This window comes from Falco peregrinus, chromosome 1 (assembly GCF_023634155.1).
Source record: "Falco peregrinus isolate bFalPer1 chromosome 1, bFalPer1.pri, whole genome shotgun sequence".
Taxonomy (NCBI): domain Eukaryota; kingdom Metazoa; phylum Chordata; class Aves; order Falconiformes; family Falconidae; genus Falco; species Falco peregrinus.
Genome location: NC_073721.1, coordinates 88,110,272 through 88,229,654, shown reverse-complemented (window position 1 = coordinate 88,229,654; position 119,383 = coordinate 88,110,272). Strand labels below are relative to the sequence as shown.

The following is a 119,383-nucleotide window of genomic DNA, read 5'->3' as shown; positions in this document are numbered from 1 at the left end:
AGTGATTAAAGGCTTGTTTTCCTTGTAGGAAATAACAACTGGAAGATAACTGTCCTTTTCAACATATATATATATATATATATATATACACACACACACACACACACACATATTAAAAGGGGCATTTATCATTCAGTAAGTGCCCATAATAAGTAATTTGGAGTCATTCTGTGCCACCTTATTGAGCTTCTGGCATTGCTGTTTAAGTTTTAAATGTTCACAGAAGTTGTACATCATCCTTGGGCACTGACAGTGAATTAATCTTTCTTTACCCTTGTAGATATGATAGCCATTAAACAGCTTCTCAGATTAGATTTTAAAATTAGTATTGCTTGCACTCCAGTTTCTGGCAGTCTGTGCCAAACTGCCTTTGGAAAGGTTAACCTTTTTTCGGTCTGTGTTGGCCAGCTAAGAAATACTACTGTGAGTATCCATTCTTAACACCAAAAACATTTCCTAGGCCTCTTAAGCAGACTGAAAACATTTCGTAGCCATTTTGAGTTCTCTTACTCCTTGGGTTGTTTGGGGGTTTGTTGTTTGTGGGATGTTGTTGTTGGGAGGTTTTGTTTGGATTGGTCTCATTGGGTATGATACACAGATGTTTCCCGCTTCAAGGATGCAGCTTCCTTGCTACTCGTAGTTCTGGCTATGTGGAATGTTACACCCAGAAAGAAAATGTCCTTTTTTTAAAGTCTGCCAATTCTGTTTCATGCTTATTACCACTGCGGTGGTATTTTCTTCCAGTGTGAATGTACTCTAGAGTTCCTCCTAGAACTGTAAATTATTGCGAATGTCATAGTATCACAGCTGGGGTGGCTCTTGTGGTTGCAGAAGCTGAGCACGTATGCTACTAGATCATCTAACTAGAGATAAGAATGTCTTTCAAATATTTGCATGTAGTTGTGGGGTTCGCAGCTGAAAATAGTGACATTTTAAATTGTTAAAAGATGCAAATCCACAGGAAGTCAAAAGTTCAAGGTAAAAAAGGTGTGATGGAACATCAGAGATGGCTTGCTCTATTTCTGTCATTGTTTATTAGGTAGATTAGAAAAACACAGCAGTCAAGGAAAACATGAAAGTAGTAGCATGTCCCAGAAGACTTGTTTTTCAGTGAAGTGAGAATAAATCAATCTGATAAATTTAATACATTTACATGTTGATCAAATTTAACATTGATTACCCAGAAAAATTCAGAACTGTTCGTTATACTCAAAAGAATAATTCCTATTTTAAAGATACAGCATCTGTTAATAGGGACTGGAGCTTTACCACATTTTTAAAAAGGTCAAACTCAACATCTTCTCAAGCTTGAAGGAACTTCACTGAATATACAAATGAGGAAATGTCACAGCTAAGGTTATGCCTTCACGACCGTTCAGCCACACGCCAGCTGATCTGAGCCCCAGACACTGACACCAGCCCAGGTAACCACATTTTCAATAGGCAGTTTATGGTCATCAATGGCAGCAGCTGCACAAACCTCAGTAGCAGTGTTCCATTCTGCCAGAATTTTGTCCCTTAATTGGTAAAGAAAAGATGGCTGCAGCTTCTTATTCAACGACAGAAGCTGTGGCCTGAGCTGGGTGCCTTACCTGAGATAGTAGAGGAAGGATCCCCTTGGGTTCTTGTTGTTTTGATTTATACTGGGAGAAAAAACTTGCCTCTTCGTTAAGTGACTGACAGACTTTGGATCTTACTGCATATAGCTAGTCTTCCTCAAACTGTCTATTTGCCGTCAAATATTAGGAGTATAAACATATTTCCCTTGGAGTTATGTAGACATGAGTGTAACTTTTTTTTTTCTCCTACAATCCTAAAACGTGTACAATCCCAGATTGTGGTTCTAATGCCCAGCCAGGTGGAAGGGAGCCGGGAAGGAAGCATGTGTGTACACAGGAGTGCTCAATCATCTCCTAGTGCGGTGTATTCTAATGGAGTCCGGCTTTGCTTTGGCAAGACCCAGCCTATCTTGGGACTTGCACTCCCTGCTCTGAAGGAACATATGGGGAATATATTCCCAGGTTCTCTTAAGTATTTTTATGGTTCGCTGCTATGTGCAGAGTCAGTGGCAACAGAGGAGTTAACATGTTTCATGAAGGTGTGAAAATAAGTCAAACTAGCAAATAAGTGGGAAAACTTCCTCCCTGACTGAAGACACATTAATGCACAATAGTGAAACCCAGCTATAATGTTTGTACGGGGCGTATATTTGAGTAGGTCAATCACATATGTCTTTTAGGGCCTGTATGCTTATGTGAGTTAAGCTTTAACCTAGCCTGTTGAAAAAAGGAGACTATGCGCTTCCTGCAAGCGGGTGAGATGAAATGCATTTCCTAGTATCCACACTCCTTTGCTGAAATCTAACTAAAATGTGCATCTGACAGCAGAAAATTTGAAGGTGAGGGTGTGTTTTCCTGAAGAAAAGGGTGTTCTTTGTCACCAAGGCTAGAAAATGTCTTTCTGAATGTATTTACCATTTGTCAGTATCAAGAAAAAACCAAAAATAACTAATATCATTTGGTGTGTGCAATGTGAGAGTTTTCTTCCTACATCTTCCCGCAACAGTAATAAAAACAATTATATATTTAAGAAAAGAGGATTTCTTGTATGTCTTGCATCAAAACCTTCCCGGCTTCACTTTTGTTAGTACATTTGCTTCTACTGAAGCGTGTGAGACAGGCTGTGGTCTTCTGCTCATCCCCAGAAAAATACAGCTAGAGATTGCATGCTTGCCTTTTAACAGCCCTGGCTATATGCCTCAGGCTTTGAGAAGACAGTTCTTGTTCCTGAGAAAGCAGTGTTGCCGTTTAGTCTCACTTCTTCACACGGCTGCTGAACTTGTCAGCAGCAAACAGTTTTGCATGTGTACTGAGTGGGAATTGTATGAGTGAAAGAAATTGTATGTGGAGTTTGACAGGGAATAGACCAGAAATCGTAATTCCCTGTGGCTCAACCTAGTTTTCAATGCTTGCAATTAACCATTTGTTTTAGTGAGAGAACCATTTAAGATGTATTAGTCTGTGGGAATAGTGGGAAAGGATTATAGTATTTGAGTTACGGTCAACTATTATTAGAGGTTTTTGTTAATGATTGACAGAACAGAATTTAGAAGCCCTTTCACATGTGTCGTTTCAAAAAACACTGACAGATTACAGAGCAATGATATCGGGGAAACAGACTGCTTATGCATATTTTGTGTGTTTGTTAACAAAGTGAGGACGGCTGTTTCTTGCTGTACAAGCAACCTAGAATGTTTTTCTGTCTCTGTGTTAAGGAAACCTAACTCTTCAGAGAGCGGTCTGGACACTGAATATCAACCAGTATCATGAAGGTAAGAGGAATCCTGGCAATACTTCTGCGTGGTTATCCCTAAGGTTTTAATTTGCAACGTCAGATGCTGCCTGTATATCCCTCCAGTGAATTTCAAGATGGTTATGCAAGATGGGTTGAATTGCAGCATGACCAGGTTTGGGGCACAAACCGAAGAGATTTTACAGATTTGAGGCAGCTAGGAACTATTATGTCATTATGAAATAGAAACTATTGGCCATCACTGTAGCGCATCCCCTTCATATCTAATAGTTGTTGATGGAATAATTAATAGTCCAAGGGCTCAGGGAAAAAAAGCACATAACACAGTCAAGATAGTGTGTATTTTGTCATTTGGCAGCTATCTGCAAAGGCTGTTCTATCAGGCAAGCAAAGCTGGATGATTGATCTTGACCTAGTAAAAGCAGACTGGTTGTAGCCCCTGACTGCCTAGAATGGAAAGCACTGCTAATCGCAACCCTCTGAGAATAGGAAGCCAAGAGTTACAATACTTCAAATCTAAACTTTTGTAAATTAGGGAGTAGGGAGCTAAGGACACACTAAGGTTTTGAGAATTTGACCTTTCGATGCTGCCCAGACAGACAGAAGCCCATGTTAAGTTCGGCAGAGGCAACTGGATTTACTCTACTAAATAGAGGTACCCTGAATTATACTACTTAGGTACCCAGAATCATGGTTCCTGAACAGTAAATACAGTATTTTCAGTAAAAATATATTTAAGCAGCAAAGTGGCAACTGGATGTAAACAGAGCAGTAAGAGGTAGTAGCAGTTTTAAGCAAATAAAGTGAGGTAGATAGGAATATTAGTTCCTAAATGGGAACATGTGTAAAAGATGAGAGCTGCAAACGGTATTTCTCAGGAGAGTAAGTAGTGACCATGAGAGTGACCCTGAACACTTTCAGGTGCAGGTGTCTGAGAAACTGCCTATAGAAAGAGAAATAAAGGATTCAGCTAGTCATAGGGGGAGCCAACCACATGAAATGCTGGTTGTAAAATTAACCTTTATGTAAAAATGTTTCCCTGTCTCCTGCAGCAGTTTTCTCTATTGTTATAAGGTATTAAGGTATTTGAGCGATGCTTTTGTTTGTAATAAAAGGGTGTTTTCAGAATTACAAGAAAATCACAGAGTTGATTCTGGTGCGTCCGTATGTTTTGGTTTACATGCCATACCATGGTTTCAACAACAAACTGTACCAGGACTAAAACTATAGTAAAGAAAGTGGCTTGAATGGTAGACTGGAGCACTGAAAAATAGTCATCAAAACTGAAACTTATTCTGGAAATAGAATTGGAAAATATTTAGACTGAGTTTTGCTCTGTATGCTCAAGTAGTGGGTGCCAATAAAAATGAAGGCAAACAGAAGACTGCTTTATTTTTGACAATAGGAGCAGGAACAGATGTTTAACAGTTTTCAGCTAACTTAGAGGAGGCTTATTATGAAACTACAAAAATTTGAGGAGTACAGGATTCTAAAGAAAACCAATGAGTCATAACTAGGCTTGCCAGATCTGTCTGGACCCAAACCCAGACTCTGAATAGCACATTGTCTGCAGAGGACTCGGGATCAAGGACCTGCAGAGTGCCATCTGCAGACAGAGGTCTTGTGGATGGTACCTCTGTCTTCACTGGGCTCTTGACAGAATGATGATTGTGGGGTGCTGCCCAGAACCTGCCTACTTGGACTGGGAGCCCTCAGCACTCTGGCTGCCATGTTCTTCTCCTGAACTCGATAAGTAGTTCCAAATTCCTCGTACTGGTACTTTTAACAGATGCTTTGCAGGCAACCTGAAGCCTGCACTGCCCCAGTGAAATGTGACTAGTAAATCTAGTTCAAGAAAAGGTTTTCATTAGAAACTAGAAAGGAATAGGGAAACATCAGAAATCATCGCAATTGATCAAAACTTGAAGGGCCAACCTTCCAGTTCAGGAGGTATAAACAAAACTCTGGTGAGAGGCCAAATTGAGCCTGTAACTCACAGGATGAAGGTTATGTGTGCTCTGTCACAGTGACGTGGTCTTGACCTTGTGCTTGGCACAGAGTCCCCTAGTTGCCCAGGCTACTGATGCATCTATGACTGCTACCAAAAATAGAGAGTACAGAGGAGAGGAGATGGGTTTAGTGTTGAAAAGTTGCACTTCAAAAAGCAGTTGGACTTACCTTCTTGGGTCCTCCTCTCTTTCTCTCCTCCATGGTCTTCTAAAGGTGTCTCAGCAGACCTCCTAATGGCATGTGTTAGTGCCAAGATTGCTGGGAGTCTTAGCCACACATAACTCGGCTTCAGTGCCTGTTCCGTGGTCCCTTTTTTGGGCTACCAAGGGTGGCCACAAAGGCTGTATATTAAATCCTAGACATAGAAAGAAATAGTATGTATTATACCTGAATTCCCAAGTTTATGCTGGAAAAATTTCATGTTTGCTATTTACAGGTGCCAGTTAGGAGTTGACTGGAGCCAGTTTCAGCTGCATGGAGTAACAGAGTAAATGTAAAACGAAGTCCCTATACCATGGATCAGAGCTAGTTTTCTGAGATGTGTAGTTGTTAAGGACAATCTCCAAGAAAATGCACGCCTAAACCACCAACACTAAGTCTCCTGTGCTGTGCTACTGATTTGCCTGATACATTGGATTTACTGTTCTGTATTTTATTAAGTGTTATATGGAAACCTATTAAATACAGTATCTTATTTCGTACCTTCTGTTTTTCTATTACTAAGGACATGTTGTGAGAGATTAGTTACGATAAATAATTCAGCTGTTACATACCTTTGCATTTAATTCACTTAAAATGCTTAATTTCTAAATGTCAGGTGAGTTCTGATGAATTGTTACTCCTAGTTTTCTTGATTTGTTTCACAACCTCTCCTGCTGGCACTTCAATTTTAGGCAGATCCTTGCAAGTATGATTTTTTTGTTTGTTTTTAGTTCTTCTGGTTTGTTTGGTTTTTTGGTTTTTTTTTTTCAATTCCACTATGGGAATCTCTTGAAGTTTCTGTAGCAAACAGAGATGAAAAAGAATCACTTAACTTTCTACTATGATTTTATCTTTTCTAAGTACTATTTTTATACCTTGTTCATCTGTTGGCTTTGCAGACTGTTTGGCAGTTTTCCTGCTCTTGGTGTGTCTGAAAAAGAATTTATTATTAGCTTTTATGCCTCTTACGATTTGTTTCTCAAACTTTCTTGGCCTGCTTTTCTGGTTTTTACGTTTAACCTGTCAGAGGTTTTGTTCCTTTCTATTTTCTTCATCTGGCACAACTTCAGCTTCTTGAATTTTGCTTTGAAACAGTGGACGAAATGGGGACTGATTGCTTTGTCAGGCTCCAGCTATGGGCTTTGTTAGCAGTACAAGTGCCTCTGTTGGGAGATGGGTCCAGTTCCACTGACTTTTCACATGGCTACTTGAGGTTCTGGTCCCCTACAGCACCCAAACAGACTGGAGCCCCTGGGAACAGCCAGGCTGCTTCTGCAGGGGGAACTCCCAGTACTGAAAACCAGCACAAGCAAAGCAAAAGCCAACAGATTAAAAAGAAAGAAATAATCTGCTGTAAACTGCATCCTTATGCCAGACTTTGTGAGCACTGCAGCACACGTACAGCAGAACTAGCAAACAGCAGTACATCCCCTGCTCAGTGGAATTGCTGCCTATAGCATTCTGAATCACTTCCTTGTAGCAGCCCTCATTGCTGCACAGCAGTGAATAACGAGTCTGAAAACAAATAGACAACACACATAATTTTTATCACCCATTTTCGTAGCCAGTTTATTTCCAAACAGCATGGTTAACTTGCAAAACCCCAAAACTAAACAGGTAAATTGTGAAATGGTGTAATCCCTGCTACAGGAATAAGTAAATTAAGTGTAGTATTTTCTAAATGGGAAAAAAAGTTTATAAATGTCTTCTGGTGTTAGGAAAGCAGTTGAGTAAGTACAAAATAGTCAAAATTATCCCTCTCCTCATATGGAAACTTTCTGCCACTCCTATATTTGTCTAACATACAACCCTGGAAATCACAAGATAAGGAAAAGATCAGCAAAGATGCCCATGTTTTTGGATCTTTTTATTGGAAGAAGAAACCAGAAGCCTTTGCTTATATGTGCACCTATAAGAGTGAAGCATGTTTTAAAAGGGAATGTTTTTCACCACTTGGAAAGAAAGAAGCTCTGGAAGAGCGGGCTGATGTCAAGTATTTTTCTGCTCTGGATTCATCAGCAGGGTTCTGGCAGGTGCCCTTACAAAAATAGTGCACATACTTGTGAACATCCAAACATCCCCGTTGAGAGATGGCATTTTCACAGACTTGTTTGGGCTTGCTCAAAACCTGAAGTGTTTGATGGAAAATGCAGAATATTCTTGATCGTACAAAGAGTATTCTTTTGGTTGCTTTGGATAAAAACAAAGTGAATTGCATAAGCAGACTGAAGGAAATATCAAGAAGGAAAAAAAGGAAAAAAAAAAAAAAAAAAGGAAAAACAGAAGGGAGAAAGGATGCTCAACTGAATCTGGGGGAAAAAAACCAAAGCCTTGGCCAAAATGTAAATTCCACGTGATGGAAATAAAGTACCTGGGACAGGAGGAAGCATGGGTGGGTCTGATGTTTTCCTAGTACACATGCCCCAGCAGATGGGGAACACTGCCAGGTTGTCCTGGAAGGGTGAACTACTGTCTCCAGCCAGCTGCTGTAACGTGCGGCTTGGTGCTGTTGTGCTATGGATGTGCCCAGCATGTACGGTGTGGTGCGCAGGTTAGTAAAGAAGTTGCGAAACTGCAAAACACACTGCGGTCTTGAGGCATTTAAGCATAAAATAAATCCATCCGGAATAGTTCTAGGGGAGGTTTTAGTAGATACTTCTGTCTGGTTGTAGTTGGAGACCAACAGTTTACGTATCCCAGGTACTCGTGAAGACTGAACGTTGGTTTGCTCAAATAGTGAAGCGGACTTTAGTCTTGGTCCAGAAGTATTAAGAATTTAAGGTCTTTATTTATGGAAAGTAATTCTTAGCTGAAATTGGCCATAAAGGATTTACATTTGTTATTCAAGGAAGCTGATAAACGTCTTGTCGCAGGATTAAAGAGCATTGCTTTCAACCACAAAAAAGCAGAGGAGAAAAGGTGGCAGCCTAGCTTATGTACATCTCAGTCTTCTAAAATAAACAAAACCAAACTGAAGTATCTGTCCAGTTTCAGGCAAAATGTGAATTGCAGTTACCAGAGCTATGCTCAAGGGTGAGATTCAACAGGGGGAAAAAGTGTAAGTATTAATGGTGGCTGGGGCATCATCATCTTGGATACTCACATTAACTCAAGGGGAAGGTGTGACCTCTCAAGATCTTTTGTCTTTAGATATAGCATGATGTTTTATGCACTTCTTATGGGAAAATAGTTTTAAAAGCATAAATGCCAGATGCGTTTACGGATTGAAAAATCAAGAATGTTGTACACTGTTGGAAATTCATAGTAATAGGAAGGGACCTGCTGAGAGTTGTCCCATGCACCAATACTCCTGAGAAAGGTTCTGTACTTTTGCTGGGTAAGTTATAAAAAGCTTTTAATTTGTTTTCTTACCTTACCTTACCTTTGTTGGAGAAAAAAAGAAACCCTGAACCATGCTGAAGCATTCTTGCAAGAATATTACTCTTTTTTTGCCTCAGGTGGCCTTCCTAGAAGATGCTGCAGCTAAAGAGGTGATCATGACTATCAATCTGGATCTCGCTAAAGGTAATATACCTGAAATAATTTTGTCTTACAGCAGACGCAGTTCATTGAGCATAAGTTTAAGCTGTTTGGTATGTACCTGCTAGATTCTATTCTACTATTCTTCATTTAATAGGTTGATTAATGATTTCAAGACAATAAAGTGGAGTCAGATGCTGGTCCATGTTTAGTGTTGTGACATTTCAGAATGGACCCAGTGGTGCCTGGGTTTTCAACTGATAACTTCTTTCCTAAAAGAAATTGTGCTGTTAGAAACTAGTATCCGAGTGACCACAGACCTTTAAAGATAGTAACGACTATAAAATGTAGAGTTAGATAAAGAAAACCAAGAACTTTTAATTGTGTGGTCCGTCTGGTAGGGTCCTCTGAGACCATCTGCTACAACATTACAATGGCGCTCTGCTTACTGTTCCTGGAAAGCAGTGGTACTGTCGGTGATGTTGCCATCCCAAAGGAATGCATGCTTTAGATAAGTGACATCCCCATACAGGAAGGAAGGGACAGATGCTGTATTAGCTCTTTTTTGGTGGTAACTGTGCCATGTTGAGGCAATTGAGCCCCAGGGGACTCAGGCACAACAGGAACTGTTATACTTTCTCCTTCCTAAAAACAATAGTGTGAGCTGCAGATCAACACATGATATCTTGGAGGCTCTACATGCCGAGTACATTTTAGTTAGCACTAGTGATGTTTTTACAATTACATATGTTAATTTTCACTGTTAATTCTTGCTTGTGTTATGTTTGGCTAGGAAAGGAAAATACACGTGGGACTGTGCTGCTGAAGCTTCTGGCCTGAGCCATCTGGAACAGGTTATTGCATCGATCATGTTATGAGATGGCCATAACAATTCAGACACTGAATGAAGCAGACTTCAGCTGCTGTGTGAAGTAGTCCATCTTTGAAAAAGGCGAGGAAGCCCTCCCCAAATGCCAAGAATTTGCAATTAAGTTCTTTCCTGGGAGGTGGAAGAAACAAGTCCTACTCTTTATTTTCAGGCAGAATTGGTGTTTGAGACCAAGTTTCCCATGTGTTTAAATCTATTCATGTGGCAGTAGGGTGAGATGTGTCTATTGCAAATCACTGTCTGTCGTGTGTTATATCAACATGTAACAATATCAAAAGCTTGCTTATTTGGCAGTCTCCAAGAACACTTAGATCAATCTCCACAGTCAGGCAAAAGGCCAATTTGTGAACCTCATGGAGCTTAGGTGCTATTAAAATGCAAGTGTATCTGCAAATGCCCAGCAGTTGTGCTCTATGTGTTTCACCAGTTTTGCTGGTAGAAATTTTGATTCTGTAAGGTTTGGTAGGAGCAAAATGGATGCTTTAAGCATCTAAAGCTTGGGCATATAGGGCCTTAAAGTGTCGCCTCCTGGCAAGTTCCTTTAGTGAATTCAAGTCTGTATGGCTGTATAAAAGATGTCTAAGACTTGGCACTTAGAATGACTTTGGTCTTGCACACCTACCACCACACAGATATGTGTGATTTGACTCTGCTCCTGCAGTTTGATGAAGTCCTTGAGAACTTCAGTTCAGAAAGGGTGAGCTTTAAAAAATGGCAAGAACATCAAAGAAGGGTGTTCGACAGATGTAGTTCTGGAGAACTGTAAGTGTAATATTAGAATTAAAAAAGGAGATGAAGTGTTGTAAAAGTTAGTAGATAAGGACTTGTTTTTGTAAGGCAGATTTTTTGTCCAGGAATGTTGAGTGTAGTTAACTTACTGAGTTTCCTGACTTTTGTACAGCTTTTGTCTTAGCATTCAGAAGCCATTAGATTATGTTCTGTAGTGTTAAGGGTCCCTGTTAACCCAGTGTTGTGCATTATCTGCAGGAGCATGGTGGGATTCATGCATTTGGACATCTCATCCAGGAAGGGTAGAGTTAAGGTTACACAACATAGTGTATGTGCCCGTTATGATTATATATTACATGATTTTTGAAATCCAAGTCTTAAATGTAATTAGAGATATAGTTTCAACCCTAGCTATGCACAAAGCAAACTTTCAGGAACATGTTCAGTTACTTAACAGGGCTCCATTTTATGCTGAGAACTGCTCTGCACCTCCTCATGAAGACAAAAAACATATCAAGGTAATCTGAACAAAGTAGTAGATTTTATAACATAGGGGGATAGTTGAGACCGTTGAAGTGATAGTGCTGCTAGATCTGAAGTTTAGCCACCATCCTGAGCATAAATGATGAAGGTGTCAGCACATGGTGATGAATGATTCATGGTTTTATAGGGTGAACAAAAGGGGGTTTATGTACCACAAACCTCTTCCTTTATGCAGCTCTTCATATCAAAGAGAGTTGCGAGAAGGGTGTGGCTGCACCTCATTATTTTGTGGCTAATGGTAGTTACAGAAAGGTACTGCAGAAATTCCACTTAGCCATAACATCAAATCCTTTTATTTAGGAAAAAAAAGTCACCACACTGTAAACTAGCCCAAGCTGTGGTTTGGTACACTTTTTATACTCTGGTTTTTTATCCACTCCAGCTGTCAGATGGAGACAGGAGAAATCAAAACATTTGTACAGTATTCCTTCTTAAGGGAGCCCCTTAGGTGGTCAGGTCTGGATTCACCTCCTGTCTCCAGCACTGGAGCACCTCTGCCAGTTGGCTGATGAACCAGAACTCTTTAGTCTGAAGCAATTCTTCGGGAGCAGACCAGTGCTGCAGTTGTATGGTGATCTGGGCATGCGTACAATGATTTTTACTATGTGATGGCGAGGAAAATTAAGTGGATTAGCAAACGAAGTATCAACAAGTGCATGAAGCAAGCTCTTCATCCACACAAATGGGTGGTCGGAGCATCTGCTTTGATGTAGAGCTGTTTCTCATAGTAGATCTTCACACACCTAACACACCATAAGCACTGCTACTTTTAGACTTGCTAGTTCTCCAGACCATTGAGTGTATTGAGAAACACTGAACTTTACAGAGTAATGAGAATGCTCACTGTTAACCTTTTGCCACAATGAAAATTTGCCCAGTCTTTGCTTTCTCTCTGTTGCCAGTTTTCTGACCCATGACAAAACTTTCCTCTCGCAACATACCCAGCAAGCTTCTTCAAAAGTCCCTTGTGTGAGCTTTCGTTAAGCTTTTGGGAAGTCTATTTAAAATGTTAACTGGGTTTTGTTTATCTGCAACTGTATTGACAATGTTTGAATAATTCTAGAGGAGTGTTTAATTTTCCATGCAATGCAGGTGATGTAAGCAACTCACCAAGAGACAGTGTCAGAAATGGCACTGAGCATCTGGTGCCATCATTTTTTAAAAGAAATTTGGACAATTACAGCCAGTTAGCGAGGTACAGATCCTTGCATTTCCCATTGGCACGGATAGGACTTGTGGGTGCTCACTAGTCCTGAGGCAGCTCAAGCTTTGTATCTCAAGCTGGGTATCCATACTTAGAGGCCAGTTTTATGGATATCTATTGTAACAACTCTGTTTCTCTGCCTCTCAATCTGTTACAGGGAGCTATATGATAGATTTTTATCTTGTTGGACATTTCACGTTCCTTAGGAATAAAGGGTTTTCTCAAATGGAAGATTCAACAGAAATTCAAAGTAGTCATTTAATGTCTATGTCTATATTTAATTTCAGTGTTCATCTTTGGATCCAGCATAATCTTTGCAGCATCTGATTGCTTAGCTCTCACATCTCATAAATGTTCTGCTTGACCTACTAAAGCTCTGCCTGCGGCAAAGCTGCAAAACACCTGAAAAAGTACTTTATTTCCTTCCTCTTCAGTCATAACTGGAGATCTGCAAGATATGTCTTTTCTGAGAAATATTTAGTTTCACAAACAGCTCCCGTAAGTATGGGTCAGCTTAAAAAGGGCCAGTGTTTGTAGACTAGCCATTTGTTTTCCTTTGAACGTTTAATTTGTTTATTCCTGTTTTCAAATAATCCCCAAGCAATATAGTTCCTGTAGCGGCAATCATCATGAATTCAAGTTATTCACCTCCCAGAGGGTTAGACCTTTCATCAGTATGCCATTGGCACAAAGCAGCGAGTGTTGCATATTCATCGTCCGAGACACCAGCTAGAGGGCCTCCAAAAAGCCTGACTTTTTTTTTTTTTTTGTTCTCAGAACAAGAAAAACAATCCCTTCCCTTTTCCAGTCCCTTGATAAGGCTTTCTGTCCAATAACGGTGCTCTCTGCTCTGAGGCACTTTTAACTGTGAAGTTTGCAGCGGGAGAGGCTTTCCTTCAAGCTGTTAGTGTTTTATCCTGGCAGGCTCCTCGAGGTTGTTGTGAGGAGTCTAGCCAGTTGGTGAGCTTTGTAATCTAAACCAGCTGTCCCAGGCTGAGGCCCCCATTTGCATTGTTTAACATACTTAGAAAATGAAGTGTTCATTTTTAACATTCCTCCTCCAATTGGTTTAATGCTGAATTACAGAAGAGAACTAAGCAAAACCAGGTGCTTTCTCTGTATTCTCTCCAGTGTCTGAGGAGGTACAGACGGCTCCCGATCTTCTCCATTACTTGCTATTTCATTCTTTGGACTATAAATGACTGAGGAACTGAAGTGCTAGCAGAGGGTAATGTTTGGAAAAGCTTTCTAGTTATTCATCAGCACAGACTCTGGTTTTTTTCCACCTTTCCCCAACGGTTTTGGACATGCAAGGATTAAAAAGGTAAGTGGTATGCATGAAATTTCTTTACTTACTGAAGGGAAACCTACTTGTGGAAAATATCTGTGGCAGGGATTCAGTATGCCAATCCACTTGCTGAAGCCATTTGTAAAGAGACGGGATCTCAGTGGTCAGAGGTGGGGAAAGATGATCTGTCTGTTCTAAAGCTGTGCTGTCTCTGACAAGTTCCTTCTTGATCTGTGCTTATACGCTGTGCTTTAGGAACCCCGGCATCTGCAGGAGTGCTGAACTGTGACAGCAAAAGATCCCACTGGCTACAGTAATTGATTTGAAGCTAATTAGTTACTATGCAGAAGTTAATTACTAGTTAAAATATTTTGCCTGCTGGGCAAGCTACTGTGACCAGCTGCATATAGTGTTGATAGGTTGAGCTGCACGCCTGTTAATAATTCTTGAGGGCATATGAGATCTTAAAGTAATAAGCAAGTGGAGAAGGTGGTTGCAGGCAGAACACATATGAGGCAGTAAGGTCACCCCCACACACACACCAAGAGGAAAGAATACATCATCTTGTAACAACAGAAACTAAAGACTGTCTAAAAACATCTGAGTTTTGTCTGACCAGTTTTATAGCGGGTTTTGTTAGCATGCACTGCTCTGCAATAGTGCAGAGCACAGCCCAGTTACTAGGCATGTTAACATTCAGCTGCAACCTGTTGTATTTCCTTCTGGTGCTGTTCTTGCTATATGTAAAGTGAGCATGCAGTCTTTATACCAGTGCATGCTCTAAAATCTCTTCAAAAAGATTTGAGGAATCAATAAATGAAGTGCAAGCCTAAATGGATAACCTCGTACTTTGGATGCCTTGCATCCAACTCTAAGGAAAAGTCTGCACCCAATTTGCCTTTCCTTCTCACTTAAAAGCTGCCAACAAGCACGGTCTGTCTCTGCAGCACTATGAACAACCATTTCAGGGTTTATGTTTACTTTTCAGAGCTCTTGTCTATTGCCTCATTTCAAACAAATTTGTTCAAATGTATCGGTCACTGTTCGTGTGTGGTTTTGTCTGATGCATTTGTAGGTCTTGTTCAGCAGCTCAGTTTGCACTGGAAATCAAAGACAGCTCTAAGAGAAAAAATTGGCAGCTTGCTTGGGTAGCAGAACTAAGGCTACCTAAAATATCCCTTGCTTCCTGTACGGGTTTTGTGGGAACATATTGTATACAATTGCCATTCAGAACTAGAATCCAAGATAAGCAAGATGTGGGTCTAATTGTATTGAGAAGACGTTTTATATAAGGCAGTGGTAAAACACTGAAATCCATAGCACACAGAAAACAATAATTTCTTACTGTTCTTTCCTGGTTTTCTGTCTGTTAGTAAATACTTGGGTGTGGGAGCTTGGTTGATCAGAATTTTTACGCTCCAGGTAAGGAGTTCCAAAAACAGCTGTAGAGCTCTGTTAGCAAGGCATCCTCTTCTTTCAGTTGCAGTGAAGAGACCCAGTAGGTCCCACTAGATGCTAAGATGATATAACTGGGGAAGGCTCCATTGAAGGTAGTAACTTCTAGTAGCTGATGACCTGGCACAGTGTGTCTACTTGCAGAGCAACGTATTACTCAAGATTGAGTAAAGGGACAGAATCTGGCCCTAAGAAAATGGATTAATCTCAAATATAGTCTCCTGGGGATGAAATGCGGTTTAGCGGTTAGAGCAACTGGCTTGGATTCAGGACCTCCTGCATGACATGTCTGCAGCCCTGCCAATGCATCGCACTGCGAGCTCAGGCAGGGCCTATGCTCTGGTTTACCCATCTGTAAAATGTGCATAATGTGAAACAAAACCTTTTATAGTCTCAAAAGGAAGGTGTCAGAGAGGGGCAAAAATGCTTCATTGAACATTGCACACTTGTTCATTAAAGAGCTGCTGTGTGGGGTGTCATAAAAAATAGATTAGTTAACAGACACATACGTCTGATTCCCATCCCAGTTGCATAAAACCACAGTAAAATGAGTGACCCTGAGATATGAATCTGGCCCACAGTTGTATTATTCCTCCTCCAGAGGCCAAATTAATGTTAGCAAAACTGTGGAATACACTGAAGTGTCACTAGATATTAATTTGTCCATGTGTATTGAATTCTATATAATGAGTCTGGATATCAGAATATCTTCAGCCTATTTTCTGTGCACATTACAGGATACTGACTGCTTTCACACTGGCCGTCTGCCTTTCAAGCCCTGGAAAAGCACAGGTGAGAGGTGCACGCAGAGATCTATGTACTGGTTTGTGCTGAAGTGCTATATGGCATGAGACTTAACTGGCTAGCAGGTGAATAGGAAGCTCTGTGGTCTGGGGTTTACATGAAAAGGAAGCTGTGTGGTCTAAGGGTTTAGAGGGGAGAACTTGGAGCCAGCAGGATTCTGGAGTTGAACATGGACTGAACTTACTGGCTCATCCTTGCCAGCTCAGCAAAATATCCCTGTAGAAACCTGGACCTCACTGAAAATCTGGTTCTGCCTCTGAGCTGAACACTTCTGGGAGAGGAAATAAGAAAAGCCATCCCATGAGAGCAGGGACAGCTCATTTCTGTGGTGGGGAACATCCATGCTTGAAAAACTTACTCGTATAAATAGTAGTTTTCTGTGTATAGCAGAATTTTGTCTTAAGACTGTTTAATTTTTGGACTGTGATCCTGAATGACTGCATCCTAGTTTACATTTTAATTTATGCCTGAAATCATTTTTGTTCAAGCGGCAGGACTTTTGAGGGTGTATGGAAGTAAATCAGTCCAGTTCTTGAAATAGCAGAAGCATTAGTTCTTTGTGTTCTTGGACTTTAAATTAGGAAAAACAGTTCCCAAAGGCATGTTAAGTTTGGATTCCTAGTTGATAATCCAGATATACTCAGTGTCCAAAGCTGTGTTTCTAAATACTTTTGCCAAAAGTCTCTGAAGTGTACTTGGTTTTTTTCTACTACATTGAAAATTTCCTGCACATAGCACACATTGATATTTTTGTGAACATCAGATCTGTATGGGAAATGGTTTTCATGCCCCTGGAGAACTGACTTCAAGGTTTTGTTTTTATAATTTTAAAAATATTGTTTCCATTGTGATTTTTATGAACATCTTTTACCTTAAATCAATTGTTGCTGTCTAAGCAAAAAGCAACTTGAAACCAAGATGATAGCAGTTAATTCCTAGAACAAAGTTCTAGAAAGTTGTTGAAACCAGTTCTACAGTAGTTTCATATATGCTTCTGAATCATCATTTACTGTCCAAAAGAAAGTAATTTTGTTCAAAACTACCTTAACTTTTCCTGCTAACCCAGGTGTAGTGTATACACCACAGCACAGACAAGAGAATAAAAGCTAGAGTACGTACATTCATTAAAATACGTGGCTGATTGTACATTCTTCCATCAGAATATCTTGGCTTTCCACAACATGATACCAAAACATCTCAGAATGCCAAAATAAATGAAAGCAGAATTCCTTCATACTTGTTTGACACTTCTAGCAGTGGTGTTGTGCATTCATCTGTGCAAGTGGCAGGTGCATTCCAAACAGTACCATCTGTTTCACTTTGTGTCCCCTCCCTTGTTCCTGCCATGGCCACTTCCACTGACTTACTCCTCTAACCCATTGCCTCCTATCTACAACCTACTACCTTTCCAAGCATGAACCCAAGTACTTTACTCTTCCGCTGATTTCTTCCACAAAGTCCAAAAATAAGTGTCTTCGTCATTTAGCTATAACAAAAAAGGAAAGTACCTTGAGCGCACTCTGTCCCTCTGGCTACCTCAGTGGTTCCTGTTCTGGATCTCTCTTGCTTGCGTTCCTCGGTATAACCTATTTACTGGCGGGATCCCATGCTTGTGTCAGCTGTTTGACCCACGGCTAAAAAGCTGGAGGCCCACCCAAAAAACTAGGGAGGAGCAAGGAACGGTTTTAGTGGGCTTTGACTCGATCACCGCCAGGACCCTCACAGCTCTGGAAGTGCTGCGGGTTACTGAGGAGGTGCCTAGGACTCAAGGTGGCAGCCCTGACAAAGACCAGCGCCACAGGGTGGGAAGGAACAAGGCCCCCAGTAACCTTGCAGGCCTAGGATGTGTCATCTAAAGGTTTATGCTCCAAAAACCAAAAGGCTTGGTGTAAATGAAAAGCCTTACTTTCATTAAGCTTGTTATGTTTTAACTGTGGCTTAAGTTCAGTCGGATGGCTGACATGTTGAGGCAGATGTACCAAACAGACCGTCCGTGGAGTTCTAGAGCCTGTTAGAAAGGTTAGCTAGTGCCTTTTAACTGAGCAACCCCCCCGCCCCGGCAAAATGAGCCCCCCCACCCCAGCTCTGGCAAAAAGACCCCAAAACACACGACTAAGTTCTCTTTGAACAGACAATGTGGAGCCCATCGCAGGTTACGGCGGGGCCTGCCTCTGAGCTAAGGGGCTGCCCTTGTGCTGAGGCCCCAGGTCTGTGCCTTGCTGGCTGCCCTCTGGGGAAGGGGCTTTGGTTCGGTGTGCTGGAAACTGCTGGACAACTGTACTAAGCAGAATAATCCAGATGAGCATTTGACTCTGCAACCCTCTCCTTTCACAGTCACTGACTGTCCTTTGTTTTCTCATTTTAGCAACAATGCACTAATGGGTTTGACCTGGACCGTGCCTCTGGGCAATGCTTAGGTAGGACTTTAATTAAACCAGTACGTTTCAATTGGGGTTCAGAAATCCTGACTTTACTGAGTTAACATTGTGCTGTTGTTAGTATGTTTTACTTGAAAAGTTCTTGCTGTGTGACACATATGTGTGTTTGTATGTATGTATATACAAAAATATAAATATATATATATGTGTGTGTGTGTGTCTGTATGAACATGAGTTTACTCCAGTCTTTGACACCGTTGAGATACTAATGGGCTATCAGTGTTTCTCAAATAGCAATGATGCATTTTGAAGGGAGCTTGGTCTAGTTGCCAAATGACAAGGGTTGTTCACTCTCCTCTTCCTCCTTCAAATTCAGTATTTACAGTCTTTGTTGGCAGCCTCCACCTGGAGGCTCAGATAAAGTCTACCACAGCTCCATGTAGAAACCCCAAATAAATTGTTGAGGTGATATAGGGAAACACACCCTTTGCCCTATAGCATGTTTTTATCAATGGCACTCAATCCTCAGGGCAGCACCTTCTGCATGCATTAAAGTCACTCAAACAACAAGGGAAAAAAACAGCAACAGATTGCTTGCTCTGTTGTTGCTGCTGTGTCCCAAGAGCCAGGCAAGTCCTCAGTTTAGCCAAACTATTTGTACCTTTTTCAATTTAATTTGGCGATGATCTCAATCAGAGCAAGAAAGAGGCCTGAACTGCATCCCCAGATCTGAACATCCCTAACTTTTTCTGTGGGAGGGAGCTTAGGAGTTCCAAATCAGGATCCAAGTTTCACAGCTGGGCAAACCAAACCACCAGTGTTTGAAATCCCGATCTGCATGTTGTGGTTTGGACAGACCCTCTCAGAGGAACAGGCGGTAGCATGCTGTAGCCATGTGTAAATCAGTGTTTAAACTGAACATTTATGGAATAGCAAAGCAGGCTTCCCCTCTCCCTCCACCCTCTAATAGTGAAGCAAAAGAAGTAGAACACAGGGTAATGTTGAATATATGGGATGTTTCCTGGTTTGGTATGATCTAACTTCAAAATAAGGCTCAACAAGGAAGGATTAGCTTTTCCGTTCAAAGAGAGTATAATTTTTTTTAGGAAAATCTAAGAAAAATGTTAAGTATTTTTTGATAGGTTCCATTCAGAAGCAATCACTCATTTAACTTTTGCAATTTCTTTCCAGATATTGATGAATGTCGGACTATTCCTGAGGCCTGCAGAGGAGATATGGTGTGTGTCAACCAGAATGGTGGCTATTTATGTGTACCCCGAACAAACCCAGTGTATCGATCACCATATCTGAACCCTTATTCAAATATTTATCCACCACCCCCAGCACCAGGCCCCATTCCTAACTACCCTACTGTTACAAGACCTTTGATGTGTCGATTTGGTTACCAGTTGGATGAAAACAATCAGTGTGTTGGTAAGTAGTGGAAATATTTATTCTATATTTTTATTTATATTAAAGCTTATCTGACATTGCAGAAACAATTGTCCTGCAATTGTCCTTTTGTTACTGAATCACCCAGTCCCAGTACTTTGAAGTTCAGCTCCATGTTTTTTAAAGGATATGAGCTGTACATTTCATATGGGCATTATTCAATGCAAGCTAAGATATGATTTAATCCTATTATTTAATCAGGAAACTCACTTTTATGAGAGGAGCAATGTTTTTATGAAATAACTATCTGATGGCAGGTGGTTTGTCAATGCATCAAAGGCATGCTCATGATGCTCATGATTCTGTCCTTGAGAGAGAAGGTGGCCCTCTATTTGAAGTGTTAGATGGGGACCGAGGAAAACTTGATTCAGTTCTTGGCCATGTGCGACCTTGTTCAAATTTCTGGACCTTGGTCTTCCTTCTGTAAATGGTAAAAATAAGAATTGTTTCCTCCCATGCTGTGCATCCTTCACTTGGACTATAAGCCCTTTGGAGCACATACATTTCTTAACTTAGAGGGTGGTACACAACTGTTAGCACTGCCATTGCTTTAATGACTAGAGACTCTGGCTGAGACTGGAAGTCCCTTGTTCAAGGCACTGTGCAAACGACACATGGGGAAAGAATTGCTGCCCCAACAGAATGCTGATGTTGTCTTAGCACCTTAATGTTCTCAAGTCTCCAATATAGAAAAAAAAAAAAAACCCAACCCCAAACTATGAAAGATGTCTTGAGTTGGTAGTTTTTCTGCTTTTGCATCTTTTGCTAGATTCTGATTCTACTTATACCATTTTATACTGCGCTTAACTTCATGACAAGGCGTTACTCAAATTTAAGGGACGTTTAGATCATATCCTCTTGGTTTGCTTGCTTTTGATAATGACACGTTACAAAGGAAGGGAAAGAAAAATTCTGAACTACATGGAAGTAAATTCCACTGTCCAAAATATTTATTTTGATGCCAGACTTGGAATCCAGAGATCAGGATCAAACTGATGCCTCGGGGTAAATAGTAGCTCAGGTCTACTACAAAGTTAATCTATAACCACAACCACTACTTATTTCTCTATCTCAGATGTCCTAATGAAAGTGAGATTTTTATCTGTTAATACATGTAGCTAATTGTCTGAAGGTTTTTATCCAAATTTTTGTTGAAACAGGACTGGTCTTTGACAAGGAAAAAAGCTGAAACCACACAAGATATGAGCTTTCAATAGAGAATTTTGCCTGTCTTTAGACTAAGGAACTGCATTTAACTCAGAACATTTCTTTTTTTGAATGCTGCTGCAGAACAACATAAGAGCTAAGACTGACTTGTCTTTTAGGCTGATTCTGCCCTATTGTCTGACATTTCTGGCAGGACTTGGTTTCAGCTGATGTACTTTGTTTCCTTCCCTTGTGAGGAGACCATGATGCTTCACGGGAGCTGTGAGAGTCTGGATTTAAATTCAGCTATTGCGGCACATTTTTCTGTCTTTGAATCATTGCCCTCATTATGTTCCAAGGTGGGAAAAACTTATTTTCTCACCAGCACTAGCAGTAATACCTACTGGAAAATTTTACAAAAACTGGGGTTTTTTAATGAGGAGTCTTGAAATCCTGGGATAACTGATGAGTTTGCTGTAAAAATAAGCATGTATACTGTCCAGTCCTTTGAAAACTGCAACTAGTCCTTCTCATCTTAGCAAACTTATCAACCTCAGCTGTTTTATGTACTGACTTGCAGATTTCCAGAAGTGTTTTCATTTTGCTAACTTTGATGTAGACAAATCAGGAAATGGGACAGTTAATGGAAAAGTGCTGAAGTCAAAGTGGAAATTAAACCCCTATATTTTACTGTTTGGCCTGCTGCATGCAAACCATACTAATCAAAACAGGTGGATTTTGGAAAATTTTGCAGTGGACCTTCCAGCCTGTGAAGGGCTTATATGTTCCTATCCATGCCGGCAGAAATGTGAGGACTATTGCTTTCTTGAGTCAGAGCTGTTCACTTCTTTAACTTTCAAATACGGCAATTTAACTGTGAGGGAAAATTTGGTGAATAGAGACATTGACAAGAAAAGATTGTAAAGGGCAGACGGCCATTTGAGTACCACAGTGAGATAGGAGTGGTTTTTGAAAGTCTACACTAGGTTTGAATTTGGGCAGATGGTGGATCATGTTTGTGTTAAAGGAAGAAACCCAAAACTTAAAGAAAACAAGACCTGTCTGTGCTGGGGGTAGATTTCATTTCTCATTTAGTGAAATCCTCTGGAGACATTCACTGCCTTGATGCAGTATTTATTTGTGTACCTGTGTGCCCGAGGATGGAAAGTGTGGACACCAAGGGAAGTGGTACAAGTACATGTCTCGCTGCACTGGTGGTAGAAAGGCATGATCCCCTGTTCCCAGGACTTCTGGTGCAGCTAATAGGGTGATGTGCAGTTTCATGCTTGAAGGCCTTGGGGGCAAGACACTGGGGAACCTTGACAAGGTCCTCAGGATCAACCAGAATTTTGCCCAGGTTATTCAAGAAAGTCTGAATCACATGAATCATGGCTCCAGCCTATTATAAGCTAATTATAAGCATTGCTCATGTTAATAGTACTTTAGTTGCTCTGTGCTTCTCTGCTTGTCAGCATTCAGCATGCTCTTAGGATATGAAGCACTTCAAGGATTGATTTTATGGTGGGATGGTTGAAAAGAGAAAACTGGAAGCTATGTTGCCCAGTAGCTGAGCCACTATATTAATTACAGGCTTGTTATGTTGGTGGCCTGGCACCATCTTCCAGCACCTTCTTTCCAAATAAAATTAGTCACAGGTATTTCCATTAGAGGTGATGAGACTGTTTGCTATTGACTTCAGGGGAAACAGAGCTATTCTAATGCCAATGTTTCTGAGAAATCTCCAGTTTTAAACAGCGTACACATTTTTGTCTGGTCAGATATGGAGTTACAGGTCTGGGCCACATTTTCTATTGTTAGGCCAACAGAAATCTTTACTTTCTCTTTAAATTCCAGTCAAAACGGCTTATTAAACACAGGAACCTTCCCTGGGAGATTTGCAGTCTCAGCTTTGAAGTGCTGAGCTTCCAAAGTGAAACAGAATAAAAATTTGATCTAAAAGCTGTATGAGATTTAACAAGCTTTTTTTTATTATTATTATTTTTTTATCCCCACCTTTGCCAGAGCTGACAGAAATGTAGGAAGGCTGTGAGAAGGTCGCTTTGTCCCAGCCTGGCATCTAGCCTGCCTGCCAGGGCTGTGCGTTCCCTGGCTCTCAGAGGAATCTGCACCCCTGGTGGTTCAAATAACATTCCCCCTCATGAGGTGTGGCTGATGTATTCCAACACAACAAAAATAGAAATATAAGCCATTCTTCTCCCTTTCAAGCTTTTTTGGCCATATCTGTTCTGGCCTGGATGGTCACAGACAGGGGTAAGGTGCCCATGTTCCTTCCCCATCCTGTTCATCACTCGGTCTTAGCAAAACTCTTATCTCCAGATCTCGTCCTTTGTGAAAACAAAACCTTTCCTGGCACAAGTGCCTCCCAAAGATACCTGTCAGTGACCACTTTGCCCAGTCCTGTGTCCTCTGCATGGTGCAAAAGTAGCTGTAGCCATTTGTGGCAACAGGCAGAGAAATATTTTAATGATAATTACTTTTAAAATCTTCTGTGCGTTTGATTCCCAATACGTGGTATTCTTACCCCTGGAGCTGCTGAATGCTTTGTATCTTGTATGTGTAAATGTCCTGTGTTTTCAACAGCACGAAGTCTGTGTACACTCATTCCAAAGCAGGTTGGGAATGACTTATAACCACAATTAATGCTGGAATAAAAGACCACATACAGGAAAAAGCAAAGAACATCTAGCACAAGAGCACTGCTTGAACTGTTTGTCTTCTGATGCTACTTCTCTATAAATACAAAATGGTTAGTCATTATAATGATTTTTTGTTCAAGGAACTTGATCTAGTAACTGTTGACAGGATTAAACTGCAGCAAGGGCCCGTGTTCTTGCATTATACATTCATATGATGAGGGCTATTTCCAATTTCCCCTCACTCCACCTTGCTGTTTCATGATTTACAATGATCTTTAAAACACGCCTCAAGCACAGATCCTTCCGGGCATTGTGGAAAGAGCTGTAATGGGTGGGCTCTTGTTTTTGCTTTCTCTCCCATTAATGCATGTGCACAATGTGTGGAGATGATGGGGGTGTGGAGGCATCTAAGAGAGTTAAATGGAGGAACTGGAGAAAGCAGACCACAAAGACATAGAAGTAGGTGTTAGGAAAGGTGTAAGCATAAGGCAAGATGAGTATGACCTGCAGGCAGAAAGAAGGGAGGAGGCCAGAGGTATTAATAAAATAGAAAAAAGGCATCGTCTTCTAGAAGAAAGAAGCATAAAACCAGGGAAATGGAAAGATGCTTTTTTCCAGATTTAAGAGAGAACTGTTCTTCGAGGCCTCATCTGTAGAGCAGTCATTGCTTCAGATTTCCCCATTTCTCAAAGACTGCCAGGACCTCCTACGTTCCCCCCCTACACGTCCCCAGTCCTACATTTGTGGAGTGAAACTAGTGAAACTTCTTCCTTCAAAACATTACTTTTGCACAGATGGGTTTTAGATCATTATCATTTATATCGTAAGAATACCTAAAACCCACATCCAAGCTGCCATTGTACTGACCTGCCCTGTGTGCAGCCTCATTAAGAACAGCCTATGCCTAGATGAGATTTCAAGCAAAATGAAGGAACCAGATGTGTATGTCTGGGAAGAAAGAAGGGAAATGAAGATAGAGGGAACTGAGAGGAGGTGCCCAGGTCTTGTGGCAGGCCCACAGCTGGACTGGGAATAGAGCCCAGAATTCCTTATCCAGTGGCTTAGCCACTAAGCCAAGCTGACTCCTAATAGTGACTTTTCTAGTGACCTCTCTGGGCATATAGAAACGGGAGGAAGAAAAAGAGGGAAATGCAGCAAGGAAATTATGCCCTGAAAGGGGCTGTGTAAAGAAGAAGAAAAAAATGGAATCTGCTCCTGCCATGGCCTTTTTTAACCCTATTTGGTTCAGCTCTGTCTGTGTCTTTCCCCTTTCCTCTTGGTCTGTGAGACCTGAAGGCTATGCATGTTAGGGCAGCACTGCCATCATGTCCAAATTAGCTAGGAAAAAAAAAAGAAAGCTTGCATGAGAACAGGTTCCACAAGAGGTTTCAGGCAGCCTACTGAAAGGATATGTAATTGATGACAACTCCTCATTAAATTAAGGGCCATGTTGTGTAGTCTTTATTCCTGAGGTGGTTTTCCTATTGGGTTTTGTATGGGGAAATGTAAATTTGGACCTCACGCTGCTGTAGTAACAGAAAAGTTGCCTCTAAAGCATCTCAAGAAGAAGCTGTAGTTGGTAGCTAAGTCTTGGGTTGGAGGATTTTTCATTCAGATTCTGACTTTGCTGTAGATAAACATGCTGGGTATTTTGGGGCTTCAGGTCATTCTGCTAGTCCTTACAGTAGGGTCCATCAGTAGGGTCATTCCTACAGAAATTTGACTATCAATAAATGTATCCTTCCCCAGCAGAATTTACCAAGGAGGATGAGCGTGGAAATGCTGCTTTTCACTGAAATGAATCCATTTCTGGTGGAGGAGTTGGCTTTATACATAATATTGCTGTCCGTATCTGTCTGTAGCAGGGTAAACTGCGCCTTCTGTGGCTTGGATTATTCCTTTCATTCTTTGCTAAGTGCAGTGTGGGAGGAGTATGGTCTGGTGGTTAAAGCACAGGCGAGTGCTTTGTTTATTTGTGAAGCTTCTACTACTCACAGAGAAATAAGTAAAACTGAACCAAGAACTATAACGTGCAAGCCAGCAAGGCTGGCATGTTATTAAGAAAACTGGCATCTCCGTGCACTGGAATGCAAAGTAGCAGACTCCTGGGTATGGCAAAGTGTAACAGTTGTTGCAAGTCCGTCATTCTGTATGTCAGTGCCTTTCAGGCGTCACTGACTGACTGTATTTATGTGTGATGATGTGAGAAGGGAAAATAAACACTGAACTACAGTCATTCTGTGTGGATATCTGGATAGTCAACTGGAGACCATAAACTTTTAGACCTCTGATTACAGGCGCCGTTGATTTTGGTGAAGGTTTTATGGTCTTGGAGCAGGAGTTCTTACAGTGAATTTATTTTTTAAAATAGCTAACTAAATAATAACTAAATGAGTTAAAATCAGATTTAAGTTAATCTGTCTTGAGCCTAGGCCACTGTAGCTTATGGCTGGGGAGTTTGGTAGCATGTTTTCCTCCCGCCAGACTCCTGATACCATGATAAGGGTTTCCTAGACATTGTGAGAGAAGAATTAACAGCTGGTCAGAAGATGACCTTATTATTAAAAACTGTGGCCACCAGGAGTGTTTGAATTTGCTTTCACCTCTAGCTTGAGCTAAACTGATTCTGTCGGTGGAAGTGTCTTCACCTGCTTATTGGGGTGTTAAGAAGTTTTCTGTTTTTTTCTGTGCTGGGAGCCAGCAGGAAAGCACAGTGACGTACAGAGGGGGACAGCTGAATGATAACTTGCCACGTTACAAAACATAACTTTGGTTTGTATGCAGAGAAGGGGCATAAGCACAGAAGGGACAATGTCTGTGTCATCTTAGATATGCAGGCCACAGTCCAGACACAGGACGGTTAAAATCTCTCTAGACTGTGACCTCTCTTTTTGCTGGCATGTTTCAGTTTTCTCTCTTCCTTGGAATTGTATGATACTTAGATACACAAGGTGTCAAGAACTCAGGAATCCCATCTCCCTTGCTTTTTGTAGACTGCAGAGGGAAAGGGCATGCAAGGGAAAGAGGTTTAACTGAAACTCTGGGTTTTGGTTGGTTTAATGGCCTCAGTTAAGCTTGGTCTCTGAATTGGGGGTTATTGGTCACTGGGCTCTGAGCCAGATAATACATAGACTTCAGTTGTCACTAAGAGCTAGCTGGCAGGAGGTTATATCTGACTCAATTCAGAGGAGCAGTAATCGTGCCCAGCCTGCCATATCCTCAGGCATGTGCTGGCCAGGGCAGGCTCTCACCCCTGCTGTTAATCTCTGAATGATTCCTTAGACTCACTGCTAACAGCGGTTTGATATGTGGGGCTTTGTGGCCGCCTTGCCTTTATTATGTCTTACTTCCAGGGATTTCAGCAGTGCCAGATCAGTTAAAGCCACTATGTACCAATTAGCTCTGTCTGCTCTGGGGCAGATTTTGTGAGCTTTCCTTTGTGGGATAGCTGTCATGCAAGGAAGTCCCACCAACTAGACCATTGTAGGGCTTAAAAGAAAATTAAGTCACTTAATGGTGCCGAAAGATTGACAGACTTCATGAGTACCCTTTCCCAATTCATTGGCTCTGTGGCTTGTTCTCTCATTTTCCTATGGGTGTCTGGTTTGGCTGTGTTTGACAGTCCACGCCTAGCTTTCTGCTGGGACCCTAAGGGACTGTGGTTGCACGAGTGATGCCTTCTCTGCCTCCCTGTGGCATAACATGCAGAGTTCAGTACATGACAGTGTCTCTCCTTACCTGGAAGGCTTATTTATTTTCAGTGCCCTTCATAGCACCAGCAGTCAGCTCAGACCGATGTTAATTTTTGCATGCATTTGTAGCACCCACAGTGCCTAGAGATGGCAGTGTTCTCAATAACTTAAAAGTCACCGTTTTTCTTGGCCTCTCCCTTATATTTTTTGGGTCAGCTTTGTTTCTTTTCACTTGGTTCCAGCCTGAAATTGGCCATGGTTATATGTCACAATCAAGATGTTAAGCCAAAATATATAAAAAATATGAATTGGCTCCTTTGCCGATATTAATCAGCCAGATGGACCTATGTTTTGCCAGACTCTATAGGCAGAGGTAATGTGCTGGCATTGCTCCTTTGTCTTGTCCCTAAGACACCAGACCCATGACAGAGCTGCCACGCAGAAACAGAAGAGCTGTCTGACATTGTGTGCAGTTTAACATGCTCTTGACTCCTTCATCTGCCAATTGACTGGCTTCCCATTTAAGTAATTCAATGAGATGAGAGAATTTTTCAAAGTAAATAGAGCTACCAGAAGATGAATGGGAGTTACACACCACAGCCCAGTTCAGGGGAGCAGTTTCAGCATTCTGCCTCGTGGCTGCGATGTGCTGCCCGCTGGGGATGACAAGATGCCCTGAAGTCCATCTTCAGTTTTAACATCAGCAAAACCCTCTCTGCTTTTAGTTCTTTTCAACCATAACTCTTGGTTGTAGGTGCCCTGTAGTATTAGGCTATGCTGCAGTATGAGGAGAAAAATGGTCCGGATGATAGGGCAGTAGTATAGGTGACAAGACAGCTGAAATGAAGGCCCAGGTCCCCAAAGCTTGGTTAGGGCCCTCGTTCTCACTGACCTTCATCCTCAGTAGAAATTTAACACATAAATGCCCGTCAGTCTGGCCTGCAGACTTTTCCACAGGCTGCCACTATGACCTCAGACCTCTTTGCTCTATCTTGTTTTCAGAATTGAAAACTTATCTGAGGAATCTCAATATCTGAGCAATCAGCTTGGAAACCCTGGAGAGGTCTAGGTTTTCAGGCAGAGGCATTAGCACTTTCTGTAAGTCAGGGTGTGACAGAGTCCTCATTTGGGTACTTGCAAGTGTGTCTATACAAACTCATAAGTCCTGGAAAATTTCCTTAGCTTTTCTATGGTTTAGCTCTACATCAATAGCATGCTGTTATAGTTAGAATAAACCTGTTTGTGTTCATGAGGCATTCAAATACTGAAAATACAAGAAATGCTTCAGCTAGACAGGGAGAGCCTAGAAGGAAGGGAAGAGGTGTGCATCATAAACTTGCAGGGTCTGAATGAATCCATGATCTACTCTGCTTGGTCTGACGCTGTTGCTTGGTTTGGGGTTTGGTTTGGTTTTCAACAAAAATAAATATGTGCTTTGTTTTAATATTTTGAGATTGTTTCTATTTTCCTTTTTTTTTTTTTTTTTTAAGTAAAATTCTTGTTTTCCAGCCAGTTCCCTGACAGCCCCCTGAGTAAATGAAGCATTAGCTAGTGAGCTGGTAAATTGCCGACTGGATCAAAGGCATTAACTGGTTTTGTGGTACAGCCCAACATATCTGTAGGTGACACTGAATGGGAAGATTGTACAAACAGTAATACAGGGAAGTCTACAAAAGCTACAACTGTGGTCAGGAAATTAAGGGAATGGAAACCCAGCAACAGATGAAAAAGTAACCTAACACAGGGTCATCTGATGGAATATGAATGGTAGATGTCAAGAGCAGTGTAGCATGGGGCGGTTTCTGGCAGTGTTACTAAGACTTCCCTTCCCAGATAAGAGAGGGAGTACTCCTTCAATATGTTCTGCTGAGAATGGATCCAACCCACTGATACTAAGTGTAAGTACTTTACTACCAGATAAGTGTAGATAAATTTATGGAAATCTCAGTACAGAACAACAGTAAATTGGGGGCATTACTGAGGCTGACTTTGATCAAAAGACTTCAGTGTATTGTAAAGCTTGGGGTAAGATGACAGCAACTGGAACTGTAAATGCCAGAGAAGGAGCAGTTGTGCATGGTGGGTGGTACAAAAGAATGATTATTCCTGAATAGGGTATAATTTGCTGAAATGAAGGAAAACTACTTTTACACTGGACATAGTACAGCCCTTTATGACAGTGCAGTGTATCAGGTTATAGAAGAATACAGTAGGTATGTAGTGGAGGAATAGCATAAAACCTATCAGCAGAAGCATTTAACAACTGCCTGGAACAGTTGTTAGCAGGAAAGGGTCTTGCACAAGTTGGGGGTGGGATAGGTGTTATCAGGTATCTTTAAATTGCTGTGTTTATGAGTCCTTTGATGCATTTCCAGCTTCCAGTGTGCACAGAGGCACAAAAGAAAACTGTTTGCTTTATCTAACACTGCAGAGAAAAGTTCGTAGCACGGGTAAGAGCCTCCACCCGTTAAATAACAGTTATTGTCACTATGATGGAGTAAGGCAAAGCTGAGATAGCTTAAATGGGTTGGTAGCCTGACATCCCCTTTCCAAAGGAGGAATCTTGGAGCAGTTCAGAGTCAGTTTGCCAGACTGCCCTGGAGCAGAAACTGGGCCAGGGAGAGGCAGGCGATATGGTCTGGAAGCTATAGCACGCTGCTCATTTCCTGCTATCGCAACCCCTGTGGGGAATCCCAAACCAGGCATAGGCTGGAGCAGCCTTGGATCATGCTCATGTATTTCAAAGGCAGACTGCAGCAATATATAATATGCTGGTTGCCAGCAAATCACTAAGCACTGCATCTGGATCTTTAATTCAGGAGCAGATTTAAATTATTTTAATTAAAACCAGGGCTGACTTTCTGATGGAATAGCCCAGAACTGTGCATTGACAGCTATCAGTTCGTTTCTTGCAGTCACCCCAAAAGACTGTAGCATGCCACCTTTAGGAAGGAGGTGTTCTTCCCCACCAAATCAGTGCTATTTGAAAATTAGGTTTTGTAAAACCTACATTATGTTATTCAGGTAGTGCATGGCATTTTGAGGCAAAATTCTCAGTGAAAACAGTGATATTTATTTTTTTTTTTTTAATTTTTTTTTTTTTTTGCTAGCACCATGACAATTTGGCTCATTGACATTTTCAGGAAGTTTAACTAGCCATAGATGAAAAATGGCGTAAGAGAATAAGATTTTTTTGACAGGGTTACACGTAAGACTTCCAACACTATCTATGATTTTAATTGAAAAAAATGAACATTTTATCTCCATATCAGTTTTTTAAACCTGAGTGTAGGTTTGAGCCCAGAGAGCTATGGCATAGATGTGTCCTACACAGACTGGAGAATACCTCTAAATGTAATTAGCAGCTGACAATTTATAATATATCCATTAATGGCCAGCAGGTCATGTGCATTCTGAAGCTGTTAAGTGATGTACATTGTTACAAGATACAAAATACGATCGCACTCTGCCCCACCAAAATTTCAAGCTGACCTCTAGAAACTTGGGACATTAAACCATTTCAGGGATACATAATCCATCCTTGGCTCATTCCCTCTGAGCTGGGAGAGATGTGAAATGCTGAATTAAGCACTATCTGCAGTATTTGATTGGAGATTAGATTGATTAGAAAGACTACAAATGGTAAAATGCTAATCATGCTAAGAATTTGCCAGATGTGCTTCTGTGCTGGAGATTGTGCCTTCTAAAATGTGCCTGCTTTCTTGCATGACCAGAGACCTTGCGGTAATAAGGGGCTAATAAAGGAAAGTACTATGATAAAGGAAAAAATGTAATTTACCCCTTCACTAGAATAGGTCCACATGATGCAAAATTCACTGGGATGTGCCTTCTGGAAAGTAAGAGCAGCTGTTTGCTCCAGGGATAACCACAGACATTAAATGTTCTTGCTGGTTGGGAACATCACCTTTTTTGTTTGTTTATCCATTTACTTTTTTTCTTGTTGTTGTTACCTAAACAGAACATGTTTTGCAGGCCAGGCTACTTGGAATTGGACCATTTGACTTGGGAATGCTCAGTGTGAACATGTGTCTTTCTGAGCTTTCATGGATACTGTGAGAGCTGGTGGGTCTGCCTGTGACATTGGTAATACAACTGGCCACATGTTCAGCCTTCAGCACTAGTCAGCAGTTTTGGAATTCTGGTGTGAAGAAGGTAGACTTACCCTGAAGCTTTGGGGACAAAAATGTGTAGAACTTTATGTGTGAGTGGGCAGTCCTGATTCTAGCTGTGTTTGTACAGTATCCAATGACATAGTTCTCCCACCTCAACAGTTTCTAGTAAATTACGTAGATTCATAAAATATTGCCGCTGTGATGAACTACACTGATAAGGTTTACAACTGATCTCTACATAAAAGCATTCTAAGTATTTTCTCTTAGCTACCTCCAAGAGAGAGCTCAGTGTGCAGTGAATTCCAGTTGCCTTCACAGGCACCCAATTCTCCCAGTGACACTTGTTCCCTCTTATAAGACATGGGCAAACAGAAGGGTATCCAGCAAAGGACCGCTATGGTGGTTTACTCTGCCTTAATTAAGATGATGAGGCTGGTGAGGGAATTGTATTGCTTGCTGTTATCAAGTGTCTAATGTGAGTGTATAGAGAAGATAAACCCAGGTGTTCATCTCAGAGGTGCACATGGACAGGAACAGGCAAAAGTTTCAACATGGGAAATTCTTATAAAACCTAAGGAGAAATGCTATCACTGTGAAGGTGGTCGAACATTGGAACAGAGGTTCATAAAGTTTGTAGCTAAAGGTTGTATTCTTGGTGAAATTCAAACCTCGGCTGGAGAAGGCCCTGGCAGAATTGCCCCTGCTTTGAGTGGAAGGTTGGACCATATGACTTTCAGAGCCATTGCACAAGGCATGTTTGAGTTGACTTCTGAGACTGCAGTGCCTGAAGTGCAGGAGCCTGTGTCTGGTACCAGTGCTAGCCTTTAATTTATCTAAGACACCCATAAAATGAAAGTGATAATCTCTTTGTCACATAGACTTTGAATTTTAGCATTGATTTTAAAGTACTGTACAATCTTTGGATGAAAGCTCATATAGTGAAGTAGAAACAATAATCAGAAGTGAAGGATTTTATTCTCAGCTTTTCAGTGAAGTGAATCTTGAGTTTCACAGGGTGCAAATTCAGCCAAGACCATCCAGATTAACACATCAGTTTTACGCCAGGATCAGTACAGGGGAAGATGATCTGCCCTTATCTTGATTGATTTATTGATTGACAGACAGGGTCCAGGACTCTTGCAAGTATTAGGTAAGCTTTATTAGAAATTTTCTTTGCTGCAATTTTAGCCCTACATCTTGTCTTGCCTGGGAGTTTCACAACCATCCACAACCTGTCATGGTCCTGCTCAAAACTGGCAGTTCTTGGAGCTAGACAAAACTCAACTTTCTGCTTCTAAAGGCTCGGCACATCTACTTTGGGGGCTTACTATCTCAGGATTTCACAAATCTTAAGATTTCTGTCTTAATTTATGCATTAAAGGTAACAAAATGGGGTTTAAAACAGAGAGGGGGGTGGGGGGAAGAGGGAGAGGGAGGGAGGGAGAAAGCTCTTTGAGATTAAACAATTCTTTTTCCAGGGAGCTATGAACTGAGAGTAAGGAGAGCAGGAGAACTGCCGGTAGACATCCACATCACACACTAATTGGAACAAAGTAAACCTCCCATATCCACAGTTTTCATTTATCCAGGAAGGTTTGCAACCCAGTTGGCTAGTGGCAATTTTTGGAACATTGCAAGCAAATGTGGCTCAATCATAAAACAGTGAATGCCAAATCTGAGTTAAGGCCAGTTATTTGAGTAGGGATTATAGGCCTTTTCCAATGATCACCACCACAGAAGTAAATAAATAGATAGCTTGCTATGTATACACTCAGAGGGGAATGTTGCCCAACATGCATAACTCTTTGCTATTAACAGTAATGAGGACACAGCTGTCTGAGACTGGAAGCCAGTATTTGCAGAGGATAATTCTCAAAGATTTTTCTTCTCTCCTGGCTTTTGTCCACTACCCATTCTTTGCTTACAAAAGAGCCCAAAAGGCCCTAACATTTATGCAAGAATTACCTTGGCTTTGTGGCACTTTTGAGACTGTTATAAAGCATGCTGACACATGGACAGATTTGAAACTCAGATGAAATACGAAAAAAAAAAATCTCCCCTGATAAGCTCCACAGTGCCCTTATTGCCAAACATAACACTCTTTCATAGTAAATCATGACAGCTCCTAGAGCAGCTGGTAAGGGTTACTGCTATGGGCAGAGATCTGAAGCTCTCCCTATCTAAGAAGGACTTCTAACTCCCACTGCCTGCAGAGCCTGTGGCTGTACCTGGGCAGACTAGCAATGTGAGTACCGAGTTGTGTATAGCAAATATAAAACTGCCCATCCAGGCACATTCTGCAGGCACTGTTGGTGCAGCCAGGCTCTTCTCCCTGATTTTATCAGCTAAGTTCATGGAATAATGTCTTAGATTCCTGCAGGAAGACAAAGCACTGCAGCCTCTATTGCATGTGTGTTTGACTCATGCAGTGCAAGCAACATGAGGCAATCTACAGCCATGCCACCTCCGGCTGGAGCCTCCCTGCATGCTCAAGCCAAGTACCTTTGAATCCAGTCGTTTCCTGAATGAGATGCTGGTGATGATTGCTGCAGCTTTGTGAGAGACTAGTTAGTAACGAAACTCATATTACTATTCCAGTTCCCCACAATGGAGTTCCTTGTTTCTATAGATACATGGGGTCTTCTTTTTAAAGGTTTCCTGTGAGAGTGACTAGAGCATCCATACTGAGCTCTCTATAGGGGTATGTACACATTGCAGACCTAGAATCTCTCTTGTATTTTCAGATCTCAAATGCTTCACTCCCACAGTTGTTTGCACAACATGCTTGAGCAGTGGTTAAGCTTTTGTCATGTTGCACATCTAAAGTGGCTGCCTTTTAATGGAAGAAGCAACCCTTCCAATAATAGTTTCTGTTATGTCCTGCAGGTGGATAGTTGTATCCTTTTGTTTTGATTGTGGCTTTAATTTCTGGATTGATTTGGATCAATTTCTTCTGCCATATTAAAAGTAGGGCTGTTCTCTTTACTAGTTATTGTGGTCTGTTCACAGTCTCAGACCTCTTTAGCATGCCAAAATGCTTGGAAAAGGAGCTCTTAATGACTCAGTTAAAATGTACGGTCAAGAAGTTCACTTATTAGAGGAAATGTAAACTGACCACCAATTGGCTAACCAGCTGGCTGGACTATTTGTGCTCAAAGCTCCCCAGGGAGCAAAAGTTGGAATAGCAGTTCTCTTAGTTCTCTCATGTTCTGTACCCTAACAGAAAAGTCTTTGAAATAATTCACTGGAGGAGAAGCCAATAGGATTTCACATACGTGTTTAAAAGCTTTATAAATAGTGCTTTAAACTCCTATATTTTTAATATATTCCTTCTTACAGGGTCTTTTTAAACTATCCCATAGAACTGCAGGGAAAATACACAGTTCAGCCATAGAAAATTCACTTTTTCAGTGTTAATGGTTCTGCTGTGAAATTTTATAAGCCTTCTCTAGAGGTTCTTGTATAAGACTATTTCATATCACCCAGCAAAGGGAGAACTGTAAAGACCTTTTGCTAGAGGTCTGTTTTAATTTCTTAGTGTACGTTTCCTGGCTCTGATTGCACATCTTTTTCATTTCCATTGCAATAGAAAGTGCCACTTACATAACGTCCTAGCAGCTGGGAGCATTCTCAGTAAGTGCTCATTGGCTCTTCTCACGACCCTACCAGGAGATCTGTGTAGCATATGATCGTAGAAAAGAGGTAATTTTGAGAAATGGGTAGTACAACAGTAACGTTTTATTTATTCAGCTGACAAATACCTTTCCTGCTGATGAAGATGAAACCATTATTAGTAGCAACTGCTTGGTACCTCCTAATTCAGCTGGTTCAGTGTTATCGGTGGGATGCTAACACATCCCTACCCGCTCTGGCACAGTACTTGGGTCACTCTTGTTCTGCTGTAACACAGCTTCTTGGAATAGTGTAAGTGCAGCGGGGAAATAACCAAGATTCCCAAATCACATGCAATGACCATGGATTTCGTAATTTGTGCAGAATATGCAACAGGCAATCATGAATTCAGAGAATACAGTTATGCTCCAGTCCATGGAGTTTCCATGTTTGAGCAAAGCCCTCTGCTGAAATCAGTAGTTTCTGTCTCACCTCTGATCCCAGAATAAACATGCAGACTGTGCATTTGTGCAAAAGCTCTCATGGGACACTGGGAATAGTCCACACCACCAGGTGTGATCCTGTACCAGCAAGGAACCCTGGGAACCGATGGGAGTGAGGAGCTGTGGTCATGTAGGTGATGCCAAGTGTAGGAACCACGCACAGGTCTGTTCTGAGCAGAAGGAGAAGAGGATGCTGCCCCTTTTGTCCCATTGCTATGCACTTACCTGCATGGCTGTCTTACAAATCTCAATCACAAAAGCAGGACTAGAACTGTGGTCAAAGAGCAAAGTCCTTTCATGGTTTAGCTGTTGTTTATCATCTTTGAATAATGTTAAAAGTGTGCTAGCTAAAGAAAGGCTCAGATAGCTGGCAGGAGATCTAGAACCTGTGACACATGTTGAGTAATTTTCATACCAGGCAGAAGGAGCAGCATTACAGATTCACTCACACTGTTTAGTATCCACTTCCAGGCTGACTATCTATGTGGAAAAAAAACCCACTTTAATCCTTGTTTAGCAATCAACCAATAACATAATGCATATGGGATATAGATAGAAAATGAAATCAGCAACCAACAGCCATTCCTCAGACACTGAAATATGCAATTAAACAGGTGTTTAGGGAGTTGATACTGGATTGTGTCCAAGCTCAGCAGGGTCAGTCGTCCTTTGAAAAAAACACTGATCCCACACAGCAGCAGTTTGAATTTGGCTTCAGTCTGCACTTTAGGAATGTGGCATTGTTATTTCTCCCCTTTTCTTATCAAATGTAATTATCTTGAGAAAAAAAAGTTTTGAGAAAACATGTGATTTCACTGAGTAAAAATCTACTACTGAGGAAATTATTTCTTAGTGTCCAAATAAGGAGTGGGGGAGAAGTTTGGGGAAAGTGCTCCGTTCCAAGTAATCTTGGAACTGATACGCATGTTGCTGAGCTCGGATGTTTAGTCCTGGCCTGCAATTATTCCTATAAAAAATAGACATCCATTCTTTGTATTATTTTAAAATGGAGCCCTAAGGGTTATAAATGACTGAACAAGGTTCAGTGTTTGAGCAGACGGAGATTCTGGAATGAGCTTGCAGCCCTGTGCCTCTCTGCAAGAACCTTGTATCTTGAGAGTGGGGTGAACTCCTGGGGTTGTGATGGTACAAGAGCAGGACTAAAACACAGACAGAATAAAATAAAGAAGTAGGGCCCCAAAATCACCACACCACCTAGTACAAGGGGAAGAAGACTTTCCATGGCAGACTTTTTTCAATCTGCACGACCTGTGGTCTCAACTGTCAAATTAATCTTCAGCCTTATTGTGTTGAGCCCCATGGTGCTAATGGCTTTCAAATAATCATGATGGCAAAAACTTACCTACTTTTGTCAATGGCTGATCAAAAGAAGAAAACACAGTCATAGCTACTACTGTGACCCACAGAAATTTGTGGCATGATTATCAGAATTCATCACTTAAGAAAGGAAGTCATGCATGCTAAATATGTTCCAAATAGAACAAAATGTAACAGTCCATCTGCAAAACAGCACACATTGCCAAAAGCATATTGTCTTGGAAATCTGCTGTCCACATTGGCTTCCCTCTTGAATACAGAGTCCAAGCAAAGTTCCTCTTCTAATTGCCGAAGTCTCCAAGAATGTGGTTCTACCTCAGAGATGACAAGTCCACATCCTTCCATGATAGCTCTCTGCTAGGGGTATTATCAGCTTGCCAGCCAGCAGGGAAAGGAGCTGTCATAGAGAGAGTGGAATGGTCACAGCACCTTGAGCATGAACCAGGTGGAGGGGTACGCGAGGTCATGGATCCCACCACTTTCAGCACCAGTGGATGGACTTAAGGCAGTAAGGCAGTAGTCACCCTTGTGCCTGTGGCAGGTGCAAATAATCTCCTCGGGATGCACCTTCTTTGGTAAGCTTTCCATATGCATTTACTTTGCCACGTGGTACGTAACCACATGCTCATAAATACCAAAAGGAAACTCATTATTTTCTTTTAAAGTAGCTTTTTGCCAAAGAAGTCTTTTCCTGAACAAGTCCAATATTGTCTCTGAACTGATGAGCTGATCTTAAGGATTTTGTTTCCTTCTGTATTCTTTAATGCAAAATATTCTGTTTATTCACAAAGTCCTGGTTTTCTGACCATAAAAAAGGCAAAACACTGTCTTTGCTTATAGTTTTTCAGCCTCACCTTCAAGTGGGCAGGTGCTTCTAGTTCCTAAGTACCTCTGGTCCTCCTCCTCCTGTCTGTTCGCTTCCTCCCCTGGTTTTCCACCTCTTGGAGTCACTTCATTTGCCAGACAATCTCCTGCTTCCTGCATGCCCACTAACATGCAGTTTAGTTCTCTCTGGGCTCTTTGATTCAACAGGTTGTCTGTGATAATAATTTAGATTCTTCCCCTTTATCTTGCTTCATGCTTCATAAGAATGCAATCAGTCTATGTGTCCTTCTCCAACCAATGAAGGTGGTTGGCATGCCCAACATCCTTAGGCTAATGACTCAACATCTTCTAACGTAAGAATATTATCAACATTTTCCAAGTTTTCCATATTTTTTCTGCAGTTGCTACCAACATTAGAGGTACAATATCTCTCACCAAAAATCATGTTTATTGATAAAAATAATTGATAAAATATTGATAAAAATGAAAGTTTGCACATGCATATATTTAAATCTTTGCAAAGAAGAAATCACTTGGAAGAACTTTAAAAATTCTTGTCCCTATTTTCCGTAGTTTCACTGGCCAAGATAGATCTCCTAATGGCCTAGGAAATGAAGAAAGATGTTAGCAAGCAGAACATCTCAGGTGTGATGGTTATGGATATAGAAAAAAATAACTAAATGTTGAATGATGTTAAATCGTTTGATTAAGACTTTTTAGACACCACTTTGACCATGTAATCTGTATTTTTTGTGATATAGGCCATAGAACCTTACCCAGCAATTCATGTTTCAAGCACACTGTTTTTTGCTACAGCATATTTCAAAGAAGAAACACTGTTCAGGTATAAGCCCTAAAGTAAGGGAACAGCTACTATGTGCTTTATTATGTTTTTCAATTCATTAATGTACAGTACTACTAAAGTTTCTGCCTTGTTTTTGTTTTGAATTTGTCTTCTAAACACTGAAGCCCATCCCATTCTTTTTTGCTAGCTTTAGTGACCATCTCCAGCTAAAATCTTTGTTTCCAGGGAGATGCTTATACATCACAGGCCTTGAACCTTTTCATAAATAGATTATTAAATGGAGCACTATCATACTCTGAGACAAATTTTCATGGCTTGGAATTACTCTTTGGAGGTTTTCTGATCTCTGTAATATCGCTTTTTGAAATGTCGACACCAAAATCTATTTCAGTAGTTATTTTACTAATGCAATATGTAGTGGTACAGTTTCCTGTGTCTACTCCGTGTTCTCATGTTTATGCTTGTCCTTCAGCAACACTGTGTCAGCAAAGGTTCATGTTCAAGTGATTATCTTTAATGACCCCAGAGTTATTTTCATGACTAGTGTTTTTTACTCTTGATATACGACCTTGCATTTGTCTGTCTTGAAATGCACTTTCAAATGTGCCCACCATACCTAGTAAATTACATTTATATAAGAATTCTATTCGCTTTTTAGTTATCAATTCTACCAGCTTGTGATCCTCTGCATTTTATCCCAAATGTGGAAAATGATGGACCAAAACCAGATCCTCAGGATCCTGTAGACACTCACAGCATGGTTCCACGTTTATGATTCCCTCTTGAGATTTCTGGTCTCCTAGTTTTAGCCCCTTTCATTTGAGCAATATTTAATATGTCTGGTCTTAATTCAACGAATTATTGTTTTTCTTTTTATGCTGTGATTTCTTGCAATGTTATTGACACAAATGAGAGTGGCCTCAGTCCTGCATTCTTTGTGGACATGAGTCAGTATAAAAGATTACTACATCTTCTGATAAGAATTAGCCTCCCTGGTGCAATGTGGTGTTGTGCTGCAGTTTGGCATGTAGGTTTTCTTTCTGACTATATTAATATGCTGCCCCATTTTTTTGTATGCATGACTTTTTAATTATTTCCATTTTTTTAGATTTGTCATTGTTCTATGATGTGGCTAAATTCTGAAGAATCCATGAAGATTACTGCTAGCTTTTATAGATTATAAAACACAAAGCCAGTAATTTGCATGCTAAACACAATTAGTTCATTTATTTATTTTGACATTGTAAAAGATATCTATCCAGTCACCAGGCATCCTGCCATCCATTAAGAATACAATCTGTACCAATAAAAACAAAGCATCAGCACATCACATCCCACAAAAGGCAACCAGTGAGCCAGAAATATAAAAAAACACTTTCTCCACCCTTCCAATCCCCAAATGAAACCCTGTTGCCCCAGCCACCTCACCTCTGTCAAAATGTCAAGCAAACAGAACATCACACCCCAGGGTTGCTAGACCAAACTGCCACAGGCATAAATTTTTGGGGTAGACACACTGAGCTAAGAGAGAGGGATGTGGTTCATTTTGAAGTATTCAAGCTCAGGCTCTTGCAGCAAGGGCTTCCTGAGAAACGTACACGGAGATGCTGCCTACCTATTCTCTCATACAGCCAGTAAACCAAAGATCTTTAAACTCATGGCTTCAAGCCATGAAGCTGTGTGTTCATTCTAGGTGGCATTTCTTAGGAGGCAGAGAGCCGTGGTCTGGATGGGCCATGTGGTTGCTCTCAGTATTCAGCTGGGGAGTAACAAAATGAATTGTTCCCACTTCAGGTCAAATTTTAATTTCAGTCTGGACTGCTGCCTGAAATTCTGCCCTTGGAACTAGCTGTGGGAGCAGTAATATGAACACAACTGGAAGGACGGATGAGAGAATATAGATGGCTGCTAAATTGATAGCACACAGCAGCATAATCAAGAGCTGAGACATCCGGGGCCATCGTTAGCCAAGCACTCCTTGGCAAGAGTTTTGAGCAGGGATCCATCCCGCTCTGCTTTGGTTCTCTAGTGTGTTTTTAAGTGCTGAACAGCTGCTGTCTTAGAATCACGAATGTCTAAAGAGGCACCCAGAGTCACTAGTCACTTGGGAAAATTCAGGCTTATTCAAAATTATTAGGTATGATGATCTTTAACATCCTCTTGTTTTCATATGTAATTTCACAGCAACAGTGCCAGTCTGGTCTGTAAGGGCAAGAAGAGGTGTGGTAGCTAGATAACACTTCCAGTTTGCCACTGACTGTGTCAATAGTTCCCTCTCTTTCAGTAGCTAGTGGAAACTTTGAGGTTCAACGCACCATTACAGTAGAACAGTAACATCGTGAGCAGCACAAAGTTTAGCTGAAAGAGCCTTTGATGCCTCTGAGGTCTCCTAGTAGAACATAATGCTTTCAAAATGATGGTTAATCTTTTCCTTTAGATCTCATTAGCCAATGTAGAGGCTGCACAAAATTTCTGCAAAAGTCACATCTTTACGCGTTCATATAATAGGGGCAGCTTGTATTGGGCTATATGAAGGACTGCAAGTCAGAAATGTCTGTGACCTGTTCATACTTCTCTCTTGTTGAGTGGTTGCAGGCTAGTCCTTTAATTCCTTAGTCTTGAATTTCCTTATTAAAATCCAGGGACACTGATATTTATCACCCAGTGGGGACACTGCAGGATTTTGTAGTACAGTTTGATTTGTATTAGGATTGAAGGCTTCAACTAAAAATGGAATAATCGTGAACTGGCTCTGCATATAAAAGGACAGGCCCTGCCCTGAATAGTTTTAGATGCTAAACAGTGGGTGAGGCTGAACTATGACAGGGATTTTGTTATCCCTATAGACGATGAAGAGCAAGGATGAGTTCCCCCTGGGTAAATTCTCAGCGCATGACTTACAGAGTGGTCACCGCTGCCATGGTTCCTTGTACTGCATGGTGACTACTGGGTACCTTAGACTGTTTTCACTGAGGACAGATCTAATTTACATTTACTTCCTAGTTCACCTCATGGTAATTCTTGTTATAGCCACATACTCAGTAATCTAGCCAAAATCACTGAAGAGGTATTCAATAACACTAGCTATTGGTAAAACCTAGACTTGCTCTTGGGATGCAGGTAATGTTTTCTAAGGATCTTGGTGATGAAAAATACTAAAATAGGTTCAGTGTAATGAAAACCATCCTTGGATATCAGTGATGGGTGACATCATCTGATGCTTTCATGGTACTGATGCCAAAATCATCAGATATGACAATCTGTTAACATCTCGAATAGGGGCCAGTGGGGTTTCTGGGGTTTCTTGCTAGCTTGCTTCACTTTAGTAACTCATCTACTCTCAGCTAATTAGACTTTACTCTGGGGCTTAGACAATTCATTATGGTATTTCCTTCCATGGTGAAGACTGCAACACAAGTTATGCTGCGTTAGAGGAACTCTTCCAGGCTCCAGAAGACTGCATTTAAGGGACTTCTTAGCCACATGTGCTATCCTTGGATTGAGTAGTCCTTACAATTTTTTGTTCTTTGAATTTGTCTTACCTACTTTGAACCTACAAAACTATTGACAACCTAGTATCACATACATTTAGCATCACAGTTTTACTCATTAACCCAAGGGCAAAGGTGGTATGAATGAGCTTTGAGGTGGTATTCCCAGGGCATGAACACACCTAAGATTTATGTCTGTATGGGACAGACGTAAGCTGTGCAACAAGAATAAGAAATTGTTTACACATTATTGACTAGTTGTCAGGTTGTTTCCACTTGAAATTTTCCACTCAACCAAAAATGCCCTGGGAGTGTTTTAATACGGTTTCTTTGCTGGCACTTAAGTCTAGTGAATCTATTATAGGCAATCTCTTGAAGTTTTATGGCTAGTTTTCTCCGCAGTGGAAATAATTTTGGGGTTCTTTTTTTTCCTTTTGGTGTCAAATGTCTGGTTTTTACTTTATCAGCCACACCAGTTCTCGCTGTATGCCGCACTTGTGTAAGTGGGCTGGGCAAGGCACCCTCTGTCTCCCAGCCCTGATGTTCTTCAAGAGGATACCTAATGGTTAGCCAGTTGTTGCACCGACATTTTTTTCAGTGCACAAATTATCAGCTTTCACTTAGTCAGCCCATGTAATGTAAACAACTGTTGGCAAACAGGCTGGGATTATACTACCTGTTTGAACTGAGAAGGCTGCTTGCCAAAACTCATTGATTTGATTGCATTGGCTGGGTCTGTTAGAGTTTAATGGCACATCACGGTGAGGGGCAATCTTAGAGAAAGCCAGAGACACTTAATATAGAACTGGGTGTTGTGTTCAGGGCCACGCAGAAAGATTTGATGCCACCAGTAAAGCTGTATATACCTGTTGGCTGCATGAAACTTCATCAATGAAGTCAGTGAGGTATTTTTCAGTGTAAAATGTGGGGAGTCAAGGTGTTCTGCATAGACAGCTTCAGGCTGATCAAGTTTTCTGTGGAGCAGAAACTCCACAGGTAGCCTCCACTGTAAAAAATGTTGTGTTTGAATGGAAATATTTCTCCAATACCGCCACAGAAGGTGAAGACTGGGAGTAAGCATAGAAATCTGTTTGGCAGATAGCAAAGAAAAGAGGATCAATGTCTTACTTTTCTGAAGCGATTGTACTGCTGCTTATGCAACTGCTACAAAGATGACTCAGGAATAAAACCGATCCTGTAGCCACCTCTTGCTTTTAGTAAAGGATGCATGTTGTACCCCTGAAAGAAAGATACACCACAGAAGAGTGGAGGACCTATAGTCTTCAAAGAGCATCGCTACTATACGTGGTGGTAAGACCCAGACCTTCATTTTGGCTCCACTGTGCTTCACTTATTAATATTACTGGAAGCAGAAAGCATGGAAAATTAAAATCTTTTAAAGCTTGGGGCAGGTTAAAAACAGCAGAATTGGCCAGATCCCAGGGTCCCACTCCTAAAACAATAAGCAAACATGACAAATAGAAAGCTTTTTCATTTAGAAAAAACATTAACATAATTCTTATTAAATCTATGGTTAGATAAAATCTGTGTTCAAATACGACCAATTATGTCTGATATGCTGTATGAAGGGAGGATCTAGAATTTTTAGCCCAAACACAGAAGCAATAGCTGAACTGAACAGCATATCTATCTACTTATATAGTCTAGACTTGTTATCTTACCCCTTTCCCACTTCCCCAGCGTTTTGCCAACCTTCATCTGGCCAATAAATACATGGGAACTGAATTCCAACAGAGCTAATTACCTTTAATTGTGCCGCTTTTGTTATCTTACCAGCTTTGACTCACCATAAATTGCTCTGGTTACAGATGTTGGCAAGATAAGAACTCCAGACTCTCTCCATATATATAACATGTATATATTGATTTATATGTCCAAACATATCAGATATGCTGCTGTGGTAGATTGGGTCAGTTATTTCGTGACTGCTGGGATTTTACAGGTGACTGGCTGTGCTAGTTGCCTCGGGGGCAGATACTGAGATGCAATTCCTGCCCTCTGCTGCCTGCACCACACCAGTGCCTGAGATACTTTTGAGTCATGACCTAACAAAGTCTGGGTTAATAAGAATCAGGGGGGATCAAGAGAGTAGCATTGCATAGATTACATAGTACTTCAGCAAAATCCAGCGCACAGTGTGCTGGAATAAAAAACAGAAATAGTTTAGATATCAATAAATAAAACATAGAAATCTGAGTTGGCTGAAAAAATGACACAATTTATCTTTTGCTATTTCCATTTCTGACATCTAGAGGAAAACCCAGTGCCAGAAACATCAGGGAAGAGACTGAGCAAGGAGGGATTCAAATTGAACTTCTGACTCTGAAAGGCATTTTTAATCAGTTGGGTTCCAGGGTCCTGGCTTATATAAATGTAGGAATGCTATTCACCTCTTTTGCAAAAATAAAAAAATTAAAAATAAAAAAAAGCCCATAATAAAAACACCCTAAAGGGTTGTAATAAAAACCCAAATACATTAAAAACAACAGAGATGGTTAAAAAAAATGAAAAGAATTTTATTGTCAGGAAATTGATTCCAGGGAAATACACATTTTTCTTGTCAGGTAAAGGTTGGTTTTGGTTGAACCTTCTGTCAGAAAAATTACAGTGAGATAATCTGTGTTGGTGGGGGTAGGAAGTAATTTTTTTTTATATGTCTGAGTCGTCTTTGTACATCTCTCAAACTCCCGTTCACCTTTTATTCTGCAGTGGGGCTATATAGCCCTTTCAGCAGCCTTTCCCTAGGGCTGAACACTGCCCTGTGGCATGGAAATCCCAGTTCAGTGACAAAGCAAAATGTAGAAGTAACCAAAAGCTTGAGGTAATGTGATCTCTTTCTTGAGGAGCTCTGAGAAACACTAGGTCATCTGCAAAAGGGAGAGGTATGATGAGAACCCTCAGTTCTCACTGCCCTCAGATGTTTATTATTATGAATTTCATTTCAGGTTATGGTCATTCTCTCTAGTCCACTGCACTTCAGTTCCTCACATGGAGCGAGTGTACACATTGTGAGTGCAAGTCCCTGTACAGTGTGAACAATCTTTTGTCGTTGCCATTTCTAATGCTTTCTTGCTATATTTCTGTGTTGCAGATGTGGATGAATGCGCTTCAGATTCTCACCAGTGTAACCCCACCCAGATCTGCATAAATACGGAAGGGGGGTATACCTGTTCCTGCACTGAAGGCTACTGGCTGTTAGAAGGCCAGTGTTTAGGTAAAAACCTCGTGCAATATGGTATTGTAGCATCTGTGTTTGTGTACCTGTAAACAGTTGAAATTATGTCACTGACCATCTTTGTCAAGGACACGGTTAAACCTTCGGCCATGTGGAAACCGCCTTTCATCTTTGTTAAGTGCCAATGGTATGCTTGGCAGAGAGACTCCCTTGAACAAAAATGTAGATGTAAATGCCACATGACTAGCGTCCATGTAACACATGGTATTTTCATGTTCCCATTCTGAAGGATTCCCTTTCATATACGAGTGATCATAAGGATGTACACAAAAAGATTTATTCCCACACAGACCTGTCCTTTCCACACTATGACAATGGGGACCTGAAGGGACCAGAACTTGATACCAAGAAAGAGGCCAGTAAGTCCCTAGATTCAACGAACCCTTTTGCTTCAGGGTGAGAAAAAAATTACCTCTGAACTGGGTGCTGTTTCAGTAGCTTCCAAGCAGTTTTATTTCAGTTTTACTATTTTCCTTGCAGCAATGTCCTATTCATCCTTTCGGCTCAGCCCAGTTGAAAAAAGCATCCCTCAACAAACAGCACAGGAAAACCTTCCAGCTCTCCCCTCCTCCAGCCCATTCCCCTCAGTTGAATTGCCCATGGGATGATGAAGTAGATGTTAATTTTAGATACACAGATAGGACTTAGGAGATAGGATACAACTTTTTGTTTAAAGTTTTCTCATTATTATTTTTTTCCCCTCGGCTCAGTCTGTTTGCCTGCCAGCTCTGCAGAGCTGGACTGTTCTGACACAACACCTCGGCTGGAAGGAGAATGGGCTTTCCCTGCCCATTCATCCCTGGAGCTTCTTCAGTTATTTTCCAGCTTTCTCCTCCCAGATACCAATTCCAGTGAAGGACTGACTCACGGCTGCTTTCCTAACTACTGTGAACAGCTGCTGTGCAACTCACCTGGCAGGGACAGAGCTGAGCCTCATCCAAGCTGGGGTCTATGCAGCCATAGCTGCTTTGGGGAGTCACTGTCTTGTTGTTCCCCTGGGATATAGTCTCCAAGCCCCTTGCTCCTTAATCACTGATAATTCCTCTTCTCTGGGAAAAAAGAGATTGTGCTGCGGGTTGGACAGGAGTACTTGACAGGATGGAGATGAGGGAGGGCAGGAAGGGGATTCTGCTCTGAATCACCTGTTTTGTTACCCATTTACTTCTCCCAGTTACAGCCCGAACGAAAGGGTTGTGTGCAGCATTCAGGATTTGGACATGGATCTGAAGTACTTTACTGCTTGATGGATATACCAGAGAACCGAAATGGTTGCATTGCTGAATTGATTTGAGTATCTGCTTATGCTATATAAATAGGCAATAACATCCCAGTGTGGCCCACTTTAAGTAATCATGGGGTGGATTGTTACAAGGCAATGCAAAGAGCTAAAAGCAAATTATATTGGGAGTTGTTATATTTTTCCCGAAGTGTCAAAAAAGTCTCAATTTTCCATACTTTCTGCTGGCCTTGGAGAAGTGATTTTTGCTGGCATAAAGCAGTAAAAGACCATTTACTGTAATCAGTGGGTTGGGTTGGGTTTTAGAGACAGGCTTTTTTGGTGCACTGTTAGTAAACCACACTTGCAAAAAGCTACACTTCTATCATCTGTTGCAATTATCCCACTAAAGTTTATACAGGAGGAGCCAGTAGAGCAGTATCCACACGACCCACCCACAAGAAGCAGCCCTGCAAAAGCCACAGCATATATTTTAAAGTAATGTATTGTTTCAGTGAAATGAGGTATTCATTTACTTAAAACCTATGTCATTTTTGCAGGATTTGGGCCAAGCCTACTGCTGGTGTACATACCATAGCTGGCCCTGGCCTTTAGGTTATCTTGCTATCTGACTGGAAATAACGCACTTGGTTTTCTACTGCACAAACTTAACTTCAAAGCTTTGAGAGTAGCCATTTTAAAAATCTCCATAAATCAAAAGCCAGTTGATACCAAAGGAAATGTAAAGCCTCAGAAATTCTCCAACTCTTTCATTCCAGTTCTTAGTCCAGGGGCAAAATTCTAGCACTTACCATCATATGTATCTTAGAGCATTTTCTTTGTAACAGTCAGTTGCATGTATTGCTAATGCTGCAATTCAGCCCAAACCATTCTTTTGGCATTACATTTATTGTTTACATATTTTAGAGTCTATAACTTGTCCGTCAAAAATTGATCTAAAAAGTCAATGTAACTATTCAGAAAAAAGTCTTTAAAGAATATCCTCTCTAAAAGATGTATTTAGTAGCAAATACTTAATGCTTTTCTAGTGAGTAGCTTCGGTATATGTGGAGGCAAAAAAGGTTTCTATCTTGATTCTGACAAAACTTTGCCACAACATTGGCTGTGCTTGTGCTGACAGACTGTGCCAGGTGTCAGGTGTGCTTCAAGGTAGCTGCTTAAAGGGACTGACTCTGGGCTTCCTGACGACATCACATTACACTGAAAATTACAGCAATGACAGTCAGTTCATAGGAGGTACTGATAGATGTCAGTTGTGGATAAAAATGCATTACTACATTCTTCATGGTAAAGGTGTATTTTATCTATAACTCTGGGCCTGAACACCTGAAAGTTTGGCTGTTATATCCATAACCACTATGCTGTGTTATTGGTACCATTTACTTAGTGTGTTTGCTGCTTTGCATCATCATGTGAAAATGCAGACCACTCTACTTTTCATCTTTCCCATCTATAGATATAGATGAATGTCGCTACGGCTACTGCCAGCAGCTGTGTGCCAATGTGCCTGGTTCCTACTCCTGTACGTGCAACCCAGGCTTTACCCTTAATGATGATGGAAGATCATGCCAAGGTACTGTGTGCGGTAAACCACGACTGAAATCTTTGGTCCCAACCCAGCAACACCCTTAAAACTTGCTTAGTTTTTAGAATACAAGTAACCTTCTCAACATTGCTTTTGAAAATGTTCGTATCTGGTTTGTCAACCTGAGATATTTTTGTAGTTTCACAGTATCTCAGAGGGGTACAGGTGCAACATCACCGATGTATCAGAAGAAATATGCACACAGGCCCAAGACCCCTAAAATACAGAGTTGCTCAATTCACTGAAATAACCAAGAGTTTAGGCACCGAATTTACTTTCAAAATCTGAGGCTGCGTGACCCACCTGAGACTGGAAAACTCTGTCAGATCAGTAAATTAGATCTGACTGTCCCAAATTCCAGACTAGAATCCTGAGCATTAGACCACCTTTTGCTGTGATGCGCTACTTCAATCAGAGCCAGCACAACCTCTTGTAAAGCCTCTCCTTAGCTAAACAGGGAGCATCTTTACACATGCTGAAGGAAAGTCAGTGCTAATGATGGCCAGAAGCTGCTATTGTCCTAAAAGGAAAAAAAATTAAAATTGGTTTTGTCTTAGCCCTAGGTAACCATGAGGACCATTCCTCATTGCATTATCGTCCTCAAGAAAACCCTGCTGCATTTTGTCTCAGGTCTGTTCAATGGTTTTTAAATTGCAGGATAAAGACAGAAGCATTTGTAATAAATATTTCATCCCCATCTTCTGTGTTATTTTTTTGATTGAAGACATTCCCAAAATGCTTTGTTTCCACACATGTTGTGTTTCCAACATGCTATTTCCAGGCACCAGCCTGAATCCAAATAAACGATACTGACTTGGTTATATGTTTTCAGAACAATTCATTCTGACTGTACAGCTAATCTCTTTGAATTGCTTTACTGTAGTGAATTGAAAATAGGGTTTGGGGAGAAGCCACTGATGCATTGGTTCTTGGTTTCCCATAGATGTGAACGAATGTACAAGCGAAAACCCTTGCACTCAGACCTGCGTCAATACCTACGGCTCTTTTCTCTGCCGCTGTGAACCTGGCTATGAACTGGAAGCTGATGGAGTTAACTGCAGTGGTAACTGTCTTTAATTATTTATTGTTTCAGTTTCTTTAATTCTATTAAGTTTTCTTTTTCCAATGTATTGTTTTGTACATGCTTTTTAAAAAGTTTTTTGCCTTGGTACATGGTTAGCAGCAGGATAGCAACTCATATGACCTTCCAGTTAAAGCACATAGCAAATAACCAGAAAAGCACAATGGAGGAGGGCTGCCATCTTTAAATATGGTTTTAAAGAAATAAGCTAATTATTACAAAGCTCCAAGATAACAGCAAAACGTTAGAAAATGCTTTGTAATGCTGAACAGGAAGCTTTATTAGAGCAAGTAAAGTAGGGATAGTCCTAGAACATTCTTCCACGATTAAAGAAATACTTTGTCTGTTGAATGCATATATTCCTCTTGCTCTTATTACTGCACACTTCTGCCTGAAACCTTCCTCAGTTTCCCCTGTATGGCTCTGGCTACACTTCAGAAACAGTATGGTTTCTTAGTACAGATACTGCTAATCTGTTCAGCACATAGCAGAAGAAACTGTGCTTATGTCACTATACTTTTTCCTCTCTTGTTTTTGTTTTTATTTTATTGCTTTATTTTAATTGAAGGCAAAACTTATTTCTGTGCTTAATGTTCCCACAGCCTGATAAAATTAGAGAATCCAGCCAATATTTCTTGGAAGGAAAAATGCACTGGAAAATACTTGTTTTTTAATTTACAGTAAACAGATGTAATATGCTGTTTCTGAGGGGGAAGATGTTATATGCAGTATGTGTATAGATTAGTGTTTCCAAAGCTGTTTTTCCCTGCAAAGCTCCTTGTTATAAGGGAAGGAACAAAGACTCAAATCTCTAAAGGGTCTTTCACTTTTAACATTTTGAGCTGCAACACCTGCCTTAAGTTTTCTGCTTTCTGATGGAGTTTCTGCTTCTAAGTTAGACTCCTGCACCCTTCTATGCGCTCCTGAGCTAGCTTGAGGCCCGAACCAGTTAAGTTCAATGCAATGCCATATAAACATTGCCAGGACAAAATGGTGATAGAAGAGGTGGTACTTGAGCCTTATTCATGTCTGAGAGTTAAGCCAGCAAAAGGGACTTTCCACCACCCAGTTTTAGAGCAGAAAACCTTTTCTTGAGAATTCTGTGCAAGAAAATGCTTGTCAAAGCTGATCAGATTTCTCTGGATGAGCTTCTTTCACTTCACAAGTGATCACTGGACATCACTGAGGCTTGCAAGGGGGAATGGCTGCTTAGGAGGACACTCCTATGAGACACCCAGGACTCAGATGTACTTCAACAGCCCATGGTCTAGCAGCCGGCTTACCTTGAAGATGGGAGGCATCCCTATCCCAATTCCAGGAGAGAGGCAGAGATTTCAACCTGCCTTTCCCAACATAGGCATTATTTTTTAATCACAGAGATCTTGCATATGCATTAGGTGTGCTGTGAAATACCTACCATTTGGTCCTCTGCAGGTAGTCAGCAGAATGCCAGAAGTGTTCAGGAACAGCAAAGGTGTGTGTGTCCTGTGTGGGGTGAGCAGCAGAAATGTAGGACCCTCCGGGCTTTAAGTCCCTCCAGCACCTGACAGCAGCTGAGCACAGGTTATATGAATCTGATGTGCTGGAGGTCTGGGCTAGGACACCTAGAGGCTGTGGGTGATATCTCAGTCCCTTTATGGAGTCAGGCCCCAGTCCGTGTTTTACCAGGAAGGTGTTTTTTTCAGCGAACTTGCTAGGGGAAGTCACACAGTAACAGGACTGTGTAGGTGTAGGGTTCCTTTCATCTCCTTTTTGATAATGTGGTTGCAGCCATAAAGCCACTTGGACATATTTGGACTTCAAATACTTTCCAATCCATCTGCACAAAACATCAGAAGTAGATAAATGGACTAAGCCCAATTTAGAAGAAAGGGAAATTCAGTCTGAAGAGTAAAAGTGATTTGCCTGGGAGAGTCAACATGTCAGAGCTGGGAATAAGAACTTGGGAGTTCCTGGCTGGGGCTCTGGCCTTTGTTTCTTTCTTCCCCAGAAAGGGGAAATAAGGAAATGATTAACTGCAGCCTCCCTCAGTCTAGCGCCTTTGCATGTGTTTTCCCCTCAGTCAGCGATGCCTCCTTGTGCAGCTCTGAAGTTCGTCTTTCTCGCTCGAGCACAGATCTGCAGAATACAATGACTGTTCAATTCATGAGTGCAAGGGGAAAAGAGCACAGTTTCTGTTTTCAATCAGAGATTTGACAGACTGCTTAGCTTCCTGGGTATCTGGGAGATGGCTGGGCCTTCCAGTAGGTCTGACACAAGCTGGGATGAGCTCTGTAGTCTTGCTGGAATGCCTTGGAAGTAACTGGTTAGAGGCTAAGAAACATAAAATAGCCAGGGCTGGCTGCAGGAGTTCTGCTGGGACTCATGTGGCCCTGGGAACGGGAAGTTTGCTCTCCAGAAAAAAAGAAAAAAAAGGAACCAACACCACCCTGGCAAGTCTCTCCTTTCAAATTACAGTTGCAGCTTTGTTGTTGGAGTAGCTCTATCTCTGATGTAAAACAGAACTGAAAACAGCCAACTAGTGACAGGTATTCAAAAAGAAAAATAAATAAATAAAAGTCACACGTTGTGTTCAGCAGCAGCTTTGGTTTCCCTAGGAGAAAAATGTTTAACCAACAGCTTGTTGTATAGCATTTTGCCAGGTTTCTGCAGAGCTCTAGGGAGCTGGGGGGTGTCAGCCTCCAGCTGGGGTGATGGGCACATAGCCTGGATGGCCACCTGCCTGTGGGACTGCTCTTTTGACTGTAAAGCCAAAGACACTAAACTTTGTTTTACCACTGCAGACATGGACGAATGCAGCTTCTCAGAGTTCCTCTGCCAGCACGAATGTGTGAATGCGCCTGGTTCTTACTACTGTATCTGTCCTTCAGGCTATAACTTGCTTGACGATAGCAGAAGCTGCCAAGGTAAGAACATTCTTGCACTGATTAAAACCTGAGGGGACCAGAAAATAGGTCCTGTGTCTGGAAAGAGGTTTTCAGTTGAGATGCTTGGTGTTGGCATTGCACAGTGAAATACTCATAGGGGCCAATTATGGAATTCTGGTAAGAATGTCATCACGTGAATAATCCCACTGAGGTGAATTGGTATGTTGATATGAAAATAAGACTTTACTCACTAGGAAACACTACACAGGAAAGCCCTCAGGTGCTCTCCTCTCTGCTGCACATCTCTTCAGTTTTCCCATTCTCTAAGGTCAGAGAGCTTGAGCAGCCAATGTCTTTTCTATTTTTGCAGCACTTAGCAGATGGGAGCACTCCAATAAGCAGAAATTAACAGAGTAAAAATTGATCTTAAAAGAGGGACCAGTTATCAAAAAGCCACTTCTCATGGTGCAAGACTGTTATGAATTTTGGGGCAATTCCTTAAGATGGAAACCAGTTTGCAAGGGTGATACCTTACACATATTTCCCTGCTTTAGCCTTTCTCTTGTTTCTTGTGTTTTAGATATCAACGAATGTGAAACCAGAAACTTCACCTGCACTTCACAGCAAACGTGTTTCAATATCCCAGGAGAATACAAATGTTTAGACCCAGTAAGATGCGAGGATCCTTATATCCAGATTAATGAGAAGTAAGTAACCTACCCAGGGCCATAAAAGTGAATTGTATCTGTGTGAAGCGTATCTAGAGTGAACCAAATACGCTGCATTTTTACGATGCAGCCGTGGACTGTGTCTAGAGAGCTATACATACATGCTGTTGCTACATTTATCATTGGTAAGCTTTATGAAATAATAAATTGCAATTCCTTACCAGGTCATCAGGTGGGATATGATATAATGTGGTATGATATGATGATATGATACTCAGATGTGTGGGAAGTTAGACTGGAAAAACACTTTTATCAGTGAGTAAAGAAAACAGCAAAGTTTGTAATGTAATAAGAGACATTTACTTACATTACTAACTGAGTTTCATGTATGCTCAAATGCAGCCTGTTTATTAGTATAAGTATTTCCTGTAAATATTAATTAGCTTGTGTCTTTAAAGTACTTTAAAATATTAGATGACAGTTATAGCAGGATACAAGTAGTTTCCTACTGCTTAAAGGTTAAAAGAGCTGAAAAATCCACAGACTGATTTGCCTTGTCCAGAAAGTGGATATGTCTGGATAGGGCTGTTGGCACTGTTACTGTCTAAATTTGGAATTACGTGAGAAAGCAAAAAAAAATAAATCCCACATTTGTAAAATTGCCTGATTCTTTTACATTTTTGTAGGTATTTGCCTAGGGCTCAAGATATTTCATCTCCAGACAGATCTATATATATTGCAGCCCAATGGTATTTCATTCATAGTGTTTGCACTAAACCCAATTACTTGGGATTGCTTGGTAGCCTAATGTATTTTATAGAAAGGCAAGAGATGAAGAATCAGCTTCTTTCCATTATAATTTATTCATATCTTTACAATCCTTTTGGAATTAGGGCAGCTGAGGAGTGAACACATTCTGTTCTTCCAGTTCTGGGTTTACCTACCTTCAGAGGTAGCAGTCTTAAACTGGAATTTGAATATCTGAAGCCTCTGCATCTAAATTCCCCAGAGCCCAACTACAGAGTCCTTGCAGATCAGCTTGCGCCAGAACTCTTGATCTCTGTGTTTGGTGGCTTTGGCTTTGGCAGTCTAGATGTGACTGCATTCAATTTGTGGCATATGTCTAGAAGTGGTCAATATAAAAGCCAAGTGAATTCCTTGCAATTGTGTTTTCTGTGGAAGGAATTGGGTGTTTGCAATGCCAGGAGCCTTTTTATGGGGGGCATGCCAGATGAACTGTCTGAAATTGGTGTCAGTAGTGGAGATTATAGAAAAAACTGGCAAAAAGACCCAAGTCTTTTCCAGTAAATGCCCCAACATGGCTTTTCTAAAGGGACATCCTGCCTCACAACTTTATTAGAGTTCTCCGAAGAAATGAGCAGCATGTGGCTAGGGCACATGGGCTGAAGCGGTCTGTTTGGGTATCCAAAGGCTTCTGAAAAGAACCTCAAATAAGGTTATTATGGAAATTAAGCAGCCTTAAGTAAGAGAGAAGTCCCTGGTACAGAGGAATAAAAGGTTGAAAGATAAAAAAGAAATATAGTATTGAATTGTCAGCTTTCACAGTGAAGGTCTGCAGAGGTATGAGCTGGACCTACTTTGTCCAATGTATTTGTAAGCAATGTGGGAAAAAGGAAAAAACATGAGATGGACAAAGTCTGCAACAGTGTCTGAAGACAGTAGAGAAAAGGGTGGGTAGAAAAGAATGGCAGAAGGAGCTTCAATGAGTGTGCAATAAAAATGACAGGTGAAACTCAGTGTAGTGGAATGTAAGGTAAAAAGACAATCCCAAAATCACAATTAAATAAAGAGCACTGATCTGATCATAATCCGTCCAAACTGAGATTTGAGGGTTGTTATGGATAGTTCCATGATCTGCAGTACTCACTAGGGCTCAGAAAAGCAATCTGAATTTGAGGTGTTAATAGGTAGAGAATATCATTAGAGCACACACCATATCTTCAGTGCTGTGCAGTTCCTTCACCTCCTCTCAAAAGACATATAACTGGACAAAGGTTCAAAAAGAGCAATGAGGATGGTCAAAACTATGGAACAGCTGTCTTGTGAAAAACAATTAAGTTAGGACTCTTCAGCCATTAACAGGGTCAAATATGAAACCCTGAGCTGCAGAGGTTGACTGGCCTCTCTCCTTTCATTGGAATGCTGGGAGCATCAAAGTCAGCAAGGGGCAGTGCAGAGAGAGGTGAAGGGGGCTGCGGAACTCCCGGCTGCAGGGGACTGTGGATGCCAAACATTCATGTAGGTGTAAGGGGAAGCTGGACATGGATAAGAAATGCATTAAGGCATTTATGTGATGAATACACAGAAGACATCTTTGTTTCAAGAGTTTCCCGAGTCATACCACTGGGGGCTGTTGATGGAAGTTTCATCCACTGGGCTTGCTATCCTGCTCTTCCTTAGGGTTCTGCATCTGATGCTAGAGCTTTGGTTTGGTCCAGGATGTCTCAGTGTATGTTTTCATGTAGTATATAAAAGGCTGTTAAACAAAGAATACAACATTTATGTGCATCAGCAGTGAAATTTAACATTAATTTGGGGACAGTTCAGTTTAAATTGCTACCAGAACAAACATGTACTGGTTATTCTACACCTGCAGAGCTGCTTTAAAGGAAGTACAGGTTTTCAAGGGATCTAAGGAGACAAAGGATGCCAAGACATTTTGGCTTAGAAGACAAGAAAAAGAAGGCAGGGATATAGGTAGGCCAGAATATCAATATAGAGAATACTAAAAGGGAGAAAATTCATTAAAAGTTTCATTACAAGTTTTATTGAGTCTTTTAGCTAGTAGACAACATTGTTTGTTTGTTTATTTATGCAGCTGTATTTGCATATAAAGAATCAGATATTACAGCAATTTGTAACCCCTGATGACAATCCTATCTCTGACAATTAGCCGCTGCATGTGTCCAGCTGAAAATGCCGGTTGCAGAGATCAGCCATTCACCATCTTGTACAGAGTGATGGATATGGTGTCCGGGCGGTCTGTGCCCTCTGACATATTTCAGATGCAAGCAACAACTCGCTACCCTGGAGCGTACTACATCTTCCAAATCAAATCAGGGAATGAGGGCAGGGAATTCTACATGCGGGTAAGTCTGGTGCTCACTGAGAGAAAACACAGAGTATCTTCTCATTAGCTGAATATTCTTCTGGTAGCAGAACTCAGGTTTTTATTACTATCATTTAAACCTTCAGTATAAGGCATTTTGACATGTAGACATGCAGAGCAGTGTGCTGATCTGCAGGGGCTGCTGGCTTTTTCAGGAAGGTAACCTACCCAAAGCAAACATGCTTGTTTTATGACACTTAAGGTTCAGGCAAGTCCAGGGCTGTTCCCATGTCTAAGAATAGCCCAGGTCTCCCACACTTTTTTTATTTGATGGGCAATCAGTAATTGTCACTAAAAGAGTCAACGTTTCTTGTTTGTTTTATTAAGGCCTTCCTTGGAAATTGAAAAACCTGAAAACCAAAAAAATTAGTAAAAACCCCCAACCCTTTATCCCAAGAAATTACTTTCTGGGTTCTTTGCTTTCATTTATTATGTATTTTTTTCACTGAGAACACACATTTTATGCAGACGCTGTTAGAGGAAACACAACTACTGTTTTTTTAATCTGAATTTTCCTCAGAAGACATCTCTGTTCCCCAATCTTTGCTGCATCTCTGACATGCAGGGGTAATGGGAAGTCTCTGCACAGAATGAGGCACAGCTACCAGGGATGGTGACATTCACAAGGCTGATTTTTAGGCCTAGGCAAAACCTGACTTTGATATTCGCACTGAGTGATGTTCAGCGGCTATTGACGGTTCCCATACCTCACAGAAACTGGTAGTGTGATAGACTCCAGTACACATTTCTCACAAAAGCCTCAGATTCTCACTGTAAAAAAAGGAAAATGTTTCAAAATCCTGAAGTGAGAAGTGGTCCCAGAATGATCATTTACATCTCACAAGAGCTTTCCTGTTGCAAAGTCATTACTGATCCCACTGACCTTTCCTTATCATCTGGATCAATACACCAGATGCTAAGGCTCCAGCAACCAGCATTGCTCAAATCTGCTAGTTTTGTTTTATTTATTTATCACACACCCATTCATTTGTCACCTAAAATGACCTAAAATGCTTGCACAAGCTGTCTGTTCCCCTCTGCCAGCAGCAGCACCCATCCCACTGCAGGCTGGCAGCTAGCTGGTGGTGCCTACTCAGTACTTTGGGAAGAACGAGAGCAGCAGCAAGAAGGCAAGGCAAGGCCAGGCAAGCAAGGGGCACTGGGGAGAAGCAGGATCCCAGGATGCAGCTCCCCGGGGGCTGAGGCACTAGGGCCTAGGGCCCAGCCAGGGCAGCCCGCCCAGCTCCTCCTTCCAGCTTGGTCAGGCTTCTCTGATCGGAGATAACACAAATGCTTGGTTTCGTGGTAAAACACGTCCTGGTTTGTGTACGTAAGTTTCTGCTGGAAAACAAATTACGCTTGTTTTTAACGTCAGAAGCTCTGATTTTTAAATTCTCATAATCTACTGTTCTGGCCAGATACTTCAAAGGTCTGCTTCCACTTACTAAAACACAGATTTTCTGAAGTGCCTTTGCATATTCAAAGGTCTCTTCAGAGGTTAAGGTTCTGTGACGTTAACTTATGCAATTAGACAACAAACCCTGATCCTGTTCACATAGGAACATCTGTTCTCCAGGCTCTGCTAACATAACCCCTTCTTGGTGTTCACTGCTTCAGAGTAAGTGTCCCTCATCAAACAAAATAAATCTCACACCAAAAAAAAAGTGTCACTACTTGTTTATACCCTAAATCCATGTTTTCATCTTTTTCCCTTTGGACAATAGCAAATTTCTATGTTCAATAGCTCTTTTTGTGTGCAGGGCTTGCAAAGGCTTTGCAAACTGTAGAAGGTGATAGTTCATACAAAACATGGAAATGGAGTCCAATGCTGAAATGAAGCTCTCTCTCCCCTGAATTGCAGTGGTTTGAAACAATGCAACAGTAAACAGTTACTTCAGCTGCTTGCAGACCATAGTGAGACAATAGTTTTCAAGAGCTGTTTTTTAAAATCTCACCTGCTTTCTCTTGCTTTGTGCACAGCAAACAGGACCCATCAGTGCTACTCTGGTAATGACCCGCCCCGTGAAGGGGCCCCGTACCATTCAGTTGGACTTGGAAATGATCACTGTTAACACCGTCATCAACTTCAGAGGAAGCTCTGTCATCCGGCTGAGGATATACGTGTCACAGTACTCCTTCTAAACCTTGAGTTTGTGTCCTGGAAACATTAAAATAAAAGAGGCAGTTCCTCCTCTGCAGAACTCTCTCCTCAGAAGCCAGTACGTATAGCAGCTCCAAACCAAATCAGTATTTCCACAGACCCGGTGACCTATGCCTGTCTGAGGAGGGAGGCCTCTTCATGCACAGCCCCTACCAGGATGCAGACATCTGAAGATACATTGTCAGCAGATCCCATATGATTCTTTCTGTGGTCATATATTTTAAGGACTCTTCTTTCCATTGTAAACGCTTCTAGGGTATGAGTCTATGTTTGAAAGACTGTGAACCTTTGTAGCCCCAAGGCTGCTTAGCAAAAAGCACCAAAGAAACTGAGGAAAAAGCTGGCTTTTGCAATCTTGCCTTTTTTTTTTTTCTTTTTTTTTTTTTCATTATAAATGGAAAGCAGACAAGCAAGCAGACACAGAAACAAAAAGCCAACTATTGAAACAAGGGATCTCAGAAGTGCTAATTTACATTCCCAATTATCTCTGGAATTATCAGTCAGGCACTTTGCCTCAATTCACCCTGCATTTGTCTTAATTTCACCAGTTTTTTCTTTGATTCTATTTTATAGTTAAAATTCATTGTAAATTCATTCCAAAATACATGTTGTACTATGTAATCTTCTACTTTCTAGCAAAGTGTCACATGTTTGGGTTCCTTCCTGTATTAAATCTTTCTATATAACAGAGTTCATAGAAATCTATCACTGGATGGTATGTTTTACAATATTTAGGATGTTATGATTATTTACACCCAGGCTGTTTGACACAGGTCTCCACTGCCAGAATAGTGTCCAGGGACTTCAGAGCAGATAAGAACCAGAACTCTATTTTTCCCTGTTTTCCTGAGTGTGATAGTTGCAAACAGTTTGCAATGGTTATAAGGTAGTGATACTAACTCTGTAGTTAAGGCTACAATAAATCTCCTGTTCAAGGACCACTCAGCTCAGACCCGTCCGAATTCCTTAGAAAAAAATGAATCGTCCTGTTCACGTGCAGTCTCTCTCCTACATTCCTAACACTGGGGAAAATACGCTGAAAGGGACTTGGACCAGTCTTCTCATTCATGCCTCTGCCATAAAGCAGACCCCACTACACCAGTACCCAGACCTCAAACAATGGGATCCCACCGTTTCCACAGGCAATGTCTTCTCAGGTATAGCTACTGTAACCAACAGAAAGTTTCTCCTAAACTGAATCTCCACTGTTGTAGTTTAAATCCATTGCTTTTTAGCCTACTTCCAGTAGAAATAAAAGAACAGTTTATCTTCCCCTTTGCAGCAGTCTTTAACATGTCTGAAGACTGTTGTCATGTCTCCCCTCAGACTGTTCCTCTCTAGTCTAAACAAACCCAATTCTTTTGGTCTTTCCTCATACATCACATTTTCTGGACCTTTGATCATTCTTGTTGCTCTCATCTGGATTCTCTCCAATTGGTTCACATCTTTTTTAAAGTGCAGTGCCCAAAACTGTGAAAAATATTCCAGCTGAGGCCTCACAGTGCTAAGCTAAATCTATATATATGTTTAGGAGTTTGGGGGAAAAAAAAAAAAAGTATAGTTTGCAGGTATAATGCTTACCTTATTGAAGCCACTGGCAGTTTGGCCTTTTATTTCAGTAGGGATGAGGGTTCTTATGCCTTGTTCTTAAATTTCTCTGAAGCAAGCTCTTTTGCTTCTTCCCTCTGCTGTATTGGCTTATTTGCTCCCCAGCATCGCTAGGGCAGGAAAGATAAACTTTGCTTCACCTTTCTGAGGACTGGAAGTGCTTAATGCTACTTGGAAAAAGGAGTTTATGAAGATTGTAATGTGAGCAGGCTGGAGCAGAGTAGAGCGTTATGTGAGGTCCTCGTTAAAGTGGAGTATTAAATGGAAGAATACAGACTCAGAAAGTTATCACATCAGACTGCGTGACACAATCAGAAAATTGACTCTTGTTCCTAACAAGCTTTGTGAGTTAGTCTGGAGCTGGTTTTCCCTAGCTTTAGTAATGACTCTGCTCCTTTTACTTGTACTCAGCTTGAAGGAAGCCCTGATGCAATGGCTCATAGCAACGAAACACTTGAGTGTGCTTTAGCAGCTTCCATTTCTCAATGGTTTAAAGTTTCCTCTGTGCTGTTACAATGACCTGGGATCCTGTGGCTCAGAGCTCTGTACACAGGCTGTCCTTTATTGTAAAAACAAATAGGCTGGACCCTGGCTCTAGAGTTTAGTGGGCCAAGCTGAGGGCAGGAAGCCAGTGAGTTTTGTGAGTAGCCGACTTGGAGGAGATAAACGTAGCAGAAATGTGCAGAGAAATATCAGAAACAAGAATGTGTTTCCTGAGTGTATCATGGCTCATCATATAGCCCAGTCTTGGTGGGGAAAACAGAGATGACCAGGAAGGAGGAACGCTAGTTTGTTACAATGGGGCTAAAAGTGCTCATGTGTACCCGATGATGGAAGTGAAATGTGGGAAACAAGCAGGCTCTGGTGGCCCGGAGAGCAGATAAGGGGCAGGCAGGGTCTTGCATTAACGATGTTAAAACTCTAAATATGCAGAAAACTTTCCTATTGCTTAAAAGCCCCTTTTCCCCCACTTTGTGCCCCTACATTATGGCTTCTTCGTGCCCTATTGAGGAGTATTCTCTTTCTGCCGTCACATCACCTCCTGGAGAGGACGCACACCCTGTTAGGCATCAGACAGCTTCTCACTTCTGGGCTGTTCTCCCATGGCCCTCACATACCAACCTGATTTAACCCTAATTTAGAAACATCAAAACCCAGAGGAATTCCATAACAAAACACTTTGTTAAAAGACTAAAGCTTGAATGCTTGGTTTTAGCAGGGTCCAGCAAATACTCATAAAACAATATTAAATTTTCTATATAAACATTCTGTGCCTTAAAAAAAAAAGTGAAAAGTCTGGAAACAAAGGAATTCAGCCACTTCTCAACCGCCATAACATCTTTCATCACTCACTATCACTCCAGCCAACTCTAACTTTGCCAAAATATATGCCAATCTCAAAATAATAAATTACTAGCAGTTTATAACATATAAACTCTCCATTTCCTAGTCAGGGTTCTGTTTCCAATAGACCATTGCAGGCTCGTATATTACAGCAATTCTCACCAAATAAAAAAAAGGACTATGCATGTCAGGTTTTTTACAGCATGAAAGTTAAAAATGAAAACTTGCAACTGCTGTACACATTCATGTTCTCCTTTGAGGCCAGGCCTCCCTAAAAGCAGACAGAATTACAGGTCTGCTCAGAAAATTATTCTTTATTCTAACCTACTGCAGAGGATTTTTTAACACAAAGAATTTTACCGTATGGTTAACAGACAACATTCTGGCCAGCACCAGATGAGGGTACTGACCCTGGTCTGGGTACGTGTGGCTTCCCTCCAGCTCTGCTCGAACATGCTCCTTGTTCAGGGTGGCAGAGCCGTTTCCTGGCCAAGCTGGGGATGGACAGCTCTTTGCCTCTCCTGCCTGTTGGCTGCCATGTCTGTTTAAACAAAGGTCCTCAGGAGAAAGACCACCTCGCACGGTGTGTTTGTACAGCACCTATTGCCAGTGCAGTAACTGGAATAAAAGTAAAGAAAAGCAGAAATGGCAGTAATCTTTGATACAGATCACAATGATTAGGAAGGAGAATCTATTCTGACAAATTAACAAAAGGATTCATGCTGATCGGGTTAGGTGCCAGAGGCAGAAGAATGGCAAGAGCTGTAGAGCTGAATGGGTCCAGTTGTCTAACTTATTTGACCTCAAGATAGTTTTAGGGGATTGACTTTTTTTGACACAGACGACAAAATGTTATTTCACCTAAGAGTTTGCTGGATCCCACAGAATTGCTTTTCAACTTGTGCTTCTCTCACATCAATAACTTTGTTGAGAAAACCTAAGTTTCTATGAGTACCTGGTCACCCACCATCAAGTGTCCAGGGCCATTCACAGAGAGCTTTCTCCTTTTCAAGTTGGAGGCCGGCACTCATATTTAGCTTTTTTTTGGCTCAGCTTTTAGAGCAGTCAACTTTCATTTTCTCATAAACATGGTATCAGCATCCACAGAACTTACACATTCATTTTCCTCTGTCTAGAGCAAGTCAAGCAATAGAATCATTACAGTTTGTATCGTCCAAGTTCTCCAGTCTGACTTATTCACGGGATATGCTACTGAACATCTTTCATAGCATGTAGCTGTATTGGAACCCAATGAAAATTTCATAGAACAAAGATGTTAAATTAAAAAAAATGAATCAAAGTATGCCCTAATGTTATTCAAGCCTGACAGGCACTATTGTTAAAATAAATCTCTATCCTGGATGGACAAAACCCTTAGCTGGTGTTAATTTGCATGACTCTGCTGCTTTTTAATGGGAAAGATAAAAAGCATCCTTAGGATCTTCCCTGTGTGTGTGTAAAGCCCTGTGCATGTATCTGCACATATGGAAAATTTACAGAAGCTAAAACTATCTGTGGTAGTGTGGGTCTGCATTTTTAAGTCAAATAGTTGTAAGATAACATGGCACAAGCAAATTCTGTTCACTCATATGACATATGTGAAGACAAGTGATTTACACCCATCACATTTTGTTGTTTTAAGTCTCTGAACCAAGTTGGAATAGCTCAACCCCAAAGCAGGTGCTGTGCCTGAAGACTGAGGCTGATGGTCATAACTAGACTTTTTGGGATTCCACAAAAAGCCTGCCCAGAATGGTGACCTGCGCTGAAGGGTAGTGTAGGATGTGTAACAGTCCAGAAGTATGGTGCAGGGATGTCTTCAATCCTGCAGCTGCTTCTTCTCTCACTTGTTTCAGTGCAGAGTGCATCTGATGTTTTTAAGTGCTCACATCAGAGATGGAAATCTTACCCATTCCAGGTCTTAATTCAAACTTCTAAGATCCCTCTAGTGGTTTCCATTGGCCAAACTGATCCCCTCACATAACTAATTTTGATGAAGTCACATGAGGTACAGTTTGGGTACAAGGCAGATAGATACGCTTTTACACCAGCAGGTGAATAATGATGCAGTGACCTTGATGTAAGAACTGAGGAATGTAGCTGGATAGCAAATGGATCTTTAGAAAACACTTCAGCAACCAAAAATTACCAAAATATTCAATCTCTTTCAATTCCCTCCTGTATCCCAGAAGTCACTCATTCTCCCTTTTGAGTTTGTCCTGGACAAGTGATCTCATTATGGTCATGCACCGCAAGTACATTCTAAGTGAGCTCCACTTCTCCTCTGGCACTACATAACATTTTTCACTTTGCTTTTCAAAGATCACTTGTAGGCTATGTGTCTCTTCTTTAGGCTCTGACTGACCTCAGCTGCTTTCCTCACAGCCAAGGCAGATCCATTATTTCCCTGCCAGGTTCCTCTGCAGGCTCCATCTGCACAAGCTCTCCATGTGTTTCACTGGAAATGCAGGCACCGCTGTTGACCCATCTGCTGCTTTTGTACCTTCCCCCCGACGCCCCCCCCCCCCCCCCCGTTGGTGGGCAGCCTCACAGCAGAGTATTCGGTCTGAATTGCAGAAGGGATTGCCCAGGCTGCTGGAAGAGCCTGACTTCATGAAGAGGATTCTAAAAAAACCATTCCCACACACAGTTTTGAAGATGCTCTTTTAGGTCTTGATGAAACACTTTTCTCCTGAAATTGCATCTGTATCATGCTGGCTTGATAGTCTCAAGGCTTTTTAAGAAGCCTGATAAGGACATGCTTACACAATACATCCTTGGGCTCTTCACAACTTGCATGAAGTTTTCCCAGTTTCCCAACAGAGTATTTGGCTCAGTCACAGAGAGTGTGATGTGACCACCACTATGCTGAAGTCATGATCAATAACCACCTTACATCAGGTCTGGATTTAGCCCGGTTTTATGTTAAGTCTTGAATCTCAGTGTCAGTGGTATAAATGTAAACAGATATGTATTATTTTTACAGTAGAGCTGAAAGATTTTTTCCAGTAAATAAACAATAGTATGATTGCAGTACCTCTTTCTCTGTGGGCACTATCTTTGGGTTCTTTATGATTTCTTGAGATATCCTTTGACACTTCAAAATTTCCTCTGGTATTTCAAGCCATTCATTGATGTGTTTCCATGAATGATTCCTCACTCCTGTTCTCCAAAGGCCAACCCAGGCACTTGACTGTACCTACTGTTAAAACACCAAGCTACACCCCAGCCTTTGCAGAGTCACAGCTCATGCATCATTTGTAGAAATTGTTCCTCTCTGTAACCTATAAGGAATTATGTTGCCTTCCCTGAGCTTCTGCAGTGTTCAAAGTAATGCATGTGCATGTGGTTTTCAGGACCTTACTCTGGAGGTTGTTCATCAGCAACTTGCTGCAAATGTTCAGTAATCAACACGTGAAATCATAGCTACAAAGGTTAGTCTTGACAAAATCCTCAAAACATAGTGTTTCCTGGCTGCCTACACACAATGCAAACCCAAGTCAAAAGTCCAGCACTAGAGTTCTGCTGGTTTTAAGGAACATTTCTGTCAGTAAATTCATTTTGTAGATTATATGAAATGCAAACAAGGAGGCAGAAGGCCTGCCAAGATTGAATAGATTTGTTATTCAAATAAGTATCCCCAAAACAACCTGAACCTGGTTCTTCATTTAAAAATAGTCCTTTGGACCCTGACATCTGATGCCGTTCAGGTAGGGGAGGGGGACAGAGAAAGTGCCTGCTTCCAAAACAATAGCAGCTGCTCTACAGAGATCCAGAGCTCCCACAGGGATCAGAAATGCCTGTCAGCCCAAGCCTGTGTCCCAGGTCAGTGAGGAAGGTGCAAAACTCATAGAGACATTTTCTCAGCTGAAGGAGAGACATCTTCATTGACTTCTTTATGATGTCAAGTGGAGATTTACTTCATAATATGTATAAAATTTCTCATTGTGTTTATGCATCTATGGAGAATTTAAAGTGATAGGACCAAGCTGTGGCCTACTACATGCATACTACCTGTAGCAAGCTCTAACATATCTCTGCTGTTCCCCAGGGTTGTGCTCACCCAGAATTACCCAGTCTGACTTGGTGTGAGTTACAACGGTATAAGTGACAGTTTTCCCATAGATGAAAAGAGATAATTATTAAGGGATAAAATTACAATTGAACCAGAAATTTAATAAAAAAGAACTTGCTCATTAGTTCACCTTCAGTGCTCTGGTTATTATGTCATTTCTATGGAAAAAAAAAATCAACCACAAATCCAAAATATTAAAAAAGCGATTATATCCTTAGAAAGATAAGTGCCCATAAATAGCTCTGGAATGAAGACATCCCACACGCCTGGAAAAGGAAGAATTCACTCCTTGACCTCCAACATCCCTGTCTCCCACCAGCAGGATTAAGCATGGTTGATCCTCACGAGGATACAGACACAATAGCTTGCTGATGGATGGGCCAAAGAAGAAGCAGACATGGCCAGAGGCAAGGGAAGGACATAAGAAGATAATGTAGAAGTACTAAGGAACACTCTCAGTGTGCAGGATCTCCAAGACAAGTCTCCCTCTTGCTGCACAAAGCATTTTAGCTTTGCTTGGGCCTTTGAAAGACAGAAAAGTGCTAACAGCCACTTGAATAAAAATAGGAGGGCAGCTTTCGTGTGTTTGAATGCAGCAACAGTTTCCAAAAAAATCACGCTGCCCTGGCCAACGTGACATCTAATGAGATGCGCTGGACACCAGAAGCCTGTAAGTACAATTTAAATTACAGCACTTATGGCACCACCTTATACCAACAGTTTCTCCTGCAACCAGTACAGGTGCAGGGAGGAGGGCTCACTGCCCAGCTCGACAGATGCTCCACAGAACTTCTGCTTCTGATTAAACAGTCATTTTGCTAACTCTTACTTGCAGGCTGTCCAGACTAAGAAACTCATTATATTTTGTAATCTTCATTCTTTTTTGGAAGAGGAATACTGTAATTTAAAATTGATGGTTTCAATGTCCCTCATCCTGCCCCTTTAACCTATAACAGTTACTTCATTTGTAGCAGAAAATGAGCTTTTAATTCATGTACTGTTTTACAACTTGTGAACAATTTACACTGAATGCACCAGTAGAGTCTATTTTAAAGCTTTTTTAAAATAAAAAATGTATTGCTAACAAAAATTATAATTTAATTCTAGTTTATTTTGATCATTGCCTGGTTTAGAGATGATTATATAGGATCATTCCAAGCATTCATGCCAGAATCATGTAACCCCTTTGCAAAACATGTTGAATGAGCATCAGTGATACTAGTATATCTATTGGTCATAAACACCGGTAATACATATACAGTAGCAGAGAAAACTTGAAAGCAAAATACAATTAATTCTCAAGAGGCTCATTTTCTTTCACAGTTTTTATGTTGTAAACTCACCCATACTCGGAGGTATATGTGTGTATTTTACCTTCATTTCCTGCTGGGTTTATGAATGACAAGCCTTAAACTAACATTATCTGTATCAAGAGCCTGACATAGCTGAGGCATTTCTTTCCCCTGCAGCTTCACTGAAGGTTGGAGCAGGTCATTACTCCTTGTCTGGCTGAGCCCCACAGCAGCCCCCACAGTGCCGTGCTTGTACTGGTAGCTAGAAAGGTGGTGATAACACACCAGAGTTTTGGCCACTGCTGAGCAGTGCTCGCACAGCATCAAGGCCATCTCCCCCACCTTCCCCCCCCCTCACCAGTAGGCTGGGGGTGGGCGAGATCTTGGGAGTGGACACAGCCAGGACAGCTGACCCAAAGGGACCAGTGGGATATTCCATACCATATGACGTCTGATCAGCTATAAATGCTAAGGGAAAGGAGGAGGGAAGATGGTGGTGGTGGGCATTCATTATTTACAACGGTTGTTTTCCCGAGCAACTGTTCCATGTACTGAAGCCCTGCTTCCCAGGCAGTGAACATCACCTGCTCGTGGGAAGTAGAGAGTAACATCTTTTGGTTTTCTTCAGTTTAGCGTACATGACTTTTGTTATTGCTTCATTAAACCACCTTTATCTTGACCCACAAGTGTTTGGGTTTTCCACCTTATTTTCTCCCCCCACCCCCATTCTGCTGAGAAGGGTAGTAATAACAGCGGTTTGGTGGGCACCTGCCTTGCAGCTAAGGTCAACCCACCACATTCTGATGGCAGGGATGGCTCCCTTGGCTGGTTCCCCCAAGCAGCAGCCATGCTTTACCCAGCATGTGTTTGGAGGGTATATGAGAGGGTGAGCCTTGGAAGCATTCCTGAAGGATCCCAGGAGAAGAGCTCCCCTCCCAGCCTGATGCAGTGCCACTCTCCTCTCCCAGCTGACCTGAGTCTTGGAGGCACAATGTGAACCAGTGAAGGCAGGGGTTTGTACAGTGAACGTGAGGCTCTTTGCAGAATTTGGCTTAGCTCTGCAGAATAAACTTGTCTCCTTAACAAGTAGTGTTAATATAAGATAACTTAGACTGAACTGGTTTCCTCGTACATAAATCATTAACTAGTAGCTAGTTCTCACTCCCACCTCCACTACATAGCTTGTGACTTTTTAGTACAAGAAAGGCTTTTCCACCCACACCACACTCAATGACCCATGCCTAATGGGGTTTGGCTATTTGTTGGTTGAGCTTGTGTTTTGCAGGTGGAATGTTCTTATTTCAGCAAATTGCAAGGGCAGCCAAGCCTGGTTCTGGTGTGTTTTGTGGGAAGTGAATGAACTTACGTCACACAGTTGCTCTCTTGCATTCTCATCACTCAGCTCACTGCAGAAGTGAGGTAGGTAATACACCATTCACTGGGCTTGTGATGATTTACAAGCCACTCAGAAAGCCGATAAAGATCTTTATAGCTGTTTTGAACTCAAAGGAACTGCCACTGCTCACTTACAGTATCACAAGGACATGTCAGTTCCCTTCACTACACTGCAAACACATTAATTCTGAATCACACGCTCAAGAAAAATTACACTGAAACAGTCACACATGCAGAGCAGAAGAGAAGCCAAGTGCAGGAATGCTGGGCTGCAAAATCTCAGGGGAAGCAAACAATTCTCTAGAACTGCTGACATAAAATGAGAAAGTAGGTCTGTGACCCATGATGAAAGACTTCTGGCTCTTCAGTCCCCACCGGGGTGCCTTGGTAGAAGTGGCTTGAGCAGTGAAGCCACCGAACAGCTGGGCTTTCCACTCAATTTGGTGGAGAATGGACACTTCAGGAAACAAAGTTGCTCAGATTTAGCTGTTGGCATGCAGCTCAAGCGGCCTAATCTGAGGTTTCCAGACCTGAGCCACTGCATGCTTCTTTCTCTAGCTGCTTACCACCTCCTTTTCATGTTCTTATTGCACATGCTGTCGTGTTTGTCTTAGATGCTGCTGCACATGGGACCTCCTCCTCTTTTACTGCTCTTTTCCCAGTGCAAGACAATCTGCTCTGCCAGTATCATGCCAGCCAAGGGTGTCTCCATTGAGCAAAAAGCTCTGTGGATAAGGCAATGGTATCTCCAGAGCTGACTTAACAAGAGTGGAGAGGAGGAGAAGGTTGTACTTTCTCTTCTGTCAGTGCTTTCCAGCCAGCTGGTAAAGGACATTGTGATCGTGCTGCTTGAGAGATGGGGTTTGGCTGGGCTGTAAAATGATATCCTGCAGGGATTTAACCTCCTGCTGCACTTCCTTAAGGGTGAGCTATGAAACATTTCCTTGAGAAGTCCCATGGGCTGTACTCTGTGTACCGAAACTCCTGCTTTCTCCTCCCCTCTGTTTTTTGGTGGAACTAGTTGCTCCTGGAGCCTGCAGGTGCTGCTGAGTGCTGTTAAACTGTCCTCTGTGTCAGCCTGCACATAGCCACATTGGTGATGGAAAAAATGAGCCCTATGTGGTTTTTCCAGGAAGCCAGATGGCAGCTCCCCATCTCATACAGGTGAACATTTTCTCACACCAGTAACTCATTAGGACAGCATGTGTGAACTCAGCTCTTTCACATCCATGCAGGGTTCATAGACTGTGCCACTGTTCGTAAGGACTGCCCTGAATGGCAGCTGATTGCTGATCTTTAATGACATTTCCATTTTTCTTTTTCTAGCCTGTTTTCTTTCTCCTTCCCTGGGCTCTTTCAGAGTTCAGCCACCACACCATTACAGAATGATCACCATGGCCCACTAAAATCCAGTACTGAAACAGCCTCCGTCTGCCTGCTAGTGAAAATCCCTATCAGTCATGGGATCACCACATCAGTTTAAGCGAGGGAGCAGCCAGAGCACTGGCTGAGAAATGTTCTGTTAGGTTTTCTAAGATGCTGAAGAACTAGTTCAATAAATCCCGGCTTCCTTGTATGAGTGCACCTTCCATCTCCCACCACATTTTTCATTATGTCACAAATGCACGTGGTTTTAATGCGAAGTTAATCCCCGAGCTGCAGTGAAATGATTAACCCTTCACCCTTGAATTCCTTGCTACCATATGATCTAGTTCTTATGGAGCTAAGAGTCAAAGCAATAGTGACAGCTAAAAATACTTGAAGCAAATGGATATTTGCTCACCATAGAAGGCCAGCCTTACTCATACATATATAAAATTTTTGGCTTGGGGAGCACAGGCAAATGACATAACAAAGCTGCTGTGTCCTAAACCCAAATATTTGTACCTACAGTTATTACTGCTGACTCAGGTTTCTTGAAAATAATTTGTCAAGAGAACACTGTCGAGAATAAATATGCTGCAGTTTGCAGCTGTTAAACTTTCTGTTAAAACACAGGTTTGTGACACCTGCGCCATTCAGCTCGGGTGTTCAATCAAGTCATACCAAGATGGTAACCCACGTCAGTCTGTTCCACAGAGCCGTCTGTGAAGTATGTTTTCTCCATGAGTTAAATATGCAGAATCTTCTGCTTTGCGGTGAGAGTACACCCTTATTCCTGCCCTAAAATCCCTCGTGATATTGGCAAGGGTTGTGACCACAGCACTTTTACTTCCCGGTGATGCTGGGTGTGCTGGGTGCGCCGGCAAGGAGCAGGCAACATCGTGAGCAGCCCTGCAAAGCCAAGGAGGGCGGGCAGTGGGCTGGCTTTGCCTTATGCCGTGTACCTTCAGAGTGCTGTACGTTGGCACGTTTGCTAGGGAACAGGGCCAAACAGCCTGCAGCTGGATTAAAGCATTAAAATTAGGGTAGAGTGGGCTGGTAACCTCTGTTTCTAGTTATGGTATTTCTTCAATGGTTTTAAATACCAAGCCAGACTGTCCTGGTTTTGCCTCTTTGCCTTTCCCTGAGGGATGTGCCCAAAGCCCCAGCTAGAAGGTCACTGTGTGCTCTTGTTTTGAACTGAGAAATTTTAGATGGAAGAACAGCATTCCAGCTTCTGTGGGCGAACGGTTACTGGACTCCATGGATGTTCTTCCTGGGTCCCTCATTTCCACAGGGCCAGCAGGCTTTAAAGTGTTGTGATTTCTGGGATGGCTTTTTGCCTTTGCCCTCTTTAAGCAAGGTAATGAAGTTTGCTTTCACCTGAAAATAGAAGAAAAAGAAGAAGAAGAAAAGAAAAAAAACCATTTTACAGCTGGAAACAATAAATTATTTTTGTGCTTCACAAGCTTGGCCTATTTCTTAACTCAGCCCCTCTCAGGAAGGACCTTCTGTGCCCTTGTCCTGTGCGCAGGTGACACCTGGCTGGCCCCTGTGTCCCAGGGTGAGGAACATCTGCTCAACCTTGGGTAGGCCGGTGTCTTTTCTGGGAGACGGGCCAGCTCCGAGGCCCTGAGCAGACCCCAGGGAGATGATGGTGTGAAAACACAGGGCAGGGCAGCAGCACCTGGCCTCAGGGTCCCAAAAAAGGGAGGGAAGGAAAGGGGCCAGGCAGGCATTTGGACATCTCCTGTCTCTGGGTCGGCTGCCTGCTCTGCCTTTGGCTCAGACAGGCAGGTACCCAGGCCCTGAGGAGACTTAGAAGACCTGGATTGCTGCCTCTCGTTACCTCTTCCATGTTGAAAGAGGCATTTCTGGGCAATGTCACAGGCAAGTGGGACTGGAACAGTGTTTGTGGAGACACCCCAGAGGCACCCCAGGAGGTGGCACCACCCCAGCCCAGTGGGAGAGCACCTCCCCAGGGAGACGGAGAGATGGGGCTTCACAAATAGCCCGGGGAGCATCCCCCAAGTATTGGGAAAGGGCTGCTCCTAAGAGGTTTTTACTGGACCAAGTAAGAGAGGGGAGAGAGGGATCAACTGTAGGAGTGATGGTCTCCAGCTCCTCAAAGTCCTGGTGTCCCACCGGTCCCCAGCCCATCTCCAGATCCACGGAGGTGCCTGATGCCAGGGGCTGGGGCTGCCTGGCTGCCCTGCTCCCCAGCTGGGAGTGCGTGGGGTAGCCTGGCTTCCCCCTCAGCATCCCCAGCTACCAAGGCTCCCTGCCAATTCCCTCCTTGCTCCCTTCACAGAGCAGAGGCGTAGTGAAAATACAGACGTGCCTTTAAGTGATTGCCTGCATTTGGACCTCTCTTCCCAGCCCATTTCTAACTGCAGTGCTTAAACCCCACAGATTTTCACTGCTAGAGGGTCACAGCTATCATTCCTTGATGTGCTTTTGAATCAGATGAGCTAAAATAGTTCTGTGAGATCTATTATGTCTCTGGCTTGTAACATACAACAATTTCTTACTAGGTTACACTAATATTTCGTAATTCATTCTTAATATTATTCTTCAATAAAGCTCTGCGCAAACAATCTATCCCACAGGAGGAACTTCTGCCAGATCCCAGATGTCAAACACATTTGCTTCAAATACAGGAGTTCGTGACCTTTATGTTTGTTAATGTGACGCCATGGAAATTATTTATAATAAATAAGCATATTTCAGTCAGGTGCTCCATGGGGCCTTTTTCAGGGATACAACAGCCTTTCCTGAAACAGGTCCTTTCTGGTTTTTTTGTTTGTTTTGGGGTGGTTCCCCTTCCCCACACCCCCCTTAACAATGAAGGTTTGGGAACAACTTGAAACCCTGTTATTAAACTGAGTCCAACTACTGCACTAAAGGTAGACAGGAACTCAAAGATATGTCAGATTTCAATCTTTCCTGAAATCAGTAACAGATAAGGTTCTTCCTTTCTCTTTTATCCTTTACCCTGAAGATGCAGTTTTCAAACAGCGGACTGTATGGATTCAAACAAACACTAAATATATTGGCTTAAAGCACTGAATCAAACAGGAAGCTTACTGGAAATATTTGGATCCAAACAACAGATTTGACATGCCAAGTGATTTTTCCATGTAGCATGCTCATTTTAAAGCTGGGGTAGCACCACGTACCCACAATCTTGCAGGTATAAAAGCTCTAGAAAATATCTGAAGGTGTCAATATGTTGGTAACATTTAATATTATTATCTTTTTTTCAGCGGGTGTGATAAAGTCCTCCCAAACCTGTGCTGGGATTAAGAGGAGCTGGCTCTTAATGAAGCCAGGCAAGAAAAGGATGCAACTGAAAAAAACTAGAGGGAGCATTCCTTGGCTCTGTTTCATCCTTCTGTCAAATGTACATGAAGGTTTATAATGCCTCCTGAGTTTACTGGATTCATCATCTTGGACACCTAGACAGGAGCACAGCAAAAAATGCCTCCTGAGGAGGAAACTGAACCATTTACTCCTGCATAAATATACACCCAGAGTCACTCATGTTTGTCACTCCAGGCTGAAGCTGATGGCTGAAAACTCTAGTCCAGGCCCAGCACAGCACCCCGTGCCTCAGTGGTTATCCACCCAGGAGCCTCACCTTGCCTCGGGCTAGGCTGGGGCTGGCAGCCTTTTACGAGTGTGAAGACTGCTATGTAGCTCAGAATCAATTGCTGCAGCCCACAGACATGGGACTGGCTGTGGAGAGACAAGACCAAAGTGTTCTGGTGCACAAAGGATGAGCCCTCCTGGGATTTATTATCAGAATGTATTAATGATGTGTGTGTGTACAAAGAAAATCTCCCTCAAAGCATAGGGCAAGACGTAACAAGCCAGCAAATCTCTTTTCAAATTCACAGTATATCAAATCTGAATGTGATAAAGAGGGGGTCTACTTTGGACAACAAGGTATTGCCATGCAATTAATTGCTCCTCTAGGCATCCTAGCAACATTTTCAAAAGATGTTGGACATTGTGCAATAAAGCTGTTCTGCAGCACTGTGGGAGGAGGCAACTGGCCACAGTCTCAGATGGTGGACAGAATTACAACGGGTTATGTCAGGAAAGCATGACGTTAAACGTGCATTTGAAAAGGGGAGAAAACAAAAAATAATAGGCACAGACTGAATTATAGCAGCTTTCCATAATGAAGTGTGTGGACCCCACCCAGCATCTGTGGCAGAGGAGGGAAGGTGTCTGCTAAACCCAGAGGTTATGTTGGGAATGGAAAAAGCCAGGCTCCAGCTGAGAGTAGGACAGGGAGGATGAGAAACAGTTTCATGTTTCTCCCAGCAAAACCTCAAGGGATAAAGATTACTGCTGCAAAAACTTTAATGGTAGTAAAAGCCTCTGGCTGCAGAAGTTGTTTATAACGAAGGTGTATTAACCACTTAGAGACTTCAGCTGAAAAGGACTCCATGATTTCACTGAAATTTAAGTTGCGAAACCCTTTTTTTCTCTCTCAAAAGCCCCTGTATCAGAAAACTTAATTTAGTGGCTACACATGGAGTTGACTGCGAGATGTTGTATGCTGTGTGCTGGCCTTTTCCTGATAACACCCTGCCTTTAGGTCTGACAGCTGAGTTCATCACTTGGCTATTGCAGTATACGCTGAATTTTAACTCTGATCATAAGTACTTCACGTTAGTTTCTGAACCTAAAATATTTCACAAGCAGTCATGTTAGAAGCTTCTTGCAGAGCTGGGGAAGCTATTTGCAATCATCAACTGCTTAACTGCATTTAATCTTTTGCAGACTAGGCAAGAACTACTAAGCAACAATGTTTTCACTTTTTTGCTTGAAAGATTTCAGTGTGCTCTGCGCAAACATGATTCAGCTTCTGAACTGCTTATTTTTAACATGGAAGTTGGCATGATTCAGTAAGCGTGCACAAGTGGTGGGATCAGGTTTCTGATGCAAAGGATCCCGAGGGAGAATGAAGGCTTGATTTATGCAAAGTTGCAGCCTCCATCAGCATTCTGGCTTAGAACCTTGTTCGCTGGAGTATTTGCACAAAGTGAAGGAAAAGAGACTTCATCGGTTTGAAAGCTTTTGCAGATATAAAGAATTACTTAAGAACATTTGTGTCTGTATTTATACATGGAGTTTTCATTGTTTCAGCTCTGCTTCCTAAAGGTTTGATAACATGTCTTCCTGCTTGTAGCTATTTCTATGGTCTTTTCTGGCTACTCCTCTTTCACTCAGAAAAACACTGGGAAGTTAGTTGTAATCCAATAGCACAAACAGCCTCAGCAATAAGTGAAAAAGTGCGCGGTGCAGAGGTTCAAAACAGATGAGACAGGCCTCGCTGGGGGATATGAGAGGTGAAGCATAGCCCAGACTAATAAATTCTGCTCTCTTGGCTCTGCATGGGTCTGCTCAAGTGTCTCAGCCCAGCATTTCTGGAGCTGAGAGCGCCGCGGTTTGGCACAGACAGCCAAAACCAGCCCAGTTTACTCGCTTGGTCTTAGTATGGGGGGTGCCCGGGGTGGGGGCAGCACGGGGAGGCAAGGGCAGCTGCAAAACACCAGGAACTGGTGAGGATGAGTGGCTGCAATGAGTCTGGGATGGACATGGAGGAGAGAGGGGCCAAGAGCAGGCGTCAGTGAGGCATGGGAACAGCACCAGGTTTCTCAAGCAAGGTTTAGTGACAGAAAGATTAGTAAGTGGTAGAGCAGAGCATGGGGCTCTATGCTGCCAGGAAGCTGGCAGAGAAGGAAGATTGTATTTGCAGCTGACAGAGGGTCTAGGGAGCAAAGAACAGAGGCAAACTGGTTTTACTGCTGATCTTCAGACTAGATTTGTTTGGGACAAAAGTCTTCTGAGGGAGGGGGGAGGTTTGTTTCCGACTAAAAAAATCACAGCACAGTAATGTTCTCCCCCTCCATACAAAATCAGGTCAGCCACATCCCTTACCATGTGCAGCTGAATTTTGTGCTTATTGAAACAAAATTCCCGATTTTCAAGCAGCTGGAAGCAGAATGGAAGGTGTGTCCCAAACCATCGAAAGAGACCTGGGGATGAGAAGAGGGCCCCGCAAATTACAGAGGACAGCCTTGCCTTGAGAAAGGAGGAAAGTAGCCTTGCAAACTGGTTTTTTTTCCTTTAACTGCCTTGTCAAAAGTACCATTTGTAATGTCCTTTCCTTCATTGGAGAGGTAATCTACAGTCCCAAAGGCTAGCTACTGCCGCACTGCTGACTCCAGCGGCTGGAGAGCTGCTCAGGCAGACCTGGAATTCGTTGAAGAGCTTTAAAACCCCTTGAGCATGAAAATGCTGACATAACTCGATAGCAGCAAGCTGCATACAGGGACCTTAGCAGCAGCTGAACAATGCACTGCTGTGAACAGTGGAAACAAAGCTGTTCAATCACAGAAATTAATTCAGTGAGATGCCTTGAAATGCGCACTTAATGTGCACCTCAGGAGGACTCAGGTAGTTTTGGAAGCATACCAGGTTATGGGTATTTCCTTAAAATAGTGACCCACACATAATTTCATGATCTCTCTTAAGAGGAACCAGAGCCGCTCCGCTATACGATACCCCAGAACTGTGCGACTGCCTGTGCAGAGATAACAGAGATGCTTTGTTAGCTCAAATACTACGAGTCTGTGCTTTTGGCAAAGGGTCTCCCCTTACAGTGGCTCTGGAACTCAGAGTAGCTGTGCTACGCTGCATGATGACAGGTATGAAATTCTTAGTTAACACCAGGTCCATGGTGCTATGAAATTTGAAATAAACTGTATCATCATAGAAAAACTATAGTTTCAGTGGATGGGGAATCCACCAAAGGCTGCAGTTCAAGAGCTATTGGGGCAACTGTGTGAAACTTCACTGACTGGAAATTTTAACACTTTTAGAGTGTAAACAGCATTTCCTCGAGGAAATACCCCCTTTTTCCTGTTAATGCAGCCCCGCTTCTTGCTCATATTTCCCTCCTGGGGTACTTTAGCCCTTCTGGTTCTTTATCAGAAACTGAAATTGAGGGGACGAGAGGGAGAGGAGACCACAAAACTTTTCACAAAACTTTTGCTTCCTGCAAGAAAATTTCTGAACCGATCCACCCCCGTGCGGACCCGTAGGCGATCTGTGTGTGATCCTGCAGGCTGTGCGCTCTGTGCCTCTCCCGTGCCTATGAGAAGCCTAACTTGACAGGGATCCATATTCCAGCTGGACACGGCATTTACTAAGAACGTTGTAAAAAGATAAAAATTCGCTTTTCCTCTCTAAAGTATAGGCCTGGTTATGCTTCTAGCCAAGCCAGGGGTGGCTTTGGTCCTGCCTTTGCCAGTGTAACGGTCCAGCGAGCAACAAGGAAAAGCTACCGGCGGCTGTTTGGAGAGAAGCCTGCCCCCGTGAGCGGCTCGGGTGAGGCGGTGAGGCCCGAGGCCGCGGGGAACTCCCCCCCGCGCCGGGCCGGTGAGTAAGCGCTGCGGGCGCGCACCTGGCGGGCGCGGGAAGGGCCGGCGGCGGCCGGCAGGCGCCGGGCGGGAGGGGAGGAGAGGCCTGGGCGGGAGAGGCACCGAGCGGCAGCGCCGGAGCGGGGCAGTCCCGCCGGAGCCGCGGGCAGCAGACGGCAGCCGCGGGCGGGCTGAGGGGCGGCGGGGCGCTCCGGGCAGGTACCGCGCCGGGGGAGCTGGGCTGGGCCGGGGCGGGCGGCAGCGGGGGGCCCGGGCCGGAGCCCCAGCCCGGGGCGGCCCTGAGCGGGACGCGGGCAGCGCGGGGCGGCAGGTGCGGGCGGCGGGGCCGGGCGCCGCGCCGGGAGCAGCCCGAGGCCCCGCGGTGGCGGCCGCCGCTGGAGCCCGGCACACGGCACCGAGGCGGCGCGCGTGTCCCCTGCGGGCGGGCGCTGGAAGCGGTGCCTTGCTGCCTTGCCGGGCCCTCGGCGGAGGGGAATGGTGGGCTCTGCAGTGCCGGCCGGGCCCTGTGCCGACCCCGGCAGCCCCGTGACGCGTGGCGACCTCAGGGTGGCGGCACTGCAGGGCGAGGGGAGCAAAACCCGCGGGGGCGGCTGGCTCCCGGGCTGTCCTGCCGGAGTGACTCCTCCGTGTGTGTCACTGATGGGACCGAATACAAGATAGCTGCCTTCTGCGCTTATACTTGGAGTATTTAAACGTGAATACACAGCGGTACTTCTGCAATTAGTAAGTTATTATTTTCTCACTGTGCATATAAGGCTCCCGAGAAACAAAACCTAACAGCCTTTTTTACAAACCCTGATGTTTCACTTGATGCATACAGATGGGTACACTGAGTGGGGCAGCGTGGTTTTAACGCCAGAATTCTTTAAGGATGGCAGGGTATTGATGTACGTGCTTTTTCTTGGTAGGCTGAAGCCTGGCGGCCTGGCGCGGGTGGCAGAAGTTGGTGTCAGGGCAATGTGTGACAGGGCTGTGCCACCGCCCTGCAGTGCCGGGGGGGATTGCAGTGAAGGAGGACCTTGCAGTGCCAGGGGTTTGTTTGCATATGGCGGTATGAGTTTAAATTTGACGTTGTGCTTCCAGGATTTGGCTTGGGATGATGGGCTATACTGTCTGTCAGGTGATGGACCTTGATAAATGGAGGCATGTAGGAAAATAGTAAAGATACTGAACTACTACAGAATTAAAGCTTCATGTAAATTACGTCCAGGATTAAATTGTACTTAAGACAGTCTCACACTGGTATTGCTATAAGAAAATATCCTTGTAACATCCAAATATTCTGTATGAATTAACAGCTAAAAATTATTATAGGCAACAAATAATTAATTGGATCACCTTCTCCAGGAACACTTCAGGTAATTAGAGATACAGTTTATCCAAAACTCAGAAGGAAGTTGTGACTGTAGCTAGAGTTTCCCTTCTGTACTGGATGAAATTAGCATCAGAAAATACGTTTTGTTTACTGAAGTTTTAACCTGCTGTCTCCAAGAGTGCTGTTAAAGGAGCACGCCTGATTGTAAGCAGTTTCAAACTGTCCCGTTCAAAAGCCACAGTGTAACTCTATAATGCATACCATACGGCTGGGTTCCTGGGTGGTTCAGATCACTGATCAGCAGTCTGAAATAAATGTAATCTTAAATTAAGCTGATCTTGTAACTTTCCTTCAGTGTGGAAATGTGCCCAATGACTCATGTGACGCATTTCCCTAGATAAGAAAACAAAGGTTGATATGGTGGCCATTCCTACAATGAACACTTCCAGTCAGTGCCGTTGTAATTGTGCAGGAAGAGAACTAGATCTCAAGGGGGATGTACACTGGGCCACAGCTGTCAAGTGCCTGGGCATCTAAATGATCCTGTGGGCACCCACTCCTCAGAGCTAGATCCTTGCAGTCCTAACCCTTGGTCTCTGATCTGTGCAGGCTCAGTTTTTTCCTGGTAATATTCGCTGAATGCATTGAGGTCTGCTGCTTGATATGCCTTTAGTTTTGACAGTGTTGATTAGTTAGGTGCCCAAGCTGTCCAGGGATCCAGAAGAAAGGTGTTCTTGACAAGTTGCTCTTGGAGAGCCCAAGTGTCTTTGAATTACATATAGATGATCAAGACCACTTAAAAAACATGCAGGGGAATATATTTCCATGCTTTTTTTTCTCCTCTCCTTATTCTTTCTAGGCTTTGTCTAGAGCTGTTACCCTGATGTGAAGAGCCAAGTTCTGAATTTGTCTTTCATTTCTCAGGAGAGTGCTAGAGCCATAAACTTGTGTGTTGTTCTGGGCTGGTGGTCTCTGACTCCTTACTTATGAAACCATTTTGCCTTGCTTTCAATACAGAAATATTCATTAGGTGAGCTGTGATCCTACAGCTCAGTAGCTATGGCATGAATCCAGGAGTGGAGAGGTTTGATTTCTGGTCCTTTTTCCAGCTGTATGTTAAATATTAAAATATATATTTACAGAATACATATGTTTAAGTAATATTACATTTCAAGAAAAATGTATTTATTATTGAAGTTCCCCTTGATTCTTGCAAATACTTATAAAAATCACACCTACTGAAAACACTGTACCCAAAGGGTATGTTGGACTCTACAGAAGTCCCATCAATTCCACTGCCCTTCCCTGCACTTGATTTAGGTGATGGATCCCTAGGTGATTAAGTCCTCTTTCTCCTTATGCTATGGAAAGAAGGAATGTGAGCAGGATTGTTCAGTCAGTCATGCGTGTGTAGGCTATTAATTTACAGTGTTAGAGAAAAAGTTCAAGACTCTGGCCTCTTTGTTGTAATCGTTAAGCTCAGTCTTCTTACTTGTTTGTTCTGACACTTGTGTTTTCATATCAGCTGGTTGGCTTTTCCCTCAGCCTCTGTTCATCATACTTGTAGGTGTTTTAGTTTCAGATGCGTGTTACTCTGAATGCACTCTCCAGGGTTGTGGCTTGGCTGTGAAAAGGGCAGTCCTGCTCTGGCCCCTGTTTTCCTCACTGTGCATTCTGACCCCACCTTGTGCAGTCAACCGCAGGGGGAGTTGAAAACCTACTTTTTTTTAAAAAAAAATAAAATGTTATCTTGGTGGTTTAGGTTTGCATCATCTAATCAGTGAGCTGGGCCAACTCATCATGCAGCTGTATGTTTACTAGATCCACAGGAATGGTTGTAGGCAAGAGGGAACCGAGCTGCCCTTCTGGTAGCAGCCAGACCTTTAGGCAATTTCAGTTCAGGCAGATGCAGCCCCCATATGTGGTGGGCAGAGCCAGAGGACCTGCCTTAGAACAGCAGCCTCTGCTAGGAAGCCAGGCTTTGGCTAGCTTTGGCTTATACCAGAAGTACCCTTTGACTTTGGTGGAAACATTTAGTGAACTTGTTTGCTTGATTAAAATGCTATTTACTTAATTTAGTGAATCTTGCATGATGCATATCCTGACCTATTGCTCCCCTCTTCGGACTTTTGTTTAATTTTATAAAAGAACAACTTTGTTTACACTGAATTGGTGTCTCCCAAGATACCTTAAATCTGGTAAATATTCTCTTAAGTAGGGCAACACCCAATCTCTGTCAGCAGAGAACCTAAGATCTCATCTCCTTAAAGTGAAAGGCAAAGCGGGCTTTGACTTTTAAGTAGGACAGCATGAGTCTGGGTTAAGGCATGTTGTCATTCTGATTAGTAATGCTATTCAGGCTTCACCAGAAAGATTGCTTATGCAGAGAAAAATTGTGTTGATAGTCTTCTGCAGCCAGAATGAATCTTCAGACCTAAAATGAGGAGCCTCATGTGGGAAGAGGTTCAAATCCTGGGTTTGATTTGAGCTCGTTTGTGTTGCATCATATCTCTTACTCATGTTAATACATCAGACTGTGCAGAATTAGTGAGGACACTTCTCTTAAGCTTAGTATGAGTATTTGTTTGCCTGTCATCACCACTGAAGTTGACATGAATTCAGTGCCAAAAAAAAATTTATGTCAGCAATCTGATGCTTATCTTTCCTGTAAATTTTACCCTGGTGATTTTGTTACGAAGCTTTGTTTCCCAGTGATTTAATAGCCACACTTAAACTGGGGAGAACAGATACTAGGTCCCAAACGAAGGCCCTTGGTGTCTGGGAGATTCATGTGTTCATTGCAATGAGCTTTGGGTCTGGCCTGAAACTCAAGTTCTGGAGTTGATGCTTTGGCAATTAAACCAACTTTGAAGTCCAAAAAAGCAGTCTATAAGGACCCGTGACCCAGTGGCCTCAAAACCTATTGGGCACTTAAGTCAATTTGGCACCTATGCTTTGGAGCCTGGAACCTGGATGTGGACTCGTACTGTGTGCTCCAGCCTGGGCAGATGGGCAGGAGGCTTGGCAGGAGCTAGAGGGGGCAGATAAAGAAGGGCTAAGGGGGCGTTCTCTTTACAAAATTCAGGCATCCAGTCCACTGTGTGTGTATCTGTTCGGTGAGAAAAGCGCCTGCCATACAGGGAGGAGGGTTAGGCTGAGGTTTAAAATAGCTTGAGCTAGCAGCGCTTCCGTGGTTAGCGGTGAAATGATCCAAAAACACGCTGTGTTTCCTGTTTCTGAGATGCATGAAATGTTGTTTAGCACTGATCTTCTAGGTGACAACAAAACATTCTGATGACCAGTTTCATTTCACAGTAGAGGAAAATTCAAAACCTTTCAGGTCTGAGTTGGGGTTTTGGTGGTTTTGTTTTTCCGATATCCTTTTGCGAAATGGGATTGTTGGCCTCTGGGTTGGGAACTCTCTGTCAGTCTCCTGTTCAGGTTCTCTGTCTGCTCAGCAGTGACCGGAGTAGCTAAAAAGTTTCCTCCATGAAACCTTGATTAAATACAGACCATCTCCCTGAATCATCCTGTCTTTTGTTCAGTTCAGTGGTATGTGTATTTCCAGATCTAGTTTCACCAATGTGTGAAGTCATGGGTCAGAAACCTCTTGTGAAGAGTGTTGATTTAAACTCCACAAGATTAAAAAAAAAAACATACATTGATGGTGTAGCTATTGTTCCCTTTGTTGTTAAGCAAACCTTTCCTGAGGGAAAAAAGGGAATGGCAAGTTCATGCTGCCAACTTCTGCTCTCAGGGCTGCTGTCCTCCCAGAAGGGAGCGGAGCTCCACCACCACGCCCCATAGCTGTAGCAGCATTTGGCCAACAACAATTGGGATGTTAGATGCTCCCATAAAATTGAGACAGTTCTGATTTCTTCTGGGTTTTCCCAAAGTCGATGCAAAATTCTTTTGAAATATCTCTTTTGTGCAGTGCCTTGTTACCACTCATTTGCCTGAGCTGCCAGCTACTCCAGCCAGTACAGCTCTCTGAGAGGCACTGCACAGGCTGTTGAAAGTGGTTGTGGGCCTCTGGTCTGGGAGGATTCAAAGCAAAAAAAGAGTAGTTGTACTTTATAAGGATGGGCTCCTCCTGGGCTTTTAAAGTGTGTTTAAAGCTTCCTGAGCTCAGTGCCTGTGCCCTGCAAAGCTGTACTCCCAGTCTGTTTTGGATTTGAATTAATTAAGATCAGTTCCCATTTCCTGTTCTCGAGTCACTTATTTAATCTTTTTTCATATATGAGATGTACTGCAGTCACCTATTCCCTTTCTTAATCTCAGCCACAGTCTTTTTTATACAACTTACATCCTTCCTCTCAGCACAATGCTGTAACTGGTTATAGAGTGACAGTGCGGAGCAGAGCTGCTGAACAGGGAATCCTCATCCTGTAGAAACTTCATAATCTAAAGCTTTTTGTTTTCATCATGAAACAGGATAATTATTATACGTAAAATAACTATTAAATAGTTAATGTAAAATAGCTAATAAAAAACTGCTTAACCTAAACCAAGGCAGTAGGGGTGTGGGGGTATATGTGTGTGTATATACATACATACATACATATATATATGTAAAGAAATATTCCATCCTGAGTCTTGTAGGTATTCAGGGTTCCCTTAAAATGGTTTAATGGTAATGAAATTGTATTTTTCCATGCAAAACTGTTTGGGTTTTCTTCTTATTTCATACATACAGGAGGAGCTATTTTTTGTTAGCTGTCTGGATATTATATCTGTATCCATGTGTTTTTTCTGTATGGCTCTGTGGTCATGGCAGAGGCTCAGGAGTCCTGGATGCCATTCAGCGCTCTCTTTCAGTATTGCATTGAGATGGTTTCCAAGGGCCATCTTTTCAAAGGTAGACACGTTTAGCCATGTTAGGGAACTCCACTGCACAGGCAGATGCTCTTGCCTAAAATACCTTCTTCTTGGCTGTCCTGTTGAAAAACGCATCCAGATGTTTCCAGTTCTTTTCGGTATCGGGGCTGTGGAGGGACTGCTGACAGTTCTATTTTTGTGGCTTCCTGGCATTACTGCAGAAGGAGAAAAAATCGGATTAAAAACTGACACAGAATACATAAAGAAATTCTGAAGTTCTAAGTTAGATTGTAAAGTAACTATTGGTGATTGTCATGATTTTTTCCTAATCTGCTTAGAGCAAAAGACTTATCTTATGTTGAATTCTTTCCATGTTCTCATCAAAAGCCAAGTTCCTTTTACAGAGATTTCAGTCTCTTAAGTTTTATTTTCTGGTGTCCTGACTTCAACTCTTGCTTTGCTGTTTTCCGTCTGAGTCCAAAATCATCCGCAGTCCAACATAATGGATTTATTCTTTTGTGTTTACTGCCCCAATACATACCATATTGTACATCCTTGTCCAAGTCAGTGAATTTATCTATAGTTCACAGGAACAGTGTTGTCAGTTTAGTAATTGAATGAATTGGTTACTTGCCTAACACAGCATTAGGAAGAAACACTCTCTCCATCAACTTTTACAGCCCAGAACATAGGGGATTCAGCATATTAAGATCCCAAGTTTTAAGCTTTATCATGGGATAGATTTATAATGTTCCCTTCTTAATTCAAGTATAAATCTTGCGTGCGAAAAATTGGCTCAGATTTATGAAAATTGTTCTTTTGGCCCTTGTAAATGATATTATTAATCTTCTGCACACTGGGGCAGGCTTGGATTAAGTCTGCATTTAAGGGCTGCAGGTGCAAGGCTATAGTGCTGAGCCAGAGTCGGGGTGTCCCTTGGGGCTGTGTCAGGGGATGACTTTGGATCGTGTACTTGTGCCAGGGCTTGTTCCCCTTCTCCAAGGGGTGCCTTGAAAGCAGAGGCAGTTGTTCCTGTAGCACAGTCACTCAAGCACACACACCTGCTCAGCTTTATTTTTCTTCAGGGAAGTAGGCAAGAGCAATTACTTCTTCTTTGTGACACACTGTGGTGGTCTGTGCCGGGGCTGCCTGTGCAGATGCGCTGAAGGCTATTTGGCCTCCTCCAGTCTGGAGCCCTGGGAAGAAGCAGCTGTTGAGCTGAAGGGAAACCACAGCTAGATTGCAAAAGCGCTCTTTTTGTAGGGTTCAGCTCAGGGCCTGTGTGAAGTGAGACATACATTAGATCATCTTTGTCTGGGCAGAGAAGCTGGAAGGAGAAGGGAAGATTGCAGTGGGACACGGTACGGTCTCTCACAACAGCATGTAGAAAGACACGGCTGTTCCAGGCAAAGCTTCTGCCCTGGTTCAGTTAGAGCTAGACCTCTTTGGCAGGAGAACATACAAAGCAGCTCATGGGATCACAGTGAGCTCTGCTTTTACTGCTATGACAACAGCTCAGCTAAGAGTTGACTTCCGAGTTGGTTTTCTTTGCCTCAGGAGAAGCCTGCTAAAGCTCAGTAAGTAATATTTTCTACAATTGTCACATCCCAGCTGATAGCAGTGAAGTATTGAGCACTCCTGCTGATGAAAAGGGTTAACTTTATGTTCAACTGTTACCTCTAGGAGACCCCAGCAAACAGTATCTTACTTGCACGCTCAGGCAGTCACCAGAGGGACCATGGAGATGCTGTCTGTATGCTGCCATCCTCCTCCACTTGCTCAGGATATCGCCAGGAGGATGCCAAGGCAATGGTTGACCAGTAGCAGTTTGGGATCTCAATACAGTGCTGCAGGAATGAGAGCAGTCTTGCCTTTGCAAATATTAATTAATGAAATATATTCTCACCTCATGTTATCCTATGACATGGTTGAGCCTGAGGTGCATAGTTTGGTTGTGGTATCAGCCTAAATAAAACTGGTCAGAGAAGTGGGATAATGTTTTGAGAAGAACTATACAAAACAGACTTGAGTGGTGTGAAACCTACAGTTTTAAACTTGTCTACATGACTTGCTTTGGTCTACTTAGCTTACTGAAGAGAAATATAAGGGAAAGTTAGATCCTAATCTTTTAAGATCTGAGTGAAAAAGAGATACTGCTGATAATTAACACTCTTAATATAGCAAAGACATAAAAACTGGAAATACAGTTAAAATATTAAAAGTGCAGGCGATTAGCTATTGAAATATTTTCTGAAATAAAACCCAAATGTCTTCCTGCTTACATTGCTCAGCATCGTGCTGGAGTAACTGGTTGAAATCCAGTGGTGTAAGTAACTGAGGAGGGTGGGACAAGGGCACATAATGGGCCTTCGGGTCTTCAAAAGTAAGATTCTGCTTTAGCAAACTGTAGGTGAAAAAGAGAATTCAGCAGGGCAGGACTGTGCCGGTTTGGACCAGTGGTCCGTTCAGTTCAGTTTCCTGTTTCTGGGATCAGTGAGAGGAACCTGTGACGCTTCCCCCAGTGGCCTGTTGTGCCATCATTTACAGCACGGGAAAGTGCTTCCTATGCCTAGGCCGTTAGTGGTTTGTTTGCATCACGGAGCGTGACACTTTTACCAGCAACTTTTTACCATCTGTGTCTGTTGCCAGATGTAATTGTGTAACTGCTTACAATGCCGCTAGGCTCTTTGCCCCAGGAAGGCTGTGCAACAGTCCATCATAAAATTTCCATCGTTTAACTAGGTTAATGATGCATAGTCTTTTTTTTTTTTCAGTTTTAAATATGTAATTACACTTTTTCTTCATTTATTTGCTGCACTGGGAGACCTTTGCCTGTCTTCATTATGTTTCTGTTGAACTGTTTTAAGATGTCTCTTCACAAGAATGCCTTTCTGATTGTGTCCTTGAAAAGCCGCCTTGTAACGTTTTCTTCTGTTGTGTTATTTCAGCATCTGCTTTGTGATCTACAGCTTTTAGGGTGAAATCCTCTTCTCTTTCCAGGCACAAAAGAAAGGAAAGCCTCACGTTTTGTTTCCTTGGAAGGCAGAAGAACTGGAATAATCTCTGTGTGCAAATTCCCAGAGCTTTCATGCTTTTCCCCGAGTTGCACTTGCAAGCAGAGAAGGAAGGTGTATGTACACACACACACTAGTTACTACATAAATCACTGTTGTAGGGTTCTGCTGAAACAGGCAGAGATAGGAGCCTTTTACCATGCACCTGATAGGTGTGTGCTGGCATGACATTTTTTGTTTCCTTTTTTTTTCCTCTTCCTCCAGACAACCTACTACTACCTAGGTTTATAATGAACAGGAACAGAAACTCAGACCCACTTAAAGTGACTCTCTCTCCTGTGTGGATGTTACAAATCAGACCTGCCTACAGTCCCAAATAAATAGGGCTTTTTTTTTAAACTGCAGGCTTTATGTCTTTGGCAAGTACGTGCCCATGCATGGCACTATGTGGGTAGGTGAGTGCATGGGCTGTCCTTGCTGCTACGGTAGCAAGGTACCTGGAGGCAAATTTCTCAAAACTATTTATTTAAGCTGTACTAGTGTTTACCGGTTTTGAGATTCAGTGGTCACAAGCCACCCCGCTTCAGATGAAGAGCTGCACTCCCAGATGCTCTCCCCCAGAAATAAAACTGCAAAACAGCTGGCTGTGGAAGTTAAACCTTTCGCAGCATCTGCACCGTCCAAAGAGAATCCTTCTGACCAGCAGCAGAAGTGGCTTTTGCTGTGCTGTGTTTTTGTTAATCATCTGGAGACCTGCGATGGTATTGTTACACTCTTTGAAGGACTTACAAGACTGGGATTAACTGCATCTCCTGGATCTGAAAGGCAGAAAGGCACAGAGGTAGCATAAATGTGGTGTTTGGCTGAGGTGTGAATTGGCAAGCTTGAGCTCGCTTTCTTCACAGGGCAGATCCTCAGATACCGCAAAGTGTTGTGGCTTCACTGGGGCTACTGGAGTTGTAGACACTTAGGTCATTTGAGGATCTCTCCCAAATGTGTATTAACAACTGGTCATCTCTGATTCCGGATACTTTCTTTTATACCTCCTGCTTTGTGAGGAGTTACGGCTACTAGAAATTTTGCCATGATTGTTTCTGGAATGCAGATCTAAGAATGCATTTTATACATTTACGGCTAGCAATACATCTCGTAACGTTTGAACCTCTGGTTTAGCCAGCTTTCCTGATTTAAGATTAGTTATTTCACCTTTGTGTCTATTGTGTAATTTAAAATGTGTTACCTGATCAATTCCTATGGAGCAGTTCTGTGATTAAATGCAGTAAAATACGTAGGCAACCTACAAGCTTGTTGCAAAACATACCCTTTCATCATAAGGCAGAAAAGACCTGACAATTCTTTTCAGATTGCTTTCATCTTTTAATATTTAATATTGCAATCACCCCTTTTCTATCATGTTCTTTTTATTTAATGAGTTGTTGAAAATATTTACTTTCTTCTCCAAACTTCTCTGTCTTGTAATCCGTTCTGGAGGCATCTGGAACTGAAGTCTTTGATACTCTGTTTATCTGATTTTAGCTCATTCAAAATTTCTATCAGAGAAATCTGGAAATCATTAAGATAATTTATGCTCGCCATCTAAACCCATTAAAATAGTAGTGATTGTAATTCTCTAGGCTCTGTGTCTGTGTGGTTGGTTTTTAAACTTCGTTGTTTCCAGGATGTTCTAATAACCTTGGCTCTCCTGCCTTAAGTGTGGAAGGACTGTTGCTGAGTTACATTTGATTATCTTATTTTGGCTTGATACTAGGAAGAGAGGAATGAAAAAGCTTGCTGAAATCCATGGAAAACACCAAGAAAGAGAGAAACTTTGAGACAGAGTGACAAGATCTGGGTTCAGTTCCCTCTTCTGCTGCAAGTGATTTGATTTCTCTATCTCAGTTTTTTGTCTGAAAATCAGGAATATTTTTTTTCTCCTGTCCTTTTCCCAGTCTATTATCTCCAGAACGGAGGATGTCTTTGACATATGCATCTTGCCTAACAAAAACTGATGCCAAAACTTGGAGAGAGGGTCAAGGAGTCCTGACTTCTTGTTAAGATAGATGGTATTCCTGGGAAGTCAGTACGTTTTTGGAACTTGGTGGTGCAACTAATGAATGTCTCTACAGTTCAGGTTTTTTTGGTAAATTTATTCCCAGACAAATGCATGTTAGTACAATCTTCTAATAACTGTTAAATGATACTGAGAATTTTTGGGTAGCTGACACCAGCAAAATATTCTGGTATGTGGGAGTTTAACCTTTGATAAAAATGTCAAATTCTTTCAAGATCATGAAATACTTCTTTAATCTTATACAAGATTTTTATTCATTTTCAGTTAATAAAATATACAATAGAACCTGCTAAATTTCTCTGTGTCACACATGGTTAAGACTAAACTTTGCGTGCAGTAGAAAGTTGTATAACTAACCATAGGCAACGTGGGAAATACAGATACGAGAAAACACATGAACTGGGAGGCATGCCATCTAATTTACTGCCAGGATTGCTCTTCTGAACTAAAACAAAAAACTAAATATATTTATCTCTGTGGCTTAATTAAGTGAATTGAAACTTTAAAAAGTAATTGCGACCATCCATGTTGTAATTTCATGAACAAAGCAAAGTGCTGTAAGCAGGATAAGGGAGCACTGTGTCTAGATGATCTGTCCCTCAGCAAGTGAGGTCATTTTTTTGTAATGTGGCTGTAGTGTAAGCCTAGGAACATGAACACAGATTTTGTCACTGAAACCATTAAATTTTTAAGCTTAAAAAAAACCAAAAAGAGTAAACTGTTCTAGTCACTTACTCTTGGAATGTTCTTTTCAAAATACTGTATTTAAGCTCAAACTGGATTGGAAATTCTAAGCTATGTGTCTATATATTTTGGCATTGGCTACCGATATTGCCTTGCCTACAAAACAGTAATCTGTAAATAGTATATTCTCCTCTGTACAGTAGGTAGTGATGAATTGCTTTATATTTGTTTCAGATAGAAAGAAATGTATGAATGTTTACATATTGATAAATGAGGAGAAGGTGGTAATGGTCAAAGACTATCACAGGTTACGTGCTCTTACTATGAAAAACATGGTCTTTTGTAAGGATAGAAGTGCAAATTATGAATTGCATTGTTACTGTTACATCCTCAATACCCATATGTAGCCCTTTCTTTCTAGGTAAGGCACTCAGCCCAGCGATGGAAAGGCAACTGCTTGTGACAGATGCTTTACATTTGTTTATTTGCTCACATTAATAGTTTCAGCTAAACAGTTCTGGGGAAAGAAATCACTGCCATGAACTGAATTTTCTCTGGTGCAGAGAAATTAACTTTTCTACTTTATGTAGCTGGAAAGTAGAGTGGTTACTAGCATTTGGTTTCTTCACCAGCAGTAGTGAATAAACTTAATCTGAACATTCTGAGATAAAAGACTGCCTGCACAAACTGCCACTGAGGCTTAGATACCATTGTTGCAAAGCTTAGAGCAAATGAAGCAGCTGTTTCAGCCCAGTTTAAACATGGTGAACAAGAGTAAAACATATTAACTCCAGCTGTGTCCTGATAACAGCTGGGAGGGAAAATCACTGCATGGGAACCTTAAAGTAAACTTTGAATTCTAGCAGACTTGGCTATTGTGAGTGCACCTCTGAGGGAGGAGCAGTGGTGAATATTTGATGCTTAGAGATGAGGAGAATTTGATAAGAAATTCCCGTGCCTCTTTTTGTGCTTCTGTAAAGATGTAGAGCGGGTTCTGGAGTTGGTGGTGTCACTTCTGAAGATTTTCGATGCAGATCTCATACTGTACTTACACTCATGCAATTTCAAGATCAGGGCAAGTACTGAGTGATGGCTTCTGTGCAGAGTAATGATGTCCCTTTTACAGCAAGATATTGTGCCCCTGCCCTGTCTGCTTAGAGATTATGCTGTAATTTCTTCATTAGTGTTCCATTTTCCAGAATAATATGTACCAATATTCAGGCTACTTCTGAGGTTTTTATATTCAGCTCACTTGCATTCTGTTCATTTTGGTCCGTTGACCACAAAAAGCAGTATAAAACTAGAGGAAATAATTAATGTCACTTACTGGTAAACCCAGCAAAAACCATTCAGAAGCATTGTCTTAAACAAAATATTCCCTTAGGTCCTTGTTGCAGTCGAATAATGGTTTACTTAGGTTTAGGTCTAATGGGAATATATTTTAGGAATTTCCTTCTAATCAGTACTTGTGATAGCTCATGATTAAGAACAATTCTGGAACAGTCGTGTAGTTGTAAGAATAAACCTTCATTATATTTCACACTAGTATTTTAAAGATAACAGGTTAATTCAAGGCTTCCTCATGCTGCCACATGCTCTCAGTGACTTTGCAAAACTGGGAAGTTAAAACATAAATAGCGGTGCTGAGGTACTGTAGAGCACACAAGAGCGGGTCAGTAAGTATATGCTGCGTTTGGTCAGTAGTTGCAAATTGATACATCTGTTGATAACTTTCAGTTGCACCCTGCCTATGGAAATAATGTTAAAACAAGAAAGCCCATATTTTCCAAGATGAGATGTCTGTAGCTTAGTATCTCCACCTGGCATCCATCAGAATGTTGAGGTGCTTTTAATGAAAGAAAAGTTTTGGGGATATTAGTGTTATTTCCGCAATGTTTATGTGGTTCTGTAGCTGTCTTGGAATACCCATACAAAGAAAATGATGGCACTGTTCAAGCTGCAGGTGGGAATGACTTCTGTGCTAGAGCACAGAAGCTTTCGGCAGTTTCTTGCGATTTAATAACTGAGCAAACGTCCATTTTTATGTAATTGTCATCTTCTCTCTGTGCTTTTCCCCCTTTCTCTTAATTGTCATCCTGCATCACTTCAGCTTATGTTCATGTTCTGTTTGGTGTCTTCTAACCTTTCTGGAGTTGGAATCATGTCTTGGGTATGTTCTACAAAGAATCTCGTGTACTTTAGGTACATGTAAAAGGACTAGGCTTAGACAGTTAAGGTTTTGGACAGGAAGCAATGCAGCTGTCTGTGTCCCTCTGAAAAGAGAACATAAGGATATGAATAAAGACATTTAAATGAGGCCAGTTAGCATTGTCATAAAGTTCTTCTAATGTTAACCAGCTGTTACAGACTTGTTCTCATTCTTTAGTAGATTACATGCCTTTTATTTTGTTGGAAGTCAGTGCTCTCTTATTTCTGTATGCATAGCAGACAATTATATAATAAACCAGGTCTTCAGTTTCATATGTATACAATTATGAGAAAGCAGTAGTTCCTCAAAGAAGGCAATTTTGGCATAATTCATAAAGAGTGTTTTCAAATGTAAAGTATGGAGTATGTTGAGTGAAAAATGTAAACGCATATGGATGTATGTGAAAATAGTACATGAGTGAAAGGTGATAGGAGAAATAAGAACAAGGGAAACGGAATAAAAAACACATTTTGCAAATGACTTAAGACCACATCAAAACAGCTGTAAAGCTGAGTAAACTCCAAAGCCCAGTGGCACACTCAAATATGAGGAGAATTCTAGTGTTCCCGAAAGACGGGGACCTGTCTGAGTGGGTCACTGAAAGTACTTGGATGCCATACGTTAAAATGATTGTCTCTTTCCTTTTGCTTTTATATGAAAAATAATTAGTCTCAGTGAGAGAAATCTAATGGTTCTGATCCTTTCATGTCTGAAGTAACTTTCTGATTGACCCTGGGACTGTGTCAAATAAGCAATCACATATTAAATAACTGATAAAATTGCATTTTGATTGCAGTTATTTCCATCTACTACTGTTTGGTTTATTGTGTTTTTCAGGTTTGATAGCTACACTGGATCTTTGCGGTCTCCTCTAAATTGCAACACTGAAAACAATGGCAACTGAATGTATAAAAAACTGCTGTAAATGGTGTTTCTGCATGGAAAAAGAAAAAAGTGATCGTGAGTTCTGACATAATGACATTGACTAAGGGTTTTGCTCTCATGGCTTCATTAATGATGAGATTTTCCATTAATAAAATGACTGTGTCACCCCTGATAAACTTGAATTCTTTTACAACATCCAAAATTCTTTCCATAACTCCACTTGGAGATTGAACACATGCTTGTTAGTGTTATGAATTGAAACTGAAAAATAGCATTTATGTGAAGTCTGCTGCTAGCAGCCTAGAATGCTGTCCAAAAAAGCTAGCTTTTGTACCTAATGTTGTGTAAAGGTCTTGTATCTTTCAAACTCTAAGAGTGAACACTTCTTTCTTTTTTAACCTCCTGTGGATTCACTGTTAGGGTTTTCTTTGGTGTCTTAGTTGTTTGAAGAACTCTTCTATGATACAAGTGTACCTCTTGTAAAAATTCACTTAAGAACAAAGTAGCTATGAATATAGAAGCTTGGGGGACAAAGAGCTTGGATCAGTACAGGTGTCATGAGGATGAATATCTTCTCCAGGTGCTAGTCCTGAATGCTGGTAAAACTGAATACTAACAGCTGTTAAGTAGTGTACAAGCACAGATCCTATTAAATAAAAGAAATCTGTTCATAGTATTGTTCAAAATTTAATGCACATGTGGACTGTCTTTTTCTTGCTCTTTATTTTTAGCAGTTTCCATGGTGCAGGAATCTGAAGCAGTAGCTGCAAGCAAGCCAACTATTGCAGAGAAGCCTCCATTGTCTTCAGTGTCAGTGAAGCGTCAAGTTGGCTGTTCAGAGGATTATTTGCTTTCTAAACTGCCCCTGGATGGTCAGGAGGTACCATTTGTGGTCCCTCCATTCAAATTGGCTTATGTACAGCCAAAGAACCTTCCTAGTATCTCACATGCTGGAGGGATTCAAGGTAAAATACAAAAAGCATTGCTGAAATAGTTTTTTAGCTTCTACTACTCTTTGAAAGTTGTCGCATATTCCTACTGAAAACATATGTTTGCAGAACTCTTCTAGAAGCCTGGTCTTGTTTCTTTTTTTTTTAGGTTTTATGTTTTAGGTAGAGGTTTTAGGAAGGATGTCATCTCACTATGAATCTCTGTGATGTTGCATGAATAAAACTGAAAGGGAGATTTGCACACCAGTGCTCATACTTAAAGGAAATAGAAGCTTTAGTAAAGAGTTTATTTGAGCCAAGGAAAGACCTAAAACATCCCCCAGCGTCCAGATCACTCAAGTAAAAGAGGAGAGTGGTCTGGCTTTTGTGTCTAATGTACTCTGATGTGTTTTAACATACTAACACATCTTCTCAAATTCTGCCAGTATTCTGCCAGTAAGTAGCATGTGCTACTACATGGCCTGTACTGTTCCCTGCTCTTTTTGCTGCTCATTGGGAGGCCAGGGGTCACAGATCTCAGTGGTATAAGGTTGCACATGATACTCCGATTCTTTGCTTTACAACAATCTTGTGCTTCAACTGCTGCCAGTTAGTCTCATGCTCAGACTGCCAAAATCATGTACATGCAGTTTAGACACAGTGGCATTTTTTAAGAATAGGAGCCTGGCCCAGTAACATGAATTACAGAGTGTATGTTATCTCTAGGCTCTTGATCCTGACAGAAGCAGCCTAGAATTAGGTAAGGGAAAATTTTGGCAGGGGGCGTATGTGAATGGTTGCTTTCTCTAGAGATGCTTTGCCTTGAGGACGTGGTAAGATGGTAATAGGCTTTTAGTCCCATGTGATTTTATTTCCTTTCTGAGGGTGGAATTCTTAATAACTGAAAAAAATGAACCCCAAGTTGCATAATAACTAATTTTGTGCTTGTATGGTTTTACTCCCACCCTTCTCTCTTCTCCCTAGGTCCTTGCTGTTGCTTTTCTCCTGCATGCCTGTTACCAGACTTCCTCCTGTCCCTCACCCACCCCTGCTGGCAGCGCTGGTACCAGAGCCCAGCTAATCAGCCCGGCAGAGCTTTTCCATATAGATTGGCCATTCTGTGCCCAGTCTGTTTAGTGTGCTTTATTTGTGATGTCTGCCTTACCAGCCATGGACAGACAACCTAATAGCTGGAGGCAGAACATGTAAGGCCCTTCTCATCTCTGAGCCTCATCTCCTTCAGCCTTTCCACTTGCCTGCTACTTCAGCAGCTAGCTCTTGTAAGTCCTGTACTTGGATGAGGTATGGACATGCAGGACATGCTCCTGGTAATCACCTTTCCTACTGAGTCTGGGTTCAGGTTCTGCTTTGCTTTTTTGCACTTCATCCTCAAGGTACTGTACAGAGAAGTCCATCAAGGACTCTGAGGAACTAGTGTTCTCCAGGGAGAAGGAAGATGTGTCTAACAGTCTTTAGATAAATGTTTTATTTGTTCGTGCAGTTCTACACAATCTTATCAGTCAGTGACTTGTAAACCAGTGACTTGTCTTCATTGGGAATTCTGCTTCATCATTTCTGAAGGACCTGGTGAATAGAGTGGCCCTTAGGTTATAAAGCTGGGAGATCTTCTAGCAGGATGACCTGACTGTTCATAATTGTCTCTCTTGAACAAATATTTTAATTTTTTTAACAAATATTTGAAAAGCGGCTTTTATGTCAAGTAGGCAACTTCCATTTCTGTTTCCAAATATAAATACTGAATTTTTAAAGTCTAGCTTTTTAAGCCTCATTAATTTGTGTTTTAAAATTACAAGTTTACTTTTTAGGGAGATTTACTAAATAGAGTGAAGTGTGCTGTCATTCTTTCTTCACATTAGCCAAAGCACCAGCATATTCAAAGAATGTGTTTAGAGTATTTGCTGCTTAGACCATTATTAAATATCTGTAGACGTCCAAATTCTGCTCTCAGTTCCACTCCATTTTCTGTGCATGTCTGACCATTCTCCTTTAGTGAAACAGGACATGCTCAGTGTTAGCTCTTGGCATCCCTTCTGAAAGCTATTATGTTCTGGCAGCGTTTCTCTTCAATACTAGCTGCAGTGTGCCTCGTGCTGTCACAGAAGTAAGCTAGCAGGGAGAAGCGTGTTCCTGGTCTGGAACACTGGCTTTTCCGTTATCTGCTGTGTAGCAGTTCTTTATGGCCTCACTTGTAGCACTCATCCTCATGTACATCATGCTCAAGCCCATTATACTTGAATTCTTGCTTTATCATCTCTCATGTTCCATGTCAGTGTTGGAGTTATTCTTTTTTACTTACTCTACTAACACCTGGAAGAAAGGATTTTACAGCAATAGTAGTTTGCCTTTTATGGGGCAATGCACTTGCAGAATTGAAGATACTTTATAATGGGGTAAAGAACTTTTTAACAGATAGGTTGAAGTCCAGGGAGGTGAAGTGAAGGAAGCAAACATCAGAGCATGTCAGAGTCCAGGTCACCCCATCCCCATTCTCTACTTTACTGTTCTATATGGCTTATTTTCACTCCAGACAGACAAAGTGAAGCACTACAGCAGTGTTCTTTACTGTTCTGCTGACCAGGATGTGCATGGGTTTTATGACATTATGGTAAATAAAGGAAAGAAAAATAGGGCAGCTGTGCTGTACTGGGCTGAGTAAAGGGCTGGGATTCAAGCATCCTCAGATCTGTCTACTTGTGCCTCAGCCAACAATTAAAGTCATTTTGGCCCTGCAATTTTGCCCCTGACAGAGTTCCTATAGAAACTGGATGACAAGGAGACTGCAGTTGCAGGTTGCATTATCTTTCCATACAAGACCCTCCTGAAGGTCTAGGGGCCTATTAGATGAGTGGGCATGTCCTGGGGGTAGGTAGCCAAGTAAGTCAGAGTTTTTCAGTACACATGGCTTTACCTTTGCTGTTAATTTCTGTCTGGCTATCTCTGCCTTTGGAGCCTTCTGTATTTTAACTAGGTAAACATTTATTGTGGAACTCCCAAGACAGGGTATGCATAACTTTTTAGGGGCAATTTCATTCTGGTGTTTGCTAGCACACTGGAAATCTGGCATAATGTATATGTATGTTTTCTTTTCTTTTTTTGTCCTTTTCCTGAAGTAGATAACTTGGAAATATTTTGTCCTTTGCCCTGAAGGCACTCTGCCTGCCTTATGAAGCCAGGCAGCATGTGTTATGTCTGGAACTCTTGCATTTGATGTTTACTTGTGCTCCACAGAATCTACCAGAGCCTCATTTGGTGACCGGAAAGCAGAACTGCACAGCGTGTACCAATGGCCCCACTGTGACGTCTACAACCCATTCTATTTGGAGCATCGGGTTTCGCCAGATCTGATTAGGCGCTTCCCAGCAAAATCAGATAATAGGAAATTATATGGATCAGGTGATAAGACCACACCCTTACTTTTCTGTCTTCCTCCCTTTCCCAAGGTTTATAGGTAAGAGAAAAATCCATTAGTCTAAAGAAGACATGTTTGATTATAGCAGTTCTCAGACTGATCTGTATTTTATAGCCACTTCTTGGTTGGTGAACCAGCTGTGGAGCCAGCGCTCCTTGATTTCCAGCTGTGCTGTTACTTTCTGTCTTTTAGGGGCTTAACAAGACTTGCTTGCATCACACGAAGGTGGACAAACTGGCAAAGCAAGCTAGCATGTCTGCCTCCAGTGCAAAACTGATCTACTTAACCACGTCCAGCTGCTGAGGGAACTACCCTTTTGTAAAATAAAGATCTTGCTTTTGTGTTATAGCAAGTACGTGTCATCTTAGAGTTAAGTAAGACTTGCTTTGTCTGAGACCTAGTAAGGGTGCAGAGTATGGTGCTTTGACACTGTGATCAGTAAAGCCAGGGAGATAAGGCCAAGTTTAGCAGGCAGCAGGTTTTTGCCACTGGGGTCTTTACCGTGGAAAAATTTGAAAAAGGAGATCAGGCTAAGCCCCAGGTCTGGCTGACAAGATTAAAAGACAAGGCTTTTCTGTTTTGCTAAAGTATCTACTAGAAAATACATTTCTTTTGAGGAAATAACTTTGAGGCAGGCTCCCTATTCTACCATTGCTACAAAAATGGAATTGATTCAGGTATTTTAGTGGCTTGGTTTTTCCATTTTGTCATTTCAGGAGAGTGTTTTAGGAAGGGAAGGGGGGAAAGGTGCTGACATCCTTAGATGTTATTTAGCTAGGTTTCAGTTCTACCATAGGTCTACTTAAATTTCAAAAAAACTTCTTAATGATTCTTTTTTCTAGAATGTTTACATAATTTGTATTGTTTTCTTTGTCTTTTTAGTTAGTGATCTAAGACCTAGTGCTTTGCCTGGATCACTTGATGTAAGCCATTCAATGTTTGATCTCAGAAGCCCACCTCATCGATTCATGAAGGTGAGTTCCCCTTGTAACAGGTTATACTCAAACTCAGTTTGCTTGGTGTATCTGTTCCTGTTGCATTGCGTTTTCAAAGTAAAAACTGAAGGGCATTCTACTACGCACTGGAAGGGCTACAAGGAGAAGTTCAACATCTTGACAAACTTCAAGAGGCTCTTTCCTGATGTCTTCTCTGACTCCTACTGTTCTGGCCCAGTGGGGCTGTTGAGAAACATGAATAGGCTTATTAGGCAGGACAAGACAGACAAGAGGTTGTGGTTCATCATCTTGTGATTTCTCCCATCAGTTGAAAAGTGGAACACTAGAAATTTCCATTGATGCAAAAAACACTGCAATTTTTTTCAAATAATCATCTTTTACATAGAGATGAAGCTGCATATATATCAGTAAGCAAAAAACATCTGTGCTGGCCATATGTGTCCTCTATTAGCTCTTTGCATCAGAGTAGTAATTCCATGCTCCTGGATCGAGAGGTTAGTAGGGAATGAGACAATTATTTGAAATTGGATACTGGTTTTGTTCTCATTCATGCCTTGTCTGATGGTAGAATCTCTGGGGTTTTTTGCATCTCTTGCTCTGAATGAAGGGATTTGGTTTTTTTCTCCCCAGAGATACGATTCATTGTCCAGTGTACCTAGCAGTACCTCTTCCAGGAAGGATTCGCAAGGCAGTAACAGGAGTCTGGGTAATGTTGTGTTTACCATATAATGAAATATTTCCCTTTGCACTTGAAACATTAAGCTGTCTCTACTGTTGATGGGTTTTTTTTAGATTTTTTGAGGGGTTGGGTGGTTGGTGGGGTTTTTGGGGTTTTTTTGAGTTGAATCTGATTAGCAGACCAGTTGGGAGATTACTTTGCAATTTGAAATTAAGAGTTTTGAATGTGCACCTTCCTGTTGTCAGAGGATTGAGCAAATGAGCTTTCCAGGAGTCCTCATGCTTTTGAAAAATTAATCCTCAGATTTACTACCGCAGTGAACCAAGAGAATGCAGCACCTTGGTCACAGCTCTAGTCCTTTTTCATCTATCAGTATTTTTCTGTGGGAAGTGTCTGGAATCCAATACCCATATTACACTGAGAATTAGGCAAGAATAATGCATGCAAACCTAGTATCCCTATTCATGAAAGAATGCTGAAGAAGTGGGGATACTGCAAAATAAACCCTCAAAAATTAATCAAATCCCCACAAAAGTCACCCTACTGAAAGTCAGAATTTCACCCAGTCTCCTCAAAAAGAACGGGGGGCAATGACATAGTTTCAGTCATGAAGAGAAAAACTGGATATTAAATGGCTCTTCTGACTTGGAGAAAAGCATCATAGTAAAATGTTCGCTAGGCTGGAATTGAAATATGAGAAAGAGAAAAAGCAGGCCAGTTCATAAACTTAATAGTGGAAGTAATTAAGGGAAGTGATAGATTATAAATGTGTTCTGGGTATCTCAGGCACATGCTTTTTGTCTTTCTAAAAGTTGTTTGAGTACAGCACAAGTTATTAAATTAAATAGGGATAACTGAGGTAAATGTGAAGGCTTTTAGCTATGCAGAAGGTCAGGCTACAATATTTTGTCCTCAAAATGTAGGTGTTAAGGTATTTCTAACTTATTTTGAGATAAGTTTTCAAAGATAAGCAGTACACCTACTAATGAGTTCCCTTATTCTTGAAATACTTTTATTCTGTTTATTCTTGGAAAATTTTAAGATGCTGCATTACTTCTAAAAACATTAATTGGCTTTCTTCCATAGATACTATTACATTATCAGGTGACGAACGAGACTTTGGAAGACTGAATGTGAAGTTGTGTTATGTTTCTTCTGTAGAACAGATTTGGATCACAGTTTTACATGTAAGCAAATACAAATAACTTTATTATTTACTCAAACGACTATTTTGCTATACTTAGTGTTAATTCTCATTAAATTTGGTGCTCTGTTACTTTACAAAATACTTTTAGGAGAAAAAGAAAATTACTTTTAAGTATTAATATAAACACAATTTAGTCAAATGTAATGCTGGGCTTCATTCAAAGTATCTTCCTCTTCCCGCCCCACCCCCATTGCAATCTCTGTTCTGCTGCAGTCAATAGTAAAGTATTATAGAACTCTTTAGGTTATTATACGTATGTTCTGATTGTGGAGTGAGGAACTGTTCAGCATAGATAAGAAAGCTGAGCGGGTCATAGATGGGTCCTGCTGTGGAAGTTTTCCTGTAGAAATCTGGAGGCAGAAAACTGGAGCAACTTTGAAGGCAGCATTTAACTGACTTTGAACCTAACAGTTCCTTCAGGGAAGAAGAGAACATGTAGCTTCTTGTGACTTTTTTGTTAGCTAACGTGATTCTGTTATGCTAGCTGTCTTATACATTTCCAAGAACAGTGAATAATTTTTAGACAATGGAACTTTAAGTAATCAGAAACCTCATAACTACATGAAGTGATAAATACTATGCAAGGGATTTAGTGATTGATCTGTTGTCAGATTGCCACATATCGAAATCATTAAAATCTGCCAAGTAATTTTTTACCCTCTGGTTGTGAAAATTTAATAATTAAATTATCTGAAGTGACATAATCATTACACTAGTTCTGATTTATATTCAGTAATACAGGAGTTATGCATAATTCAAGAACAATGTAAAAGACTGTTTCTAAGTTGTCTGAAGGCCAGAGTCTTAACATTGTCTAAACTGACTGTGTTTTAAATGTTGCAGTGCAAAGACCTGAGCTGGCCTTCTAGCTGTGGGGAGAATCCTCGTATCTGCGTCAAGGGAATTCTCACACTGCCCAAACCAGTGCATTTCAAATCTTCTGCCAAGGAAGGCTGCAACGTAAGTAGAGGTGGGGGAAACACCACGAAATCTTATTTCCCCCAAATATAAAAGTGGAATGTAAATGGATTGTTAAAATGGCCCAAACATCCATGCCTGTGCCATATTTGCTGTGGTAGTTGCCTAGGCTCAGGTTACTTACCCCCTCCCTTCCTCAAAATTCTATTAAAAGCCTTGTTCCAGTTCCTCCCCCTATACCCTGTCTTGTGTTGTACTGTTGCCGTCCTTCTTGCCTGTCTGCAGGACAGATATGCTCATAGGGGAATGAACCATGAGCTGCTGGCCTTGGCAACTCAACGGTGGGGGACTGGAGGAAGACTGGGATACCTGTAGGTGCACTTTCACCCCGGGGAGGTAGATATGTACTGCCTCTCACTAGGGCAGGAGATAAAGTTCGTACTTCCTCTCCAGAGAAAGTAGTAAGAATTGGTCGCATGGGACCACTGATAGTGGCAGTAAAGGAACATTAAGGGGGTGGAAGGTAAACCAACATAAACCACACACAATACAAGTCAAAGGTGAAAGAAAATAAAACTAGCAGGAGAGACTGAAGCAAAAGGCCACAGGAGAATTTGCTATGACCATGTGTGTATGCTGTTGTAAAGCTCCAGAAGAAATAGCCTCAACTCATTATGGTAGTGAAAAATAATCCAGAGCTTTGTCCCTGCCGGGGTGTGACAATGAGGTGGTGAGTCTGTGGGCACTTATTGCTGTAAAAGCAGACTTTTCAGTGGCAACCTAAAATGGTAGCTGGGAGCAGTGGCTAGGACCAGGAAGCCTTGGTTTCTAGTTTTCTGGCTCAGTGCAACATCAGTACCATAATGAAGTTACTCCTCTGTTTTTCTTTCTAGGATATTGAATTTATGGAAACTTTTGTATTTGCTATTAAACTGCAAAGCCTGCAGGCTGTCAGATTGGTATTTAAAATCCAGATACAGACTCCCAGGAAAAAAACGATTGGAGGGTGCTCCTTGGCACTACGGGACCTCAGCTCGGAGGAGTCAAGTCATTGGCTGGATATATCTCCTCCTTCCAAAGCACCTGTAAGTGCCAATACTGCAAAAGCATGTTGTTATATCACCTAGAAAGTTGATGGAAATGAAAGTAAAATAATTCAGTACTAATTTAATCTTAACAACAATCAGGGGGTTTCTTTTTTCCTCCTTTTCCTTTTTTTTTCTCCTCAGGAAAGGTGTTTTGATGGGGAAAAAATGCAGACTTTTGAACTCTGCACATGGATGTTCTTGTTGTAAACTTCAGCTGTTTCTGGGAAAAGAGCTAGAGCAAGCTCTTCCACACCATGGCTCACAGCTTGAGGGAGGGACGTTCTGGGGAAATGTTCAGCAAAGGGAACCAGGTGATTGCCTTTTCTGACCAAAAAAGCATCAGAAGGTCTTTAGGACTCACAGCAAGAGCTCAGACCAAATGGTATCTGCTTTTGTTATGGAAGAAAAGTGCTGAGATCTTCAGTGGCTTGAAACTGCTGAGATAGCTATATATTTAATACTCAGATTGCATGTTGTGAAGTAATAATTCAGCCAGTTCATTCCCATTACTGTAATAAGAAGCAGGTGGTTTTCACAGTGGGATTTCCTTTCCCCCTACCCTTACTTTGTTTGTTTCTTTTACAGGTTGTGTCTAGACATTTGTATTTTCAACAAATTAAACTTGAATTAGCAATTTAAAAGCAAGTTTTATCTAAGTGTGTCTGAGTAATGAGTGATGCTCTTGATATCTAACAAGTTACACTTGACATTTTTTAGTTCTAACAAGAATAACCATATTGCTTCAAAAGCAGTAAGGTTAAGGGAAAGAAGCAGCTGTTTTAGAAATGGCTTCATCCCAGTGTAAATTCCTGAATCATCTCACAGTTTCTCTGTTTTGGCTTTTCTCACCATTATATCCAAAAGCCCTCCAGACACTTTTGGAATTCATCCTTCTACTACCCCGTGAGGCAGCAACCTACCCTACTTGCCAATAGAGGGCCAAAGCTGAGAGTGGAGTAAGTGGCTTCCTCTCGGGGCTACACAGAAATTTTGTGGCAGAGCTTCAAAGAGAATTTGGGTGTCTTCGATGAACTGGAGCCTGACTTCTCTTTATCTGACCTGTTGCTCTCTTGCTTGGTGCGTTTTGCTTCACTGAAGTGCATTAAAACTTGAAAGGAACCGTGACTAGCAAAGTCCTTTCGATTGGAGGCTGTCAGGAAAGCTGGGTCTCTACTGGCCTTCTCCTGCTGCTCTTACAGTGTTCAGGGTATGTTAGCATCTGACAGGAGAGTAATGAGGATGCCTCAACTCAACTTTGCCGCTAACAAAAATTCTAAAAAAAATTCGGGCTTGAGATCTGAGTACATTCGGGGGGGGGGGGGGGGGGGGGGGCTGTATGTATATAGGCATGTAAAACACAAGTACTTCGGTAACATAGGAAACTCCACAGCATGCAGTCACCCTAAACGTCGATGACAGTAAATGATGGGGCCATGTATCTATGGATAGCACTGTTTATATCTCCATATTGCAAAACTCAAAAGTGTGGGAGGAGAACTCTAAAGGTTTTTGTGTTAGTGGAGCATATCTGGTCTTTCACTTCCACACCCAGGTTTAATAGAGCTACAGCTGCATTTCTGGTTTTCCCTGTATGTGTTTGCTCTTACCACTGAGGAATCTTTCACAGATAAAAACTGAGGACTCATTTATTTGTCCAGTATCTTTGACTGAAGACCACGAGGGCCTTATGTGCACTGCACATGTACTGCAGCTACGACAAGTGCAAAATGCACTTACTGTGCATCTGTAGGTTGTGTACACAACACATGCTTATATTTCTTTCTAGGAAATCCCAGATAGAAATGTGGGAGCCCAAATTATGACAGAATTCCTGTTTTTCCTGAGTTTATAAGCAACTTAATCCAGATGTTATGGCAACATTCTTCTGCTTGTAGGTGTGCCGTGCAGAACTTCAAGTAGGAACTTGTTTTCAAGCAATAAACAGGAGGATACAGGTACAGATACTTGAAGCACAAAATCTTCCAGTTCCATCTACACCACTGTCTTCAAGTAAGTCACATCAGCTGTCTCATGCCTCCTCTCTAAAAGCATTTGTAACAGGTAAATTGCTTCTCAAATGGGTTGGCAATTCATAGCATTCCTTCCAAACCTCAGACTAACATGTTGTGCAGTAGATTTCCATTGCCAAGGCTTGTTTCCACAGATGTCTTACTTAATTACTTTTTTGTTTGCTTTGAAGCTACATCTTTATGTATTTTGGAAGATTTTTATCCCAGTATTAATCCTGACATACAAGAGCGTTAGCCTGCACTTGCTGTTTGGATACTGTCTTAATCAATTCAATATTATTGAATGTACTGTTTGTGTGACTGGTCAGGAAAGCTATTGTACAGTTTTTTTGGCCAGACTTTTGGGAAATTGCTGCAATTTAAACCATACATGTGGATATTGTCAGTTCCTTTTTGGGTGTGTTTGTAAGTAACCCTTTGTGTGCTATGCCTTTCCCCCTCCTTTTTGTGCTAGATTTCTTTGTGAAAGTTGGGATGTTTACTACAGAAGGGATGATCTATAAGAAGAAGACTCGTCTTCTGAAGTCCACTAATGGCCAAGTGAAGTGGGGAGAAATGATGATTTTTCCAGTCAGCCAAGCTGAACAAGGAACTGGCTTTCTCATCAAGCTCTACAGCAGAAGCTCAGTGAGAAGAAAACACTTCCTGGGACAGGTTGGTTTCTGCTAACTGGCATGATGTCCTTTACTTAAAATCCAGTTCCACAGGTTTCTTGGTATGAATTTTAAAATACTTTAAATAAGGTGGCATATGGCAAAATAGTAAATTCTGATAAACTCTTCTGGATGTAACCCAAGAAAGAATAGCACTGGACTCTCACACACTAATGTCAGAAAGGGAATTGACATTTGATTCTTCTTTTAAAAAGAAATCCCTAAGTCATTTTTGTGTGGAGTATTACTATGTGAAAGTCCTTCCAACAGACAGACATACAATCTCCTCCTTGCCTTTAGGCTTTCTAAAGAAAACAAACAGCACTCACAGGAATTTCACAACCTACAACGTACCATACAGAAAGGCTTACCGTACCAATACCATGGCTTACTATACCAATACACTTACAAACAGGTTTGTGTAAAAGGAAGTATCAACAGCTACAATATCAGACTGCCTTCCTGAGTAAAACAATGCTGAAATCAGCACAATATTCTAAATATGTATCATCAAGTGATAATACAGGTGACCAAAAGCAAAATTATTTTTTTAGCCGAGTGCTCTTTCTCTCTTTTTTTTTTTTTAACAGCTGGAACTTCAGTAGTATCTCTTTGAAAGCATTTGTACTATCAGGTTTATTTAACCCCCATAAAACTTCGTAGTCTGGTCTCTTTTTATTCTCTCTTCCCTCTTCCCCTGGTTGTTCTAATTTACTATCATCCTGTCCCTTCTTTCTCTCCTTTTCTTTTTGGTATGGTGAGCCATAGCTGTTCTTAACGCTTTGTGCTCTCCCTGACACAGCTAGATTTAGTAGCAGAATTTTAATATATGCATAAATGAATAATGTAGAATTGATTTTGAGACCACAACTGTAATGTCTCTTGTCAGATGCTATCCTTAGGTACAGGAAGTGGTACTGTCCCATTCTAGTGATGTTTCTTGTGCCTGCTGAAGACATGCAGTTATAGGAGAAGCTGATGTGCTATAGAAATGATGGGCCAGCAAGAGTTATGTGAAGTCCCTCTGTTTTATGGAGCCTCATGTCACACGTGTTCCATCTTTCTGTGATTCCTGTTGGTGGAATTGGATTTGAAATAGGAAAATAAAAAATTGTTCTTTTTAGTTGTGCTACCTTGGGATGCAAATAACTGGGTATGATTTTGCAGTCACTTGGCAATATGTGAGGTCATCTCAATCTGACAAGTTACATTTAATCATATATCTTATTTTTAGGGGGAGGAAATGAGCTACTTCTCCTCAGAGGTTATTTGGAAAAGGTTATTTCAGCTCATGCAGGCAGACATTGCCACATAATGCATGAAGACATAAAATATGGCTCAGGGAAAAATGTACTTTGAGCAATTGGCTGGGTAGCTGGAAAAAGATGAGTATAGTTGGATCTATTAACTTTGTTCTTCAGAGAATGATGTTTAATTGGATGCTGTTCTAAGCAGACAATACTTAGATTAGGCTGCTTTTACAGCCATGTATTTAATCATGAGCAAGATGTATATTGAATCTCTGTGGATGAAACACCAGCTGTCTATGGTATTCTGGAAGACATTATTCTCACTTCTTGAGGACTCCTGCCTCAGCTGTGTAGGCTAAATGTACTTCATGGTGAAGTTTTCTGAGAAGTCTTAAAAGGACTCATTCGTGGAAGACTTGAGGAAATAAGAGTCCTGTAAATAATGATACCTGCTTACATAAGCATAATTCTTTTGGCAGTGGAGGCTGATGATAAATGTTCAGGGGGAATGTTTCCTACTTGTACCACATTTCCTCATTTAATGGCCACTATCTGTTAACTGAATGCTGAGAAGAAATGGACTCTTTTGGTGTGACTGTGTGTGGTATAGGCATGTTAGCAGCCTCTGTGGAATGCAAGTTTGGCCATGTCTGTTGGAGTGTGCCATTTTAAATGCATTTGAAAACACTGGACAGCTAGCTTGGGCTGCCAGGTGGCTTGTAGCCATCTGGAGTTTCAATGCATAGAGCCATCACTGGCCCTTATGAGCCCTTGACCCCAGCATGTGCATTTGAATGGAGCAAGGAATGCTTGATTTAAACCATCTTATTAAGCAGAGAAACATCAGTATGTAGTGAATTCTCTATAAACATTTTAGAAGCTAAATTTAAACCCAGACTCCCTGTGTTCCCAGCTGAAAGCCCGAATATGTTAGTCCTAACAGAACTGTCTTTGTTGCTCTCACACTTTGGTCACAGTCTACACATTGTATCTCATTCTACACTTGGCGGTATTTATTGGGAATTAATAAAGGCTGGACCTCTGTGTTACATCAGGTAAACTCAATTTTATTTTTCTTTTTGTTTCTTACTGCAGGTCTGGATAAGTTCTGACAGCAGTAACAGTGAAGCAGTAGAGCAATGGAAAGATACTATTGCCAACCCTGAAAAAGTTGTTGTTAAATGGTACAGCATTGGTCCATCTTGAAGACTGGAGATGAAACTTGGGACTGATTTTTCTACAAAGATATCCCTATGCTGTTTATAATAGTATAAATTAAAGAAATTAATTGTCTACACAAGTTCTTCAGAAGTTCTCCACTGCATCACACCTCCATGGTAACGGAAAATTCAGTTTCACCAAGAGAAATACTGGCTAAATATTATTATGAGGAAGACTTAGGATCTGAGGGAATTGCTCATTTGATTTTTAAAAATCCACCTTGAAAAAGGTATTTTTGCCCCTTTCAGGCTCCATAAGAGCACAGAAGTCCAGTCTTGGCGAGAAGCAGCTTGAATCAGCATCTTCTTCACTAGACACTGACATCATCCTCATCTACAGTCCTGTCTTTGGCAGACTCCAAAGTCCGTGGGAATCAGTCTGGTCAGTGGCTTGATCCTAGGTACCTCTGAGCCTCTGGGACTGCACCTGTGTTGACACCACTTGATCAGAGTAATGTGCCTGAGCCAGTGGGAAAGCTGTGGCAGTAGAAGGCTTAAAGGGAACTATTCAATAAGGCAGTACCCAGAGACTTCTCTAACCTCTGTCTTTGATGAAGGCAGTACCCTGACATGCCAATAGCTTGGGTTCTCCCTCATCCTTCCTTCTAAACAGACAGATTGAAAGATAAAGCGTTGCTCTGACTAACTGTGATCTTTTCAAGTGGGGCCCTCCAGACATGCTCTGTTTGGGTCAATTCCGGTTGAGATCAATGGAATAATACAAAGAGGCAAAGGCCCTGCCTGGGATCAGGGCCAATATTTTTAGATAAATTACTTTCTTATATAGAATTCTTATATGTAAACCACTTCCTATATAATCAACAATGTTCTAGCGTTTGCTTACATTGCTAAAACCCAGACTCACATGTACAAAGGAGTAAGCATATATTTACTGACGTAAGTGCCTTTTGATATTAATTAAAATGCAGCACAGTAAGGGACTCAGACTTTGTTTAAAAGATGGGCTACTGCTGCAGAAGTACTTGTTACATCTGTCTAGGATGCTGAAAAATTATGTGTGAGAGTATATTTTTGTTACTTGTTCCTAGCAAGAAGAAATCACCATTTTGCAAATTATATTTTTCCTACAAAATCCTAAGATTATTTTTTCTATTAGTCCCCATTTTTCAGGAGTTTATTCAGAGTTATTTTTAAGGCAGGAAAATGCCATGTATATAACTGATAATATATACATCTAAAAGCACAGACCTCTTTGCACTACTTTAACTACTGGATTTAAAAAATATATATGTTCTGTTAAATCCACATTTATGGTTGGCTGTCTGGACTGTACAAATATGTATGTTTGTATAGATGCTGAATAATTGTATCTTTTTTATACCTTGGATCCCATTCAAACATCTGACATGAACGGGAGTGGCAGTGAGAGCTCTCGCTGCTGGAAGGCCAAGAGTGGGGAGCAGAGGAGACACTGTAACAGGAAGGCATGTTGTATTTAAGCATAGAGCTCTGAGCATCTTTATTTTAACTTCTTTGACTTTGAGTAAAGGTCAAGAAAAAATGGAATCTCTTTGATTATGGTTTTTTTTATCAACTGATAATTGAAGCTTTTAAAACTATGACCATCCAAATTTTTCTTGTTGAAATTTAGTATTTTGAAAATGGGCAAACAAAAGGATTTTCCCAGGCTCTTACATGTTCTGCTTTTTAACCAGTTTTCATAAATGAACTGAAAAATCTTTTGCATGTTACTCAGAGAACAAACACCAGTTCTCTCTCATACTGACGCTTTTTGCAAAGCTCCCCCTGGGCCCAGAGGATCTTGACTGACAGCATTAACTTTCATCCAGTTACATCACTTGGCATGAGCTTGGCTTGTTGGGTGAAATGAAAAAGGGACTGGACCCAGCTGATGTACTTGCAGTATCTTTACTTGAATATGTGGATCTTTTTTATTCATTGTGGCTAAACTGCAGTAAACAAAAGCACAAACTGTTTCCTTATGCAGAATGCTGCAGTATTTGAAAGAGAGGACAGGGAATATCCCCATGTTTTGGAGGCTTCGATTACCACAGCAGTGGTTCTGCAGAGATTGCTAACTCAGTGGATACTGTGTAAAATGGACTTTTTTGGCTGTTTTAGGACACCCAGATTTCTAAAGGCCTAGCTAGTAATGTCTCCTCTTTCCTATGTTAATATTTAATCTATGTGTTTAGAAGAAAAATTTATGAACAGATTTTTTTTTTTTATACCAGTGTTTACCAGCACCTCAAACTGAAGTTCAAGTCCTACCTTTTTCTCTGAGAAAATGCCAACTAAGGAACTATATTTCATGTAGTGTTGCATGTAGGGGAGCTGACTGCTACCACACTGAGGAGATACATGAGGTCTCACTTCGCAAGGTGCGCACGGGTACTGGAGCGCTCTGAAGGACATACTCTGAGGCACTGCTAGATCCTGTGCTCATTCCCAGGCTTCAGGATGTTCTGCATTTGTGTGTGTGTGTGTTCATCTAAGAATTTAATGAATTCTTAATAGCTGGCTAAAGACACTGTGCTTTTTTTTCTACGAAACTGGAGCATTTAAGTTTCTTGTTGCCACATTTGTTCCTCAATTTGTCCAGAGCACTACAGTGTTCTTCAGGAAACTGACTGTATTTCAGATTTAGAAAGCAGAAAAGCCTTCATTTGTCCCACCACACAAAATTTGGCTCCACTTGTTACTAGTCTCAGCTGACTGAATGCACACTGCATTACTGAGAGTACGGCAGCACAGCACTGGGGTGTCTGTCTCTGTGCACTCCAGCCTTGTTGCTTGTAGCCAGGTAGAGAAGGAAGCAGGCAATACTTGGCTGCAGTAAGATGATGAAGAAACTTTATGCTGCACTGTTTTGGCTCTTTTTTTTTAGTTTTATTTTATTTTTAAACTGCTGTATCCTGCTTGTATCCTAATTACTGTCTCCCAAGATCCTGGAGGAAACCAGGAATTCTTTTTGCTTTCACTACTGAGGAGAATCATCTAGGGGTGGAGAGGGACCTGCCCAGCTCAAAAGCCAAAAAGTGCCCATTCATCACATCAGCATTTACCTTGCAAGGAGACCAAAGCTGTGCTTTGAACAACCCATCATCACCTGAAATAATAGTCCAGTCCTCATAATAATGCCTGTTTTGGTGCTTCTGAGGATGCCAGCCAGGTAAAGGGGTTGTCCAGAGGATTGCTTACAGTGGGTTGGAAAATGAAACTGTTCTGTAGGATGGGGGCTGCCAGTGAGTTAGTTATGTGATATTATCTGTGTAAGTGTTGCAGAGGATGTACGGTAATGGAAAGTGGCTGGAAGGAAGTCTTTGTAGATTATTTTCTTCCAAGTACATGTTGAGGAGACACTGGGGTGCATACACACTGACTGACTTGAACAGAATTGGGAAAGATGGAAGATAATTTGTGGTGTAGTAGAATCAACCAGTTAGACTTAACAGCTGTCACATAAAGCATTTTTCACTGATGATTCACTGGGTCTAGAGCTTATCAGTATGGTTCTTACGTTAGACAACAGTTCTGACTCAAAAACATGAGACAAGGGGATACATGCATGTTCCTAGCATCAGTCCCAGGGTACACCTGGTTTTAAAATGGGATGATCCAGCAGATATTATTTCAATTTGAATGTCTTAAAAGGCCAGCTAGAAATTACTTGGGATGTCTTGCCTTTTAACTGCACAATATTTGCTTTACTGCTTAGTGACGGTCTCAATATAAATGCATGTAAGACGGGCTCCTCCAGATTCAGCTCCTGGCTTAGTTGAGACGAAGGCAGCTAAGCAGAAAAGGAAAATTTGAAGACCAATCCGTGACATAAAAAAGCAAGGAACTTTATGTACCCAGGATATATGCAAGAAGAAGGAAAAAAAGTGTATCAGATCACTTCTCTAATGCTGACAACTGTATGTTTTTCCTTTAGTGCACGTTCAGCCACTATTCTGACTGTTACATCCAAGTTTACTTTCATTGCAAATGCTGTTAATGAAAGCTTTGTTTTGTTAGTTCACTTAATTTGTAGATATAAGGCACACATGGTTTATAGTTGGATTTGCTGTTGCTTCTACTGACTCACTCAGCTTCCTAACTTATAACAATTGATGAAAGCAGCAGAGGTTTAGAAGCTGCACCAGTTTTATTTCAGTCAGCTCCAAAATGGATGTAGATGAACTGGCACAAGAGTCACGATCTTACATTAAATGTAAGATCTCTCATAGAGAGATCTGTGCCTGCTTAGTTAGAAACTAACCATAGATTAAACTTAATCAGATTTTCCAGAATGTGTATATATAATTTCACTGGTTAATCAAACAGTTCTGTTTTACTTATTTATGACTAATAGCATTCTGTATGTAAACACGGCCAACAAATTTATTTTTTAAGTCTTTACATGTCAGTGGCACGTCATGGCATTCCTTTTAAGGAAAAGAATTTGAGATTCTACCTCAAAAGATGAGTGGGTTTAACAGTTTTAAACCACATTATCATAAAACATTAATTGGAAAATAATTGTATTTGAGTATCTGATCTTTTATGATCCCAACATAAATAGTGCCATATTGCTAAATCCATTAGACATCTCCGGTTCGTTCTTTTCTTGGAAGGACACTTGTATAAAACAAAAGGTAATTTTATAGGCATTCAATTAAGCACATATGCTGGTTGACTTGAAAACTGTCTGCCTGACGGAGGTTGTTTTTTGAGTTATGAGTTGGGTTGGCAGCCAAAGCATAAGGTTGTCTAGGAATTGGGGGCAGGGTTGTCCTACTTCTTAATTTTCATCCTGCCAACATATGTATGACATAGGAGGGAGGCTGCATAGTTGTGGAAAGCTTGGCATAAATCATGCTGGACATGATATACCCTCCTTGTTTTTCCAGCTTCTGCTGTAAAATTACATCACCATGTAAATACAGCCCTGTACATGATCTCTTGCTTGGTGCATGGAAAAAGCCATCACTAAAATCAGCACCATGTTCCACAAACACTGCTCCAGCAGATTTACGTTCTTTTTCTAGCTTGCACTGAGGGACAGGCCATTGTCTCAGTCTATGGCAAAAGTCCCGTTGCATCCAGCAGAAACAACCAGGCTTCAAAGCTGGTTTATAGTTACTTCAGCATTGTGATGGTATGATCTATCTAACGAAAGGTTACACACAACTTGATTTTTTTAGTATTTTTTAAATAGATAAAAATATGTTCACAGTGATGTTTCTGTAAAAACTGAGTTTCATTAAAGTGTATCTGCATCTCTTAAACGTAATGCAGTTCTTCCCATAGATTTCAGTGGTTTTGAAACAAACCCTGGGGTTTTTTCCCCTGTATTTCTGACTGCAACTTTTTCTTTCCTTTTATTCGGCTGTAGAGTGCTTTTCTCCCTCAGCATAAACAAGTCTTTAAATGACATCTGCTTTTTGCAATTAACTTTCTGCTTTTCTAGTAATGTTTCCCTTCTTCTTTATCTGGTATTGGGACCAGAATTATACGTGTCCTACCTTTGCTGTTTAAAGAACTAGCTACAAGCAGGCGGCCTTCAATCCTAGGGCTTGGGTCATGTCTGATGCTCTGCATTTCTGAGCTACCTTTGTTCACAGCTTTGATGGTATGGTTCTTTGGAGCTCCCTGAACTTCTGTGTTGTCTACCACCACTGAAAAAACAATGGGACAAATCAGTTGTAACTTCTTATGTGTACCTGGGTATCTTCACTTGCCTTTTTCCTTTTCCAAAAATTACCTTAAGAAATTGTTTTGGGTGATGAGGAGTAAGCTGGTTGTGCTTCTGACCTTCGGGACAGTATGGTTGTTTGACTGCCATTATCTGTGCTATGAGATAAAGAGGAAGGCTCAAAGAAGAGCCATCAAAAGCTGCACCTCCAGGTGGAGGGAGGCTCGTACCTCCTGTATATATGATCTGGGAAACACTCATTAGCCTGGGGACTGTAATCCCTTGCCAGATGCCCAAGGGGAGGGGTTATTGTACTGTAATTTTTATCCGTATCTTGCAAAACTCTCGAGCTATGGAGAAGCTAAACAGGGAAAATTATTATAGGAGGAATGGTATGGTTCACAGATTTCTATGAAAGAGAGCACTAACTGAAAGATCTTTGAAAAAAGAAGCAAAGCAGCAGTCATAGGAATGTACTTGTTAGTTTTAAATATAGCCAAGCTTTGTCACTTGTCATAGGAGAAGAATGAATTCTTCGTTTGTGGTACCTAGCAGAAGAAGAAAATGGCATGTACACCTAAACCAGGGCTGGGTCTCCTCTGCACTGGTGTTTGTTAGTCCTTCAAACACTGATGTGGACCTATACATGTTTATCTGCCGCTTTTCCTGCAGTAAGGACAGGTTGCGTGGGGGATTGTTAAGGGCAGGTAGTGAAGGAAGTAAAAAAAAGAAGCAGAGCTTTTGTTTTGAAAAACATTGTTTTTCAAAGCAATGTAACGTGCCTGTAACTATTGACAAAGCTTTTATTTGGCGTGGCTTAAAACAGATGATTACGCATTTAGATATTTGCTCAGGTTCTTTCAGTACTTCCCTGGCGTGAGACTGAATTCATCCTCTTTGTATTTAAATAATGCTTCATTCTGCTGTGTTCACTGACCTTTGAGCTCTAGACCTAATTATGCCAGATTTCCTATGGAGTCACCCCTTATGACTGATTGTCTGTGGTGTGCAGATCAGGGTAGACCTTGAATCTTTTTGCTGCACATCAGGTAGTGACAAAGTCTCTCTGCCAGGTGGGTTCTCTGATTTCTAGTAAAGAGGTGAGCCTGTAACAGCTACTCTTTCATCTGGGAAACTGGCTTTCCTTTGGCTGCCTGAATATTGTTGGGTTTGCTTGAAACCTTTGGAAACAGAATTTTCTGTGACATCTTTACCGTCAGTCACATTTGACTGCAATGACTAATAGGCTCAAAAATTATTGTGGACCTCAGAGAGAATGACAGAAAACAGGTCATGCTGCTTCAGGACCCTGGGGCTGAGCTGTGTTTTCCTCTGTTCTGCCACAGGCTGGAGAAGCTCTTCAGATCATTGCTGATCACAATTCCAGCAATACTAGTTCTCAAGGCACCTCATGCAGTTTCTCGGAAGACACATCTATTAAAGCATGGATATTTTGGAGCAGTATGCTATGGAGCTGGCCGCTTGCTGGGGTTTCACAGTAATGCAGTTTTAAAGATACAGGTGAAAAGTTTTGATGTACCTTGAAATATCCGTTGACTAAAAGCAGAAGCAGAAGTTTAATTAAGGTTAGTATGAAGAAATGCTTTAAAAGCTTCATTTTTAGGTAATAAAATAACTAGTAGCAGCAGACATCAAGCCCCTTCTAATGTCCAGCACGTACATCTAATTAGGGCTCCATAAAAGCTCAGGGGTAATAATAATGCCTTTTTTAAACCACCAGCCTTGCTGTTTAGCTTCGGTGCAGAGGTTGAAAAGCTCCGTGTTCCACTGGCAGAGTGCTGACTCTGGCAGCTACAAACTGTCCTGAACCTTGGGAGCAGGATCTGAGGTTTCTAACCATTGTTTTCAGATCTACCCTGTGACTTGTGCAGAACATAAAAAAAAATTCACCAATGGGATCAGCTTAGTTTCACATAGTCTGACTTGCTTTTGGAGCATGTACCTTACTGAGAGTTGTGAGTCTGTGGATCTAGATTTACTGCACAAACATCTCTAAAGAACTGGATGATTCAATGGTGACTCAGATCAAAAGTTTTGGAGGGTTTCTTGTAAGAGCAGGACAGACAAGCCCAAGGAATTCTGGATGAAACTGACAATCAAATCTGCATTTTTGATTAACATGACTGGCTCAAGCTCAAAAGCCTGTGTGGGGAGAAAAGTGGGTCAGAATACCCATGAAAGAAAGCTAGAGAAAATTAGATAAATATGCAGAGGAAGGGCTGCAAAAATCAGAATTAATACACTCCTCTAATTTCAAAGGCAAGGAAGTAGAGTCCTGATGATGTTATGGGCACTTTAACCAAGCTCTTGTGCTAAGGTGAAGTTGATCTTTGGAGTAGAAGAGGATCTCTGAGGCTCTAGTCCTTTGCTGTCTCTCCACATTAGCATTTCTGCTGATTACCATTCTTTAGTGTAGACAAATTGCATTGTGTGTATAAATTAAAGCCTTAAGTGTGATGAATTCAACAGTACACCACAATGGGATTTCTGGTATTGAGTCTGCACGTAATGCCAGAATTCATAGAGAAAGAAACATAACATCAGTGTGGATTCAGTATTGTCTGTCTAGCAGCACTGTTCCTTGCTGTGGGAGTAAAAATCCTACAAATAGTCTTTTGGAAAGTACAGCAGATGCTGATATTCTAGTGAAACTGAGTGGTATTTATGGCATCCACTTGCTCTCAGCTACTTTATTTCATCAGCACTTTGTTCTCTTTCCCTGCCTGCACCTCTCTTAGTTGCGTAAGAGATAAAGCATAGTCAAACACATCCAGCTGTTTTACTTCCTTTAATCAGCCCTGGAAGGTCATCGGAATGACAAGTTTCTCCTGTGCTTTAGAAACGTATGTCAAATCTGTTTGCAAATGTCCCTCTGTATGAACAGATCAAAGTGCTAGCCTGGTCAACAAAAGCAATGAGTGTATCCGCCATGCCAACTGCATCAACACTTCAGCAGGAATTTTGGCAGAACTAGCCATGAATCCAGTATTCAGGTGCACATCCTCAGCTGGTGCAACACAAACTGGACTGTGCATCAGTAGATCTGAGCCAGCTCATCTTAGCTGGGGGTCTAGACATGCAAGCCACAGAAACTACAAAGCTAAAGTCTGCTAAAAAGTAAGAAAATTGTGACTGTTGCTGTTAATCCCTTGAAAACTTCAGTAGGCTGTGTCGGGGTCTCAGAAGCAACTGTTCAGGGCTGGAATTACACTTTCAGCAGCTCATGTGAAAATGGGAAAGAAGAACCCTTCCTGCAGTCTGGACTGATGCAGAATTATTCTGCGTGGTCTTTCATATCCCTGGAGATCCATGATTTGCTTTCTCAGTTTTAGTGTTTCCTGATTAAAATACAGCTTCATGGTAACTCATAAGCTTTAACCACTTGTATCTCTCCTAGTAAATAGAATTTCTTGATGTGGCAGGGAAGAGGGACATAGAGGGGAAGAATATTTACAGTGATCCTTGTCAGGACTGCAATAGGCTACTTTAATACTTCTTTGAACTAGTTGTCTGTGAGCTGCAAGTGGGCAGCCACTTCGACCGTAACAGAAAAGGTTAAGAAACTGAACTCAGAAAAAAATGGGCTAATTTCGAGTCTTTTGACCCTGGGACCAAGTCTGTTTCTTCATGTGATGCAACAGAGAGAATTCTTTCTTACCTTACAGGAAAGACCTAAACCAATAAATGCATAAAATGTATTGCTTATTAATTATAGTATTATGTGTCCTTACCTATGTTAATGAATACCTCAAAGAGTTATAACAGCAGTGATTTTTTCAGACATTTGGTTTTTCTTTTTTTAAGCTCCTGCATTTCTGACTTTGGGCAATGCAAATAAATTGGCCGTATTTACTTTGAATGAGACTGAACTTTTTTCATGCAGTATTCATTCAGTAACTGGTTTTCTGTAGAGGGTGTTTAATAGCTTATTTTGTTGACTGATTTTGATCTAAAATCTGAATTTTGGTTTCATTTTAATATTATATTGCCTGTTTATCTGCAGTATGCCAAATAAAAATGCTGTAGGTTGTCAGAAGTGAAGGTGGCAAAGCATTTATGGGAAGGGTAAATCTTGAAGGATGCAGAACTGATTACCGAGTTGTAGTTCTAACAGGTTTAAATATAACCCTCACTGATTATCCCTGGAGGTAGTTAAGTGTTTGAGGTTGTTCAACAGTCTTTGCAAAACAATGCAATGCTTTCAGTCCAAGGTCCAAGACTGTCTCCTCTCAGAAGGTGTCTGCAGCTGTTAAAAGAAACAATGGGAAAGACAAGAATTAAATTGGGATTATTCTTTGACTGTGGGCCTTTTGAGTCAGGCTTGAGACACAGCAGAGATGCATCAAAGCCGAATGGCTGCTACCCGTGCTGCATGAATTTTTGCCAAACCAAAGGACTTTGTTCTCCAGCTCTGTTGCCAGTCACAGAACTTAAATCATAATACATAATATCTAATAGTAAGCTTGCAAATGTTCTGATGAACTGCTTTTGTGCAGTAGAGTGGTTCCTGTGATCTTCAGTCTTTTACAGGGGAGCCAACAATGCATGCTTGGAAATGCATCTGCTAATCAAACAGCCCAGAAACCCCTCCCTTGGGATTTACTGAGTTCTGCAGCGCTCAGATTTACAGGTAATACAAGCCATAGTGAAGTAGAGCTATGCAGCAAATCTTAGTTCCAAGGATAAAATTCTGAGGATTTGAAACGTTAAAAAATACTTCTCTAACAAGAATCTGGAAGATTCTGAACCTGCAACATATAAAGGTTGCTGTCATTTCAAAGCATGCCCAGGGAAGTAGGAGTCTGGAAATGGGAGAAGCCTGAGCCTCAGGTACCACAGCCTCCTGAGAGCACACCGGACAATTCGGTGTCTAAGGCTTTTATGAGTTCTATAATGGAGATCTGTTTCCTAATTAATGGAGATTAACTTAGGCTGTCTATGCAACCATCTTACAGAAATATAAGCACTACACTACACGTAAAAGTGAAAATCACTAAATGCACATGTTCAGAAAGAGAAGGTGAAGTATATTACGACCTTTCAATTTGGAGGAATTCCTTGAGGGCCCAGGAAGAAACCAGAACATACTGAGAAACTAAGATAAGAAACTGTGACACTACAAACACTACGATTAATCTGTGATAAAACCATTGGAATCTGCAAAGCAGTGGCAGTCATCCAGGTGACAAAAGCTCCTGTACAATTACTAAGGCTATGACAGAATGTATGTAATGGGTGATCCAAAATACAAGAAGAAAGGAAGGTTAAAGAATAAGGGCGTGCAATGCTAATGAGGATGTCAGAGGAAAAAAACCATGCTGATTCCCCGTGCTGCAGCAAATGGCATAAGCTAATGCAATGTTCAGCATTTTGATGAAGATACAAAATCTGCAGTGGATCGGACAGCCACACAGGCGTTTCCTTGTGCCAGTGCCCCGTGCACAGATGAAGACAGCAACGTTGCTGCCACAAATAAATTCTTCATGGAGAAAGGATCAGGGGACCATGTTGTGACAGGTAAAGCACATGATCCTCATGAAAGCATATGGGCTACTGCCTGCTATTAAACAGCCACAGAGTGAAAGCTGAGAAACTTAATGGGACTGTGTTTATGTTGGAAACTAGTATCTAACTGCCTGGATGTCAGTTAGAGCCAGAGATGGCAAAGAGGAAAAATCCTGACATTCTGGAGTTTTGTCACTTCTTGTCATGGTACATGCATTTACGTACACACACAGAGACAGACACACGCATAGACTGGAAGACAAATGGTTTTGGCATCAGCATCATAAGAGGTGGTCCTGTGTTGAGTGAGCTTGTTACTGTGAGTAGAAATAAACCAGCCAAAAAAAAGGTGACACTTTCTTCAGACCCTACACAGATAAACAGCATGTTTTGCCTAGGGACCCAGAATTCATATCATCTCCCTCAGTGAAGTCAGCAACTTCATAAATACCAAGTTGGCAGACATTGTCCCCACAAGCCTATACCGAGTACTTCCATAGAAAAGGCTGTCCAGTGCTTTAGCAGCAGATCTTTTTGTTAGAATGGTTGTAAATGTAGAAAGTGCAAAATAACATGAAATACAAAGGGGGCATACATAGTATCATGTTTGTAAGGTCAGGTATGGGGGATGCTTATAGACTCAGCCAACTATCAGACAGAAAGGAAGGCACATCTTAGGACCACCATCCCAGCCACTGGGGTATGATACGAAGGCATTGATTCTTTATATTCCATTCAATTTTGAGTGTGCAATCATGTCAGGGATAATATGTCAGGGTGATGAGGTTAATTGCTTAATTGCTGTTTATCCTAGCTGATTGCAGGCCTCCCAAATTACATTTACTTTAAAAGCACTGAAACGTTTCCTGATGTCACTGATCAATTAGCCTGCTGTTGGAACTTACAGGAAGGGGTAGTAAAGGCAAAGCTCTAGCACAGCAGTTTCTGGAGGTGCATACTGAAAGCAGCAATGGGCACAGTGTACATTTTCAGAGGGTGAAACTGGTATTCTGTGCTTCAGAATAAAGACATTTGACTGGTAATCCAGTACTGTTGCAAAAGTGGGAAATACCATCCTAAGACCATAGTTAAGAGTTCTGCACAGATGACACAGAACTATGCATTGCTTCACTTGGTGCTGGGAAAGCCCCAGCTGGGGGATGGTGTCAAAAGCTGTAGTCATCATCTTTCAAGACAGATATAGACAAAACGGAGGGTTTAGAAGAAATTACGAGATTAAGAACAAGAAAATCTGACCTGTGAGTAAGGAGTAAGGGTACTGGGTTGTTTAAACCAGAAAAGAGAAACTGTGGAGATAAAATTATAATATATGAATATGCAAAAGTTTGTTGAAAAGGAGAACAGAGAATGGCAGTTCTTTATGTCTGCTAGGGATGAACTGAATACTCATGCCATCACAGATAACAAGAAAGTTTCAGCTAGAAAATATCCACTTCAGTTTTTTAGACGGCCCACCCAGCAGCATGTTAACCTCTTTCTGGAACACTGAAGATAGAGCCTGTGTATCTTAAAAGTTTGATTATTGATGAACGTGAATGAAAATGTGAGTTTCTTTACTTCTTTAGTTCGCTGGCCAGCAGAAGACTCTTTAGAAAACAGTTCTTACCAGTAGTCCAAAAATTATATATGAAAAATTTTTAGTGAAATTAACAATATCTCTTTTAGTCTGGCTTTTTAATGCTTTCATGAAAGCTCGGCAGTTCTCAGAATCAAAACTGACAAAAGGTTAATTTTCCAAAGGGAATGTGGAGCACTCACCTCACTGAGGACGAGGAAATAACCTTATATAATTCACCCATTGGGTAGATACGTATTTCTGATACAGTCATGGTCCATGTGGTAAATGTGATGGTAGTACTACCATAAAGCACAACTTTCAGCAAACACGGCATCTCTGCCTTTTGCTTAATCCATTCATTCCTTATTGACTGTTCTATCCCATAAACGCTGTTTTGTAAAACCTTTCCATTGCGTCAGGTATGAGCAAAAAGCTAAAACAAAGGTTCAGTCACTTCCCTGATCAGGGGCCTCCTCACACATTCCTTGGGCACCTTTCATTGCAAGGGGTGTGTCAAGTACGCACAGGGTTCCTGGTCAGGCCACCAGCCAGAAATACGGGTTTAGAAAGCACTGTTGAAAAGATTTAATAAGTGCTGGGTTTTCATCTCATGTTGGAAGCTCCCTTAGTGATTTCCACTGTCCAAGCCCACTTTCATCAGTGTGGTTGTTAACAGTGACAGTTAATGAAACAGGATAACAGGATGAAGATGAGTGCAATAAAATCACGGTGGTATACAACAGGGGTGGTATTTGTTCCAGTTCTCTCTCCTGGAAACAAGCAGGACCATAC

The 119,383-nt window shown here is 41.5% G+C and overlaps 2 protein-coding genes across 10 annotated transcripts; both read left to right on the top strand.

The window, feature by feature from the left end:
• Positions 1-3,122: 3,122 nt before the first annotated feature.
• Positions 3,123-58,882, top strand: FBLN5 (fibulin 5). Of its 4 annotated transcripts, none has more exons than XM_027793179.2 (14): positions 3,123-3,331; positions 8,982-9,048; positions 9,797-9,857; positions 13,500-13,692; positions 15,849-15,903; positions 18,281-18,332; positions 19,485-19,727; positions 45,060-45,182; positions 47,897-48,013; positions 48,969-49,088; positions 51,890-52,012; positions 52,554-52,680; positions 55,556-55,751; positions 57,752-58,882. In XM_027793179.2, the coding sequence occupies exons 4-14, from the start codon at positions 13,676-13,678 to the stop codon at positions 57,911-57,913; spliced, it is 1,335 nt and encodes a 444-aa protein (XP_027648980.1). In that variant the 5' UTR covers positions 3,123-3,331; positions 8,982-9,048; positions 9,797-9,857; positions 13,500-13,675; the 3' UTR covers positions 57,914-58,882. The 4 variants fall into 4 exon arrangements, with proteins under 4 accessions (XP_027648980.1, XP_055663448.1, XP_005241974.1 ...); XM_055807473.1 differs by having other exon boundaries at positions 9,797-12,866; XM_005241917.3 differs by lacking the exon at positions 9,797-9,857.
• A 17,665-nt stretch (positions 58,883-76,547) lies between these two features.
• TC2N (tandem C2 domains, nuclear) lies at positions 76,548-107,351 on the top strand. 6 transcript variants are annotated; one of them, XM_055813269.1, is made up of 12 exons: positions 76,548-76,666; positions 91,417-91,539; positions 92,199-92,429; positions 95,643-95,807; positions 96,706-96,797; positions 97,410-97,485; positions 98,545-98,645; positions 99,509-99,625; positions 100,477-100,668; positions 102,567-102,681; positions 103,156-103,355; positions 105,700-107,351. In XM_055813269.1, the coding sequence occupies exons 2-12, from the start codon at positions 91,473-91,475 to the stop codon at positions 105,808-105,810; spliced, it is 1,467 nt and encodes a 488-aa protein (XP_055669244.1). In that variant the 5' UTR covers positions 76,548-76,666; positions 91,417-91,472; the 3' UTR covers positions 105,811-107,351. The 6 variants fall into 6 exon arrangements, with proteins under 6 accessions (XP_055669244.1, XP_055669235.1, XP_027648978.1 ...); XM_055813260.1 differs by having other exon boundaries at positions 92,196-92,429; XM_027793177.2 differs by lacking the exon at positions 76,548-76,666 and adding an exon at positions 76,831-77,191.
• The last annotated feature ends 12,032 nt before the right edge of the window (positions 107,352-119,383 follow it).

Coding starts and splice junctions, on each gene's coding strand:
- FBLN5 (XM_005241917.3), top strand. Junction 15,904..18,280: donor CAAGCCCTGGAAAAGCACAG/GTGAGAGGTGCA, acceptor TTCTCATTTTAG/CAACAATGCACTAATGGGTT. Junction 49,089..51,889: donor TGATGGAGTTAACTGCAGTG/GTAACTGTCTTT, acceptor TTACCACTGCAG/ACATGGACGAATGCAGCTTC.
- TC2N (XM_055813260.1), top strand. CDS start 91,473: ATGGCAACTGAATGTATAAAAAACTGCTGTAAATGGTGTTTCTGCATG. Junction 96,798..97,409: donor CACCTCATCGATTCATGAAG/GTGAGTTCCCCT, acceptor TTTTCTCCCCAG/AGATACGATTCATTGTCCAG. Junction 102,682..103,155: donor ATCTACACCACTGTCTTCAA/GTAAGTCACATC, acceptor TTTTTGTGCTAG/ATTTCTTTGTGAAAGTTGGG.